General features: G+C 34.3%; 4 protein-coding genes across 4 annotated transcripts in view; all 4 read right to left on the bottom strand.

The window, feature by feature from the left end:
* LOC108355504 (uncharacterized) overlaps positions 1-48,622 on the bottom strand; it is a 71,721-nt gene extending 23,099 nt beyond the window's left edge. The window contains exon 1 of the mRNA XM_017606670.1: positions 47,892-48,622. Within this exon, the coding sequence (XP_017462159.1) occupies positions 47,892-48,212 (321 nt within the window). The 5' untranslated portion in view covers positions 48,213-48,622. The remainder of the gene's footprint in view (positions 1-47,891) is intronic.
* Positions 48,623-70,772: 22,150 nt separating this feature from the next.
* LOC108355474 (serine protease gd) lies at positions 70,773-87,860 on the bottom strand. Its single transcript, XM_017606639.1, has 4 exons — positions 87,194-87,860; positions 76,045-76,210; positions 75,300-75,963; positions 70,773-71,485 (listed from the first exon to the last, which is right to left on the bottom strand). Exons 1-4 carry the CDS (start codon positions 87,419-87,421, stop codon positions 71,068-71,070), a joined length of 1,476 nt encoding a protein of 491 aa, XP_017462128.1. The 5' UTR covers positions 87,422-87,860; the 3' UTR covers positions 70,773-71,067.
* A 4,159-nt stretch (positions 87,861-92,019) lies between these two features.
* Positions 92,020-99,166, bottom strand: LOC108355462 (serine protease gd-like). The gene is made up of 4 exons (XM_017606628.1): positions 98,533-99,166; positions 98,077-98,242; positions 92,783-93,455; positions 92,020-92,613 (listed from the first exon to the last, which is right to left on the bottom strand). Exons 1-4 carry the CDS (start codon positions 98,746-98,748, stop codon positions 92,190-92,192), a joined length of 1,479 nt encoding a protein of 492 aa, XP_017462117.1. The 5' UTR covers positions 98,749-99,166; the 3' UTR covers positions 92,020-92,189.
* Positions 99,167-105,666: 6,500 nt separating this feature from the next.
* LOC108355483 (serine protease gd-like) lies at positions 105,667-113,543 on the bottom strand. Its single transcript, XM_017606648.1, has 5 exons — positions 113,374-113,543; positions 112,417-112,983; positions 112,163-112,316; positions 111,494-112,082; positions 105,667-106,102 (listed from the first exon to the last, which is right to left on the bottom strand). Exons 2-5 carry the CDS (start codon positions 112,615-112,617, stop codon positions 105,685-105,687), a joined length of 1,362 nt encoding a protein of 453 aa, XP_017462137.1. The 5' UTR covers positions 112,618-112,983; positions 113,374-113,543; the 3' UTR covers positions 105,667-105,684.
* Between the last annotated feature and the right edge of the window lie 16,514 nt (positions 113,544-130,057).

Genomic DNA, 130,057 nt, shown 5'->3' on the forward strand with positions numbered 1-130,057 from the left:
CCAGTTTCACCAGTGTCGCCAGTGTACCAGTTTCACAAGTGTACCGGTGTCACCAGTGTCACCAGTGTCACCAGTTTCAGCAGTGTCACCTGTGTCACCAGTGTACCAGTGTGCCAGTGTACCAGTGTCGGGAGTCTTCGGCTCTGCCAGTGTCACCAGTGTACCAGAGTCACCAGCGTCACCATTGTCGACAGTGTCGCCAGTGTCACCAGTGCCACCAGTTTCACCAGTGTCGCCAGTGTACCAGTGTCACCAGTGTCACCAGTTTTACCAGTGTCACCAGTTTCACCCGTGTTCCAGTGTCACCAGTGTCGCCAGTGTCACCAGTCTCACCAGTGTCATCGTGTCACCAGTGTACCAGCTTCACCAGTGTCACGAGTTTCACCAGTGTCACCAGTATCGCCAGTGTCAACACTGTCACCAGTGTTGCCAGTGTCACCAGTGTTGCCAGTGTCACCAGTGTCGCAGGTGTCACCAGTGTCGCCAGTGTCGCCAGTGTCACCAGTGTAGCCAGTGACGGATGTGTCAACAGTGTCGCCAGTGTGGCCATTATATTTTATACAGAAAAGCGCCGCAGACGAAGTCGGCCGATTTTTTAATCCTTTTTACTATATACTGAATTTTTTTATAGAAAAAGTGCCGGAAGCGAACATTTGGAATAAAAAGTGTTTACTACATATTAAATTATTGTTTTTCTTTTTATACGAATATAAAACAACATTTTAATATATATTAAAATTCTGGAAACAAATTGCCTGCGGCGCTTTATTCTTTGAAATTTTCACTATATATTAAAATAATTATACCCGTATTAAAAAAAAAACAATAATTTGATATAGAATGAAAACTTGGAATAAAAGACGGCGTCATTTGTCATTCCGAATATTCGCCTGCGGCGCTTTTTCTAGCAAAACAAAATTTAATATATAGTCAAAAGGATTAAAAATCGGCCGATTTCGTATGCAGCGCTTTTCTATGTAAAATAATATGGCCGCACTGGTGACACTTGCGACACTGCTGACACATCCGACACTGGCGACATTGGTACACTAGCGACACTAGTGACACTGGTGGCACTGGTGAAACTGGTACACTGGTGAAATTGGTGACACTGGTGGCACTGGTGACACTGGCGACGCTGGTGGCACCACTGGTACACTGGTACACTTGTGACACTGGTGACACTGGTGACACTGGTGACACTGGCGACACTGGTGACACTGGTGAAACTGGTGACACTGGTACACTGGTGACACTGGTGACACGATGACACTGGTGAGACTGGTGACACTGGCGACACTGGTGACACTGGAACACGGGTGAAACTGGTGACACTGGTGAAACTGGTGACACTGGTGAAACTGGTACACTGGCGACACTGGTGAAACTGGTGGCACTAGTGACACTGGCGACACTGTCGACACTGGTGATGCTGGTGACTCTGGTACACTGGTGACACTGGCAGAGCCGAAGACTCCCGACACTGGTACACTGGCGACACTGGTGACACTGGAGACACTGGGGACACTGGCGACACTGGTGACACTGGAGACACTGGGGACACTGGCGACACTGGTGACACTGGAGACACTGGGGACACTGGCGACACTGGTGACACTGGAGACACTGGGGACACTGGCGACACTGGTGACACTGGAGACACTGGGGACACTGGCGACACTGGTGACACTGGAGACACTGGGGACACTGGCGACACTGGTGACACTGGAGACACTGGGGACACTGGCGACACTGGTGACACTGGAGACACTGGGGACACTGGCAGAGCCGAAGACTCCCGACACTGGTACACTGGCACACTGGTACACTGGTGGCACTGGTACACTGGTGACACTGGTACACTGGGGACACGGGTACACTGGCGACACTGGTGAAACTGGTACACTGGTGACACTGGCTACACTGTCGACACTGGTGACACTGGTACACTGGTGACACTGGCAGAGCCGAAGACTCCCGACACTGGTGCACTGGTGATACTGGCGACACAGGTGGCACTGGTACACTGGTGACACTGGTACACAAAGTGCGAATAGACACTCCCTTAAAAAAATGTAAGGGTTATTGGAAAGCAAATTATGAATGAGAGAGCGAATTACGAAAGGGAGAGTAAATTACTTGCTTTGCAAAGGCTTGCTAGCAACAATAAAAAGAAAAACCTTGCGAGAGATGTGAGGGCTTTTTTTGGCCTTTGGTATAAACATAACCTTAACCGCTGTCCAATGCATGGATATATAACGTCGACAAATCCAACTGTGGAAAATCGCATCCCACCAACGACACGACACCTCCAAATTATTTAGCAAAATTTCTTGATACAAAATTCAACTGTAGGGGCGCTTCCGCAAAAAAACGCCGAAATAAGTAAACTTAATTTTGGGTCGTAGATTATGGATCTGTTTGCCATTTTTCTAGATCGGGTGATTTTCAAGATCATTTCATCATTCATTTTATGTTTACACTTCGAAAAAAAAAATTCAAACTTTAACAAGGAAAATGCGCCACGTAGGAGTAAGTGTGAGTACGCCTATGTACTCTATGGCGTATGAGTAACATTTTTGCATATTTTCATTTGACCATTCGAAACATGTCTATTTATGCATCGATTTTCATCGTTAGTAGCTCGATATTTTGCAAAAAAAAAACAGGCTTTAATACAACTAGAAGAAAGTTAAAAAGATGTGTTATTTTTTTATTTTTTCCTTGTTAAAATTTGATTTTTTTTAATTTCGTGGGAAAATTACCTAATCTGGAAAAACGGCAAACCGATCCATAATCCAAATCCGACCAAATACGAGGACACTACATGTTTTATATTTATGTTAATAGACTGCCCGAATTTAGTACATTTCAATGGAACTGAACTGTTGTTGCTAAACTTGATAAATTTTCATTGAAACTGTCTGCAAGCAGTTTCCAAAATAGATGTATGCAAATGAAAAAATTTTTATATTTTCCTTCAAAAAGTTATAATTTATTCAATATCGCCCACATGTCACAGCAGTTTTCCATTCATATTAACCATCCAATTGTTTCTAAACGACTTTTTTGCAGCAAACATTGTTTATCTTTTCAATGCTAAACCAGTTACGTACTTAAGTTTTTTTTTTGTCTTTCACGCACTCAATCATGCCTAAGTACTTGCCCGAAACATTTCAGATAAAATGTTAATGAGCGGTTTTATTTCACCATTATGGCTGCTTGCTTATGTACATATTTATATACGTATAAAACTGTACATACATATTTATATAGCAAAGTGTAAATGTGGGAATACTTAAATAATTCAGTCGCTTGTTAGAAAATGCGGCATTTTCACCATTAACAGTCAAACATGCGTAGCACGATTAACATATGCACCATCAGCTAAAGCGCTCATACATACATATGTATGTACATAATGTTCATATGTACAAACAGATATCTGAAATTTGTTTCTGATCTACATGGCGTATGATGGATGCTTGTGAATTTACGAGTATGTACATTAAGGTTGCGTATACGCCACCGCATGTGCTTCTGACATGTTGGCTTAAGCACTCAGCCGCATTTATAAATACGCTTTGCATATTTTGCCAAAGAAAAATCCTCTTTAAGTGAACAACATACTCATTTTTAAAGAATTTAAAATTGTTTCAAGTTTCCCCGTCGCAATACTCGCAGCTAAAAATTTTTTTACCATTTTTTACAAGTATTTCAAGGTGAACATGAAGATGTTGTTGCTCTTGTCACGCTGTGAATATGCTACGCGTAGCTTGCATAAATTCGAATTTTTATTTTGAATAATTTTGCGGTTAAACGTTTTGGTGCGCATGTATATGTGACACAACTGTATGGCGTGCCAAGATCCTCCTAAAGTATGCTTGTATATATAAATATTAGCTCAGCTTTTATTAATGCTGCAGGTGATGTATCTAAGTGGAATGGTGCGCCTTGGTGTGAACAATGTGAGTTCAACTTTAAACACTGCGTGTTGTGTATAACTCAGTAAGATGAGAGACCAGGATATTTGCATGTGTTTATATACAAAAAAAAAAAACATATTCATTGGTTCAAAAATATCTGAATAACCTAACAGCTTGAAGCATCAAAAATGAGCTCTCGCTTAATATATATAAAAAAGCTTTCATGTCACTTATTCAAATTCTCATAGTCGTATTCCATATGCATATAATCTATCAAATATCGCCCTCTCCAAAGTTCAAGAGTTTTCCGATCTCGGCGTAAAATTTGTTAATGGGTCTACCTTTGTCAACCATGATAGCCATATAGTTCCAAAGGCTTTTGCTGCTTTGACTTTCTTGCGGCGTTATGCGAAGGATTATAGGGAACCCTATACAAGAAAACTATTGTATAACTTCTTAGTTCGTTTAAAGCTCTAATATTGTTCGTTGATCTGAAAACCAATCTATCCACTCATTCTAATAGAATTGAGAGATTGCAATGAAATTTTATCCATTTCACCTGCAGCCATTTCACTTCAGTCCATTATGTTTGTTCAAAATGTTATTTGTGGTTCTATTGACTGTCCGGAAAATTTTTGAACAGGTAAGCTTCAATATTCCTCGAAAAACCTTACACTTTTACTATCATTTTAATGTCAAAACAGACTTTGACATGCCACTTTATCATTTCAACTCTATAATTGCTAGCCCGAACACAATGAAAACGACGAGCTACGGACCACAGCTGTCAAATTATTTTAACACGTACTCTTATGTAGATAATTATTTTGGCGACGACCGCGCTACGCGACAACAGTGTTTGTGGCCAGATTAGATCTATTTCTATTTTTCCAGCGACAGATAAGGTTCTTCCTCTCATTTTATGTCAAACTCATACAAATTCATGATAGTGAAGATAACTAATTGGAAGCTGTGACCCGTAGCTCGTCATTTTCAATATGTTCAGAACTATAGTCTCACTACTCCTAATATCTCTTATCTGTTTATACATTAATAGCATGTAATAAATAGTATTAAGTAAATTTGATTTTTAGTCTGTAAGCTTTCTGTAACCACAGACTGAAATAAATGCAATGAAAAGTATTGGGTATGCACTGTGGCCAATGGTAACCATCAGTTACCACCTTTGCATGGTTGTAAGTTAAAAAACTCCGGAAGTAATGCCCGTAGGATGCATCAGAATAGACCACGCATATTTCGAAGCATAATAAAAACAATACAAGGTAAATTCATTCTCTCAATTCGTTGGCCATGGTTTTTTTCTGACGTTTTCAAGCATTTTAAACTTATATAAAATTGAAAAAAATAAAAATAAAGTGTTCACAATTATCGTTGTCTGCGATTGAAAATAAAAATGTGTGTGTGAGATTGAGTTTTTAATTTTTGAATTATATTATTGGCAGACGTCAATGGTTTTACCTTGTTATGTTTTTATCATGCTTCCAAGTGCCATAAAATCATAACTTAAGAATGTTTTATTATATGGCAATTGAGAAGTGCATATGCAAAGCTCATCGAGGAAATTTTTGCGCTTGCACCAGAGCTTAGCATGCATTTAGGCGCCTGATGTTCGTAGTCGATACTAACAGAGGACTTAAAAACTGTGGACCCATATTTTGTTTGTAAAGCCTGCACCTCGAAATTTTTCACTCTTAACCTTTTATCCGATGAACGCATTATTCACATATTTATTTATTTTTTAAAGTCACTTGCATGTAATGTAATGCAATGTAAGGTTAATATGTGCAAGCAAAAAGGAAAAGACCGCGGCTTAGAAGATATTTTGAATAGCTGTAGATACTAGCTACCTCCATAATAAATTCTAACAATTTCTTTGTACATTAATTCTTGATACATATGTATGGGGCTTCGACTAAGGAAGAACTTAAGTATTACAGTCTTAGTCTGCCAATGCTGGACAATTGCAAATAATGTTCTCCGACGTCGCATTCCCTTCAAGACAAATACGACGAGCCGTTTTAGAGGCGATTAGTTGAATCAAAAGTTGGCTGCACCCCAACTTCAATGGAAGCGTTAGTTGAAAAGCCGTTCACACCAGGTGATTGTTGTTTTCAACTAAAAGTTGCCTATAAACCGAAATAGACAAAAGCAGGAATAGTAACATACATATATCTGTGAGTACATGCATATGTCTCAAGTGCCGACTTACTTACATGATACGCTTGGAAATTAAATACACTTAAATAAATAAAACAACAGTCCAACGCTGCCAGACGTAATGTAATTGAGATGAACATGTCTGCTCCCGTTTGAAAGAGTACTAGAGCAGCCACCCCTAGTAGTCCCTGAGGTTCGAGTGTTTGCACAAAAATTTAGACAGAGCTTTTGTTTACAAATTAAGCAACAGAAACGTGAATGTTGATTCGCTCTGTAAATATTTGTAAACATATTTATCTACATGTTTCCTTGCTTCTTTATTTTGCAAATATTGACATGTTTACGCTCGTACGTACTTATGTAATTAAAAGGTTAACCAAAGTCACCTCAGTTCTAGTACAACACTTTAGGCTAATTAAGTCAAAATGTGTGCTTAATTGACTCAAGTATTAAAGTATATACATAACTATGATGTTTGACAATCGATACTATGATTTTGAGGTGACACATAACAGCCTGCATTAATATCACTCAAACTTACATTAATTTCGCTATGTGATGTTGCTAAAGTCTAGTTTTCACTATGTCAAATTCAGTGGCATATGTCGTAAAATAAGGGAAAACACATTGTCAAATATGACCAGAAAGCGGTTTATCGATTGATTTGGATCAGGATAGGTATTTAGTCGTGTACATGCGCTGCGAAATCGCCTGTCTGTCACTTTTAGGCCAATAATATCATCTTTAAAGATATGGATAAAGGAGATAAAGTTGTGTCAAAATATGTAGCCAAATTTTGGCGTCAAAATATGACATAGTGAAAACCAGTCTTAAGGTTTTAACTGAGCCACAAGTTAAATAAAATTTGAAAATGTTTGGTGTCAGACCAGCTGAAATGCAATTAACCCTCGGATGCCTTACAATGATGTTCAAATATCTCAGGCTATTTTTGTTGTGGTTCGCAGGCATCACTGTAACAACACTATTTGAGTAAAACAAACAAATACACGAATCGAACGTCAAGTTAATAAGGACCTGTCGGGTATCCGTTCCCGTGGACTCAATGAAGATATCTAAAGACATTTCAAAAGTACAATGCGAATGAAAAATGAAGACACACCAAAGTTACGTTTTAAAAGATTGTAAACACACACAGACACACATATGTGTATGTGAATGGGGTAGCAGAAGTCATTTGGTTAGCATGGGATGCAACAAGCGGTACACGGTGGCTGGGAGGAGCAAATGAGTACTGCTTTATTGTTACCTTATACGTAAGGAACACGTTCAACTCTGCCAACTGGGCTAAAATACTCGCTACACTGGAGAGTATTGGAATTTCTTATTATCTTCGAAGACTAATAGGAAGTCATTTACATTCGACAGCGCTGTGGTATGAAACGGAGGAGGGCCTGCAATGGGCTGAGATAACAGGTGGCATTCCACAATGACCCGTACTTGGCTCTTTTCTATGGGACATTATGTATGATGAAGTTCTTCGTACCGAATTGCACGAGGGATCATCCATAATAGGATTTGCAGACGACATTGTGGTAGTAGTGTCTGCGAAACTGCTTGATATCGTATTCGAGGTAGCATCATAAGTCGGGGTGATTAAAAGATGGTTAACCAGCGCCGGTCTGAAGCAAGCCGAGCAAAACACAGAAGCAATACTTATCTCAAGTCGTAAGAAACTAGAGGAGGTAGCGCTAAAAATTGGCGACCACACCGTCACGACGAAACCCAGAATTAAATACCTGGGAGTGCTGCGAGACAAGCGTCTTAATTTCACCGCCCACTTGAGCAATGTGAAAGAGAAAGCAGTTTCAACGATCACGGGACCATCGCGGATTATGCTTAATACGCGAGGACCGAAACAATGCAGACATTTACTCTTAGCGAGCGTGGTTAAAAGCTAAATGCTGAATGGGGACCGAATTTGATCAAACGTGGCATAGTGTCCAGCATACTTCCGCGAAGTCAACTCCACACACCGTTTGTGTGCGATCCGAGTTTCCAGCGCCTTCAGAATAGTCGGAAGAAGCAGCTTTCGTAATCGCCACTATGATACCCGCAGATATACTGGCGATTTCAAATTTTTTACCACGAAATTCTATCTGGATAATTTGGCCCCCCTAACATTCAAGTTTTTTTCTATGTATATACTTTATATAAAATCATACATAATGCTAAAAAAATAATTTGTGAATTTTCATAATTAAAAATGTGAATATGTGGATTATCCGGTTCTGTTTCAAGTTATTCTCGCTTACTACAAAGTAATTCCATTTAAGAAGAGTAAAAACCTGGCTGTAGTCGACAATGAGCGAAAATGAATTGAACAGTAAACTAATAATCAGCCATGTAGTCTATGGATTTGGGGATTGCAAATACCTCAGCCTGGAAGACCAAAGCATATTCCCCAAAAGAAAAAGTGAAGCTTATCCCCATTAACTTCGAAAAAATACTCCAGATCCTGACCCTGAGTCAGTTTTGGAGCCATCGGTGGAGATTCGACAATGTGCGAGTGCAGGCTCAGTGCTGGACCAGCATTCCCCTCAGGGAACTCTCTCTGTTTAGAATCTCTTCAACAAAGGTAATGGTGGCGTACTATCCTGTAGCATTGAAAAGACACAAGTACTCAAATATCTGCCTTTGTCAATAAACTACACTATAGGGACGCTAAAATAACAGTACGAATCTGTGTACCGTTTTTCTGGATCAGGTCTTTTCGCAAAATTTTTTTTCAAGATACTTCAATTTTAAGTTTGCAAAAACATTATATTTTTAACATGGAAAATATTTTTCATATGCCATGTACAAGTTCGGCTATGTACGATATGGCGTAAGAGCAACATTATTTCCTGCTTCTTTCTTTTGCCAAAATTATTGCACATTTTAATTTGACCATTCAAAAGTGTTACTTTCGGCTATGAAGGTATTCCGTATGAACTGGATTAAATTTAATTTTTTAAGTAATAAATTAATCATTCTCGCCGAGTCCTAAACTCCGAATAATAAAAGTTAATAATTTAGCAACTGAAAATAAATAAAACGACATAGCATAGGAAAACTATATGATATGTTATGAATGGTATTTAACAGAGATAATACCTTTGAAAAGTTTAAAAGAAGTTGATCTCGTTTAACCTTGGAAATGTGACTTAAGGCTGGTTTTCACTATGTCAAATTCAGTGGAATTTGTCGTCAAATAAGTGAAAACACATTGTCAAATGGGATCAAAAAGCGGTTTGTCGATTGATTTGGATCAGGATAGGTCTTTAGTCGTGTTCTGTCAAAATATGTCGCCAAATTTTGGCGTCAAAATATGACATAGTGAAAACCAGTCTTTACGCACTCGGGTGTTTAGTAAGTTCAATTTGATTTCTTTTCGTAGACAGACAGATTGTACTTTGGTTTATAAGTTGACAAAATTCCAGGCTATACCTCTTTTAATACCTATTCGATATGGTGAGTCCTTAGAAAGCTTAAATTTCTATACGAAATTTATGGGCTGGGCTACGTTGAACATTTTGTTTTATTGTAAGATAACTATTTATGTTTTTTTGTCACCCACACTCTGCGCCCTATCCTTTTCTCATTTGCTTCTTTTTTCAATAACAGAGCTAGTCTCCTTTAATAGTGTCCGATAATGTTTTCAGCGTGAAGAATAATAGAGTTTATCTGTACGTTGGGCAAAATACTCTCGTTTGGTAGAATAGTCACCTTTAAAATGATTTTCAAAAATATATGGTTTAAATTTTTTCTTTTTTTTTTTGCCCTGAAACCAGTGTGCGATGAGGTTTTTAAAAAGCTTTAAATTCAAATTTTTGCTTTTCGTACATCGAGGCATCGTTTTTAAATTATTTTCAAAAAGTTTATTACAAGCTGCTTTTAAGTCAAAAATGCTAATCATATGGTACAAGTAGGCGAAATAGCAGGGTGAACGGTGAACGACAGCATCGCCCAATTCGGCGAAGTTTGCCGTTCGCCGGCATGTTATACAGCTATTAATTTTACGATGACGCTTTTGTTTTAGGTGAAATTATTTATTCTCTTTAATGTTACAGTTGAAAATAACGTTAAACCAAGGGCGGGAGCCGCTTGCAAAATCCTGTATGTACATTTTAAACAACGCACAAATTTTACCAAAAAATATGCAGGCGTTAATTTGCTGGAACAACACAGGTTAGTTGGTTAAAAAATCTGTGAAAGTCACACCATCGGAAGCATTGTTAATACTAATTAGTAAAATTTTTGAATGTTTCCAAGTAAAACTGCAATACCCTTGAATTTGGAATACTAGAATCCAATTATGTAAACAGGTATGTGACACATTTACATATTTTCCCACAAATATTTCCATTTGCATTGGGATTTCAACATTCAATTTCCTTTTGCTTTTTTGGAAAAGTGGCATTTGGCTAAAATCATATTTACATGCATCATTAAGGTCACTTGACAATCAAATGCATTTACGTAATCGAAACATTTTGCGCTTACCTGGAATTTGCCATCAGTTGAGAAACCATTGTATCGTAGAGTATTTATGCAGTTACCAAAATTCAAGCAGCTGAATCTTGAGTGCATGCATACATTTGAAATAACACATGTGCAGCCATTAAATGTTTCCAAATCATCTGTTTTGTATGCGTAACCAACAGCTTGAAAATTCATATGAATTTTTATGCTTACACGCACAGACAAACAAACATATGTTTGTATGTACATATGTACAAAGTGGAATCCCTAATACGCATTCGGATTCTTCCAACGTACAGTCGATTTGTCAAATGTTAAATAGCAATTACATAATAGCTTCCACTGCATTTACTCTGCTCACAGGTTTATGTAGTTCTGAACAATCGTCGCTTTGTGCGGTTGCAAGGCAATGAAAATGTTTGTATACTTATGGATGTAAGTAGGTGCATTAAGACGCCCCGCGAAAAAAAATTTGAAATTGGGCCGATCTTGTCCTTAACTCCAAAATAGTTTGTTTCCCTTCTGAGTGTCTGAGGGCTCGAACGCGTTTAAAACACGTCTGAAAATCGCATTTTTCATGGAAAGATTTTTGATTGGAATCCTTTTCTCTAGAAAATACCCTTAGGATGGTGTATAAATGTTAACATGAGCGATCTCCATCAAGAATTTTAACAAACTTTCAAATGGAGCTTTCATGAAAAGGACTATACGGCTAAGTCCGTAATGAATTTTGTTGTTGAGCCTACTAAGAAATAAGTAAATAGTAAAAATATAAATATGGATCATATCCGACCATAAATACGCGGTTTCCAAATATCTCGACTGCTGCGCCACCTAGCGTATTAGTTCATCTTTCATATTTCATTGTCATCAGGTTCTGAGCTAAGTTTGAAGTTCCAGGTGTCAAGCTTATCAGGAAGATTGTTAAAAATGTGGCTTTCTCTAAAAATATATTAAGTTTTTGTTGTGTTAATGAGCTACGATAATAAGTAACGGTGCCATTTTGATTAGGCCACTTTTGCTTATTTGAACATACATCCTTTTGTGGGTTTGGGACGAAACCAAAAAGCTGCACAGATTGCCTATCTCCTATCATTCCAAGGGACCACCCTCTGCTCTTGGTGCTCCCATTGTATTCGTGGGTCCTCTTGCTTTTGTTGTCCACCCATAGGTGCTGAGTGTAGGATCTTCTCACCGAAGCATCAACCTCCATGCGTACAATATGGCCAAGCCGTTAAAAAGTTCGTATAGTTCGATTGTCCTCTTCTTTGGTTTACGTCGCCCATGAGAACAGGGCCGTAGATCTTGCCTAGAATAGTTCTCTCGAAAGCAACCAAAGCCTTATCATATTTGTTCAACATCGTCCACGTTTCTACGTCATATAGGAGAACGGACATGATGAGAGGCTTGTAGAGCGTAATTTTTGTTCGCTGAGAGTGGGCTCTGCTTTTCAATTGCTTACCGAGCCCCAAGTAATAGTAAAGAACTTAACTTTTATTATTTGAGCACTAAATACTGATACTGTTTTTGATTTTATTTCATTTGCTGTTCTTTTTTGGGGATTTTCTGCGATGATGAACTATATTCATACAATGTGGGACAAGATGCTAAAGTGAACCTACATTGCGATTACTGGGGCGATCGGATCATATCCAACTGAAACTTTGAATGTTATTTGCCATAAACGGTCGAAACATGTTTTTATTCAGTAGACTGATTCAATGGTTGCCCTACAGTTGAGGGATGAGGGATCGGGCCCTATGGAAAGAGCATGCATATGATTAATTTATTCGCGAAAAATTTATGTATCTTCATTTCTCCTACGTTTCACTTCACCGAAAGCTTCAACATAATGGATCCAGCTTCGAATCAACTATTTTAACAGATGGCTCAAAAATGGATTGTGGCGAAGGAGCAGGGACTTTTTCGACCCTCAGAACAAACCGAGAACAAACATTGCTATTTTTTGGATAACCAGACGGCGCACATAGGAGTATTTATGCAAAAAAATTTTTGTAAAAGTCCAGTAAAATATACTATTCCTAAAGCTAAATATCTGAGCTATTGAATGGTAGCTATGAAAACTCCCTCCGCTGTTTTTCCTTTGATATATGCCAACCTGAAAACCGTGTTTTGATAGTTTTTTTCTCCATGCTTTCAGTCATTCTACTTGTTTCTTCGGTAATTGTGTTTTAGTGAAGACCTTTTTCAAGAAAGAGCCTTTTGAACATGGAAGAAGAAGGCCATTTCTATCATTTAAGACTAAATTTGAATAAATTTCTTCTTTTAGATAATTAAAAATCAGTATATTTTGATATCTTTGAAGAATAATATTTTTAAATATTTGCCGTTCTAAAAGGACGAAGTGCTTATCCGAAATCGTCGACCTAAATATGTTCTAGCAAAACGAATTCCGTTTTTGTATGTACAAATCCCTAAATATGATTACACTGAGCCAAAAGCACAATGGTTTTTTCGATTAAGTTATGGTTTGATTTTTTCATGGTTAGTAAGCCGATTGTAAGAAATGTGATTTTAGTTGAACATTTAAGAACAAATTCGTACATATGTATGGCAGTGGCTGAACATGTAGAGTTGCTTGCTGTTATTTGTTGGCTCACAGCAGTATGAATACCGTCATCGCGATACAGAAATGTTTTTTTCTGTTTTTGGTTTTAATTAATTACGAAAACGCCTCTGTGAAGTGCAGAACCAAATCAAACGACAAAGAAAATTGATTCAAGTTGAACATTTGAAGGCAGATTTATAAAACGGCAGTAGCTGAATGTGCAGAAATGCTTGCTGTTATTTGCTAATCCGTCAGATGCAACATGTATAAATGATAATACAAATTGTTGTTTTGTTTCTTCGAATTATGAAAAAGCATCTGTGAAGTGCAAAACATAAATGTATTCAAACGAAAAATGATTCCTTCATCATTGATTCCTTTTCAAGTTTGAACTTGGTAATATTAACCAATTTTTGGTTGATTTTATTCTCAGTGTAAGTTTCATTGCTTATTTAGTTACTGAGAAGAAAACACATCAAATAATTTTGACCGGTTTTACTATGCCAATACTCCTCTGTGGAGCGATTGACGAAATTGGATTTGAAAATATGATTTTTAGTTTAATAAATTAATGAAGTTAGGACGTTAAAGTTACGATAGGAAACAGTATCATTTAATCGATACTCTATTATAATCAGACAAGAAATGTCTAAACAGCTCATATTTCCATTAAAATTCCATTGAACATTTTACTATTTTATTTCCATTTAACCTTTTTTTAACTCGTATGTCATTTTCTTTTTATAATTTATATTTTTTCGAAACCCCCGTTTTGCAGAGATATACTTATATTCAAAGGTCTAGCGAACGAATTACCCTGAAATAAACCAAGATATTTTGACAGGCAATCCAGTTTTAATTGGACGAAGCGGCAGTCTATCTAATACACATTTGAATGCAATTCAATCAAATTAAATTGTAAGCAACTACATACTTAAGTGAGTGGATAAGTATGCAAACATATATAAACTCTGCATTACTTGTTATTTGTTTGTTTTGCCACAGAAATGGCCAATTTGTGCAAATATTTGAATTGCCTTTAAATAGTAGTGGATGCACTCATACAGTTGTATGCATCAATAGAGATTCTAGAGATTTAATCAATCGACTAAAAGGCATTGACCAAGTATGTATTTACAATTACAGTGTAATCCGGGTTGAATGAACTAATTCGTTCAAATACCTGTTCACACAATCAGTACATATTGTTCGTAAAACTCAAATCAGGGTTTTAAAGACCCAAATTTATATTCATACACAGAATAAACACAATTTATTTAAAATATCATATCATATTCTATTCAAAAATTTTTCAATTTTAAGGTTCCTATCTTTCAGTAAAGTTTTTAAAGTTGATTTTTTTCTTCTTTTCGTTTAAGACACTCCTTATCGGCGTCATCTCTAAAATTTCAAAGGACAAGGTATTATCAAGAGAAATTGTGTTTTCTTGGGCTTATTCGATAGTCTTTAAATAATTTGTTTTAATCTTAATGTTTGTTCACTTTATTTATTTATTACAAAAGAAATTATGTCTTCCCTCTACAGGGTACTCAATGAAACAAATTTTGTGTTCACTCGATCGAGGAGTTTAGCTAAGCCGGGGTTCATTCAACGCTGTTTTGTGTTTTGGTTTGTTTTAAAATATTGGTTTAGTGCAGCCAAATTTGGGTTTGTGCATTATTTCAAAATATGCTCTCAAACGATTTGAAATTGAAACTTCTTTATTAGAGCAGGAAATTAAATAACATGGCAGTCATCCGAAGCGCACTTGTTGACGAGTGGGGTAAAGGCAAAATTATGATAATAATAGTGCTGTAATAAAATATATTTTGGATAAGGTGGGAAAGGGCTTTGACCATGAAAGATTAGAAGAGTTTATCGGTAAAATCTGTTGTCAATTTCGTTTAAAATAGGGCCGCTTATTTCGTATGAATTCCCATTTTCTGCAGCTGCACTCCAACTGGTTGTCGCAAAGTGTGGATTTATCCAACTTTTTTCTTGGCGCAACACCGTATTGACGAAACATCAATATCATAGGTACATCCATTTAATAGTTACGACTTTTGGCACGCTTAAATCGAAAAAGGGCACGCTGTGTGTCGCCAACGCGTAAAGGAAATAAATAATCTAAAACAATGAAGTAGGTTAGGGTCCAGTAATTGTCGCTTAGTACAGTCCGAGGCGCAGATAGGAAAATTTATTTAAAATGGTGCTTGCAAGAGTTGCACAGAGGAAGAGTAGTGTTATTAGGGTCCACCACCACCATCAAAAGAGTTTTTGGCCTTTTCTCGGTGGTATTTGGCTAGATCTTCTTCGTAAGAAAACAATTGTGTTCTTTCGTCAGCGGGACGCCTGCATAATTTGCAGAATTAACTGACCATAGGTTGGTTGCCCCCTCCCAAGTATTATATACCTTGCAGCTTTTTTGGCTAACGCGTTTGAAGTCTTGCTACATTTGACAGCCGCTTTCGAAGAATCGCTTCCGATCAACTGTCGGAATGTAGGGAAGTTGCGCTACTATTGAACCATAGGGCGGCAAACGCTACGTAAGATAACGACTCTAATCCCACTTTCAGTAAATAACTATGCGGAGGTAATTAACGTTATTTGAGAATGCAAGCCTTACACTATTGAGGGAGGCGGTATATTAAATCCACTCTCTCTCGACCAGCTACTCACGAGACAAGAGAGCGTTCTGCAAAAGTTTTATTAGTGTTTGGGGAAGCTTAGCGGTTGCTGTGAGTGCAATGACTTTACAAAACTTGAACTAATGACCTGACGATGGTCTATAGAAAAACATTGTTGAAGGTCCTCCGCAGAGTGTTGTGGAAAATATATATGTATGTTGGAATTAAGTAGTACTCTGGTATTATTGGGGAATATTCCCTTAATTACATACCTGTCTTGCACAGTTGAAATGGGCCTAGTATCCGAAAACGTGCTTTCGAAAAGAGATTTCCAAAATTAAACAATAATACGTTTTACGCATTGTTATGGGTTAAAGCTCGTTACCAGGCAGTTTCTGTGGTGGCTGATTACAAATGTGATGTCAAGATTCAAAATAGTGGTTCCAGCCCCATATATGGTGGTGCCCTAGGACACCGCAATGTTAATTAGACCACATTTCTTATATGCACTTGGGTTCATTTTGGAGCACTCCTTGACCCTTGAGGAGTAGTGGTGATTTTGCAAGGGCATTGCGGCTTCGGACGCGCACTTCTAACCAATACACCACAGCGGCCAAGCTTTCTGATACTGGCCGTTAAATTAAATTATCTGCAGTTGTATTTCTAATAGCGAAAACTTTTTCATCTTTTTCTGCCTTAAAGCTTTCATTATCAGAAAGAATTACGTTTTCTATTATTCTAATAATCCTTTCCTAAGGAGAAATACGAATTAACTTTTTATTGCCCCAAATTAATGTATAAATATGTATTTAGCATTTCGGTTCAATGATAGTAATTTCGGTTTCAAAATTAATTTGGATTCTGTTCGAAACAATGCGATGATTCATGTATACAAATACCTGAACATACATACAGACAAGTCTAACCCCAAAAGTGTCACACTGTGAAGATATTTCTTTTGTCATGACTACATACGTATGTATGTATTTTGTCAACTACAACAAGAAAAATTAGCAATAAAAGAGGTAATGGTTTATCTTATTGTCACAATCAAAATACGAATTGTATAGATGGATTTACCGAAATTCATGAGCGAAGGATTATTTGTGTGTTTGCTATGTAGCATATTTTTATGGGTGCACATTTTCTTTTAGTACTTATAAAAACAAATGTTGTTTGGATATTCACAAAGGCCAATCGGGCGGTAAACTGCAAACATTTTCCGGACAATAAACGACAACTTAGGGTTTGTGCGGTTCCAGAAAATTAAACCTTTGGCAGGTATGTAATTCCTAACAATTACCTGAATGAGCATGCTTGCCAATAATGGTATAGAGCAAGCACAATGGAATGGGAGTCATCTACGATTTTGTGGTTAGTGTGGCCAATGATAATTGAGCACTCAATAAAATGAAACCAAAAGAGGATTGAAACAAAAACGTTCAAAGGATACAAAAAAATTACACGGTGTATGAAAAAATTGGAACAAGGAGAAATATACATAATCCAAACGAGGTTATTTATTTTCTGTAATTGCTTTGTTAGCTAAATAAATATGTCCCGATTTTAAGCTACTCAATAACATGACTTAGAGGTTGCATAAAATACTTGAGAATAAAATACAGAACGAACTAATTTGTCAATAAACTTTTCTTCCTAATTTATTTGTTATTTCAAATTTTTAAGCCATTTTCTTATAGAGCTTGACGCCGTTTTAAATAGAAAATGTTGTGGAAAAACATGAGTTTGGTAGAAGTTATATGTAGCTGCTATTTCGAAGACCACCGCTTCTCCTCATTAGACTTCTTCAGCGAGTTCACTAGGATTTGAACCAGCAACTCCCGCGTTCAAAGCTAGTGGTCTTATTTATCCACTGAGCTGAGTTCTCCATGTAAACCATTGTTGCTTTTTCTACTTTTTCATTTGTCAACCAACCTACAAAATTTTGGAAAATAAAACTTAGCTCCACCTACTTATAATCACATATACTACATATCTCATTAATTACTTTATACACTCATTGCCAAGCTCGGCACGATATATATTTTTCCAAGAAGTAAGAAGTCGGACAGAAATTGCTCCCATTTTCCATATAACTTCTTTTTGTTTTTGATAAAATAACCGCTCGTCGGTTTGGAACCAATAAACTTCGCAAATATCCACCCTCCTCCGCAAAGTTGTTTAGGTCAGTGCAATCGTTGTCTTTTGATATGCTTTACTATATCTACATTTGTCGTTAAAGAGCTCGTACACTTTGCCTCTCCAGGTACCCATCGTGCCGGCGAACAGGGCCGCTGATATTGCATAGAACAGTTTTATGGAAAGCCTCCACATTAGTGTTGCAGGTTTCTCTCCGTGCTGGATAAGCTTGGCCAAACACTAGCATATTATGTAAGCGCCAATTTGTTATCTTTATATATAATTCGCGAAGATCTGCACTGTTATTTTGATTTTTAAAAACTAGGTATTAAATTAAGGGGCTTGGTCTGTAGATGTGCATAAGGTTTTACTTTTTCAAAAAGAGTTGCTACCTTTTAAAAAATAAGTTTCAATTAGTTAAAAATTGATACATTGAAAGATTGTACTTATTAATTGCATTTAGGAAGGGTTGCCACCTCTTTAAAAAAACGAATTCAATTTGAATTGAGTAAAGTACATAACTGAAATATTTATTGCAGTATGGATGTCGGACGAGATAGGTTTAAGAAGATTGGAAATATTTTAAGGGTAGTTGCCACCTGTTTGAAAAGTCTAATGTAATTAAACTATGCAGAAGCTAGGTGTGTAAAATATTAAAATATGGTTTTTTAGCAATCGCGAGTTAGGAGATTTTTGGTTTTAACATTTATACTATTTTTGTGGTGCATGAAAAGGGTTGCCACCTGTTTTAAAAACTATGTTCAAATTAGTTCATAAATTAAAAAAGTAGTACGTGGGTGGAGAAAGAAAGTGTTAAAAAATTTTAGTTTGAACACTCAGTTACCACCTGTTTAATAATATTAAAATAGTAATGTTTTTTTTTGTAGTTTTATTTAGGAGGGTTTTCACGTATCTATCAAAATTAACTTAATTCATCAGTTAATTGAAATATGCTCAAAGAAATATATGTAAGAAGATTTTAGTGTGAAATTAATTTAGAAAAGGGTTGCCACCTCTCTATTATATGAATTATTAAGAACTACCTATACGATTGGTCACCTTCACTCTCAAACGGCTGGTAGGATTTAGATAAAATTTGCCACATGATTCGCTAATAACTATGGATAACATTTGAAATATTTTTTAGTTTGCTACCGTTTTAAAAAGTGAAATTAAATTTTGGCCTTTTAACGACTTGCGGGTTCACTATTATTATTATATTGCATTGCCGAGCTATGTTGGAAGTTTCAAACTTATCGGGAAGTTGGTAAAAAATGTATTATACAATTTGATTACACACAGGTTGAAACATATTTAATAAATGCTTGTACAAAGGACAGTAAAAACATAACCTAAGGAATTCGATGCGTAAATTGCTGCTAAATTTGTGTATAAAAAGAAAGTAAATCATTCCTTCGTCCTCTGGTAATTGAATGTCAAATACATGTCCATTTTTCGCACAACGTAAATATTTACAAAAATTAAATCTTATTACTGAAAAAATTTAAAAAATTTCAGTCGACTGTAAAATGCATATTTCACAGTGAGAAACTTTTCCCATAAGCAGAACACCACAGTAAATAAGCAGTAAGTCTCTGTGTAATATATTTATTTATGTATGTAGTTTACTCACTCTCTCTTCCACATGTACGAACTTACCTCGAAATTATTGAAAGTAAAATTTCAATTAGTTTGAAGCAAAAACACCAACATGCAGCAGCTGATATCGATACAAACTGTTTCAAATTAAATTTTCGTTATTTTTTTTAACTGGGTTTGCTTAAAACACTTAAATTCTACAGCAATCCATCTGTCTATCATAGCAACGTAAGTGTCAAGAAAACATTTGCATTGAAAACGTCTTTAACTCTCACTTCAAAAAATTCAATAACCAGCTCTGCTGATGGTTGAGCTTTGGGAAAATTTAGCTCAACTCAAACTTAAATTTTCATGCGCAAATATTGACTTTGGTCAGATAGAGGTAGAAATATTAAGCTAGGTACTAACAGCGAACATATCTGTCTGATGTGTTCGCGCAGCATTTCGCCACTAACGTCGCAAAAATCAGATCGCACTTGAACTTCGACGAGTAAACATGAGCGATGACGCGGATGATGCAGTTGCTTGTTTGGTTATTTATGCATGAAAAACAAAAGCAAAAAGCACACAACGAAGAAAGGGGTACAGTGAATTGTTTTCAAATAGGAAAAAATAATAATTTATTATTATTCTGTAGATGACAAGAGCGGAGCAGGAGCATCATTTGTCCTCCATTTTCCCATTGCTTCAGAGCCTGCTTCAGATTTCTCACCTTTCCCAATTTTTTGCAATTGCCGCCTGTTGTGTGCTCCATCAGTTTTTTCCATGATTTTAGTGTTTTATTCCCATCTTTATATTTTTCACTTTTACTTCGCTAAAACGCAACTCCTCCCTTAAAAATAAGAAAAAAAGTCTTCTGAAAATCGCTTATTTGCAATGTTCCGCGATGTGCTCACTTCAATGGTTCAAAATACCCTAGAATGACGAAATGGGTAAGTAAGTAAAGTAAACTGGTATGACGACATGGGTTAATGTTCGCGAACTGCACCACTAACGGTCGAACAAATAAGTAGTGTTTGAACATTTACAAATCCGGCGAACTAACTAACGAGGAAAATGACATCGAACACGAACAAATCAGACGGATTTGTTCGCTGTTAGTGCCTAGCTTTACTGGTAAATTCGTTTAGGTATACACTAATCGTTTTGGCCATTAATCTATGTTTGCTAACCTTTTCACTTATTCTGCTGAATAAAACCCCAAAGATTATTCACTCATAGCTGAAGCGGATGTTGTTGTTGAAATAAAAATTTCGGATTTTTTATAAAATTTTTAATACAATTTCCATTAATCACTCAACGAATCGTGCTTTTTACTTCACTGCCTCATTTTTAATATAGGAGTTAATATGTAAATCCCGCTGGCTTATGGCAAGCAATTAGCGCATTTTAAGTGTCTACATACATTTATATACATACATAAATGTATATATATTAAAAATTTCCCATTTTCCGGAGGCGAATTCTCATTAGCATTTAAATCATAATTGTTATGCTGATATTTCGTGGCATAAATACATTGTATTTGCTCCTTCACTTCAAATTTATGAGTGTACGCTTTTAACTTAATTACGGCAATTATTCTCGCAAAATTTATGGATGTGTGCATGTATGTAGAAGAGCAGCCAATGTAGCTACGCATGTATGTATGTATGTGCATATACATATGCCGTTTTTCACATGCTTATGAAAATATGCCAGCATAAAAGAAATCTAAATTCTTTGTAAAGGATAAAATAATAAAAAAGTAACGAAATTGCCCTTATTATCTGATAAAAGGTGAGTAGGCACCCTACAAAGTATGTCGGAATTTATGGACTTATGTTGCAGTAAGTGTACTTAAGTATGTATTTTTGATATCGCTAAATCTAAGTGCGGTCGCTGTGGCTGAGTGGTTAGATGTGCGTGCAACCACCCCGTAGGACTTGGATTCGATATATGCCCCGAGCAACATCTAAATTGGAAAAAGTTTTTTCTAACAGCGGTCGTCCCTCGGCACGCAATGGTATAGCTCAGAGTGTATTTCTGCCTTGAAAAAACTTCTCATTAAATCCATTTCCTATTCGGAGGCGGCGCACAATTTTAAGGCCCTCCATTTGTGTTATAACATCAGGACGCACACCACAAATTGGAAAAGAAGCTCCTTACATACTTTATGTAAGAGTGTTAAATATGAAGTACTAAAATATTTAATTACGAAAAGACGCGACCAAAAGTACGCAGTAAATACTGTATCTATAGAAAAGTAGATGTAGATGACTTTCGTCTCAAAAATCTCAAAATACCAAAAAGTACTGAAAATCTTGATAGGTACAGAAAATCTTTAAAAGTTTCGAAAATTACGAAGCATAAATAAAAAATTACCGATGATTATTTCAATTTATTTCTGAAACGCTTACTATTTAGTAAGTAAATAACTTTTACTTTAGTTTCAAGCACCATTAAATGCGCAAGCATTTGGTATTGAGCGGAGATAGCAACTTTTGTTCCTTTTTCACTTCTACGTCGAAATTTTGTGGAAAACACCTAAAAGCACTTCCTGAAAATTGTAACCCTTAATATTAACATTAAGTACTCGCCAAAGGCGTGCAAAAATTTCCCATATAAAGTACACGTAAACTTTGATCGTTTTTCTTCAATATTCTATAGTTCAGAGGCATTTTATGGTATAATTATGGTCAATGATGAGTCTTATTCAGAATTTAAGGTTCTATAAAAGTGTCCATCTCGTAAATAACAAGAACTAAAGAAAAATTTGTGAATCAGAAACTTGTACTTCATTCAATTTTCTACAAAAAAGTTCTAGAACACCAAATCTCTAATATCAATATTCTTGAGATATTGGGCTTTAAAGTCGATCAACAATTATCCCAATTTAGCTCAATAATTGTTGATTATAATCGATGAAATTTCCACACTACGTCAGCTTCATCATTCAAGAAGGTGTTAGGATCTGCTAGCTTTTATGGAAAAAAATTTGCAAAGTTTGTCTCGTATTCGGCTCGCATAAATATGGTTATTTTAAAATACCGCCTAGGTAGAAATAATTTGAATTTATGTGTGGCTAAGTATGAACAGTAGACTTTTTGAGGAGTGTGGCTTAGGAATTCTTTGCCAAAAATTGGGTTTTCATAAATGTTTAGAAAAGGTGCGTTGCATTGCACACCTATGTTATACATACATATATATTAGACTCCTGCGCAATTCCATTTAAACGGCCCAACAAGACATCCGATCGCCGCGCAAATACTTTCCATCCCCTACTTTCCTCGTTCGGGTCAATTGTGAGTAAGCATAAACCAGTTTCAGCAAACGTACGTAAACTACCGATCAATAGCAACACGCGTAGAGTATTTACTTTGCCTTCCGCAACTACTGCGAGTAAAAGGTATTTGACAGTAGAGTACTCTACTGGTAGTACTTGAGTATTTTCGAAGAAAACATACATTTGTGGCAAGAATGATAGAAGAATTTTCTGGATCGCGCATTTGTGGTATCTGAAAAAAACTAAGGACAGGAATGTAGTGGAGCGATGAAGAGAGCGACGAGCAAAACGTACTTTCAACTAAAATGCTGATATACATACCTAAGTACATATGTATGTATGTGCATAGATACGTATGTGCATAGATACATATATATGTAAGTGTCCGCATATATTTTTTCTCGTCACTTGTTCTGTCGCTTCACTGCAGCAAAACCAAGTTGTGAGGAAAACCCTGACGATATGCGTAGAATTGAAACCATGGGTTCATATTAAATATATTTATGTATGCATGGACATATGTACATATGTTAAAATGTAGTTTCGATTTAAAAAAATCTAGATGAAGTTTTTCTTTCGCCATTCATACACCTCTAATTTCAGTATTTATTAAAAAAACTCAATGAAATTCAAAAACTCTATCTTGCATTTGGGTTTACTCAATACCAATTTGAGCTGTCGCAGTGTTATCAAAAAAAAAAAGTTATCAATAGGTAGGTTCAGAAGGCGCAGCAGTTGAGCGCAACCGTTGCTAAACAAAAATCAGTGATCGTTATGCGTCTTTTGAACGACTTCATACATTAGCTGTCAAATTCAACTCTCAAAGGTACACACCAACATGTTGTCTCAAATGATCAGAAAAATATTACGATCATCTAACACGCAACTATTCAGTTGATCAGAAGTACGCAACAACGCGTTCAGAAGGTGCAATCGCACCAGTTACTGAGCTGTTTCGCCTTCTGAACGTGCCAAATGAAAATTCGTTTCTCTTGAAATCAAGTTATATGGCTGCGTATGTATGTACATATGTATGTACATATTCCGAAATTTTTTTTATTTGTAAAGGCTCTCAAGAAAAACTAAAAATTCATATAAAATTACGCACAATAAATGGAAAATAAATTTTCTTCTATAAAAAATTTCTTAAATCAGTATGCAGCTCTTAAGAAAAAAATGCTCGTACATCTCGTCGCTACCATGTCCAACTATCGAATGTGAAAATCGGCACTTTTCAAAATTTTGATTTGCCACTAATAATTTTATTTCGTATAGCAGCATTGCTTAAGTTATTGTTTTTGACAACTTATTTGTTGGTTAATGACTGCAAATAGTTTTATAGAAAATTAGAGACGAGAAATAATACTTTCATAAAAATTTAAGTACATACATAGATTTAAAAAGCTGCTTGAATACAAAAGTTTTATGAAAATGTCACATTAAACAACTGTCTAAATCTACGTTATTTTTTATAAATAAGGCCGTAAACATTTCCTTACATCGTCGATTTCCATATTCTATTTTTACTCTTTCAATTTCACTGACCAGCGCTGCAAACGATATCAACTAGTAGGCTAACAACCAGAATTGAAATTTAATACGCAAGTACTTACCGTACTACAAGTATACAGAGAGTAGATTTGCTACTCCCTTTTGGCAGCAGCAAATATCTCTCGTACGCGATGAGGGAAAGTAGAGTACGTACTTTGGTGGAGTAATAGCAAGTACGTCAAGTATTTACTCTCTCAACGCCAAGTAGTGTATGTATGCGGAAAAAGAGTAACAATGTGTTGGGAGTAGAGTACAATGCAAGGAGTACTTATTGAACGAAATGCGGCAAATACAATTGCGCTGGACTCTAATATATATATATGTATTCCAAAAACAAATTCACAGTTCACGACCAAAGTTGGTCTACACATTGCGCTTAGCCTCGAACGAGGAAAGCGAAACAAGAAGACAAGATGACAAGATGAAATTTCGTTGCATTTAAATTCCTTTGGTCGAAATTTTCACACATTTAAGTGAACTTACTGCATATGATGAACAATTATGACAAAAAATTGTTTCTATCAAATATGGTAAACGTTTTTAGAATATGCAATTTAAATGTTAATTATTTTTATTCAGCCTTAATTTTTTTTCTTTTCAAATTCCTCTGTTCTTATACATATCAAATAGCACAACCAAAATTTTAAGCAGTGTCTGTATTTTTAACGGTATATCGGTATTTTTTTGCGAAATTGGCTTAAAGCCGAATCTAACACTCTTTTGTTTCATTTGTATTTCAAAGCATGATTGTTCTAAACATAATTCAAACAGCTCAAGGCTACTATACACATTGTTTGCGTTTAATACGGTTTTTGTTTTTGGCCATAAATCCCAAAATATCCAAATTATTACAACGAAAATATTATTGCAGTCTGTTCATATTTCTGCTGCTCATCAGATTAGCACTACAAACAAAAACGATAATTAGCAAAGAAGAATCTAACATTGCTTGTGCAGCTTACAGCTTTAATGCCTTTCTCCTGAGGAAGTGTTGTTGACTATTCACCCGCATTTTCTTGGAATTTACTCCTACCATGAAATTTTGCTAAACTAGGCAATAATATTTGCAAGAAATAATTTGTTAGTTATTTGAATTTGGATTACAACTAATTTTATTGTGATTTAGTGCTTTTATTTAACGAGATTTTCTATTAGATTTGCATGCAGTAAGCTTCATGCCGAAGCAATGTTGACTTTGTCCAAATATTTATGCATACATTTGTGAAAGTTTACTATGTTGTTATTGTTAGTGAGCAAGTAAATTGCACTATGATTGTTTTTGTTGTGGCTGTTGTTTTTTATTGTTGTTTGCATTTATGGCAATTCGTTATTGCTTTGTTATAGCTTTAGCTGCTGTTTTTGTGTGTCATATGAAAATATTCTATGTGTGTTTGAAAGTATTTGTGTATTGTTCATGCAAGAACCAAGTAGTAAAAACCTCAGCTAACAACAGTAATCTCAGTGGTAATCTCTATTGAGCACCAGTAGACCGTGCCCTGTGAACAATCCAGTTATCTCATGAGAAACTCCTCTACCATCCTATTTTCAAGAATGACTTAATGGCTTTTCAAATGTTGAGGATCCAAAAACGGTCATTGTGGCTCTTGTTCACAAGATTTTGGAGCCACTTGACGGTTACCACAAAACCTGATTCACTAAATGGCTCTTGTTCCATTAAGCGATTAGCAGAGCCCCAGTTCGCGGAATCACAACCTTCACTCAATTATCCAATCCGGTGCACTGATTATTGCAAAATCTCCACATTCTAAAACCGTCGACGTAGTACGCAATTCATAACTGAGTCTAAAGTTTTCCTCAAATTTCATCAACCACAAGTACACATTTCGACGTTGGATTCATCCGCTAAGAAATTTTAGCGGTCTAGAGTATCTCATCATTACATTGCCCTCCATAAGGCAAAGTAAATAGCTGTATAAGTCCAAAGGTACCACAATCTTTAAGAATACAGTGGGCATCGTTTTCACTGATTTGTCTTAAGTAATCCAACATTAAAGCCGAGGGTTAACCAAGGTTCTGTACCCCCTGACTGCTGTTATTTTTAGTCTATATTCTGCTGCCATGTTCGCGTGGACGACGAGGCCAGAAGAAGATGGAATGACCCACTGTACGTGCGTGCATGGGTAATGAGATTCCGGTAAAAATATTCGTCGAATCAGCACGCAAAGATGGATGATACAAAAGCAAAGTCGCCTACGAACTCAATGCAAGGACTAAGTGCAGAAGACCCTATGTATCTGCAGTCGGCATGACTTTACCTTTAGTTATTTGGTTAAAATTTTACTTTTTTAACTTCAGGCAAATGCCAAAAAAGTGCAAGTTCATCAGGCTGAGAGATTTTACATATGTACATACAACCCAGTAGGTAATTCCTTGTGCTAAATTCTCTTCCCAAATGCCTTCCCGAGAGTCATTCCTTTCTCTTTTTTTGTATGGAGCAGCACAAACTGAACGGCTTCTGCTTTCGCTACCCAAAGAAGAGCTTTCAGCATGCCCTTTGTAGAATTTACTTCAGAAGGCCTTTTGAAGAAGCTCTTTAAAGCTGTTTTTTAATTCATTAAAATCATTCTTACTTGTTTAATGAATTTACTTTTTAAGGTTCTTATCAAAAATGTTTCATTGAGTCTTAGAAAACCCTTTTCACGAGGCATGCAGGGAAGCACTTTTTTCAGCCTGATTGGGTAAGTCTTTTAGAACGGTTTCATTTAAGATAGCTTACCTAAATTATCTTCTGGTTATGCATACACAAAATAGACAAATTGACCGCCACACACTATATGGACAACACTTTAAACGTCCGACAAAAATGTTTTGGAAGTCTTAGCTTATTTTTATTTCTTAAATTCAATTAGCACAATTGGAACGCTGCATCTTTTAACCACTGGTAATCGCGCACGACCTTCAAAAGTGACACAGATCAAAATTTGGAATTTTTGAAATTGTGCACTAAAAATGTACAAAATCTGGAGAAATTTGTATTATAAATTGTTGAAAAACCCTAAGGTAAAGTCCCCCTTGCCCAAATGATTAGCATGTGCTAAGAAATAGTTTTTTTTTAGTTGCGTCACCTTTGAAGATCGTGTGCGATATGTTAACCAGTTAGGCTAGCAAAATACTAGTAACACATTAATTTAGTGCCAGTAGAGTTACCTGCGTGGCTGTGCGCATTTATCTGCCTATTCTTGAGCAATTCATTTCTTGATTGTGCAAATATTTCAAAATTAGTGAATACAATGCTAGCGGGTAAATGTAACAATTGTATATAAGTATAGTAATTTGTCGTCTGTGGAGATACATATGTATGTATATTTATTTTATTTGCATGCTATTTACCCTATTGTAGGTGTCTCCCATCATACGCTTCAGCTCGTGTATGTATGTATGTATGTACATACGTATGGGATGCAGTTACACAAAATATATTTCTACAATTAAATTAAAATCCATATTAGTTATTATGATTTATGTGACAACGAATAAACTTGACAAATGGTTTGAATTCACATTTATTTAATCACCAGCTGTGAATCATATAATTTGTGTGGAATGTTTAGCTGATTTAGCTTGTTTAAAAATGTATATGGAATTTTGCACTATTTTGTGCACTGTTGCACTTAAATGCAGTCGCTTAAAATATTATAACAGTAGAAGTATAACCGCAATAATTTATTAACTTAGGGCAGAAAAATTCAAAGGGAATAAAATTGTTATACTTGTAATTAAATAATTGCCTACAAACCTGCATACTCAAAACAATACAGCTTAAAGAGTTCAAAATTTAGATGCAACATTGCAGAATTTTTATAATTTTTGAACAAAGTTCATACATCTCATCATTAAATCGTCTGCGGTATTCGCCATCGCCTACGCGTAAAGGTCCGTAAATCTTTGGCAGAGTCTTTCTCTCGAAAATTCCAAGAGCCGCTTCATCAGATGTTTTCATTGTCCATGCCTCCGCGCTACACACCAGCACAGGCATGATGAGTGACTTATAGAGTGTGATCTTTTGTACGACGAGAGAGGACTTTAATTCTCAATTGCCTACTCAGTCCAAAGTAGCACTTGTTGGCAAGAGTGATTCTCCGTTGGATTTCAAGGCTGGCATTATTATTGGTGTTAATGCTGGTTCCCAAATAAACGAAGTCGTCTACTATTTCAAACTTGTAACTGTCAACAGTGACGTGGGTGCCAAGGCGCTAAGGTGCTGACTGTTTGTGTGATGACTCCATTTCGTCCTAATTTTTGACCACTTTGTGAAAAATTTCATGAGTATGCTGTTCTTCAGCACCTTTGAGGCACCTCTTTTACCAGGGCAAGTTTTTATGATGAAAGGAACTTTTTAGAGAGAATCTTGCTTTGTAGCTCAACGAAAATTTTATCCATATAAATAAGGCGCAATTTAATGAGCATCCTTGGAAAGTACGTAGTAAATAAGTGTGCCAACTTCTGTTCTGATCGGGAAAGGAAGTAACCTATTTTTAATCCCGATCATAAACTATCTGTTTGTAAAATTTCATTTCCAAACCGGTGGCAACTCTCTTCAAAAATATTTTCGAAACGAAGCTTTTTTTAGCTTTTTTTGTTTGACACCTGTATTGTAATATTTTAGGAACTTATAAATTTAATGTAATTTTTTTAACTGGTATGCAAATTCGTTCAATCGTTTTAGCGTGATGGAGTTCCAAGCATCGAAACTTACAAACTTTTACATTTATAACATTAGTAGAATTAACAGGTGGTTACTCTTAAAAAACAGTAGCCAATTTTTCAATCTAAGTCATAAAATATTTGTTTCAGCGATGCCAACTTGCGGAGAATTTCTCTCGTTGCGGGGAATCGGGGAATGAGCTGCCGTTTGCAAGGAATTTCGATTAAATATTTAATTCTAAATGGCTAAAGAACTTACCTAGAGTGCAGTACACTTTCGGAAGAAAGTGAGAAAGGCCCCAGCAAAAAAAAAAAATTAAATAAACGGTAATTTTTATTAGCCACTAAAATTAAAGTGACTTTTACAAATTCCGAGTGAAAAGTTGAAAATTTTAATGATTTTTTTTAATTTGTTGAATTTTTGTGAGTTTTGCCCAAAGCTTTAAACTTTGACTTATATGGCGCATGTTATGCAATAAGATATATTTTTTTAAGAAATTGGTGAAAACATTTAGCATTTAAATATTGTACCTATGTACATACATTAAGAAATTTGAGTTTTTGTAATGGAATTATACCAGTGTGGGGATATTAACCGAAAATCGGGGAATTTCGCGGTGGCCAGCGGGGAGAAAGAAAAAGTAAGTTGCCCTGATCTGTGTGCAAAGTTTCATACAAATCCGATCAGTCGTTTTCGCGTGTAGCAAGCACGGCCGTGGGCTAGTTTCCTGGAACTGGTTTAAAAAATGTTTTTCTTAAGTTAACATTTTTTGTAAGCTTACGGTTCCACCTTAATTAAATTAAAATTATGGAAAAAATGAAAATTCTGCAAAAGTGTATTTTACATAGATTTTGCATGGAAATTTTCTTTTGTTTTAATTGAATCGGTAAGTTCGACAACCGTACAAGTCTTAAATCAGTTTGAGATCAAACACAGTACAATTCACGGACCTGGACCGATTTAAGTGGTTGCCCAATTTCAAAATTGTATCCATGCTAAAAAATCATGCTGGTTAGGGTAGATTAGAGTGCTGGCTGTGAAAAAGATATAATGGAATTTTGATCAAAAATAAACAAAATGAGAACATTGCATTTCTTTTGCGGTTATCTCTCAATTACTTCGCGATTATGCCGCCGATCGTAAGAAGGAACATTAGTTCACGCAGTCGCAATTTACGATAATCACACATCGAACCGAATCATTTCAAATTAAGACGGAAAAGGGACCGTTCCGTTCCGTTGACCAAAAAACCATAATCAGAGCTGAGAAATGTGCCAATGGAGCTGGTTAACATGAATTGTTGAAATTAAAAAATTTATTTGGAGTGAGACGAAGTTTTCCGGGTCAGCCACTACATCCATATATGTTTTTATTAAAACAGCCGCAATCTCTTTTTAATAGGTTGTAAAACATAGCATCTTAGTTTGGCGTCTTCTGCACCCCACCAGGCCTCGACGTTTTTCTGTTCACTAGGCTTACGGAAGGTTTTATCAAGCGCGTGGATGCATGGAGTATGAGAAACATAATATTCCGGTAATCCGCTAGTGCATTATTTCGAACTCAGGGAACCGAAAAATGGCTTGCAATATTAAATATCACAGTAAAAGTTTTCTGTAAAACACACGTAAAAATCAGCCCTTCCACTATAAAAAAGGTAAGACGTCTTTACGTTCCTTTCCTACCTGCTAGCAAGTAAATACGGATATAAGTATTTGTTTTTTAATAAATTTAACACTAATAACTTAGTTTGGGCTGCCCTGGAATCCTGGACTATACAGTGGAAAAACCACTCTTTGAAATCTGGTAAAAAGAAAAAAGATGGGGAGAAATTTATGTTTTGGCTGTTTTTAAGACTCGCCAGGGACAAATATTTTTATTACCCCGAACTCCTCTGAAAAAGGAGCTTTTAAACTAGGGGCTGGGGAACTGGTGGTGCAATTGCAAACTCATAATGTTTTTTAATCCAGTCAAAATTACATGCATATTTCTACCTCTGCATATGTGATGTATGTATATATACTTATTATTCACTTTAGGTAAAATTTAAGCGATGAACAATAACTGCACAGCTTCCTGAAAGTAAGCCAGATACTACATTCAAGCACGCTACGAACATAGATATGTATGTTTGTAAATTTCTGTGTGTTTCGCTTTATTTCAAGCAACTTGAGCCAGACAATAAAACAAACGACGAGACAATGAGCCACCTGGGGGACTACTTGAAGCAACTTTGCCTTGATTATCAGCGCGAAGATGAATTCATTTGGGCAGCTAGCTATCAGTTGGTATTAAATTTACGTAGCCACGTTTAAAAGCTTGCGTTGGTATTTAATAAGAAAACTTATGTACATACATATATTTTCACTCGTAGTAGATATGTGTATTTACAACGAGTATGTTATTAATTAGCAGAACAAAAGGGTAACGCAGCCAAAATGTATTGCTCGTAATGGATTAACGTTTTGATATTTTTTCTTGCTGGCAATTAAAACTTTTTCCTACTTATGTAACACGTGTGGCTATCCCATATCTTAAATTATGTATTACATAAATGTTAACTCCGATATATAGGTGGTGTGCCAGCAGACATACATACAAAAATGCGAAAAGCAACATATCTCTACAACCAATTACGCTCGGTACATACATATAACGAAAAAAGGATGTCTTGGAAAAAAGGTAGCGTGGTATCTGAACTACAAGCCGAACTCCTCATATCGCTTATCTCGGGAACCGCTTATGATAAGGTAATGAAATGTCATACTTCAACATATATGTACATGTGTCTGCACATATAAATAGGCAGGCATCATTAACTTAGGAACTATTGTCTCCTAGATTTCTAGATCGCTATGAATTATTGTTATTTCGTTCAAAGATTTTTAAACGGAGCATTGTGTTTGTCTTCCGACAGATGGCGTAGGAATCGAGTGCTATCCTAAAAAATCCTACTTATGCCTAACTTTACTTTATATTTAGAAAACACATTAGTATCATAAAATTTTGCGTAAATTGGTAAACCAATCGTGTGATGGAGAAATATTGGGTTTTGTCCCAATCTTGTCAAAAAATCGTGTGAAACGGCCTTTAGATAAGGAAATATAATATTTTGTTGTAAACTTTCAAGGTACTTAACCTTTACCGATTTGGATGAAAATTATTTGAGACCAATAACTACGGTTGCCAGATGTACTGATTTTATCAGTACAGTACTGATTTTTCAACTCGTGTACTGATTTTATGCATTTCTTCAATTTGTACTGATTTTTACTGAATTTCCAATTCAAACAAAATACTTTCCCATTTTCTTAAGGTTTCTACAAAACATTGAAGCTTACTTACACTGTACTGTAAGAAATAAGAAGAAATAATTATAGTTGAGATGTTATAGATAATGTTTGATATGCCCAAAAAATTAATACCACAAAAAGATCAATCGTTTTATGGGCATATCGCCGGGTCGTTACATACCAGTTGCGATAATATGATGGAGCTTAAATTACTTAAAAATAAGGCTGCAATTTTTGTAGAGTATTGTAAATTTTCTCGAAAATAACTTTCAGTTTAACACCAATAAATTGAATATTCGAATGTCTTTTGCCTATAACTTACAACTCCTTTTTCTCAATTTACTGACCTTGTAAAAGAGTTTTGCATACAATGCTAAGAGTTAGATACTCTTTTTCGCGAATTCTTTCACAGTTTTTGCGTAGTTGAAAAATTATTTACGCCATGAGGAAATATAGATGAAGTCCTTAAAAAGTGGTACTATTTCACGGTATGAAAAAATATTTAATTTTGGATTTTTTTTCAAACGAAGCAACTGAGAGGATCTTAAGAATAAAATTTGAAAAATTTTGAAACCGAACTTAAAATTGAAAGTAATTTTAAAATGTACTGTATAGAATTCTTTGACTATTTAAACACTGAAAATGGGAATGATCTCACTATTACTATTCAAAAATGTCACAAATATAAAATAATTTATTGGCTTCTGTGTATAATGATGTCTACACTAATGTGAAAATTAAAAACACTTTTATTTTTTATGAACTATATTTTATTTTTATATCCAAATATTGTTAAAAACAAGAACTCTGGCATTTTAAAGTATTTTCTGTTACTTACATTCATAATTTTGCTTTGAATAAATATGTACTGAAAAGTACTGGTATTTTTAGCATGAAAAAGTCTAAAGTACTGATTTCGTGCATACAAAATCTGGCAACCCTACCAATAACATATTAACATATTAGTCAATGAGGCACGATTACGCATCTCAACTATATATACTAAAAAAAAATTTAGGCACTCTTTTCGGTCTAGTTTCGAAAGCTACTGAAGAAATTTGGAAGAGACTTAGTACTTACATTAACATTGGCCAAGCCGTTATTGTCCTCCATAATTGGATTCTAAGTTTTTCAGTAAATTCCTGACAACAGATACAATTAGAGTCAATGTTGTTTAACCTTTTTTGCACCTCTGCGTTGGAAATACCAGGTGGAGAAGGACTTGACTTCACTTGGCATTTTCAAATTGCATCAGGTGGCACAGAAAAGAAAGGCTGGCATGCTGTTTTGGCTAGTTTAGGTATGCTAGCCAGCCACTACACTGAGGGAAAAAAAATTTAGAATAAAACGTGCTCAATTAAAAAAAACACGCATATGAAAGAGCACCAACACAACTCGTTTTACATTTGTGTACATACGTTACAAAATATGTCGTTGTGAAGTGCACAGATGCTTTTTCGTAACGAAGAAGGAAAGAACAAAGATTAAATTTTATGTTCCGTCTGATGAAAATTGAACCCGGAGCCTCTTGGCCGCAACCAATTGCATCAAGCGTCTTTGCACACGCAGCTACAGCCATACATGTAAAAGTGTTTTCAAATGTTGATTTTGAATCAACATCATAGCGCGCGATTAGTGCATTATGTCATACCATGTATGTGTGTATGTGCGTATGTGTTGTCACCGCTGTGCATGCTTTGTATAAATATACTTTCTTAATTACATATGAAAAAGCATCCGAGACGTGCAAAACGCCATACGTGTAGTGAAAAATGCTTCATTTTAATACGGGCGTATTTGAATTGAATATTTCCATTATACGTAGTGTATGTATAATGGAAAAATCCATTTGTTAAGACTTTTCACTTGAATTAAATACGAACATTTTTAAATGGTAATCAAATAAAAAAAATTGTATTCTTACAACGCGTTTTTTTTCTCAGTGTACGCAATGCACATAACTCTGAATACCTTGCAGCCTTGCGGTTTGTTCCACGCCTTCTGCGCCGTCCGGATCATGGACAGGGCGAGTTCCAGTTTAATCGCTTGGAGAGAAATCGGCACCTAGAAAGTGCTGTGGGATAGTAGCCCCTTTATTGCAGCCTGACTGTCTATATAGAGATTCTGGAGTGCTGTTCAGTAGCTCCGCCGCCCTCTTATGGCCAATACCTCCACTGGGAAAACGCTGCAATAGTTTGGCTGTTTATAAGATTTGTTGAGGTCGAGCCTCGCGTATACGACTGCCGCCCCTGCACCCTTCCCCATCTTCGATCTGTCTGTATAGACATTTAACGAGCCATCCTTCGGCCCCTATGGGGGCTTCGAATTTCGTCCCAAAGCGCAGATCCGGGATCACATAATCAATCCGTCCAAGTAAAGTCGATTCTATACTACTATGTCTGTAAGACCAGCACACAAACTGGCCTAGCGCCAGTTTTTGACGCTATATTCTTGGCCGACAGATCCGCCGGCAAGAGATGCTACAAGGTGTAGATTGCCGCCTTCGGTGTAGTCCTAAGTGCCCTGTCATGCCCCAATCGTACGATTTTAAGTTGGTGCGATTTGCAAAATATTTTTGAATATACATATGAAATGATTTGTACTTATTTTGTTTTATAATAAACTAGATCGCCCTCACCCGCTTCGCTGACTGTATGAAATTTTTGCGTGCTACATTGAGTAAAATTTATTTCAAGAAAACTCAATTCAAAAACAGGAGGTTTAAAATTTGTTTAACCATCTTCAAAATATTTTCAAGCTAAAACTTTCTTAAACTTCTTAGATATAGGGGGCGTTGAACCTCCCATAAAAACCGAAATTTTCATACCGAATATCTCTGGACATGTTCATGGTAGAGTACTGGAACTTGGTGTGGCGCCGTACAAACGTATATATAATTCATCTGTAGGTGTGTTTGTGAGTGAAATCCTCCTAAATGCTCAGACGGATTTTAACGAAGTTTTTTGTGTGTTTTTGAGTAACTCTCTGGATAGTGTAGATTCACAAATTCACCCGCCACTTGGCACTGGAGTTAAGTTATTACTAAAAATCTTATTGATGATCCACTTTGGCTTATATTCAAAATATGTATTGGTAACGGCAAAGGCAATACTATTGCAAAAAAGAGCTGTCACGTGGCGCTGGAGTCATTACGAATAATCGCCAAGTTAGAAAGGGTGCCGTGAATGTCAAAATAAATAAACCTGTTGCACAATTGAGAGACACCAGGTTTGAGCTGTGCTGGGGTAAATCTCAATCACAACCCATAAATCAACCGCCAAAACCATCGCGCGCCTTTTACCGTAATAAATTCATGTAAAAAAAATTTATTTTCACTTAAATTGCTTTCGTGAAACTTACTTTTAAGGTATTTCGCCTGAAATAAGTCTATGTAAGTATGTATGTTGGATTTCTGTGGAACAATTATACGCATCCATTCCGAAATTGCCACCAACTATACCATAAAGTTTCTTGGACAGATTTACTATAGAACCGGATCATTGTTGCCGCCAGGGAGTGAACAGAAAATGTTCTTCCAATTTATTTCTTTGTGAGATTAACCGTTCTATGAATTGTTACACAATTAGAAAATTTTACACCTTTTTATTAACAAAGGTGTAGAATAGAACTTGAAATCAGGGACCGAACATAACAGTTATTGATGAAAACTGTAATGGAAAAATTCACTATGAAGGAAATGTTCTACAACTAAGTGAAACATACCAATCGATTCCGTTTTGCACCGAGACTCAAATTTGAAAATAAATTTTTATTTGCAATTTTTATGCAAAATTTAAAAAAATAACAATTATATTTGATTTTTATATTATAAATCCAAAATAACAATTATTTTTGATTGTTATATTATATGGCTTAGATAACAGTTATTGAGGAGTTTTATTTATAAAAGTCATCAATAAAAATCAGTCAGTGACTTTTACTTTTAAAAGTCATTAATATAAATCAGTGACCGACTTTTATTTTTTAAATCAATCATATAAAAGTCATTAACCTTTTTCACAGTTAAGAAGGTGTTGGAAAACAAAAGTTTACTACGACTTATTCAAATGACTTTTATAAGTATGATTGAAAAAATAAAGATCAGTGACTGGTTTTTATTTATGGCTTTTATAAATAAAAGTATTCGATAACTGTTATTTAAGACGTTTAATTTAAAAATCAAAAATAACTGTTATTTGCAGATTATTTAAATAAAAATCAAAAATAATTGTTATTTTCGATTTATAAAATAAAAGTCAGAAATAACGGTTATTTGAAGGGTAATTAAATAAAAGTCAAAAAATAATTGTTAAAGAGTGATTTTTTTAATAAAAGTTGTAACTGTCACGGTCCCTGCTTGAAATATTGATAGACCAGGGCCGGCGAACCTTTATACATATACGTGCCATTATTTCCAAAGTAATATTAAATATAGTCATTATATGCCAAAAAGAAACTATGATTTATCACTGTTCTTGAAGCCATTAATTGACACATAAATCCTACAAAAAATTTAAAATAACGAATTAGAGGTATTTTAATGCGGATTCATTGTGCTAGTTCTGAAATTTTATTCTCTCTGGGAGAGAAATGCAACAACAACCACATGGAAGAAAAGTTTTGAGGTGGAACGATGAATCCGCCTTTAAATGCATCTGTGTAAGTTACGCGGTAGGACTCACATGCATAGGTATGAATATGAAAATGTTGTCAAGATAACAAATGATGGCTTCTGCAGACAGCTAATATATCTGAAATCGATTTCGAGGTCTCTAAAAGTTTAGTATTAGCATTTTTAGTCAAATTGGCTGATGGTCATTCTAATTCGATTGATCCCATCTCTTTCCTTGTTTAGACAAAGTTTTAAGTCCATACTGTATTACTCCGCAGATTAATCAGCTGCACTTCTAAACCTACGATTTCCAACGAAATAAATTTAGAAGGTCAATTTATCAAATAAGTCACATCAGGATACAAAATAAATTTGAATGATTCCGATAAGTTCTTGAATTCAGAAAACCTCGATGAAATTCTTCGATGGCAGAATTTATTACCAAAAAAACTCTTAAGTGCCTCTTTCTCCGTTTGGTTTTTCATGTAAGTCCAAATCGGATTTAAAATTTTTTAAGTTTTGGACACATTTTCAATTTTTGGAAACAATATTTTTACCAAAAAATTCAAAAGCTCGAATGATATCTATCATAACTATAACAGTTTTATTCGCGCTTTGGGTCTTCACGTTAAGATTCAGTAATTGCTGGCACCTATTGATAAAACCCATAAACTTTGCCACGTATAAGCCTCAAACCTTCGTTTATTTAATGCCTGCGAAGATATGGTGTTCACTATTTTTGTGGCTACGCCCATTATATTACAACTAGTGTTGGGTAGTATCGATAGCAAAACTACTCAGAACTCGATTTTCAAAAGGATCGACAGCACCCGGTTTTTAAAGTACTCACTCAGTACTCGGTACTCACAAAAAAACTCTTAACTACTCAAAACTTAAAAGAACTCGAAAGCATTCAGTACTCACAAAAGAACTCGAAAGTACTCAGAACTTAAAACTCATTAATCAAATATTGATTACGGTCTGTATTTTTGGCACTTCTGAGCCACATTGTTGTGCGTGAATAGATATTGCTTTGGTCTCCAATGTAAATGAAAAAATAAACTGTTTCGATTATGCAGTAACCACTACTAGTAATTGAGAAATTCGGCCCTCAATTACTACCGTGGCCAAATTATTTTATTGCGCCAGCCCTGTGATAGACCAAAAAAAAATAATGGCGTTCAACCTATTTTCTACATATAGAATTTCGGGATGTAAGCTTAGCAGATTAGGGAGTTTAACTCATATGACCTTGGAGAATTTCACAAACAACAAAGGCATGTTTAAAACGCAATAACAAAAGTAGTTATCCTTTTCCGTCTTCAGGCATAGTAGGACTACAAGGCGTATGAGTAATGTTTATTGAATTCACTGAAGTTTCTGTGATAAATTCGCAAAGAAATCACGGCCAAAATTTATTAGATTTATAATTTTTCAATTATTTAAATTAAATTTTCACCGCTGTATTGAATGAAATTCAAGAATATTTCCAAATATCCAAACATATCAAATGTCAAGAGCAGACAGCTTTTCACTGTGGCTGCAATTCAGTTTAATTCGTTTTTCAATTGGCTTTTAAGCGAACGTGTGAAAAACCAAAAACATATTTTTTCGCCATTACATGAATATTAATAAAAATGAAAGCACAATTGCGCGAAGAGTGACATGTATTGCGCTCGTTATATGTATGCGCGGTCTTGGACAATTGCCTATGTCTGCGATGGCAGGCATGTGGACATGATCGTAGATAATTGACAGTTGCTGGCTTTTATTGTCATGAATTCTCCCAAATGTGGTATGTGAATTAACCAAATACGACTCTTGGTTACCCTGTAGGAAGCGAAAATTTATGCATCAACAAGTCTATTGCCCAAAAAAAAAAATTATAAGAAATACTTCCAAATTTGAAGTCCTAGCTTTTTTGCGCTAAGAAAAGTGTGCATAAAGTAGCAGTGGTATTCTCATTTATCTAACGGGATTTTTTTTTAAATATGCCACATCCCGAAGGCAAGGTTTTTACTTATTTTTCCAATCCGGAAAATTCGTACAATTAGAAAAATTCTAACGTGGAGACGAACTTCATGACTAAATATTTTTATAAAAGTAATATAGCCAGTGAAAATACGATATTAGGCTTTTGGTTCCAGAGAAAAAGTTGTGTAAATCTGGCATTAGCCTTTGCAGATTTTGGTTTTACGGAAATTATGGAAATCCGGCATTAGCATTTGATTCTACAGAAAATTTTTCCATTATTCTGTTATAAGTATTCAGTATGAAATGTCCGACAGGAATTTCATGAACGTACATGTAGAATGGAAAGTCTGAAAAAAATTTGTATTCGTAGTACTCGCCATCAGAGTTGCCGTTTTAGGCCTTTGGTGGCTAGATTTAGCTACCACATTCTTTTTTTGGCCACATAAATTTAAAGTTGCCCCTAGCCTTTTTTTTAGCCCTTTGGAGAGTTTATTCATACTAGGCATGAAAAAGTTGTATACGTTTAATTTGATCTATTTTTTTTTTCATTTATTTAAGAGATGAATTTTTAAACTAAGAAAGACTGATATATATACATGTATGTATGTATTGTATGTTCCTTACGTTTTTATACATACATACTGTAAAAGTGTTAGGGCTGTTGTAACTTGTCTGTTAACGATTTAACTATAGTTTAAAATAGATAAGTTTACAGCCCTTAGGGCCAGTTTTTCAGTGCCAGTTTAAACTCAGATCAAGTAAACTAAGTTGAAATTGAACAGCCATTTGATTGGCTGATCTTAGTTTACACCAGGCAGATCGGGCGTTTAAACTTAGTTTAAGCCACGGCCGTGCAATGAAAAACTGGCCCTTAATATGCTTCATTTGTTAAATGGGCCATCAAGTCGATTGACCGTGTATGTTCTTGTGATTGTACCAGCTGCTATTTGAAAATTTTTTGGCGGAAATTTCTAGCACTATATGAGTCAAAGCCGTGTTTGTGGAATATTAACTCATTTAACGCGAAAGCAGAAGAGGAAATTTAGAGGAACCAAAGGATACTAAAAGTGAGGATATGTACAAAAACCGATAAGAAAAAGTTTCGACCTCTATAAACAATGTTTAACAAAATGGCAGAAAAATTATGAAATTTCGTCTCTAATCATTTCGATCTTTCCTCGACCTCATTTGTAAAGAAATAAATATTGTACCAGCATGCTGGTAAGTTATATGCTTCGAGCCTGATGGTGCAATCACTTGATCGAGCCAGCAAGCTGGTGTCGTATATTTTGGAAGTAAACAATTTTAGCTACCAACACAACCACTTTTTTAGCTCTTGTTTAGCCCTTTTTTAAAGGAATTTGGCTACCATTAAAAATGCTTCGCGGCAACACTGCTCGCCATATTATTTGTATTTATTCTTTTCGTTGTAACAAGTCGTTATCGGCAATCTAAAGTACTTTCTTTGGTTTGCTGCTATAGGCGCTTAATTACTTCCAAAACCGCTTTTCTCGTAAATGTTTGACATATTTGTATATGTACGTATGTAAATATAAGGTTTAGCACTATTTTTGGTGTGCCCATTCAAAAGAAATTTCTGTCGTCAGAACTTTGTACATATGCATGTTAAAATTATACCAGGTGAGGTAATTACATCGAGATGAAAGATATTACGCTATCTTATTAGAAAATTTGCCTTTAAAAATTTCTATAAGATAGCTGAACGTTAAGAAAACAAAGTGAAAAAGCTGTTTTATTACTTCACCTCTTTATAATTTCACAATGATACCAAAATTTAAAGGTAGTTTCACGTCTTCTTCTTATTCGCCATTGCTCCCATTTGACGTAAACTGTGCTTTTGACATTTTCTTTTAAATTGAAGCTACCATATTCTTTTAAGAAATTAAATAACTGGTTTTTACATAATATTCAACAATTGGGTTATCGTGGAAAAGCAACAATAAGTTTTTCAGTAAAAACGGCCTCAAGCTCAATAAAAATTGTTGAATATATTTGTTATAAGGCCATAAAATAACAAACACCAAGAACTTTAAAAAAAAAATATTAAAAAAATTAGTTCAATAATTATATAAACAACATATTTTGGGCATCATTTTATAGCGAGATTTTAGGGATATAAAACGGAAGGCAAATAAAATACCCGTATAACAGTGTAATGCACATAGATAATCTATTTATTTGTGCAATTTTGTTCGTCATTATTTAGTACGATTAGCTACGTATTTCCGGATTACCACGTGCATGGTATCTTCACAAAGGTGTTGTTGGTTTATTCAAACAACTTTTCTGCAAAAAATTTTCAACGCGTCACCAGCAGAAGTAGAGCGTCTAAAACTCTTACAAGGAGCTCTAAGGCGCTTCGTACACAATGCTAATGCATTGGAAAAAATCACATTACTAGCACGTAATTTATTCCAATTACAATATGAATTTTTTTTTTAATGGAATAAAAAAAAAACAATTATATTTGAAATTACTTTAAGGAATTGAGAAAGTAATCGATTCTTTTGCTGTGGACTGAAGGAATTGATAATTACAATTACTGAGGAATGTAATTGTAATTGTAATGTACTTGCATTTACCCAGCTCTGAGAGGATCCAAATTAAAGCAAAATCCTAATTTCAAAATTTCTTTCAGATATAATAATATTTCATGTAACGCTGGTATTTAAAATCAATACAAATTTATTAACAGCTCTGCTAATACGATGAAATAAGTAAATTTACCTTGCCTGCTATTTGTTTTTAATTCATAAAAAATTCCTTAAAAAATATTAAAATTTCCAAAGCAATAATTTTTTCAGGTGGAACTGCTACTTGGGCAATTTACGAAAAATATAAACGTCATAAGCACAGTTTATGTCAAAAAATGTCAAAGTGAAACTACCTTCTTTTTTTGTATCATGCGTATGTACACATGTTTAGTTAGAAGCTCATAAAAATAAAATTATAATAAATTCTTTAATCGAAAAGTACACGGTCAAAAATTTCGGCTTAATTTTTAAACCGCCCTGGGACTATTGCCTTATTTAATCTTTTATAGTCTACTTTTTAAACCAGTCAATAATTTAAAGCAATTTTTAATATATTCTGGTTTAAATTTTAGTCCAAAAAGTTCGTGGTTTAAAAATCAGACCAAAATGTTTTAATTGTAGTTTTTAGGTTTCATATATATAAAATTTGGTTTAAAATCTAAACCGAAATAGAAAATGTTTGCACACAGCGAAATGTGGTGTTGATACAAACTCATCATTTGAAAGCACATTTACATGCGTGGCTGTAGCTGAGTGTGCAAAGATGCTTGATACGATTGGTTGCTACCAAAGATGTTCAATCCCCATCAGACGGAGCATGAAATTTAAGATTTTTTTTATTCTTAATTATGAAATTGTTTGTTGTTGTTGTTTCTAAACTCAACATAGGTGTTCTCTTTTTTTTAACTTGGAAGGTTTGTATTTGAAACTAAATTTATTTTGGCGATATATGTAGTCCAAAAAGTTTAAAATTAAAACCGAAATTTTTAACCCTGTAGCATACACAAAAGCGGTTCAACAAATTCGCAGATATACTCTTTAAATTGCTATTTATTATTTAATACAAACAAACTTTTTGGTTTATTTTTTCCAAGCCACTCAAAAACTCTTTTAAAAATTTAGTTTATCGCATTTATTTTATTACATTTATTCCAGAAAATTGCGCACAGTTTTTACCACGCACGCTGTTATATGTATTTGTGCATGCATCTGTTTATATTTTATTAATTTTCCTGGAACTTTTGCATCCATTCAAGTATGTATACATGGTATTTGAGTATGCATTTTTTGAATTTTGTCATTTCCCCCCCCCCCCCCCAAAAAAAAAGAAAAAATTAACACATATATGCAAACTTGTGTCAGATTTATATTAAATACATAGTATTTAATTGATATTGGTTTTGACACATACGTATGTAAATATACATATGTATATGACCAAAAATGTGCCGTTGGTTAACAGTTTCTGCTTTTATACAATTATTTAAAATTTATTTTTACATCTATCTTAATATATAAAAATCTCATGTCACTGTGTTCGTTTACGCTAATTTCCGAAATCGCTTAACCGATTTCAATGAAATTTGGTGGGGGTGTATTGTTGGTTCCAACTTAAAAGATAGGATAGTTTTGAACCCGATAGATGTTTCATAGAATTTTTTTTTTTTAATATATAAAAAGTAAGAAAGTCTTAGTTCGGGCGGAGTCGAACATTAAATACCCGGCGCAAGCATTTAATATAAGATTTTCACCTTTCCGAAAGCTACCGCTACATGGAAAGCCGGGGTATATCAATTTTGAGTAAATTAGCGTCCTTCAATTTCGGAATATTGAAGTTCCAAGCATTTCTGAAATTTACCGTTATATGAAATGCGGCCGTAATTTTAGTCCGATTTCAACAACTTTCAACGATTTGCTTTGCAAGCACAATAACCATACCGAGTTTGGTACAAATTGCTAGAACGGTTAGCGAGATACATATGTATATGTGATCATAAGTGGACGGTGCCAAGTTCATTTTCCAAAATTTTATCATAAACGTATTTCTTGGAAACGAATTGTGGCAAGCATCATTTTTGAATAAATTAGCTTTAATATTTACTGATTTATCGAAGATTTCGTACTTCTCTAAATTACCGTTATATTGGATGTAGGCGTGGTTATTGTCCAATTTTAAAAATGTTCGGCCATTTGGTATGCTGTACCAAGACCAACAAGTGTGCCAAGTTTAAAGAAATTGATGCAGCGGTTACCAAGATATACACATGTAACCATAAGTGGGCGTGGCTACGCCAATTTTCCAAACATTTATAATATTCTTATTTTTCGTCTGAAAATTTTTGTAAATATCAATTTTGAGTGAATTATCTTCAGTAGCTACTAAAATATCGCAGTTTTCGTATTTCTAAAATTCTGCTAAAAAAACTGTGGCGCCTGATCTAGTTTCCAGAGTGTTTCCCAAGGTTTAATAAGAAGATTGCTTAATGGAAGAAATTCTGGAAAATTTTGCATTAGATTATAACGGTACTCAGCGTACGAGTATAATGGTTGGCATTGCTTTATTTAAAGCTTATATATGCTTAGTTCCTTCAACTTCAACGAAATTGCTTCCATTTCAAAAACTTTTTTTTTTAACTCCACTCCAACAGTGAAGGCCAAGTTCCAGAAAAGTCTACACACTACAACACTTTCTATTAATCCTTTCGTGATACGAGTACGTTGTATGAAGTTTAGCAAAATATGTATGAGCTTTACCAGGGGCGCACCCAGGAATATATTTTAGGGGGGGTTTTATATTTCTAAAGATATATCACCGGAAAATACTGAAAATTTGATTGATAATACGCTCTTTAAAATACATTTATGCATGTTTTATGTACAGTATGTAATAAATAAATAAACGTTTTAAAATTCATGAACTGCACTTTATTTACATAAGATTAACAGAACTCAAACACTTTTAACCGACTTCAAAAAAGGGGAGGTTATCAATTCGCCGGAATACATAACTTTTTTACCACGTGAACCGATTTCAATAATCCTTTTTTTATTGGAAAGATGGTACCTCAAGGGTCGTCCCGTAATTTGGTTTAGAGATCCGATGATTGGGTCATGAAGAAATTAACGGTACCCCCAAATTTGTATATGAGAATTGAAGTCGGTTGTGTTCTTTCCTTAAAAACTACTTGTTTAATAAAAAGTTCTATAAACTCAAGATGCCCTCAACTTTCAAATGTACCTAATAAAACAATTTTAAAAAAGAGTCAGTANTTTTTAATATTTCGAGTTGCGAAAAAATTACCTGAACTCTCAAGAAAAACGAAAAATTCATATAAAACGACGGACGAGAAATGGAAAAGAAATTTTCTTCTACCAAATTTTCATAAATCAGTTTGCAGCTCTCAAGAAAAAAATGCTCGTATATTTATTTCCTCATGAAAATTTACAGCAAAAGCAAAGCGCTTTTTCAAGCAACAGAAATTATAATAAATATTTCTTATAATTTCCTTGAGTTTGTATTTGAGGTTATTAGCTTTAGGGGGGGTTTGAACCCCAAAACCCACCCCTTGTGTGCGCTAATGAGCTTTACAACGATATGGACATAGTGCAGCTCTAAAAGTATTCAACTCGGAAACCGCTGGTGCTAGTAGAGGAAGAGGTAGGCCCCCATTGTGATGGAAAGACCATGTGGGAAGGACATCTAACTCACTTGGAATTTCCAATTGGCGTCAGTTGGTACAAAAGGGACAGCACTGGACTGATTCGCTTAGGCAGTTAAAGCGCCAAACAAGAAGAGGAAGAAAAATAAGAGTGGCGCAGCATATTTTTTAAGACAGAACATAAAAAACTGCGCCTTTCACAAACAATTTACTTCAACCCAGCCAAGCCAAGTAACACATAAAAAACAATAAAGGACCCATAAAAAGCTAACGATAAAAATACAGTAAATTTATCTAAATATTCGTTTAAAAAACGTAGACTGAAAATCTGAAACTGAAACAAACCCTATCATAGTAGTTCATTTCCTGAGCTTCGCGGAAAAATTCGATGTACATACATACATACATTTCGAGCCCTAACCACCTAAAAGACGTAAGCGACATTTTTCAAAATTTTCTTTTTGATGCAGAAATGTTCTTAGAGCAACTAAATGCAATTCTGCATCAAAAATAAAATTTTGAAAAAATGTCGCTTACATCTTTTTGGCGGTTAGGGCTCGATATGTATGTATGTATGAATTTATAATCCGTGACTCAGTAAACTCCTTTGTTGCTGCACATATTGGCAGTTGAGGTTTTATAACCGGAAACACACTAAGGTGTCATAATATGTAAAACTGTCCAACCTGAGCCTATGGCCATTTATGAATACCGAACCCATTCGCAAAGCGACAAAATGTAATAAATGGATGGAGGAAGGCTCATAAATTTTAATTCGCAAGAATATTGTTTTATTCATTAAGTGGAAGGCATTATGAATTCCCTACCTTGTGAAAGCGTATGCATAGTATTGAGCAAAACAAGTGCAACTACTGCTGTGCAGAAAATCCTTGTTGTAGTGCTTTTCGATCTTGCTGAACTAGAAATGGAATTGCATTAAAAAATGTATCTATGGTCAAAAGAATATTGCCTGCTGAGAGGAAGAGCGTGCTATCTCGGCAGCCAGTTCGAAAACGCCCTATCTCAAAAAACTTTTCAAGAACGCCCTATTTCAGAATTCGTTTCAAAAACACCCAATCTCAGCTGACGATTCAAAAACACCCTATCTCAGCACATTTTCAGTACATTTTCAAGTGAGATTGGGCGTTTTTGAACCGAGATCCAAGATAGGGCGTTCATTTACTCAGCAATCGGTATGTATTGTAAACACCTTTCGGAAATTTACCAAGGGAGCAACATACTTAGTTGCATATGTTTTGCACAACACCGAATATATTTACATATGTACATAGTTACTCGGCGATAAAGCGAGTGGATGTGAATAGAAATCACAGTAACTGAGTTTTTTGGGGTAAGAACCCTGAAAAATGGGAAGCAATGAACAATGCCGTCACGTTCATTTTGACCTAATTGAGAATAGAAGAGCAGTAGGCTAGAGTAGCGCGGCGTTGCTTTGCGTTATTGCGCTGAAAAATACCCAGTACTGCACATATTTATTAGCTGCGTTAACGCAACAAAGTAACTCAATAATGCCATAATGAAAGTAGAAGGAGAAACAGGCGAATCAATCGTCGTTTGCGCTTCAAGAAAAGTGTAAAAGTGAGATAGACAGTGGAAGTCGGCAAGTTTGCATATATATGTCTTATTCCCTCGGCCATTCAATTAGATCTGATGTAAATTCATGACTCAAATACATACTTAGAATCAACCAAAGGACATCAACTTTGTATTTGCTTTTTTCTAATTTAACTTTCCTCCTTTTCTCATTAAAAAGAAAAATATCTTGCTTATTTAATTTTTAAAATATTGAAGTATTTAGGTATATTCTTTAATGAAATTGTAGTTAAAAAATATTTCTCCACTCCATTTTTGCGATTTTTAGAGTAAAACCGAATGCAATTATCTTCTACTCCGAATTTTGCTTTGAGGGACCTACCTAAAGTTACAAATTAGTGACCTTTTTCGAGACAAGAGACAGCTTACTGATTACCATATTTAAAAGTCGATGTTCACCACCAAAAGTGTTGATATGCAACAAAAGAAATGAGTCGAACGAACACGCATTCAAAGTGCTTCTTTCCGATGCAACCCTGCTAATACATGTCTCAGCACCTAAAATTAATAAGTATTCAAAAATAATAATTAAAGACTCATAATAGGGTCTTAGCTATTTAATTTTTTAAATCTAGTGCGAAAATTTGGTTTTCGATTTTACAGGCGTTTTACTCCTTAGTCGAGTTGCTAAAAAAAATTGTTCGTTTAAATGGTAATTTAAAAATCGCTTGCCATAAAGTAGACTCCTAGTCGACTTTTGCAGGCGATTATCGCCAGTCAATAAATCACCTCATGTAAAAACATCTTAACAGAGAAATGCAGCGCCCCAAGAAATGCTAAGTCCCAATTTAAAAATTGAACAGGAGAGGAAAAAACTTCTTATAGCCATTTTCTTCAAGTAGTGCGCAAAACTTTGAATTCAATATTTTTCCTGTATAAAGCAAAGCAAAACTCCATACGAATCAGAGGGATTCGATCTTTATTAAAATATTTCGTAGGTAATATTTTGTCCTTATCGAATTTTCGGTGCCTTTTTTGGACTTAGCAAATTTTCCTTTCATTGGATATAACCGAGAAAACATAAAACAAGGACCTTATTCCTTTTCGAAACGATGCATTTTTAATTTCTCTAGCTTCCTCTATCAAAATACGAGTTTTCATAAAAAGTGGACTTAGCAACTTTTCACTCTAAACTAGAGATATAATCTATTAAAGGTCAAAGATTGAAATTTTTTAGCAACTTACCGTTGTGCCTTCGTAAGCATTCGTTAGCAGCTGTATATCTATTTCAAAATCCAAATCCACTTTGGCAGTGGTCAGCTGAAGCGGCAGATGATCGGAGACACCAGCAACAGCAGCAGATGTCGCGCTTACGCTGTTCCCTTGGCTGCCTATGCCCATTACTGTGGAAACATTGCTGTAATTGTTGTTTGCTCGAGCCACCGCTGCCGCAGCCGTTGTAGTGAAGTTGGTAATTTTTGCTGCTGTTGTTGTAGTAGTCGCTGCGACAGCAGCAAGTGCAGCCACGGTTGAACTGACAGCCGCCGACATTTTTCTCACTAGCATTTAGCGTAGATTTGTATTTTTGTGTAGTGGCACAAAATATGTATTTGATGGAATGTGTAACGGTGCTTGTAGGGCTAACAGGGACACACACATACGCACAAGCAGCAACCAAAGAGCAAGCAAAAGGTAACAGTAAATATTTTACAAGTGTGTGTTTCAACTGGGCAAGCGTGTAGGTGAGTGAATTGCAAAAGGGGATGTGTATGTGATTGTGTAGTAGTTTTCGCTTTGCTCGGTGCAGCTGCAATACTTTGAAATTCACTCACTCGTCTGTTAGTAAAATTAATTTGTATTTTATTTTAAAACAAGGAACCTTCGCGAGCGGATTTTGATATTTTAACCCCACGTTGAGTTTCAAATTCACGCTCGCTGGAAAATCATAAAACCTTTGCTTCATTCACTTTCAGTGTTTTTTCTTTATTTTTTTCTTGTTTAACCATTACACATAACTACACATTAATTCCAGTTTGCAACAGTGCGCTCTACACTATGGCATCCTTCGACTTGTAAATTCATATTTATGTTGAGTTCACATTGACGCTGGTAGGTTAGCTCGGGGAATTGGGTGTACTTAATAGAGCAAAAGTCAGAGACCAGAAATAATTTATATGCACGACAAGATATTTATTTTCCATACAGTATATTTATATTGCGGCCTCCGTTTTTTTGTTACATAAAAATTGCATTGTTCATATTCGAAATCTGAAAACAAAATAATAATGTAACACGTATGTATTTACGTATTTTTTCCCCATTTCCGTTCAAGTTTATATGTATTCAACATACAAATGTTAGCACTTTCCAAAAAGTCGCTATAAAATAAAAGTAAAGAAGTGAAAGAAGTTGGTTCTCCATCTCCAATGAAATAAAAAATTTAGTTGTTTTAAATTTTTTTCGAAAATTCTCCGGGTACAACTAGTGTTTGCCAGATTTTTGTTTCCAATCATATGGAACAATCGCATAATTTGTCCGAGCAAATGAGAAATATAGGATTTGCTTTAAAAGCCCAACTTCGAATCATATATTAACAAAGGTGATCCATTTCAATGAAGTAATGTTAAGATCATGGCAACACTTTTTAATTTATACAAAAATATTTATGTACGTGGTTATATAATTGAAAAAAAAAAACCATAAAAACATGTTAAAAAAACAATTGCGGTCAAAGTAATAGCAGCAAAATTCAAAATGATGCTGTTGGAACTTTATTTATTGCCAATAATTTTCATTTAAAATTTGGGTCGATCTATATCAGATACCACATAAATAAAAGAAATGTTCATCAATTTACATTAATTAAATTTTAATTTACAAATTGAAATTAATAATAAAATTGTCGAAAATTTGGGAAAATCTTTTCGTGGCGGAACATTTGAAATTTAATGCAAAATACTCGACGTCCCGGCAAATACGGAACATTTCGCAACGCTAGATAAAACCCATTTTCAATTCGCTAACCTAGCCAAAAATTATGCAAAGGTACGAATTTTGTCAATAATACAATAATCAGAACTGAACCAAATTCATATGGGACCTAGTTTCTCCATTGATGTAATTGAAATTGGTTTACGTAAGTAATCAAACATTATCAGGGAACACACATTACAAAATATTTAAAAGTAATGTAAAGCTCCTACTTTTTAAAAACGGTTTGAAATAATTCAACTTTGGTGCAAAAACGTGTTTTTGGTCGAAAAATGGAGGAACACTTATCTTAGAAAATGCATTATCTTCAGTTTTGTATAAAGAACAATATTCCAACGCGCAACTGTATTTAAAGGAAAATTTTAAAAATATGTCCTAAAAACAAATAAAAAAGTCAAAGTTCGTTCGAAGCTGAACTTAAGTACCCGGCCAGGTATTACATATAGTTTTTCGCCTTTCTGAAAACTACCGTGGTATGGTAAGCAGAGATGGTTTACCCCTATTTCTAACAATTTCGATAGTATTTTTAGTTAGACTTAATGAGATATACTTATATACACTCTTAGTTAAAAGTGAGCGGTAAAATTCTATTGTAGTGTTATTTATTTTTAAGGGATTGTTGTAAATTAGCATCCTTGAATTTCGAAATATCGAAGTTTCAAGCATTTCTGAAATTTACCGTTACTTGAAAAGTGGACGTAATTTTAGCCTGGCTTCTAAAATTTTCAACGTTTTGCTTTTATGTGGCAAGTAAAATAATTGTACCGAGTTTGGTAAAAATTGGTAGAAGGTTATCGATATATGTACACATACATACGTCGTCATAAGTGCCAAGCCCATTTTCCAAAATTTTGTTATAAGCGTATTTTTTACTAAAGATTTATTGCAAATATAATTTTTGAGTAAATTAGCCTCAAAATTTACTGATTTATCGAAGATTTTGTATTTCTATAAATTACCGTTATATGGGATGGGAGCATGGTTAAAAAATGTATTTAAAAAAAAATTAATTTAAAATGCTATTTAAAAAATGTTCAGCCGTTTGGTATCTTTTGCCAGGTTTACCGCTAAATCGATTTCTTTTTTTTTTCAATCGGAGCATTTACGTATACATTTATCTATACCTATCTCGATCAGTGTTGCCACAAGGAATTTTAATTTTTTACCAAACCTCTAAAAAAAATATTACCAAACTCATAAAAAAATTATCAAAATTTTATGAGCATAATATTCTAAACAAATTGTGAATTATTTTTCGACTTATGTAGATAATTATTTTGGCGACGACTGAACTACATCACGTCTGGGATTGTGGCCAGCTTAGATCTATTTATATTTTTCGACCGAAAGATGAGTTCTTCCTCTTCTTTTATGACAAACTTCGTCATTGAACTACAATTATTTACTTTTTAATTAACAACACAATACTATTTTATCCTTCTGATTTAAAATTTTCTTATTTTAGACGGATGACAAATTATCTTTTAATGAATATATACTTGCAACCAGCGTTGTGTGTTTTTAAACCACAAATTAAAGAAAACGTATACGACAACAAGTAACATCCGAACTGTATCTTTTTTTATTACCTGAAAATTTGGATAAATAAGAGCCTAATACCATTAAAAAAATAAAATTGCTGTATGGTAGATTTGCAAATTTTATATTTAAAAATTTAATATTGCAAGTTTTGAAACAGTAACTTTTACATAGCTAGCTTTATTTAGCTTTTCGCGTTCTCTCCTCTAGGAAGATTGGTTTGCTTCTTTTCTGCGACCTCTTCCACTAGGCACCGAAACTACCACGTTTTCTTGCAGTTTTCTAAGTTCATACGAAGAGAAGACATTTGAAAGTTTATAAATAAGTATTATAGCGACTTTTGCAAGAGTAGTTAACATGTCATGCTATTTTTTCAGAATATAGAAAAATCTTTCACTCTGCTGTTAAAGGACATGAAACCCACCAAAAACTAAAAATCGAAAAAAATTTACATAGCGCACTTTGCAAGTGGACTACTCAATTGTTGAATATGCTATATTATTTGTCCCTTCTTTTTATACAATTAAGGAGCGGCTGAATGGTTTAACGATGTTAGCGGTACATAATGATGTGCCGATTACAACACAAGAAGTAATTGAAAAAATTTGTGTTAAGCAACGAAGAATAAAAATCGCTTTATAAGTAATAACATATTGTAGACCTGTACATAAATAGATGTAAATAGATACGCGTAAATATATAAATATGCAGATATATTCAATATGTAAAAACTGAAGTGTATACTAACGAAACTTCTGCAAAACAAAACTGGACTACACACTAATTAATTAAAGTGGTGTAGTAATTTAATTTTTTAAATTTAAATAGAGCATGAATTCCCCATGGAATAACCGAGTAGACAAAAAATATATAACAGTAAAAATGGCACATACATACATATATGAAAGAATGCCCACAGGCGACGCCTCTAGCCATTGTGTATCACAACTTTAAGTTATCGATGCAATTTTTTTTTTAGTCCTGTGAAATTATTTTGTTTCACCATTGGTTCCGGCAGGTAAAAATGATCCAAAACCCGGATTTGTGGGACTGCAAGGGGCTGTGATCGAGCCGCCCTATTCGGAAATATGGGTGGTTTCCTTAAATTGCTACATTGCGAACTCATACTAAAAGTTCTGAGTTGTCATAAGTAGATAAGGATTTTTTGTTTTGTGCAATTGTAAGAAGGTTCAAAGTTATACATTTTTATAAGCAATAAGCTAGTATTAAAAACTTAAAAGAAAAGACTTACGTTGAAAAAAAAATTTCCAAATTACCAAACTCGTTCTAAAAAAAATTACCAGTTTTGGGAAAATATTACCAAAACGGTAACGTTGGTCTCGATTCGTTTTGGCTGTTACAAACAACCGTTATGTAACCAAAGTTATAATACCCTTGTACACAAGTGCGCTCGGGTATAAAAAGTAATAAAGTAATGTAAAAAAAATATTTTTTTAAAAATAAGCTTTTATTTAACATGTTTAATCAAAGGAATAAAATAAAGTAGTGAAACAAAAGATTTTTTAGCAAGAAAATTTTGTCAAAACTGCACTAAAATGAATAAAATAAAATAAGTTAAAGTCTCGTTAAAGTTACTAAAAGCCATTTAGTGAAAGGAGTTATTCAAACTCTAATGAAAATTACTAACAATTTGTACTAATTTACTTCGTTTTTAAAAAAGCTTGTCGCGCGAATAGCAAACCGGCATTTAAATATCTGCATACATACATATAAATCCATACATACCTAACCAATTATGCATGTACGCTGATTAAAGAAGAAGAAGTACGCAATATTAAAGTTCTTCTGGCGGGGAAACTTCTCGAGTCTTCTAATTGTATCTCCTTGATATGATGCCTACAACGAGGTTCATGTCTAGACTAGGTTAATATCTAGAATTTGCCATAAATAGCTTTGCTCTGGTTTTACGTTCTTTGACAAATTACGCTCTGTTAGCCATAAATTTTTGACCGACTTTGAATCAAGACCCCTGGACCATATAGGGAATTCATTTATATTTTAAATTGCATTGTCATCGTGATTGGAACTATACTGAAAATTTCAAGACTCTAACTTGTCGGGAAGTTAGTTTAAAATCGATTGGAAATTTCCACGATTTGCGCGGGACGACCAAGTTAAATAAAAGCTTATAATTATAATAAAAATAACGACTCGTCCTCATATACCCGTAGTTGCGTATGTAGCGTATACGCCCCGTCGCACCATACACGTCATCGGACGCCTTAACTTAAGTCATATTATTTAAAAGTAATTAAACAAATTTTACACAGTATTCTTTATGCACATATGTATGTATATTAGGGCGGGTCAATTTGTATGGATCGATTTTTTTTCGACATTGTTCCAAGCATATTAGGATTCTTCATAAAATTCTAAGAAAAAAATTCCTCCAGACCATAGCTCTAANAGCATATTCGGATTCTTCATAAAATTCTAAGAAAAAAATTCCTCCAGACCATAGCTCTAAAGTCAATTTCGAGCCTGCGCATTTTTAAAAGAAGATATCTTATATATAAAAATGAATTGCTGTCCGTTAGCCTCGCTAAGACTCGAAAATGGCTTGACCGATTTGAATATTTTTTAATTTTTTTTGGTTTGTTTTTTATAATATCCGGATGGTTAAAACCAGAAAAAAATAGAGAGTTGCCACCTGTTCAAAAATTTCAGTATATGTACGCTTATGACATAAATTAGATATTACAATATGGCTGTCAAAAAAAAAGAGGCTATGAATGCTTACAGGCGAAACTATTGTTGGGGGGGGGGGGGTTGCCACCTGTTTCAAAATTTAATTTAATTAAAGTGGTAAGACAAATTAAATGTTGCAATATCAAATTAAAAGGGTTTAAGAAGGCTTACTACTGAAAATATTTTTGAGTCGAGTCGCCACCAATTTCGAAAATTTAATTCAATTAAGTTAATAAGATAAAGTATGTATTATAATATAGGTGTCAAACAAAAAGTATTTGAAAAATTATTGATTAAGAAATATTTTCTATAGGCCTGCCGCTTACCTCAGCGGTAAAAACTAAAAGCCATACTCGCAAATATTATTGAAAGCTTTTGAGGCTCGCATCAATGTGGAATACTGTAACTCCGTCAATTTAGTCTTTATTGATGGCAAACAAAGTACTATCATGTTGGGCAATGATATCACCCCATCGAACAATGCACTTAGCCTCGATATAAAAAGAGAACAAAAGCCGAAGTATTAGCCGAAGCAGTTCATACAAATGTTCCAAAACTGAACTAACAAAAAAAAAATGGCCTACGACTATTTCATAGAAGCTGTGGACACTGAAGTAAATTTTAAACAAAAAACCAAACCGACTTCAATTCTCATATACAAATTTAAGAAAACCGTTATTTTCTTCATGGCCCAATTATCGGATCTACACTCAATTAGTAGGAGATTACCTCTGAGGAACCACCTTTCCTTCAAAAAAGAATTATAGAAAACGGATAACGTAGTCCAAAGGTATACGGTAACATACATAAAAAAAATATACCGACGAATTGATAAAATATGCAGATTAATATTTAATAAAGTGTTGCGGATATATTTTTTTAATACAAACCTGTGCTTGAGAGTTTATTGATACGAAAAATTAATTTCTGATATCTATTTTTTATTTAAAAAACCGCAAGATTGCACTACAAATCAAATTACATATTTTTTACTATTGTAACGGGAGAAGTTACTGTATATATTTTTTTATATGTACAGTGTTGAACAAAAGTTTTGGCACAGTAAATTTTCGCATTACATACATATATGCAAAGTTTTTAATTTATTTCCGATAATTTTTTATAAAACCATAGTTCTTACTACACCAAAACACATAAAAGTCAAATGTGTAAACCTTGTGAAAAACTCAGGAAAATTTAATAAATCTGCATAATAATTTGCAATTTTATATTCAGATTTTCAAGCAACTTTAAACTTGCACTTTGATAAACAAAAATTGAATGGATTATTAAACTGCATACTTGGAATTTTTCTAAAAAATAATTTGCCTATATTGCGAAAAATGCACTGTGCCAATACTTTTGTTCGTTACTGTAAGTAAATAAAACTTCAACTTTAAAAACAAAAAAAAATAAATAAATAAAGTTTTACAACATTTCAAAATATATTTTCGAATCATAAATTTTTTTATGATTAACAGTGTATTTATATTTTTTTTTGTTTTAGATCCTTTTGCTTTCAACACGAGGTATCTTTTTTCTACTTTCTATTGTCATAGCCATAATTCCGTCTCTATTTTTATCAATCAATCAATCAATTTTATAATTTTTTTTCGGCATTTTTCCCAATTACAAGTAGAGCTTTATAAAACTTTTATAACACCAAATGTTTATCAAGCTTAGGATTTTGTGTTATCCGGGCAGGCTTATTAATTTAATCAGAGAATATATGTCGTTTATTAAGTTTACCCTGTGGTTAAAGCTTGTTGAATTTTTATTTAAAATTTTCGGTAAGGAATAAGATAGTGGATGAAAAATATATAACGGTAAGAACAGCCCATATATATGTATATGAAAAAATACACACATGCGACGACTCTAGCCATTGTGTGTCACTCCTTTAAATTATAGCTATTTTTTCTTATTGTATTAAAAAAATAACGTTCGTAACACTTTAGTAAATATTAATCCGTACATTAACTTAGTATATATTAAAGACTAGAAGATGCCCCGGTGAACTTCATATCATCTATAATTTATTTGAATTTCACTTGATCAATTATAACAAATCTTCAAAAAGCAATACAATGAGATCATTAATACTGCCTGCTGTTATAGCTGGTAAATGATTCCACACCTATGAGATGTGTCACGCCCCTTTTTACAAACTCATTTATATACATATTCCATAGGTATCTGTGCATTTCAAATTTCGAGTTCATGCGACTATAATTCCGAAGTTAGAGCTGATTAAAAATTTTCACTATGGGAGGTATCCCCCATCCCCCTCCCCTCGAGTTCCAATTTTTTTACCCTATTATAGGTCCAGAAGTCATGGCAATACTTTGGCAAAAATTTATTCGATTCTGTCCATCCGTTTAGGCTGCAACCTGGCACATACATACATACATACTCCCACAAATACATAGTAGATTTGCTTTGAAGCGCCATCTTGCGGTTCTTTAAATAAAAAATAGATATCAGAAATGAATTTTTCATATCACAAAACTCTGGAGCACAACTCTTTATAACAAACAAAAAAACATTCCTAACACTTTAGTAAATATTAATCTGATTATGGACTTAGTATTAATTAAAGATATTTTCTTTTAAAATTGCGCAGGCTCGAAATTGATTTTAGAGCTATGGTCTAAAGGACTTTTTTTTTTAGAATTATATGTAAAATCCGAATCTGCTAGGAACGATGTCGAAAAAAAATTGACCCGCCCTAATGTATATACTACTTTCTTCAAGTATATAACAATTTTAAACTTAAAAAATGGAATTTTAGTTTCTCAAATCATAGTCATCATTTACTCAATGTAATTATTGAACTAGATTCATTCGTGTTGGCAAGAAGAACATTTTCACCGTTTAATTTTGACATTTTGAAGTATTTGCACAAAATTATTACTATTTAATTTCGTGGTATACTCCTGAAATTTCACAGATATTTTGTATTTGATACCAAAACTTCCCAAAGTTATTTAAAAAATAATAATTATGATTTTTTCGAGTAACAATGAAAAAAATTAGTAAACAAACGTTTTAAGGCTAAAATTGTTCAAATACTTGATTTTTTTTATCGTACTTATTTCTGGAACTCCACTGGTTGAAATATATGTAAGAAGAATGCTTCAACGTTTTTATTCTGGTGACAGAAGGAATGACACTAAAAAATAACTCGTCAGATTCGCTCATACTTATATGTATGTATGTGTTGATGAGTTTTTGCTATTTCAACCATTTTACGCGGTAAGTGTATGGGCTTAAGCAATTTGATCACATCACCACCTAGATTGGGCAAGATTTGCAATTACTTAAAATAAATACATTTGCTTAGTTTTCACTTTCCATCTGTATTCAAAACTGATATTTACAGAGTCGGATCGCTCTAAGTATGTTTTTAAACCCAATTTTAACTCCGCTAGACTGTTTTCGCCAATTCTATTAGAATGTATATTATTACATTAAATACACGTAGTCCTGACTACTCATCCTACGCTGGGTTTAAAAACTAAGAACGCATATTGTTCATTTATTCACTCATCAATAAAATTCCACCGCATTGGTGACCAAGTGACCAATTTTTACCTATAAAGCAATCATTTAATTTATTTTTGAAAAAATATACAAGCTAAGAGTTTAGTTTAGAGCTTTTCGTCCAACTTTTTGTGTGAGTCTTGATTTTGTTACACAAATGGAGGCATCTACAGTTTTTCACCCCCTCCAAGAGAAGCTTTTTTATGGCAGAAATGCATTCGGAGGTTTGTCATTGCCTGCCGAGGGGCGACCGCTGTTAGAAAAAAACTGTGCCTAATTTAGATGTTCCCGGGACCAGAGATTAAATGGAGTGGTAATGCGCATCTCTAACCACTCAGCCACAGCAAGACGGATTTTTCGTCTCTCCTGAGCACTTTCAAAAAATGGACTTGGCACCTTTTCACCTTTAGGTCGCACTTTTTGTTTTCGAAATAAAAGGATAAGAAATTGATCACATTGGTGGCAATATTGGGTGTCAAACCTAGTTTTTGTCAGAAAAAAATAATAATTAAAGTGAAACTATCTCGAAAATATTTGCATTGTTAACTTAAAGATTTTTATATTATTATTATTTTTTAGACAATTGGCTTTGGGAAACTTAGGCATGAAGCGATACTCAATTGAACAACGTGTAAAAGTTATCCAAATGTCGACTTTTCAATAAAGAAAGTCATCATTAGTGGAAAGGCAAATTTTTACCTAAACGGGAAATTTAAGGAGAATAACTGCACCCACTGCAATCACAACGAGTCACTGCCTGGTGTGGTTTTTGAGCTAGAGGACCATAGTTCTTGGAAAATGATGACAGCAACTATTTTCAGAGTTCCATGTTCAGAGTTCATCTGTGGAGCGTTTATTTACATATATGTAATTTTCTAGGTTTAATAATACAACTTTTACTTAGTGTATATTTACGTATTTTTGTGCACAGATATAGTATTTACATATGTATGTGTGTGTGTATACTGCAGAAAATCTGACTAGCTCAGAACTAGCGTAGAGCTAGACCTTTTGCCACCAGTACTAGTTCTAGCTCAATACGCAAGAAATGCTTTCAACTGTCCAGTTTTACACGGCCATGTCATTGGCGGTGGCAATTGTAGCTCAGTGCATTACTTTGCAACTAGGTTTTAACCAGTTCCGTTTTGGACAGTTTTTTTTTTTATAAGAAAACGTTTTTAAGGTTAGATTTTTGGATATCTTTTTCGTTTTTTCTTTTCTTTTACAGATTCCATTTTTGTGAAAAAATTTGGTTAAAAATTTGAACTCGCGACCAACAATGCTTGAGTTCGGAGGTCCTCTCGCTGAGCACCTTTCGTATTATACGAATAGTGAGCATTTGCACATTTCCACCGCAAGTTTCAATTGTCCCGCTCTGCATCCGTTTGCACTAGTTCAGAGATAATTCTTATATATGCATGTAGTTCGGAACTAGTGCTTTGTCAGACTGTCTCTAAATTTTACTGCAGGGTACGTTGGTATACATGCATGTTCTTAATACAAGGTTTTTCTTATCTAATTATTTGAATTTTTATACATACTATGTATGTTATGATCAATTTGTGAATGTGAATCATGTAAATATACTTAAACCTAACTGCCGAAGTAAACAATAATACGTATAATATGCATAAAAACAATTATTATTGACCATCAAACCAAAGGTCAGACTAAAAGAAAGAACTCTCTTCGCTCTTATCTATGTACTGCTGTCAAATATTTGTGTTCCTTTCTGAGCAGTTGTAAACAATCATTATTTAGCAAATAGAACAGATGAACTGCTTGGGACAAACATATGTACATATGCGACTTGTTGTATTCTGCCCATAAGTATGAACAGCAAGGCTGTTACTCTGAACGAACGATGTCGTGACATGATAGCAATCTTATTATGGGCTTGAATTAGAGACTGTGCTTGGACAATATATATGGTTTCGACAGGACGATGCCACTTGCCACGCATCGCATGAACCAGTTCGTCTATTGCGAATATATGCGGCCTTATTGGCCTATGCGTGCATTCATATGAGTACATAGGTACATACATACATATATGTATCTACATGAGCACCAAAAGTTCGAAGTTTTGAACTGCAAAATATATTTTTTGATAAAATTTGTATGCCCTTATTTATAAAGCTACTTTATTTTTTGTGAATAAGGCCATTAGTATTTAAACATTTCAGCACAGCTTTTGAGAAAATAGCCCACCGTCCATTGTAATGCATAATTTTCACATTATTATGCTGTTATTGTTGGCGTGTCGTTGATCACCTTTTCACATACTATATCCGGAACGGCGCGACTTGCGTTGCAGGATATGCGTACTTTTGTTAGTGTTTTGCGTTCATTTTTACTTATTTTAGTGTATTGCCTTTATTATTCTACTCTTTTCGAAATTTAAATGCATTGTATAATCGACATTTCTAGCGTGCAGCTATTTTTGCGGAATGTTGTTTTGCTTTTAAATAAATGAATTTTCTTAGTCATTTACACGAAGGCAATGGACCAGCGACTTTATCCACATTACAATTCAAACAATTGTCCATAAAAAATATTCGCATACATATCTACATATACTGACTTGATAAGGCACATTATTTTCCTTAAATATCTGGGCTTATATATTAACTTGTAGGCATCAGAGAAGCTCTATTCCAGTCTTAGTTTGAAGGAGGAGGCTTAGATGAAAAGTGTGGAAAATATCTTGGCTATTTTGGTTTAATGCCGATTTTTATCCAACTATATTTAAAAATCTGCTTATTTGCTTGTTTTACTTTATTTAAATATGTAGGCATAGTGTATGTATTTAAGGAAGGCTAATGAAACAGATGTCGCCCACAGGGCCACGCTGCGATCGGGCACGACGCGCGCTATGTGGGACCGCTTTAGGGATCTGAAGGGGAAAGCGAGACGTATTTGTCAAAATAATAATAGAGAGGCCGAAATACGTGAGTGCGAAGAGCTTGAAATGCTGGCCAACAGGAAGAATGCCCGAAAATTTTACTAGAGAGTTAGGCGACTTATGGAAGGTTTCAAGACCAAGACAATTTTGAAAGTGCCCATCGTCGCGTTCAACGTCGCACTCACGCTCGCGTCCTCCTCTTCCTCTCTTCAGTTCGCAATTATGAACTGGAGGCATTATAACCGTTTAGAAAAAAGTGTAATAATGAAATGACACTAGTTTACTTATGAAACTGCTTTTTAATGTCCAAGTAATGGGAATTATTGCGTATGGTATTATTGCATTCACGCCACCCATGGTGGAATTATACCAGGTGAAGTAATATTAGAGAGAGAAGAAAGATTTTGACACTGCCTTATTTGAAAATTTGCCTATAAAATCTGACTATTTATAAGGCAGCAGAATATCAGCAAATAAAGCGAGAAAGCTGTTTTATTACTTCACCTATTTAATACGTCGTTTACCCCAGGTAAAATCTTATATATTTTTAACCGACTTTCAAAAAAGGAGGGGGTTATCAGTTCGTCGGAATATTTTTTTTTTTTTATATCACTATTTATTTATTTATTTCATACCACATGTTTTCTCCGTCTTCGTAAACGAAATCCACAGTTCGAATATAGCAAGTGATAATGCAGAAATTTTAACTGAAGATAAAACTCAAAAAAATATTCTCTGTGTTATACATATGCTGCGAACAGGAACGGCCACTTTTGTTTGTTCCATGCCATGACGGAATTATACCAGCTGAAGTAATTAGAGAGAGAAGAAAGATTTTGACACTCAAAAATTGCCTTTAAAATTTGCTATAAGGCAGCCGACTCTCAGAAAATAAAGCGTTAAACCTGCTTTATTACCTCACCTCTTTATTCCGCCGTGGTTCTATGCAAACATTTTAAGATTTCCAGCAATATTTTCAACATATTAGCTCTGACCCAATACTTTTCGTGAAAATTCCTGTAAAACTGTCAAACAGCAAAATTACTCTCTGAAGTGAGAGTAAAAAGTGAAGAACAACAAAAAGTACGGGGACAAACAAACCAACCAGTGATTGCTTGACACTTCATGATTTTGCCAGAAGAAAAAGTTCGGGTAAAATCTTGCAACTTCATTCTCTACATAACTCTCCAAAAGTCAAAGGATTTTGGAGTACGAGAACATTTTTCCTGCAACTTCCTGCAAGTTCGTGTAAAATCCTATAAGCTCATGGAGTACTGGATCAGAGCTATTAAATAAAAAGCATGCAGACAAAATTCGTACAAAAGCGCTATGACCAATTTGCCGAGCAGTTATTAAAGACGACGCTTTCCCTATATATTTTTAAACTTTTCATAAGTAAAAATAAATGTTTAATTGTATTTTGGAATAAACAAAGTTCTTTTTCCTTCGGTCAGTAAACTGCTTTTGTTACAAATAGTATAAATAAGCAATGGGAAATAAGGAAAAATTTGTTTTATTTTCAATCTTTGTTGGAAATAAAACAAAACTCAGATTTTGGTATTATTTCCCATTTAAAAGTGAAATAAAGCAAATTTTGCGTTTTTGCCGCGTGTGTTATTTCACCCCCCTAACATTATTAACATTAACATTATTGTTGAACATTTGTTGGTGGATAATGGCTACAGCTGGTGACATAAATGCAAGCAGTACCTTTGTAAATTTTTCAAATGACAATGATGACGGTGATTTTGAAAATCAAAATGAAAAGCAAACAAGAAAAAAGTTTGAATAAAAATTAATTTCTGTTTAAAATTCTAATTTGAATAGATATTTGTTTGAAAAAAACTCGATCAAATTCAATAATATTGGCCTACAGCGCCATCTAGCGCAATGCTAATAATAAAGGAACTTTAAGAATGAATTTCTCGTATAAAAAAAAACCTTATAGTATAAGTATTTTCTAAAAATATTTTTCAAAAACTTAACCTAATTAAACAATAATTTGTGTGCAAGGATTCAATTAAGGATTGCTTCTTTATCTGAGCTAAACTCGAAAAAAGCCATTAAGCCATTAAGCTATTAAGCCGTGACTGTCTGTCCGTCCGTCCGTCCGTCCATATATCCGTCTCTGCGCACGATTACTCGAGTTAAAATTTACATATATCTTAACGAAACTTGGCATGTGTACTTCTTTTCAGCGCAGAACGGATGGTATTGAAAATGGTTAAAGTCGGACAATAACCACGCCTACCTCCCATATAACGATAGTTTTGAGGAATACGAAAACTGCGATATTGTAGTAACTACTATAGCTTATTCACTCAAAGTTGATATTTTCAATAATATTAGGCGGAAAATAAATATTTTAGAAATTGTCTTGGTAAAACATATTAACCGGTTGAGAAGTTTTAAAATCCGACAATAACCACGTTCACACCCCATGTAACGTTAGTTTAGAGAAATATGAAAGATTTGATAAATCAATGACTACTGAAGCGATTTTATTCAAAATTGATTTTTTTTTCTAAGTGAATTTTAACTGGGTTCTAATACCCTTGAAACCGAGCCGTTGCCAATGGAATACATATAAACTTCTTTACTTGAGACTTATAATCCGCTTTAAGCCACTCTTTAAAAACTTTCCCATTATGCATAATAACAAAAACAAAACTTATTTTCGTCCAAAACTTGACCCAGTTTCGGAACAACTACTACACTTGAACTTCTTGGCCGAAGTCACCGACCAAATATTCCATAGAAAACGCGCGAGACAACCTTGCAAACTAGACAGAAATAACTCTATAACAAGAAATGCGCCTATAACGAATTTTTGGAAAATGGGCGTGGCATCGCCCACTTATGACCTCATAGTTTGTTCTCGGTGACTGTTCGATCAATTTGTATCAAACTCGGTAAGATTATTGTAGATACTTGACAATTAAAAACAAGGCGTTGAGAATATTTGAAATCGGACTAAAATTACGCCCACTTTTCATATAACGGAAAATTTCAGAAATGCTGAAATTCGACATTTCGAAATTTAAGGACGTTAATTTACACAAAATTGCTACTAACAACAACTCCTTGAAAAAAAGTAATATTATTATGGAATTTATAACTATATAAGATAACCTTATTAAATCTAACTGAGCATACTATCGAAGATGTTTGAAATAGGGGTAAAACCTCCCCTGCTTACCAAATAACGGTCGTTTTCGGAAAGGAGTATGTTTGAGTGAAATGTCTTACAATTATTCAAGCTAATTAGATTTGATAATGAGAACGATTTTCTTTTATATTTTTCCTTTTAAAAAATTTTTATTGACAGTTAACTGCGGAGAAAATAGATTTTCATTGATACCCTAAAAAGTCTGATGAGAAATGGCTGAAATATTCATGTTTCACCAAATTTTACTTAACGAATTAATACTGAGTTTAAGCAAATCTCTATATTTTTTATGAAACAGGAAAAATATTTTAAAAGGAGTCAAGCCTATGAAACAAATTGAATTGAGCCAACGTAGTATTTCAGTGATGGCCATAAAACTGACCAAATTTAGGGAGAACGTTTTTTTTTTGTTTGGCCATGAGGCACCCTGATGTGCATATTTATAAGTGTATCTTAAGGACAGACAATTTTTAATTTTTTTGTAAAATTTCACCCAGTTCAACCATTTTTTAGTATATACATTTTTTAAACACACACTGCATCTAAACTTTTTTGGGAATTGCTTTAGTATTTAATTTTTTAAATATTTTTAAATATTTTAAATTTGTTTTTGTTGTTATATACCTGTGTTCGTATGGAAAAGTAGCTTATGTCGAAAGGCTGGCTTTAGTATAATGCGGCATTCCCTTTATTCTTTAAACGACAAGAAATTTTTCGATGAGACTTAATAAGAATATTGACTTGTTAGTATCGGAACTATTTCTGGCACGTTTATTTGACAAACGTGGTTCAACGGCTCAGTGCCTGTGAGTCATTCGCAATCGCATGCTGCGAATGTCGATTTATACTAAATCCAGCCCTTCGACATAAGCTACTTTTCCATACGAACACAGATAAGTATGTAAATGCATTTTTTAATTTTAATTCTACTTTCTAAAAATGTCAACACGTTTTCTTACAGTTGACAATGTGATATATATTTTGAGAAATAATTCACTCCCACTTTTTGATATTTAAATTTTTTAAGTTCATAATTTTTTTTTTTAATAAACTCATGTTTTTATTCGACCTTTTTTTAAATTTTTTTCAAAAATATTCTCTTAAAATTTCAGATATTTTACTCGATTTATTCAAATAAATTAAATTAAGAGGTCTGAAATTATAAGAAACAGCTTTTTCTTAGTTTTTATTCATGCGACACATTATATTGTAGGTACACACATTTATTAAACTGTTTACCTTTGCAGGTCACTTAAGTTTGAATAGCCTTACGGTCGGATCATAAATGCATATGATTCTTTTTTTTTTTATATGTATGCACTTACGATTATTCACTTCAGATAATTTATTGTGACATATAATTTGTCGTGACCAGAAAAATCCGCTTCACACAGATCGCGTCGCACAATTTTTCAATTGTTGCAAACAACTTTTAACCCCGCCATTTCTTAATATTTGCCTTCACTAAATTTTTTACATACGTACATCTATATATGTATGCACGTATGATTGTGAGTAATAGATTACAATGCACTTTGCGCTATTATCACCCGCTCAGTTGGTTGTAATCAATAAGCGCCTCACTGGTGTACCTTCGCCACCAACTAAACTGCCATCTCCTAAGAGTAATCTCATCACCAGTTGAAAGTATTAATGCACTATTCACTTGAAAACACTTCACTTAAATGCATTTCTCTCTCACTCTCCATTGCTTCATTGAAGTAATTTCTTAAAGGTATTTTTTCTGTTTGTTTTATTCAGCCAAATAAACAATTGGCGCTGCGAAATCTCAAAATCAAACCGTACGGGATGAAAGCTTAACGTCGACTGAATAGCAACTAGCCTAAATCGCCAAGGCAGCGTAAGACTAGCGATGCCACCAAGACTGATGATATATGAAGGTGCGAACTTTGGGGTGGCCGACAGGTCTCTGTGCATGTGCTAATGTATCGTTGTTATTGTTGTTATGGACATCCTTTTTTTGTATGAGCGCCAATATAGCCGCATGAGCGAATGCTCCACTTTCGTTGATGTTAGTGCCCCCATATTAGTACTACAAACAAACTTGCGTCTACATCGTCTTCTGCGCCATAAGATATGCAACAATTTTTCGGCAATGTGGTCGTATGCTACAGATGCACAAGCGTACACACAAATGTAGAACGATTGAATTCAACAGGATGCTCGTATTTTGTATGAGCAGCCGATAAAAGGTACAACATATTTGCTGTTATGCCTCCTGCTCCTCTCGTCACTCAGACTAGGGCATTGATGTTATTGTTGTGTTTGTTGAATTTGCTTATCATGATTCGCACATTGGTTCACTAGTCACATTCACTCTCTCTTTCAACGCTTATCATTCGGCAGTAATTTTCTAACAACATAAGTCAGAAGAGCTTTTCAACACACTCCCAAATGTGCTCTCGCATTCTCCTAAACTAAGAAATATCCTTGAGTGAGCATAGCATTTGAGCTCTTATTCCCTCTTTTTATCACATCTCACTCAACAAGCCACCTGTTGAACATTGTACGTTCATATATATATCGCTAGCTTAGAAAGAAAAGTTGCTAAGTCCCATTTTAAAAATTTTACAGGAGAGGAAAAAATCTTCCTATAGCCATTTTCTTTAACTATTTCGCAAGACTTTGAATCAAACATATTGCGCGTTTAAAGCAAAGCAAAACTCCATAAGAATCAGAAGGTTTCGATATTTATTAAAAGATGTCGTATTATTTTGACCTTATCGGATTTGCGGTGCTTCTTTTGGACTTAGCAAATTTTCCTTTTATTGCTTATGAAGAGGAAACAATAAAACAAGTACCTTTATAATTTTCGAAACGATGCGTATTCAATTTCTCTAGCCTCCTATATCAAAATATGAGTTTTCATAAAAAGTGGACTTAGCAACTTTTCACTCTAAGCTAGCGATATACATACATACATATGTATGTACGTATTGCTCATTTACTTCAATAGTGTTATAACTCAAAAAAGCAAATCTCTAGAAACACCATCTATCACAAGTCATTCATCAGTCCAAAAGTGCAACTTTGTTGGCCAGTGTTATAATCAGAGCGCTAGACCTCGTTCGTTTTTGAAAATTCTGTTTACATTAAACAAAAGGCGATATAAAATATCTAGAACTAAAATTAAATTTGCATGGTTCCGTGCTCAGAAGTCCACGTAAGTGGGAAAATCTTTTGACTGTCATTCATCTGGAAGTAGCCAGAAGCGATTCTTGTGAGTACGTTTCAAATCGCAGCGCACAATGTCCAGATATTTATATGCACGTATCCTCCCACCCATTTGGGAGCGAGCTAAAGTGAGAAGACGTAAAATTTCCCGTGCGCTGGGTTAAAACCCCGCCCAATGAAAAAGAAAAACATGCCTCGGATGAGACCCCCGTCTTTTGATGACGACCACGGCAAACGAATAAAGGGCTATGATTTGAGAGTATGCTTCCGGAATATCCGGACCCTTAATTGGAAAGGTACATCTGTCCTGCTGGCTGATGTCCTCGTGAAAATAAAGGCTGACATTACCGTCATTATGTATATCTACTATCTATATACTATCCAAAAAATCAGATCTATCCAGTGTGGCCAGTTTGCGGGATTTCGCCCTTTTTTCGAGATTTTTTTACTAAAAAGGGTGAATGGGATTTTCTGTCGAAGAGCGGGATTTTTTGCATGCTATACCAAGCAATACCAAAAACAAAGTATTTTCGACCTTCTTCTTGGTTTCCGACCAAGTTGGTTGATATTAAATGAAAGAATTATTTTATGGCGACGTGGACATGCCTATCATTGCGACTATCACACCTCTGCTACCGAGCTGTGAGTTGAAACCTTCATGTTCAGTTCATTAAATTTCCGGCTTGGAAATTAAGTTTTGTTAAAAATATTTTTTCTTAGTTTTTGCGATTTTTTGTGAACAGACAAAATTATTGAGCAAATATCACTTTGGAAGCTTTTTGGTTTCTCATTTTTAAAGTTCATATCTTCTGACATACATAAGATACGAAAACGGTTTGGATACTACTTTGCGGCGATTTTCACAAGCTTTAACTCGATTATAATAATCACTATGGACAGACCTTAGTAAGTATGGTGACTCAACGCAGAAACTAGCAAAAAAACGTGAGTATTCGCGGTTTTTGCAAATTTTAAAGCTCAAGCAAATTACTTTTGCACTAAAGTTAACTGAATATTTATAATTTACGATGGATAGACGCAGATTTTACGTCCAAAAAACTTACTGTAGGATGCTTTTTAACTTAGTTAGAAAAGCTCTCCTACGAAAAATTAAGGATAATCAGTATATCTTTACAATCCTGCCGTAGAAGAATTTAATTTTTTGCTCAAATCACTTGATAATGATGACCGAATGAGAATGTGGAGAAAAATTGGATGGTTCAAACCAGGGATCAAAAAGTAGGTACAATTGTACTTTTTTCCGACTTTTTCGAACCAAAAGGTACATTCGGTACACTGAGCTCAATTTAGGTACAATTAGACGATAGCCACATAAATATCCATATTAAAGACTAAATATGGTGCTAGCAAAAGAAAAATGTAAGAAAATGTTTGAAAACAAGGAACATTGCGAAGATGTATTTGCGGCAACAAGAAACCTTAGCAAAGTGGCCAAGTTCCTCTATTAAATTCTTTGTGAACAGTGACAAACTCCTCAGGTTTTGAGGGCTTTCTAGCAAAGTGAAAGTACGAAAGAAGCAAATAATAATTAAAGGCGGAAATACCTGTAATCTGTATGTAGACTCCTGGGAGTTTATTGAGCTTGCAACGATGGATAAGTAAGTAAAATTTTGAGCTAAAATTTTAGCTCAAGTTGCCCTGTCCACATAGTCGCACATAGGTTTTGTATCAAAGTCCTGGTTTGGTTTACAAAATATACCCAAATGCTTTATGTATGCAGTGCAATCTAGGCCAAATGGAAAGCCCCGAGCATCTTGTCTTCAAGTGCACAGTTTATACTACTACCTAGGACCACTTCTAAAAGAGTTACAAAGCAACGCAATGTATAGTATATTCGAATATACTGTTCTGTGTTGTTAACAGTTTCCGATTCAGAGCCAACACATTAAATGAATATATTGTGTAAACTACTGTAATTTTCTAAAGTACTTTCACTTTCATATTATTTTTGAATAATTATGTAATGCTCAAACATGTAAACTCGAATGAAATTGTTAGAATGCCTGCTGTTTATAAGCAGGGTTAAATAAAAGCAATGACTGAATGATACCGAAAAAATTATACCCCTGTTTTTTTTTTTAATCAAAAAATATTTAGAGGTCGCTCAAAGCGCTCAAAGTCTTCCACGCATTTTGTTCGAGGAAAAAACAAAAGGTATAAATTTCTTGTCGGCCGCTGTAGTGTAGTGGTAAGCAGTGCGCGCTTTCACTCATCAGCACCTGGGTTCAAGCCCTGGTCAAAGCAACATCGCAAAAAATATAGAAAAAAGGTTTTTTCTTAACAGCGGTCGTCCCTCGGCAGGCAATGGCAAACCTCCGAGTGTATTTCTGCCATGAAAAACAGCTTCTCATAAAAATACAATCGCCGTTCGGAGTCGGCGTAAAACTGTAGGTCCCTCCTCTTTGTGTGGCAACATCAAGGCGCACGCCACAAGTCGGAGGAGAAGCTCGGCCAAACACTAACATATGTGTAAGCGCCAATCTATTATTATTATTATAAATTTCTTGAAAATCAATATTTTTAATTTAATATAATAATACCCAATTGTTTTTTTTACTATTTTAAATAAAAGCGATTTTTTATGGATATTTGGATTTTTTGAGTGTTTTAGGAGTCCTATAAGAAATAGTTAGTAAAAGATAATGGTTAAATAAATAATTGCGTAATATTATTGAAAATCTCCAAAAGAGAAACCAACTTTTCCGATCGACAAATATTAATTCCCAAGAATTCTATACCATTTCTACGAAAACTTGTTTTGGCCCTCTATAAGATACATGGAAAACTTTGAGTGCTTTGAGCGACCCCTAAATATTTTTTGACTTCCAAATAAAACTACTTTTTTCGGTATAGTACGATCCTAGAGGGTGACAGCATTAAAATTCCGACTTTATTATTATTATTTTTTTTGAGCACCCCAATGTACATACATACATACATATACCGCTAGCTTAGAGTGAAAAATTGCTATGTCCCAATTTAAAAAATGTATAGGTGAGGAAAAAAACTTCTTAAAGCTAGTTTCTTTAAGTATTTCGTAAAACTTTGAATACAACATTTTGCCTGTTTAAAGCAAAGCAAAACTCCATACGAATCAGAGGGATTCGATCTTTTTAAAAATATTTCGTACTATTTTGGCCTTATCGAATTTTCGGAGCTTTTCTTGGTCTTAGCAAAGTTTCCTTTCATTATAAAACAAGGACCTTTACCCTTTTCGAAAGTGGACTAAGCAACTTTTCACTCTAAGCTAGCTGTATCTTTATTGAATATTAATTAAACGGTACGGATATATTAATCCCTTTCTTATTAATGCAAATAATGTAAAAATTTATTAAATTGTTACCAATTGTCTGAAATTATTAAAAAAAAGTTAACAAAATAGTGAGCTACTTTCTAGGTACATTTGACAGCAAAGAGTTACATTTCTATTGTCAAATTATGCACAATTTGAAATTTCGATTTTCCATCCCTGGCTCAAATCTTATCCAAGCTCACCGCGCTAATTGGAAAAATCCGCACCTTTTAGGCTGACTTGCCAAGGACTTCTGCCAGGATAAGAGGTGGCAAGTATCAGTACGTTCAAATATTTCGATATTCCTATACTACTATTTCTACTATTAGTTAAATATTGATTGTAAAGTCAGTTTCGTTTTGCGATTTTTTTGATATTGTTTGATTTCCCTTGATTTAAGTAATAACAAATAACACCTTAAAATTTGTGGGTGTTTAACCTTGGAATGCAACCCTCCTTTTCGTACTGGTTTCCTGTATCGTTTTACACCTGTACAGCAGAAGCGCGATGCTGCTTCGTTCGCCCTTGGCCGAGGAAGGCTAGCGCAGAAAGAGTACTTTTGGTTCATAGGATGAGAAATTCCAATTATATTGCAACTTCGCTAAAAAAATACACATTTGGACCAAAGTAATGATCGAGATTGAGGTTTGATACATACATTTTTCAGTTTTTGGACTTTATTTTATGTTTAGTAATTCCGTTCTTCCAACTATAGAAAATAATGTACTTACATACATATTTACTTATCTAAATAGGCATAAATTAGAAAATAAAAATATATATAACGTTTATTTTAGTGTTTTGGGGTACATAGATGTGTATATTTTGAGTATTTTGTTTGACCTTCTCATAGTTACAAACTCGAATTTTCAACACAAGTGTCTGATAAAATTTTTCAGCTAAATAATTAATTTTTTTTTACCGGAAAAACGCTTCTACGGTCTAAGTTGTCCATATTTTAATCACGGCTGCAAATCTCTCATTTTCACCAACAAAGCAGGTTATTATTTCAGTCTCCGGTTAAATTAAACATTATTCCGATTACGCAGTCTGACCACTAGTAGATATTACTCCGCACCCACGCAATATGCTTCGCCAGATCACAATATATAACATACTGCCGGAGGTCACATTGACCCTGACTAGTGAGACCGGCCGATACGACACCACGTAACATCCATAGCCCATTACGACTTAACATCAAACCACCACCGGAGTCACCCATACAAGGACCAGTGCCATCACGGTTGCCTGCGCAAATCGTGCGCGGAGTTGTCAATTTGCTGTACACCTCCGAGGAGCGTAAGCATTCATTATCGCTAACAATGGCCGTATCGACCATCTTGGGTAACGCAGACACTTCACGCCCTTTTTCATCCGCACCCCAGCCGGCAACGAAAGCTGTTTGACCAACAATCAATGAATTGTCCGACGATTCGCTCCACAAACAAATGGGACGGATGAATTCATTGAAGCTGCAAAGATAAGAAAAATTTGTATAATAACCAGCGTTAGGATTTTAACAAATTAAAGAATGACACGTTTCATGTCTTCCTTGATTAAAAATATAAATTTTAATTTCGCCATTTTCGACTTTATTGCCTTTTTCTGCCTTTCCTGCGTGTTTTAACTTTTTTAATATTTATCTATTAATTTTTATAGTTTTATGGTTTACAACACTGTAAAAGATGGTGAATTCATACAAGGTGGTGAAAATTAGGTTTGGAATTTTGAGATTCGTACTCGTATTTAGTTTCTAAATCAAATATTTGCGAATGCTTAAAATGCCTAAGGCCGCTTGTTACAATTCCGTGAAAATTTTAAAATGCACTTAGTGGAATTGTGCAGCTGAATAATCATAGTCAAGCTATGTACAGCGGTCGAAAAAATTATAGCCTCACCAAATTTTGGCAAGTTTTAAAGTACTATTTTTGGTGTTATTTAATTTACCTTTTTGTTCTCCAGACGCCACTACCCAATTTCTATTTAGAATTCCTTGATGATTTCGAAAATTTAGTAAAATTTTTTTTCTATGGATACGCGTTCGAGATATTTGTAATTTACCGCTATTCAGCTTGAAAAAAGGTGCTTCCACTTAATCACGTATATCAAAAGAACCTATTGACCAATCTCAATACGAAATTGGGAAAGGAAATTTTTCATAAACCGTGTATACATCACTTTTTAATAGGCCTGACAGTTTATGGAGAATTTCATTGGATTTCATTTGCGTTATCTCATATTGACAATGTGCAATTGGTTCGTAAGATATAAGTCATTAAGTGGAAAAGTATCCATAGAAGAAAAAATTAACTCGATTTACGGAATCACCAAGCAATTCCTCATAGGAATTAAATAGTGGTATCCATAGAATATTTTTGCTGTAAAACCAGTGTAAGTTTTGTACACATACGATTTTTATATTAAGCTTAAAATAAAGAGAAATTATGCAAATAAAATAAAATTAATTATACAGTTGGTATGAATATGTACGTAGAGTTCGTTTGATACAAGAAAAACTGAAATTTACTTCACCTTCCCATAAATTAAAAAAAAAACATTGAGATACGAGGGCAGCTTTTACCCCCACTATTCTCAAAACCAAGACATGATCAGCAGTTTTGGACCACAGAATCGTGTTCAGCGCCCATCGATTTCAAGAAGTCGCGTTGTATATCGTTTTAAAACTTACATAAATTTTATGGATGATATAAACAAGTTATTTAATTAGAGTTGACTAAATATTTCTATTACATAACTTGTATTTATATCTAAAGATATGTAATTGAGCGATTTATAAAAAGTTTACTACGGAATTTAATTTTTTTCTACTTCAAGTCATTTACTCTGATTTTGGGTTGCTGTAGTTGTGACCCTGCACACATCATTTATTTGCCTCTATTTCCGTAAAGACACTCTTTAAAATTAAGCTTCGAGTCCAACAATACTCGCAAGTATTTAAGGAAGGGCTGGGATGTGAACTCACAGTCTCCTACCGCGATGTTTATATTTTCTTTGACTATTGTTCTAGTATTTCATACACTTGCCGAAAGTGTTTAGCACACATAATATTCTATATGATGAGCGTTCATCAAAAGTATTTTTTGACTTTTTAGAGGCACTAAACATTGTTCCTTGGGATACCTTTTCTAGCTGGCATACATGATACATGGCTACAAACCAGTTTGACTTTGAATTTATAGCTGCCTACAGACGTCTGTTAGGTATACCATCTTCCCCAGGTGCCAAATTATATTTCATTATACCTTTCATGAGCATGAAATGGTATTATAACTTTGGTCCGATGTTTGTAAGTACCAGAACAAAAAGAGATAGACCCATGAAAATGTATACTTATATGATCAGAACGTCGAGCTGAGTTGATTTAGCCATGTCCGTCTGTCCGTCTGTCCGTCTGTCCGTCTGTCTGTCTGTTTGTATGCAATCTAGTCTCTCAGTTTTCGAGATATCCGGATCAAATTTGGTAGGTGGGTGTATTTTTATAATGTATTAATCATTTGTCGGAACCGGAAGAATCGGACCACTATAACATATAGCTCCCATACAACTGATTGTTCAGATATGAGATTTTTCGTTATAACTTCTCCATTTATGCAGCTACGAACATGAAATTTCGCAGTACTTGCACCCATTATCAACAGAATACTTACAGTGAAAATTACAAAGATCGGGTCACTATAACCTATAGCTCCCATACAACTGATTGTTCAGATATGAGATTTTTCGTTATAATTCATCCATTTATGTAGCTAGGACCATGAAATTTCGCGCTGTTTTCACTCATTATCAACAGAAGACTTACAGCGAAAATAACAAAGATCGGGTCACTATAACCTGCAGCCCCCATACAACTGATTGTTCAGATATGAGGTCTTTTATCATAACTCCTCCATTTATGCAGCTAGGAACATGAAATTTCGCACCATTTTCACTCATTATTAACAGAATACTTACAGTGAAAATAACAAGGATCGGATGACTACAACATATATCTTCCATACATCTGATTGTTCAGATATGGGATTTTACTGTAAAACTCCTTTATTTGAACAGCTAAAACCGATAAATTTCGTAAGATATTTTATAAATAATAATACAAAGTCTACTGAGAAAATCGTCAAAATCTATGCTGTATAAGCTTTATCTCCTATAGCACTGATTGTTCAGATACCAGTTTTTGCCATATATCTCCTTTATGTACGAAACTAAACCCAATAAATTGTGTTACCGGTTTACATACCGATCACATAGCGGTGAAAATCACTTAGATTGGTGTCATATAAAGTATATCTTCCATACCTCTGATTGTTTAGATGCGATTTTTTATATAAGTATGTAACTCCTCTATCGATGTATGCAGATGTATTCAAAAGCAGTAATCTGTCAAAGTAAAATTTGCAGATGTTCATGAAAGGTATGAAGCCTTCGGCATAGCCGAAGACAGCGCTGCTCTTACTTGTTTTTTATTCACTTTTAACAGATCTTCGACCCTCGTATTTAATCGGATTGCGTCTGGTTTCGTTGAAGAGCTATTTCGTCAATAGCCGGACTTTTTTTTTCAATACACTGCTAGATGGCCTGAACTGTCAGCAGGGCTCTTGCATTGACGCCCTGTGGCCCAAGATATATGTAGGAAGTCGGAAACCTGCCCGTCCGATCTTCACCTTGCCTTCGCTAAGTGATTTCGTTGTATACTCTACCGTTAAAATAATATTAGCATCAACAACCATCTGTGGATAGGCTACTTTCAAACCTCAAGTAAGATGAGTCGTTCAGTTTCCGTTTGACAGTAATTGAAAACGGAAATGGAAGAAAGTGAATTTCGAATTTGGGTGCCAAATTTTTTCTCTCTTTGTTATAAATCCTCCGAAATAGATTTTGTAAATCACACCGATTTGAAATCGTACGATTTGCAGAACATGCCTGATAATTTAGCCGCAGAACTGCTAAGCCTCTCGTCATTTTCTCATCATTTTCTCCTGATTTAGCCCCCTCCGATAATTTCCCTGATTTCAAACCGGAAGGAATGGCTCAGCGGCAAAAGACTGTGGTTGGATGAAGAGATCTTTACTGAAACAAACGTCTATATGGGACCTGATAGGTACAAATAAATTGAAAAATCAATGAACTAATGTAATGCATTAAACTAGAAGAAGATTGTGTGGAGAAAGAAAAAGTTGTTTGTCAAAAAAATTGTTTAGAACGTCGGTGGCTTATCAAACTTATCAAAACTATTATCAAAAGAATTTTAATGAAGCAATATGTTACCTGACTGACGTTTGCATTTGCATTATGGCTATATCTGCATCTGGTAGTGATTTGCCGCTATAGTCCGGATGTATAAGCAAACTGCGTATGTCACGTGTGACGACACCGGCCTCACCGTAGTTTTCCAAATTGTGACGACCCAAATAGACTACAACCTGGGAGGCGCTAAGCGATTTTAGTTTAAAACAATGTGCCGCTGTTATTACTGTGTTGGAAGAGACAAGCGAACCACCACATAGGAATCTTAGACCCGACGACTGCTTTCGATAGACAGCTGCTAGCCAAGGAAATTGGCCACGCGCAAGTGTGATGCCGCCATAAATGAATGGCGTTACTGAGTTGCCCTCCACGCCGCATTGTGAGTAGTCTTTGTCTGGTTGTGAGATCCTAGTTTGCAGATTTGGTTCCGAGGTCGATGATTGTGGTGCCGGTCTAATTTGTGTAAGAAATGGATTTTGTGCAGGATTTGGATTTATGAACTGTGTCTGTTGGGTGGCTGGTTGGTTCTGCTGTGGAATGCGATTGAAATTTTGGTTTGGAAATGTGCTTGTTGTGACCGGATATATGGTTCCACCTTCGACATTGCTATTAAGAGGTCTTGTTCCTCGCACAGTTGATGTTTGCAATGTATGCTGGAGATCGAGAACAGTGCTTGGAGGGGGATCTACAAGGAACATATTTACATTTCATTACATGGATAATCTTTGTTATTTGTGGCCAATTTAAGTAAAGAACTTATGCTTACACTCAGATGACACGCAAATATCGACTCCGCTTACAGAGATGAGTGTAAGCTTAGGTAGCACATTGTCAGTGGGAAAATCCACGCGATAAGAAATGGGAAGACCACGCTCCAAGTTATTAATAGTGGTTTGTTGATCTTCATAGAGCGACAAGCGTCCGTAGTAATTCTGGAAAGAGATCAAAAAGCAACAATTTAATTTAGTTTGTACTTTTGAGGGTGGTGGCATGAGCGTCGCCAGAATCGAATTTGGAGTTAAAAAGGAACAGTCCAGCGCCTTCGTCTTGGTCTGTATCGGAGATACAGCCGCTATATTTAAACGTAGAATACGTGGTATGGTTATTGATAACAATATCAATAGAAAAATCGATAAAAATATTGGTAACAAAACCAACAAAAATATCGATAAAAATATCGACAACAAAATCGATAAAAATATCGGTAACAAAGTCGATTATAATATCGATAGCAAAAACGATAAAAATATCGATAACAAAACCGATAAAAATATCGATATCAAAATCGATAAAAATATCGATAACAAAATCGATAAATAATCTATAATAAAATCGATAACAAAATCGATTAAAGTGTCGATAACAAAATCGATAAAAATATCGATCATTATATCGATAAGTTAAAATATCGATAGCAAAATTAATAGCAAAATCGATCATTATATCAATAAGTTCTGAAAATATCGATAACAAAATCTATAAAAATATCGATAACAAAATCGTTAGCAAAATCGATAACAAAATCGATAAAAATATCGATAACAAAACCAATAAAAATATCGATAACAAAATCGATAAAAATATCGATAACAAAATCGATAATAAAATCGATAACAAAATCGATAATAAAGAGATAACAAAATCGATAAAAATATCGATCATTATATCGATAAGTAAAAATATCGATAGCAAAATAAATAACAAAATCGATCATTATATCGATAAGTTCTGAAAATATCGATAACAAAATCTATAAAAATATCGATAACAAAATCGTTAGCAAAATCGATAACAAAATCGATAAAAATATCGATAACAAAACCAATAAAAATATCGATAACAAAATCGATAAAAATATCGATAACAAAATCGATAATAAAATCGATAACAAAATCGATAATAAAGAGATAACAAAATCGATAAAAATATCGATCATTATATCGATAAGTTCCAAAAATATCGATAGCAAAATCAATAACAATATCGATAACAATTTCGATAACAAAATCGATAAAAAAACCAACAAAATATCGATTATATCGATAAGTCCCGAGAATCCCTAAAATCCCGAAATAGTTCCGAGATTGAGTCTCTGTGCCTTTATCTATATCCTTTTCTCTACAACTACCTTTATTTTAATCTTTCTTCCTCTATCTTCATCTATACTTTTATCGGTATCCTCATCCGCATCTTTTTCTTTATATTTATCTTTGTTTTTATTTTTATGTTTATCATATTCTTCATATACATATTCCCCTTCACCTTTGCACTTATACATATAAGTAAAGTGTTTAAATTTACCTTGGTCTTCATGTTTGCCTTTATCTTTACTCAACTTTGTTTTTGTGTTTATTTTTACCTTGGCCTTTATCCTTTTCTTTATCTATGTACGTCCTCACCTTTACTTTTATTCTTGGATTGGACTTTTTCTAAATGTTGTTTCACTTCGAAAAGTCTTCGCGTATTATGCATACATGTGTTCATATATGTATGTACATATATAATATGTATGTACATATGTATGTATAGACATACATAGATTACTAAAAATAGAAACAGATCCACATTAACTGCAATCAACATATGTACGTATGTATGTATTTACATATGTACACACGCTGCGATTAGGTTATAAATAGCGCGCCTCTGTTTATCAAAAGCCGCATTACATACGCATACATACTTTTTGTCTCCTTCCCACACTTCCAACATATGTACGTGTTTGCAAAATGATGACGAGGTGATTTTGTATGGAAAATCATTTATGCCCATATATTTGAATAAAATAAACATATATAGAAGATATCAACCAATACTTCCCATATACCAAACGAAAGGAAAACTCTTGAATTTTTGATTAAAGAAAACAAAAACAAAATCATTCGAGCGGTTTTCGAGCATTTTGGTAATGAAAAAAATTTGCAAATTTTTTCAAAAATTTTTTGCCTTAAAATGCTCAATATTTGTTAAATTTATATAAAATTTGTACCCGATAATATTTCTACTGCTCCAAAGAACCTATATCCCGAAAATGAAAGTTATATATGCCAACAATAAGTTGCTAGAGCACTTTAAAGGCTCAAAATTGACCCCAAAATAAGGCAATGTTTACCGTTGTTTTTACGACAGAAACCGAATTGGTTATTTACAAAAATGAATCTGTCGACAGGTTTGGAATTTTATCTTTGAAACGCCACACTTTTCTTTGAAATCGCTTTATTAGTTCTCGTGCAATAAGCGTTTTTGTGAAGCTCTAAAAATTACAACTACAACATTTGAACATAGCCCCCATACCTTAAGGTAAGACGTATTCTACGTCAAAAAAATCCCTCGAAAATTTTATTTCAAAATTTTAATGTATGTACATAGTTGATTAAATAATCGTTATTAATACAAATGGATAAACTAAATGGTTCCATTTGAAAAGGCAATCTTAACTAATAGCAAAATATTAATTCAGTTTAGTAAGTAGAGGGGAGTCTAAACTTACATTTTATTGACTTGTTCTCATACAAATAGAAGAATATTAACAGGAAATATCGAGCCCTAACCGCCAAAATAACGTAAGCGACATTTTTTTCAAAATTTTCTTTTTGATGCAGAAATGCATCTAGATGCTCTACGAATATTTCTGCATCAAAAAGAAAATGTTGAAAAAAGTGTCGCTTACGTTATTTTGGTGGTTAGGGCTCGATATGACTAATAATATCTTACCACAAAAATATGTACAACAGGTGTTTAAAAAATTACTAAATGTGAAGTAAATACATTTCGTCACCCTTATGCCAGAAACATGAATGTGCGAATTTACCAATTTTGAGTTATTGGATTGACTTGATTAACCTTTGGATGTTCTATGTTAAACCCATACCCAGAATACCATGCGTACATGGAAACCACATATTTCACAATGAGTAAACATTTCTCAACGGGGACCCTCAAAATTTAAAATGTTTATGCATCGATTATTTTATTAATTTGAGATAGGTGTTATTGTAATATGATACTGTGCAAATAGTATGCAAGTTATATGCAATTATTTCTTTATGAAGGCTTTTACTAAAACTTACTTTATTTATTAGGTGTTGGAGATAATCTCATTCCTTTTACACCAAAACTTTAAAAATTGTTTGGCGATATAAAAACTGTAGTAGTTTTTATTTTAGTAAATTTTTTCATAAACAATTTTTTTTTTTTACTTCTGGGGCTCCGATTTTATACGGGAAAAATAAATTAAGATTAGCAGACGCTCACTCTCATTCGGGGAAAAAAAAATTTGTTCATCTCTCTTTTTGTTTAAGCTACAGCGTTTTTTCGATCGCAGTGAATGTGCTGGTATGACACTCGCTTTGATTTTTCTTCGGTAGATGGCAGTTTGCTATGAATTCGTATATATATATGTACAGTCAGCATCAAAAAATGCATACCCTGACGTTTTGACGATTTCATTTATTTATGATTTCCATACCAAATTTTTATAATTTATGTTTGAAGTCAAGTCGCTAAAAATTACTGTTAATTTTTGAGAATATTTTTGTAATGGTCTTGCACATTTTATTCCATATAACGCATGAATATTAAATATATTTTACAAGTCATCATAAATGAATTTTCTCGATTTCTGTGTTTTCGCGAGCGCAATACGGGCAATACGAAAAATTCGCTCAAATAATGGCAACCAAAGGGTTTCCAAAGACGAAGTCCAGGCGTTTTTGTTTTCATAATCTATAAATAATACCGTGAAATGCACTGAATACAATTTATTCTTTTTATATAAAATTAATAGATGTATGTGCATTAGGGTGGTCCAAAAACAGTAAAGTCGGAATTGTAATGCTCTCACCCCCTAGGATTGTTCTGTATCGAAATATTTGAAAGCCGTCAGGAGGAGGGGAAGAACAAAGCTTATCCTTCCATATAAAATCGAATTCGAGACAACATACATAAAAAAAATATATTTTTGTTCTTTCACTCGTTTTTACTAACTTTTTAAAAAGAGGTGCGTATGCGTATGCGCATTCATCATTATCTTTATCCTTGTCTTTTTATTTGTCTTTAACTTTGTCCTGTTCTTCATCTTTATCAATGGCTTGATCCTTCAACATAGGTTGTGAGTGTATGTGGTTTTGTCGTTGCCCTTGCCTTTGTTTCTGCCCTCGTATCTTGCTCTCTGTATTTTCATTACCCACTCCACAGTAGCATTAAAAGTTCAATGCAACCGCCCCCTGTCTATTCACGCATGCGCATACGCATACGCAAAGACTAAGTTTTATTTTCTGAGCAAGAAATAAAACTCAAGAAATAACGATTATTTTCCAAGCAAAAAATAAAACTCAAAACATAACGATTATTTTCTGAGCAAAAAATAAAACTCAGTTAATAACGTTTAAAAAGTGATTTTTATAATAAAAGTAACCGTTACGGTCCCTGGGTTTAGGGATTAAAATGCGAATTCGTTGAGGGATGAAATAGTGCGTGGACCAGAGAGCGCGAAGCATTCTGTAAAGTTTACCTACGACTACATTTATGTGCCTATCCCAAGTTAATGTTTTGTTAAAAAAATTAAAAAGTCATTTCCTGATAAAAAAAAGTAAAATCGCTCATCCAAATTAAATAAATTTGGCATGAAATGTATGAGGACGGAAATAAAAGTAACGAACGAAGGTTACCGCCTCTATTTATATTTTTTATATAATAATAATAATAATAATAATAATAATAATAATAATAATAATAATAATAATAGTAATAGTGTTTGGCCGAGCTTCTCCTTCGATTTGTGGCGTGCGCCTTGATGTTGTCACACAAAGCGGAGGGACCTACAGTTTTACGCCGACTCCGAACGGCGATTGTATTTTTATGAGAAGCTGTTTTTCATGGCAGAAATACACTCGGAGGTTTGCCATTGCCTGCCGAGGGACGACCGCTGTTAAGAAAAAACCTTTTTTATATAATTTAATAAAAAAGGGATTCATATACCTCACCCAAGGTTTGTTCTATGGTAATTGAATAATATTTTTTATTGAAACATTTTTCAATAGGTGGCTTTACTCGTTTAGACATTTCAGTTTTAAAGGTATTTTACTCCTCTATCTTTTGGTACCAAACCTCTTTAATTTGGATGAGCGATTTGGTTATTATCAGGAAATTACTTTTATGTCAAACTTAAAAATATTTGGCCAATGTGAGTTAAAAAAACTGTTAGTTTAGTTTCGGTCCCTGGTAAAAATGACTAAGATCGGGTTGTTGCATTGTTTATTATTCCTGCTTTTGATGATATACAAAAGTACATTAGACTGCATCACCAACAAAAGTTGCGGGTTTTTTCGCCGGGATTACAAAAGCTATTATATTTTAAGAAGATTACGTGAGCTGGACCGATTTGAAAATACCTCCAAAAATGGAGTTTTTACGACTAAAAATAGTTTCTTAAAGAACTTTTTGAAAAGAGTCCCCTCAGATGACAAAACAGATTAAGCTTAATAAATCTGCATAAAAATATTTAATAATCTTTTCAACGGAATCGTAATAATGAAAGTTATGATGCTGTCTTTTTTTACTTGTTTCAAAAATTGATTTACGAAAAATTTAATTTGATTTAATTTTTGATGCTTTCTTTTACTTGTTTCAAAGATTGATTTACGAAAAACTTGAGTAACTGGGCCAAAGTATTTTGATTTAGACTCATGGCACCTCAGTCGAAAGGCATTTTTCCACTATTTTTATTCATGTCCAAAAAAGTTATTCGTGCCCAAATTTTTTTTTTTCAAATACCAACACGTGTTAATTCATAACGCTCGTTCATCCTACCTTTCTCTTTCATCTTTTCAATGAGTTTATTAGCAAGGAAATAAAAAAGGAGAGAAAATATCTTTCCAATGATACGAGTCTAAATCGCAAGAGTTTAGGTTCAGTTATTAAAGTTTTTCTTATACCAATCTTTGAAAAAAACTTAAATAACAACGTAAAAAATCTCATTATTACGATTCCGTTCAATATTTTTTTTTCAATTTTTTAAGAATATTTTTATGCATATTTTTTAAGCTTAAACCGTTTTGTCATTTGAGGAGATTTAAAAAAAAAAAAATCTTTAAGAAACTAATTTTATTCATAAAAAGCTCCATTTTTGGAGGTGTTTTCAAATTGGTCCAGCTCACGTAAATCTTAATATTTTTCTGAAATATATTGGTGGACGTCTTAAAATATAATAAGTTTTATAATTTCAATGGAAACACAGTACCGATTTTTTTTTGTATGGGGGGTGTTGCAGTCTAATGTGCATATATGAGGTTTTCTTTTACATCAGTAATATATATTCATATATCTATATATCGTCGTATAAAGTACAAAGCCGCGTATCGAGATAACGCAAAACCGCGTTTGTGAGGTTACATAAATTATTTTGTAGAGAGCACAAAATGTCAGTTACGCGGTTTTGCAGAACGACGATACGCGGTTTTGAACTTTAAACGACGATATATGTATGTGAGGTTGAGTACGTTTCGTTTTTGTCTTAAAAATTTTTATATATACCTCAAGTTAATATGCATGTTACCGATTTATAAGAAAGTTTCATACATATATCTATACAAATTAATAGATATACATATATATGTATATATCTATGAGATTTTCTTTTAAATCTTTAAAAAAAAAATGTCCATCGATAACTTAAATTTGTGACACACAATGGCTAGAGGCGTCGCCTGAGTGCATTCTTTCATATATTTATGTATGTGCCAGTTTTACCGTTAAATATTTTTTATCTGCTCGTTTCCCCCCTAGCTACGCCACTGTGCAGAGTCATATGTTAAATCAAAGCAAATACTAAGCAGGGCTCTCTGAGATGGATGGAACATGAGTTTTGCCTCTCAAAACCTACTGGTTATTGCAGAACGAAATATTCATCCAATTTCTGACAGTGGCTTTAATGGCCGAGGTTGGGAGTATTGAAGCCGTTTTCGTTTCAAGGATTTATTGGTCTGAGGCTTCTCTATCCAAATTGTCAGATGTCTCACTACCAGGCGCACCCGAGCGACGTAGAGTAAGAAAAGTTCCTTATATTTTCCAACATAATTTAGTCGAGACTTGCATTGCCGAACAAGTTAGAAAGTAGTTACTTATGTATTTTCGAGCAGTAGTCCATGGTCTTGAAAATTGCAAATACCTAGACTTGAAATACCTACGCACTTTCCCCAATAGAGAAGTATAGATCGCCCCCGTTATTTTCGATATATACTCTGCGTCAGTTTTAGAGCAAGGGGGTCCATTTCATAGGCACGCGTGCGAAATTTTTCTCTTCTGCTTTCACGCGTACACGAGAAAAACTGCGCTGCTTTCACACATACATGAGCATACTCTATGAATCAGTGATGCCGAGATTTATGGTTTTGCTTTGATGTTGCCCAATTGATGCGAAACTTTCAAGCAACCAAGTCGCTGCAAGACACTTTAAAAATATTTAATATGGATTCGGATATAGATTTTTTACTCACTAGTGATGGGGAGCACAATGTTTGGTATGTTATGAAGAAATCGCACGGACGACAAACTTTTTTGTTAAGCGCCATTATAGCGCCATTTTCTCTTATTCCCACATATTGAATTAATAAATTATTACGTACACGTGCACAAAGACAAAAAAATAAATTTAAAATAATGCTAAGGATGCTTTCCATTTCCAGACAACCGGTCAGGTACGAGCATGATTTCTAATTTCGACCAAACTCAAATACATTGTTTGTTGGTCCAAATAATGAGAAACTTATTTTTTCTTTTGGCTCAGAAAAATTTTTCGGCCGAATTAAACGCGATTTTATTTTTCAGGCAAAAATCGATTATTCGAATTGACAGTGAGAATTTTTTTTTTAATGCCCATAACTTTGTCAAAATTTAATAGATTCCAACAATGTTTTTACTAAAATGTCAGTAATTCTTGTCACTTCAAGGTAGAATGATATAATTATTGATTTTCATTATTTAAAATTTTTTATTTAACAATAAGCAAAAAGTGCAAATTTTTTTTAAATTTAATTTCTCAAAAAGTGTATTTTTTTTTTCTCTCAAACTTTTTTATCAGGAAAGAGACAGTTTGAACTACAATCAACCCAAATCTCTAATAGCGAAGATTTTTTTTCTGAGTTATGATTTTTTATAGAAAATATACGTTTTTGTGGTACATACCATGGTACAATAAAAACAGGTAGAAGCCAAATTGACATCAAACCTACAAAAGTCAAAGTTTTCGGGAGAGTAAAAATAAAAATGAGCGTGTGTAAGGAAAAATAAAAAATTACATTTCGCTGGTTGACGTTTTTAAGTAAATTTGAAGTTTTGTTTTTATTTATTTATTTTCTTTAGTTAAAATTTGTTAATTTGTATGTTGTTTTCTGTTTTTGATTTATGAGTTGCAGTGTTGTTGGAGGGACTTTCCGGTATAAGGGTCATAGGAACAGCACTTGGCTTCAAACGTGCCTTTCCTGTACCTCCCGGTGCATTTATGAAATCTGGTGCTTTAAAATGTTAACGCACAGCAAGGCATTTCGCTGCAGCTCTAGCCCACAGCTGCTTTCCCAACGCTCCTTACGCCAAGGACTTTGAGGCACGTTAAAAAAATGAGTGGTGTCTGCATTATATTTAACACCACATAAAAAACAGCGCTTCCGGTAATGCATTTTTAACACATACACTAAGTATAAACCGCACAACACTACAAAAATTCAAATGCTAATTAAAATTTGTCATTAACGAACATTCAAAAAAAGAACGACATGTCACTCAAAGCGTAACGAAATATAGGAAATAAAAGGGAAACAAGTTGAAGTTTAAAGGTTTGGTTCTCATGAGAGCAACGTCATTTTGGCTTCTACCTGTATTTATGTGCCTTGGTACATACTACAATATTCTTATATTGTTTAACTAAATTAAACATATGTATGTAATATATCAGCAAAAAGTACAGCCGTGATCATTTTTTGTGTATCAAATAGATATTAGAACACACTTTCCACCATACAGTTTCGAAATACAAAATCACATTTTCCCGCTTTTTATAATCGAAACTGTATGGTGGAAAGTGTGTTCTAATATCTATTTGATACACAAAAAATTAGTACTTTTTGCTGATATATTACATACATATGTTCCATTTAGTTAAACAATATAAGAATATGTACCACAAAAACGTATATTTTCTATAAAAAATCATAACTCAGAAAAAAAAATCTTCGCTATTAGAGATTTGGGTTGATTGTAGTTCAAACTGTCTCTTTCCTGACAAAAAAGTTTGAGAGAAAAAAAAAATACACTTTTTGAGAAATTAAATTTAAAAAAAAACTTGCACTTTTTGTTTATTGTTAAATAAAAAATTTTAAATAATGAAAATCAATAATTATATCATTCTATCTTGAAGTGACAAGAATTACTGACATTCGAGTAAAAACATTGTTGGAATCTATTAAATTTTAACAAAGTTATGGGCATTTAAAAAAAACATTCTCACTGTCAATTCGAATAATCGATTTTTGCCTGAAAAACAAAATCGCGTTTAATTCGGCCGGTAAATTTTTCCGAGCCAAAAGAAAAAAATACGTGTCTCATTATTTGGACCAACAAACAATTATTTGAGTTTGGTCGAAATTAAAAATCATGCTCGTACCTGACCGGTTGTCTGGAAATGGAAAGCATCTAAGAAATTTCTTTTCTTTTAATGCAAAATAAGAAGAGTAATATAAATTAATTCAACTATTTGCTTTAATTTTAATTATAATAAAAGATCTAAGCAAGTAATGCAAGTGAATTAAATTATATTAAAAGGTTAATTTTTTAATATTATATCTCCCTTTCAGACTATTTACAAAATAATAAAAATCCCTTTTTTCTTATAATTTCCAACTCTAAATCGTTGACAACACTGTTTGCATCAGACGCGTGAGCGATTTATTCCCTTCATTCTCTCATCGTTTAGCAAAGTGTAAATATATGATAGTGAGAGTTTTGGCCACCTCTGTTTTAGAGTCGTCAGTAAAGATTCTACAATGTATCTGCCCGGGCTCAGCATTAGAGTTAGTCCAGCCTTCAGGTTTAGGCCATTCTTCAGCCTCAGGGAACAAAAGACCTCTTTACATTGTCAGAAGGCTGTTAAAGTTTTGGAGGTCTTTTGTCCATTTTTAAACTGCCACAAGAGTTTACTATCTAGGTTTAAAGCTACATACATAAATTCTTCACCTCGGTACAAATCTCCCTATTTAATTTTTTTAAGGGAAGGAGGAAGAAGGCCGTCCAACCGTCTCCCTCTAGTAAAGAGCACAACAAGTGTCAATCACAAGTATTCAGTGCCATTTACACTTTCCTGCAAACAACTGACAGGGAAGTACCTGCATCATCTGAATAGGCCTGAGTGCAGTTTGACCAACAGGGAACCAATAAGCAAGCACCAAAGCAGTAGAGAAAGCACACCGCGCAGAGGATAGCCGCTATGAACTACGCACGTGATGAAAATGGAGATGAAGCCAAGATTAGCCATCTTTTTGGCATTATTTTGGAAGAAATATAACAAAAAAATGTACCTCGAAAAACAGTACGAATATTTAAATAAAAATCAGCACGTGGTCTTCTGTTTGAGTCACTGTATGTATAACTTTCATTTTCGGAATATACATAAGTTCCTAAACTGAGCATTTTAACGCAAACAATTTTTGAAAAAATTAGCAAATTTTTTTATGACCAAAATGCTCGAAAACCACTCGAATACCTTTATTTTTGTTTTCTTTATTCAAAAATTCAAGTTATTTACTTTCGTTTGGTATATACATATGTTTATTTTGAATAAGTATGCATTGTGAAATGCAAATTTGAGCAAAATCTGAAACTGTTTTAGCTAAGATGTTTCTCAACTAGAACTTATTTAAACTTACCGAGTTTACTGGCGCTTGCTGTGAAAAGCGCACACTCAACCGCGTTGTTCCCATTGGAACGTTGGGCAGCGTAATGCGTCCGAAATTTTGACTACCATCGTTCAAGTACTCAAAGTATTTGGGGCAAGCAACCAGTGGCACTTGTTGGGCATCGCCGATCAATGGCAAAAGCCACAGTAGAGAGTAGGAAAGTGTTAACGCAGTGATGCGCAAAACCGCGTGGAGCATGTCAAAACTCGGAGCAATTAAACGTGAAACACTGAGAATTCTTAGCTGTAAGATATTTTTAAAACAGATTTTCAGCTCTGATGCGAATTTCTGCTTTTTCACATTTTCTCTAGATACTATAACAACATATTTACTGCACGTATATTCTCTCTTAGCGGTAAGCCAATCATAATTATTTTATTTTCTCTTTTTAATTGATTTTGCCTGAGTTTGGTTTCAATTTTTAAGCTTGAGTTTTTAGCACAACATCTTCGTCGCCTCACTTCACGGCACTTGATTGATAATTCTTTTACTTTGCTATTTAATCTTTACAAAACATCAATCAGACTTTAATGCGTCACAACAATTCGTAATTTAAGCTTAGTTTATACGAATCAGAATTCGCACTGCGCGGCTCGTATCTCAACGCAATGAGCGTCGCAAACTGAATGAAGATCCGGCTGCCTGAAGTAAATTCAGAAACTGAATTTCCAATATTTTAGTTATAATATGTACATACGTATGTATGTACTTAAGTACTAAATATAAGTATGGCACGGATGCCAATGTTGGTTGTTTCCAACCAAACTTGTTTTTTTTTAATATTTTCGAATTTGGTTGTTTTGTGGTTTTTTCTCTGATTTGGTCGTTTTCTGTTTTAATTATTTTTATTGAATTCGTAAAGATCTCATTCGATTTTTTGCCGAATTTTCTAAAATGAAATAAATTGTGCACACTTCGATTCATTTACCAAATTCGGAAGAAAATCGGTAAAGAAATCAAAGTAATTCTGCTATGTGAAAAATTTCTTGCAGAATTTCTTCAGATTTTCTTTATTTTTCATACAGAAAGTTCTTCACGAGCTCGTGTCAGCCACTTCATATAATTTTCTTTGAATATTCGTAAAAAAATCATTACTGAAAAGAGAATCTCCTAAAGATTAAGATTTCGGGAACTTTGGTTTGCAGGATTATGAAACATACATACATATATAAATGTAGAATATTTAGGAGTATCTTATTTGTGTAACAAATTTTTTACGAATCTTCAAGAAAATTGTATGAAGTGGTTGATGTGAACTCGTAAGGAAGTTTCAGATGAAAAATAAAGAAAATTCTGCTGGAAGTTCTTCGCATAGCAGCATTACTATCATTGCTTTAGCGATTTCCCTCTGAAGTTTTGTAAAAGAATCGAAGTGTGCACAGTTTATTTGATTTTAGGAAATTCGGAAAAAAACTGGATGACATCTTAAATTTTCATTAGTGACGATATCATAAGAGAGTATTTTCGCTACTTGGTTTTTCATAATATTCTGAATTTGTATGAAGTTTAAACACTGTGATTTTCAAAATCATATTTTTAATGTAACATTTGCGTATAAAATATATATAAAAAGTAAATAAGGTTATCGAGCGCACTAGTTCTTGGATGGCAAATGGATATGCATTTCAAAATTTTGTTGTTGTTGTTGTTGTTGTTGTTGTATCAGCATACAAGTTCCCCAAAGAGTTTTTGGGGAGTGTTGCTGGAATGACAGTCCTTGGCCAAATATAAATCTGGGTCGTTCCTGTCACATAGACCCCACTGTCGTGGGAACATTTTTTATACCCGAGCGCACTTGTGCACAAGGGTATATTAATTTTGTTCACATAACGGTTGTTTGTAACAGCCAAAACGAATCGAGATAGATATAGACAAATGTATACATAAATGATCAGAATGAAAAGAGAAATCGATTAAGCCATGTCTGTCTGTCCGTCCGTCTGTCCGTCCGTCCGTGTACACGATAACTCGAGCAAAAATTGAGATATCTCAACGAATTCTAGTATGTAGGTTTCCATTTATCCAAGGTAGGTTGGTATTGAAAATGGGCGAAATCGGACTGTAACCACGCCCACTTCCCATATTAACGGTAATTTTCAGAAATACGAAAATGCGATATTTTAGTAACTACTGGAGATTATTCACTCAAAATTGATATTTATAATAAGTTTTAGACGAAAAATAAGAATATTATAAATTTTTGGAAAATGGGCGTAGCCACGCCCACTTATGGTTACATGTGTATATCTTGGTAACCGCTGCACCAATTTCTTCCAAACTTGGCACAGTTGTTGGCCTTGGTACAGCATAAAAAATCGCCGAAACTTTTTAAAATCGGACAATAACCACGCCCACATCCCATATAACGGTAATTTAGAGAAATACAAAATCTTCGATAAATCAGTAAATATTAAGGCTAATTTATTCAAAATTGATGCTTGCAACAATTCTTAACCACGAAAAACGTTTATGATAAAATTTTGGAAAATGGGCGTGGCACCGCCCACTTATGATTACATATATGTATCTCGGTAAACGTTCGACCAATATGTACCGAATTCGGTATGGTTATTGTGCTTGCCACATAAAATCAAAACGTTGAAAATTATTGAAATCGGAGTAAAATTACGGCCGCTTTTCATATAACGGTAAATTTCAGAAATGCTTGAAACTGCAGTATTTCGAAATTTAAGGACGCTAATTTACTCAAACTTGATACACTCCGGCTTACCATCTAGCGGTAGCTTTCAGAAAGGTGAAAAACATATATTTAATACGTGCGCCGGGTATTTAATGTTCGGCTCCGCCCGAACTTAGACTTTCTTACTTGTTTTTGTAATAAGTTTTTCTGTTCGTAATAAATACGTGGAAAATAAAGTTGGCTGTTTTTTTCAGTTTGGTTAGTTATTTTTTAACAAGTGGCAACCGTATTTTTGGGTACATTATATATATATATATATATACAGTATATATATATATATATGTATTCTATACATACATACTTATGTGCAATTAATTACCCACGCTTATTTTGCTTCATCAATATATGTGCATACCCAGGAAATAACAGATTTTTTTATTTGTACAATCAATTACTTGAGTTTTTTATCAATCCACGAACAAAAGCCTTTTTTCAACTATTTTGCAAAGTTTAAAAACTCTCAAAAGCAATTGCTCACTTGCAAAAAATTTTTCTGCCTTTTAATGATTTCTCACCTGTAACTTGAGTTTTTTTTTATTCATTTTCTTTTTTGATTATTTAAATAAACTGTGCTTTTGTTTACTTATACTCCTCATACCTAAAGTGCGAATCGGCGATCATGTTCGTCAGTAGGTGATCATTTCTTGATCGTAAGCCGCTGTGGGTGAGCTTGGACAACACAAACCTCTAATGGTGCGAGTGCCAAGGTATTTTTATAACCTCTCTGGCTAAGCATGCGTTTGGTATTGTTATGTTATGATTATTTTACGCTCACGTTTTTGTGCTGGGCGTTAAATTTGCCTGACATAATGTGCCACTTTAATTTACCACAACCGGTTTATATTTATGAATCTATGTATATATGTATGTATGTAGGTACGTACGCGTAAAATCATGTGTGTATGTATGTAATCGCATATAGGAATTTGCCTGGTTGTCTATATATAGGGTGAATCCCAAAGCTGCACCTTATAAATGGATATGTATGTATATACGGATGTATGTACCATGATTCAATAATAGGATTACGCCCTTAAATCACTCGCCATGTTGCAAATAAAAAAAGGAGATGTGTTCTTAGAAGCATGTGTTTACATTTTTCATTTACGGTGGAACCGCCCACCTTTCCAGCTTTAAAGAGCAAAGATCAATGAATTCAATGGCATGATTCTCTTTCTCGTTGATTTTTGCTTGTAAAATTCCACAAATATTTAAAGTAAAATTATTAGTAAATTTTGGCCGCCCTTAGGCACTACAACCCTTACTAAGCAGAATTCTGTTTTCCGTGTTGCTTGAGAAGAGAGGTTCGTACTAACAGATACTTTTCAGAAACCAACACACAAAGTGTGCTTGCCCAAATTTCCATAAAATTTAAAATATTAGTTTAATTTTTCTCCTTTCCGGAAGAAGAAACAATCCGAAACCACTGCCAAGTGAGAAGTAAAGTCCTCTTTCGTCGTACAAAAATCACACTATAATCACTCTCGTGCCTGTGTTGGTGTACGGCGCGCGATAATATTACCAGGGGAAGAGAAAGGCCTCCTCTGCATTGAAAAACCAAGTGTAGAAGGAGGTTTCTTCACTTGGCATTTCCAATTGGCTTCAGTTGGCACAGAATTGAAACACCAAAAGAGAAGAAAGCAATGCAAAGGAGAAGAGAAGAGAATGAGTGAAGTTTCAACTGGGTGTGTCTTGGACCAATTTTGTGTGGTTCTTTGCATGACTTTCTTAAATTATTTGTAATGCGAATGTAAGAATTGGCCGAATTTCAAAAATATAAATAGTAAATTAAGGTACATGCACGGATTGAAACGTATTTAAAATATAAATACGCAATACTCTTGTAAAAAGTTTTTAAATACAAAATACAAATACGTATCTTGTATTTGTATTATAAATACTTATATTTGAAGCATTTTACATCTCTTATGCACATTTGAAAAAAAAGTTTAAATACAAAGCTTAAATAATCATATTCCGCGGTATATATTTCGATCGTGACGCGCCTATACAGAAATTTCGGATATATGTACTTGCATATGTGTGAATAAAATCATATAAATACTTACATTTGTATTTGAATTTACGAATTCTCGATGGTACAATGTCTTAAAATGCTATATTCTTAATATATGTTTATCCAAAAATCCTTTTTTATAAAAAATACTTTATTACACACGTTGTTAAACTTTTTCTTCACATTTGGACTTGAAAAACAAAAACGTGCAATAAAATTATAGCTACAAGGGCGGTTCCTCAAACATCCTACTCCAAAAAGTTTCGTCTCACCCATGTCATATGCTTCACCACATCACAGTAAAGTACATATTCATATAAATTACAACGCTGCCTCGAGGACTGACCCACGGACACAATGCCGCGCAAAACCCAACGACCGCCCCGCTGCATCATTAGGCCGCCTCCTGAGTCACCCACACAGGGTCCCGTACCATCACGATTACCCGCACAAATTGTATTGTCGGTGATGAGTTGTTGAAAGGTAGCAGACGAACACATGCAATCATTTTTGCTCACTATAGTGACATCAACCATTTTGGGCAACGGCGAGATGTCTTCATTGCTCTCAATTTCATAGCCCCAACCAACGACTGTAGCAGTCTTTCCAACAATTGACGAAATCTCAACAGATTCACGCCACAAGCAAATTGGATGTATGTATTGAGATAATCTGCAATGAGTAAAAGTTTCAAAAAGATACATATATAAGTTTTTATGAATACTTATTTATTGCAAAACCCTTGCTCGGTGCACGATTTGCACTGTTGAGCTGGTTTTTCAATGGGAAAACTTTGCAAAGCGTACAAGGGTTTTGCAAAACCTGGCGAATGCTTTATTACGTTTCTAAGGGTTCGATGTGCAGCAAGGCTATATCCGCATTCGGTTTATCGTTTTGATATTCAGGATGTATGAGGAGCTTGTCGACATCGCGTGCTACAATTCCCTCTTCACTGTAATTCTCAAGATCGTGTCGTCCAAAAAAGAGTACAATTTGTTCGGCTCTCAAGCGTCGGAAGCAATGCGCTGCTGAAATAACAGTACGTCGTGATATTAACGAGCCACCACACTTGAAACTCAATGCATCTGTATCTTTTTTATATATAGCAGTTAGCCAAGGGAATTGACCACGCGCCACTTCGATACCACCATAGACAAAGCCACGAATCACACTGGCCTCTCTACCGCAGATGGCATCAAGACTAACTGGAGTTTGTGGATTGAGTGAATTTGTGGATTGAGTGAGTGTTGGGGGGATGGGCATAGGAGTTGACGTTTGTGCGTTGATCACACTTGAACCAGGAAAAGTATTATCGGTTTGCACAGGTGTAAAAGATGGATATGTATTGGCTGGCTGGATGGGTTTAATCTGTGAAGTTGTAGTGGAATTCGGTCTTGGACTTAATTCGACTGGTACCAATGAGATAGGTACATTTGGTGGAGTTAAATCATTACCGCCTATGAAGTACGTGTAGAGACGATAGGAAAGTTTAAACCACGATCGGGGTGGTGGATCTGAAAAGAAAGTTGCAGTATCAATGCAGTGCAATCATCAATTTCTGATATCTAGAACGAGTAGATAATAAAATGTATAGTATTACCACTTTTTTCAATAGTTAAAGTCATTCGATTAATTAGTTAAATAAAATGAATCAAAAATGTGGGCGTCAAAAGAAAAGGGGCTCCAAAACGATTTGTTTCGAATTTTGTAAGGAGGTTGCCCCCTGTTAAAATATTATATCAATTAACTAGTTAGATAAGCAAAATATCACATCCATATGTAATGAACGGTTTTTTACGAAAATATTCTTCAAGAAGGTTGCCACCTGTTCAACAAGTAACAGACAGTTTAATTAACAATTAACATTTTATTTAACAAGTTAAACTTTTACTGGTTTTTACTGGATAGTAAGTATTAAAGCAGGACTTATGTAAAATAATGATATATTGATATGATATAAAATTTTTATTTTTATACCTTTCATGAGCATGAAATGGTATTATAACTTTGGTCCGATGTTTGTAAGTACCAGAACAAAAAGAGATAGACCCATTAAAATGTATACTTATATGATCAGAACGTCGAGCTGAGTTGATTTATCCATGTCCGTCTGTCCGTCTGTTTGTATGCAATCTAGTCTCTCAGTTTTCGAGATATCCGGATCAAATTTGGTAGGTGGGTGTAATTTTATAATGTATTAATCATTTGTCGGAACCGGAAGAATCGGACCACTATAACATATAGCTCCCATACAACTGATTGTTCAGATATGAGATTTTTCATTATACCTTCTCCATTTATGCAGCTACGAACATGAAGTTTTGCAGTACTTCCACCCATTATCAACAGAATACTTACAGTGAGTATTGCAAAGATCGGGTGACTATAACCTATAGCTCGAATACAACTGATTGTTCAGATATAAAAATTTTTCTTTATAACTCCTCCATTTATATAGCTAGGAACATGAAATTCCGCACTGTTTTCAATAATTATTAAAAGAAAACTTACAGTGAAAATTAAAAAGACCGGGTCACTATAACCTATAGCTCCCATACAACTGATTGTTCAGATATGAGATTTTTCGTTATAATTCATCCATTTATGTAGTATCAACAGAAGACTTACAGTGAAATTAACAAAGATCGGGCCACTATAACCTGCAGCCCCCATACAACTGATTGTTCAGATATGAGGTCTTTTATCATAACTCCTCCATTTATGCAGCTAGGAACATGAAATTTCGCACCATTTTCACTCATTATTAACAGAATACTTACAGTGAAAATAACAAGGATCGGGTGACTATAACATATATGTATCTTCCATACATCTGATTGTTCAGATATGGGATTTTACTGTAAAACTCCTTTATTTGAATAGCTAAAACCGATAAATTTCGTAAGATATTTTATAAATAATAATACAAAGTCTACTGAGAAAATCGTCAAAATCTATGCTGTATAAGCTTTATCTCCTATAGCACTGATTGTTCAGATACCAGTTTTTGCGATATATCTCCTTTATCTAGGAAACTAAACCCAATAAATTGTGTTACCGGTTTACATACCGATCACATAGCAGTGAAAATCACTTAGATTGGTGCCATATAAAGTATATCTTCCATACCTCCGATTGTTTACATGCGATTTTTTATATAAGTTTGGAACTCCTCTATCGATGTATGGAGATGTATTCAAAAGCAGTAATGCGTCAAAGTAAAATTTGCAGATGTTCATGAAAGGTATGAAGCCTTCGGCATAGCCGAAGACAGCGCTGCTCTTACTTGTTTTATTTTCACCTATATATAAAAATATTAAAAAAAAATTAAATAGTATAAAGACTACCTATGAAATATAAGTTTTTTTTATATAATCTAATTGCCAATTTAGCTTAACGGTTCTGCAATGCTCAGGTCAAAATAACCCAATTTTCATGAAAACATTCTTTAGGTACATAGTTAGGTAATTTTAAATAAACTGCGGCGTTGTCTATTCGTTAAAAGCATAATCAGCTATAGTTTTGCAAAAAATAAAAGAGTTTTTTATTTTGTTTTCTAGAAGACGACATAGTTTCTCTCTACACCCACAGTGTTTCTGGGTCATTTTGACCCAAATTATTATTTAGTATTTAAGGGCAACTTTGAACCGGTAAGCATACAGCACTCGCCGATAAAGTATCTGCATGTGATAAATAAAATATTAACTGAATTCATACTGAACTTTCGTTTTTTTTTTCTTAAATGGCAAATTCCAAACATTGCAGAAGGGTTAAATTCGACACACTAAGCAACTTTTTTAAATAAAATTTGCTATTTTCGGTGTTACAATTTATTTCCTTCTTTATTACATTTATAATCACAATGCTAAGCCGAACCTCATGTGGGCGGAGCTGAGGGCAAAAGCTAGTATGTACATATACGTATGCTTAGAATATCTACTTTATTTCCAGGAAATGTTTAAAATTAATTTGTTAATTTGTTTTAAATTAAATGTACTGAAAAATTTGTCATGAAGAAATTAGTACCAAAAAAGTTATTATTTTCGGAACCACATTCTGTATGTTCAGACAGGGTAGTTCCATGGCAGAGCGGCATTCGGCTGAATATTGCTCTCGTATAGAAAATTGTTCTACAGCTCATCCAATATACTCCAAAATAAGAACCGGGAAGTAACGGGACGGAGTTAACTGTTACTTAGTTATCTAGTGTATGTGAAATTAATGCAAATGGTTCTAATGCGCGTAAGCTTACGATAAAACGGAAGAACCAAAAATCACTAGGTCCCAACGAATTCATTCATTAATCAAGGCATAAAGAAGTCGGATCTGTCTGCATTGTGAGGTAAGCTCATTTGATTTTCATAGATACTATCGAATGCGGAATTGAATCTATCACCGGTCCTGTCCAAGATTTGGCATATGGCGAATAATTACGTGGACAGAGTGTACTCCTCTCATTCCCTTTTCATCCTTAAATGTATTTTAAACAATACAATTCATATCTATATATATATGTTTCGGATATAGATAACACAAGCCAACAAGGTTTTCTAACCAAGAATCGGACTATACTTTTCCGAAGGTCTTTGACGTGCTGAACTCGAGTCTGACCCCAGAATAGCCCACTCACGTCAGATTTTCGAGATATTCTCACCTAAAAGTACAAAAATCACGGTTTTGGGCATATTTGAGTTCCTGTAACACGATGAAATTTTTTTTCTCAAAAAGATCATTCGTTATCTAAAAGTACTACTCCAAAATTCATTTTAAAGCTTTACAAAATTTTTATCTGTCACCGATAAGTCGTCGTTGAATTTACTGACTACTATTGAGTACTTCTTCTTCTTCTTTTTTGGCGCTGTAACCGCCTAAGCGATTTTGGCCGAGTTCAGCAAAGCACGCCAGTCGTTTCTCCTCTGTGCCAACTGACGCCAATTGGAAACGCCAAGTGAAGCCAAGTCCTTCTCCACCTGATCTTTCCATCGCAGTGGGGGCCTCCCTCTTCCTCTGCTACCACCAGCGGGTTCCGAGTTGAATACTTTCAGAGCTGGAGCGTCGGTGTCCATTCGAACGACATGACCAAGCCAGCGGAGCCGCTGTATTTTAATTCGCTGCACTATGTCCATATCGTTGTAAAGCTCATACAGCTCATCGTTCCATCGTCTGCGGTACTCGCCGTCGCCAACGCGTAAAGGCCCGTAAATCTTCCGCAAAATCTTTCTCTCAAACACTCCAAGAGCCGCCTCATCGGATGTTGTCATTGTCCATGCTTCTGCGCCATATACCAGCACGGGCATGATGAGTGACTTATAGAGCGTGGTTTTCGTACGTCGAGAGAGGACTTTACTCCTGAATTGCCTACTCAGTCCAAAGTAGCACTTGTTGGCAAGAGTGATTCTACGTTGGATTTCAATGCTGACATTATTATCGGTGTTAATGCTGGTTCCCAAGTAAACGAAATATATTGAGTACTAAGCTCAGAAAATTCAACAAATGACTTTTCGGTGACATATAAAGATTTTTTAAAGCTTTAAAATGAATTTTGGAGGGGAGAAGTAGTACGTTTAGATAACGAGATGATCTTTCTGAAAAACAATTTTTTCATCGTGTTACAGGAACTCAAATGTGCCCATGTGTACTTTTAGGTTAGAATATCTCGAAAACCTGACGTGAGTGGGCTGTTTCGGGGTCAGATTCGAATTCAGCACGTCAAAGACCTTCGGAAAAGTTTAGTCCGATTCTTGGTTAGAAAATTTAATGAAATTTTGTCGGCCTGTGTAATCATTATCAATAGTTATTTATTAAATTATAAATTCAAGCATCCGTATACATACTATGCAAATAGTTATAGCACAATTCACTTATGGAAAATATATATATCACACACCGTCTTCAAAAGAGTCACAACTCAAAATTTGTAATTTTTGAGATTATGCGCTAAAAGTGTGCACAGAGCTTTTAGTTACCTTGCAGCAAAAGCTGGAGCAAATTTTTGTTATAATTTATTAAAAAACCTAAGGTAAAGTCGCCCTAGTTTTTCGCATTTTCTGACAAACGTATTATTTTGAGTTGTGACTCTTTTGAAGACGGTGTGCGATATGTATGTACGTATAAATTTTTATTTAAACTACTTACAATCAGAACTCACACATAGCTCAACACCATTCAGTGATAGATGAGTGAGTTTCGGCGGATAACCAGCGTTTGCGAATTCCACGCGAAAAGTGGCAGGTTGGTGATTAAGAACACTATGCACAACTGTATTTTCATCCGGATAGGGAGTGATGCGTCCATAGTAAGTCTGGGGGATAATCAAAGAATAAGTTTTTATGTTGTTTTCTTCCTGAGTGGCTGTAAAATTACGATGCCAAAAAACCAGATTTACTTAAGCAAAACACGGGAGCAAAGTCAGAAAGTGTGTAAGTATGTATGTACAAACACTTTTGTAAATTGTTAAGCTTGTTTTCCGTTGAATTTTACACATTTTAAGTAAATTACATTTGCAGGTATGTATGACAGCTTAGCGTACACTTGCCACTGTCGTTTTTCACTTTTTTCTGGGTTTTCTGGGAATGACTAAGTACTACTTACTGACGTGGGCAGACCGCGTTGAGAGAAGTGCGCACGCACTTCAGCTGTGCCCACCGGCACTTGAGTTAATGTGATCTTGCCAAAGTAAGACAAACCATCGCTTATATATTTAAAATACTCTGGACAGGCGACGGGTGGGAGCTGTGCGCTAACAAAGCAAACCAGCGCTGAGAGGCTGCCGGTAAAGATGATGCCCCATAAATGTGTGGAGAACATGTTTAATGTTGTTGTTTTTTTTTAATATTTTTGTTCATATGCGTTTCAGTAAAAACAAACGCAAACACGGTTTACTCTCGGTCACAATACAGCAAGCGTGCGTTTTATTAGATGCATATGAGATGCTGTGTTTTTTTTTATTATGAGAACTTATAACTTATTTTTGTTGTTCTCTCGCACTATGTTATTGTATATAATCAATTTCGCTCTCAATTAGTATTTATTTTTCAACAAAATCTAAATCGTTGCATTGTTACGCTTGAACTATTCTGGGAATACCGCGTTGAAGGTCTTTGATGTCTGTAGTGTTGCTACGACACCGATACTGTGGCACTGGACACGACGAGCTGTACGGAACAAATGTCAACGCGTTCAAGCTGAACAAACCATTTGAAGCGAAAAAATATTCAGACTTTGATGAGTGATCAGCATTGGAGATGAATACGATGTGATGCGATACGACGTCGCGTCGATGGCTGATGACGGAGCTACATATGTAGCTGTGACGGCTGTAATTTTCGGCATCGAAGGTAGTGGAAAGAAGTTCATCTTAACGAAAAATCAAACCATGTAAACGGCTGGGATTAAAGAAGGAGCTTTAATATTTTTGGCATTCTTAGTGCGTAGTGTTTGATACAATTACTGTTAGGTAATTTATAAATTATAATAACGAGGAAATTATCGGTTGGCTTTCCAAAACGGAACCAATCGAGATTTCAGCGAAAGTATAAGGAATTTCGTCATTTCGTGAGGATGTTGGGGGAGGCCTCCTCAACATAAATTGTTTACTCTCACAATATAGTTGGTAATAGTATTTCAGCAATTTGTTGTTAAATAATGTGTACTATCACCTCCCATTTTTGTACAATATACCACTTATCACTTATATGTTCTGTCACATTCTATACTTACAATGTTAACATGCGTATTTTATGCTTTTAACACATATATATACGTACGTAAATGACACGTACAGTACGTAGATTTGTAGCCATGTACCGTGTACCGAAGCTAACCACAAAATCACGAAAATGTACATAAATTGAATGGAAGAAATATTGTTGTACGTAAATTTTATCGATAGGAGCGCCCAACATACATACCAACATGCCAATTTTGACTAATAAAAACTGAAAATATTATAATGAATTAGTTGATGGAAAGTGTAAACACCTCATTAAAAAATCGTTAAAATGACGATAATATCCCCAACACTGGCAACGCTGTCTGCTGAACCTTTATTTGCGTTTTTCTTGTGTCCGTTAAGGGTGAGTAACTCAGAAAATTTATAGGAGTTTACTCAATGACTCCAACTCACTTTAGGGAGTCAGTTCATTCAACTAACTCATTTGAGTCTTTGTATATTAAACTCATTCGTATCGTAGACTCGTTTTGAGGCATAAGTGCGGTATAGCTACGGTGACCATATTAACCAACGTAAAATAAAGGACATTTTTTCAAAATGATTTGGGAATACAGTATATTTTGCTTAGCTGCCCATCCTTCTTTGCACGAAAAATTTGGGCGCTTAACCGAAAAAAGCACTTAAGCGAATTTTCTTTACTACTTCAATGAGGAAGGTATCCGAATCCCTATGAAACCAAATAACCACGTAGAAATTACTGCAAGCGAAATTTTTTCCGGAAGGTATCTAATTATCTCTATACATAAAATTGTAGCCGTTTTCGTTGTTCTGCGAGATGAGCAAAATAAATAAAAGCTTGTAAAATTAGGGTAGAGGCAGTGCAGGTAAACGTAATAATTTCCTTCATAGTTGATAATAGTTGCAAATTTTTAAGGCAGGTATCGCTAATGTGCAGGTATGTTGAATGCATCTATCAGAGCAGTTTCCTTATGAATATTAAAAATTATGACGGTGATGCGCATTTTGGGGTAGGTATCTTAAATGTGCACTTAAGCACAAAGGCAGCAAAGCAAAATATACTGTTCATACATACATACAAATTGTATGATACAAGTAACTTACCCATATCGTAATTTAAATCAAATATTTACCAGTTAATTATATTACTTAATTGTACAAGTTTCCCCGCTGTAGCGAAAAATTAAGCCAAACCTTTTCAAGAACTTCGCAATCCTTTGCTACCAAAACGCGTTTACCATAATTCATACTGCACGACGAAGCCAGCACACAGTGGTTCAAAACTGAAATTTAATGTGTAATAATTGACCGGAGCCTTTATTTTTCAACCACTTTTTTACTAAAAACAAAATATTTATTTTGGTCAACATTTTTTTTATAACATTTCAAATTTTTTTTTTGTGTAATTTTTTTGTTTCAGGAGAACCATACAATTGTTTTCAATTAGTTTTTGTTATGTAACATTTATTAACTGGAATACATTTTCTTCTTTTTTTCATATTCTGCGTTTAAAAATTTATCAACTCGGAAACTATTAACTCTGAAAAATGTAGAGCCATTTTAGAGGACAGTTTAAGAAATAAAGGACAAAAGGCGTCCTTTATTTTGAAAAAAATTATAAAGGACAGAAGGTTAAAACAAAGGACTGTCCTTTAAAATAAAGGACGTATGATCACCGTAGGTATAGCGGCCGTTGAAATAAAAAAAAAAATTAAAAGTGGGCGTATTAAACGCGTATTTTCTTTGACCAATCAGATTTGGAGCGATGAGAAATAACAACTGACTATCGAGACATTGCGAGAACTTTTGTTTGTTCGATACAACATTAAAATGACTTGTACGGAATTTTTCGAATTCGTAAAGAAGCAGCCTCAAATGCTGAAAGAAATTGCATCAGATGGAAAATACGCGTTCAGGAAAACTACTCAAGATCAATGAATTGGTTACATAGGCCGACACTTTTGTAATTTAGCAGCAATTGCATTATTTCAGTTTTGAATGTATGTATGTACCTAAATATTTCTCAATTCATAAATAAATATGCTGATGTTTGTACGTCAAAAATTTGTTTGGATATCGACTAATAAACAGCAATAAAATCGTTTCCAAAACTTTTCTTTAAAATTTTGTCTTGCTACAATCTTTTGTGTACGTAAATGAGTTTTTGGAAAAGTGGTCACACTACGCATTCGCATACGCAAAAACTAAGTTTTATTTTCTGAGCAAAAAAAACTCAAGAAATAACGATTATTTTCCAAGCAAAAAATAAAACTTATAACGTAACGATTATTTTCCAAACAAAAAATCAAACTTAAAGCGTAACCATTATTTTCCGTTAAAAAAATTAAACTTAAAACGTAACCAATATTTTCCGAGCAAAAAATGCAACCTAAAACGTAATGATTATTTTCTAATCAAAAAATAAAACTCAAAGCGTAACGATTATTTTCTGAGTAAAAAATAAGACTATACAATAAATCGTTATGTACTGAGCAAAAAATAAAACTCAGTTAATAACGATTAAAAAGTGATTTTTATAATAACAGTTATAACCGTTACGGTCACTGATATATTCATCAATTAATTAAGTAAAACGCGTTTATAAATTTGTGTACGCGTTTTAGCACTTTTCACAAACAAACAGAAATAAAAATCGCTGACAGTAAGAGCAAATGTGTGCTGCCATACATTTTAAAAGTAAGTCCGCCACTATTAAGGGATTTTATTAAAACGCGACCAACACAAAAATTAGTTGTGCGTAAAATTGATATTTTATATGGCAACGGTATTCTAACGGTATTTGTTTTATTGTCTTCTTCTTTTTTCGCATGAAGAAGTTAGCATTGCATTTTTTCGCGTCTTTTCTGTGGTTTCACATATTTTCCTTCGATTGAAATTAAATTTCTTGAGATGAGTGATACCGAGTATGGTAAGTTTTCATTTCCTTACTTTTATTTGAATATATTCCATATCATATTTTTCACAGATTCCGAAGAGCTATCGGCAAGCACAGGGGCGGCAAGATCCAAGCTCCTAACCTCACAGGAGTATCAGGCAATGTGGAATATGCGCACACTTGGGGACCGGCTTGGCACCGTTGCTCAATGTGTTCAGTTTTCAGAGGAGAATGGCCTGCTTTTGCGCAGCAAGTTATGCCCGACGCATAGGATGCCAATAAAGGGAACACTGAGCTGTGCAGTTTTTCTTGCCGGAGGGGGCAATGTCGCACCAAATCGGTTTCCCATGCCAAAAGAACTTGGTTTGAAAATGCGCATATATCGCTGCCGCATATATTTTATATAACATATTGCTTTGCGCAACGCTTCAACCACCATACGATGTGGCTGGAAAATTACGTTGGGGGTCCCTTATCGAGCCGAACGATCACAGATTAGAACAGCTATTGTCGCAAAACAATAGTTTTATATCAGCTTGACCAGCAACAAACTGCTGGCAATATTGGCGGTCCAGGAAAAGTCGTCCAAATATACGAAAGTAAATTTGGGAAAAGAAATTTCAACAATGGCAATATTAATATAAATAGATGGATTATTTTTAAAAAATACTTCAAATTTTCATTTTATTTGGTTTTATCTTTTTAGGGAGGAGAGTTGAGGGCCACTGGGTCCTTGGCATGATAGAAGACGACGATCTTCTGTTGGACGTGTGTCCGGAAAACGTGCGGTCTGCTGAGGTGCCCACACCTCTAATTCAAAAGCACGTAGCGGAGGCGGTCACCACACATACCGACTTTTAGAAGGCGTATGATTGCCTTCCGGATCTCGGGTATGAGCACCAGAAGGTTAACCGCAGTAATCCGGACAACCCGTTTGTGGCGGCAGATGGGACCCATACCCAGAGAATAGAATCACAGTGGAGAGTAGTTAAAAGGTTTTTTTTCCAAAGAAAACTACAATAACCGATCGCATTTTGGTGATTTTTTAGTGAAATTTATGGCGTAAAAACATTATAAAAAAGCTTCTCCAAGCTATAAAATATACTTACAAACCGTATTATTTCCTTTTATGTTGTTTCTTCATTTTTTAATATACTTCCATATATATCATATTCGCTTGTGGCACTTTTTATTATAAAATCGATAATCGCCCGATTTTTTATAACAAATTATCGCCTGCGGCGCTTATTAGATTTAGAATCTGAAAAAGCTCCTCTATACTCCCTAATTTTTTTTTTTTCAAAGCCTGGATTCGCTTTGAAACATTTTCACAAATATGCACATTTTTCACGTTAAAATATTTTATTGTTATTGGTAATTTACCAAATATCGGGAAGAGGATCTGAGGATTTACGCATGTCAAAGAAGGTTCTTAGCTGAATTTGCCCCAAAAAATTACCACAGGTATACAATTTTCGAATAAAATATATTTAGACAAGTAATAGTAGGTGAAATTACTGAAATGAAGATTTTTACTTAAGTGCATATCTGCCGCCGATGATTAAATTAATAAAAATTTGTGTTGTGCTATTTATTTTTACAAGCTTTCATCTAACTTGCTCTGTATGTATGTACATTGGGGTGGTCTAAAAATGCATGTGAAAAAGTAAATTCGGAATATTATATTTTATATGATGAAAAAAAACGTTTCGTATAAATGGTATAGATAGTTAAAAATCAATATTCTCTTACTAGAAAACTGTGCTTATCTGCAGGAGATTCCCAATAATAATACGCAATTGTTTAATTAGCGATTCTTTTATCGCAACTATAATTTATAGGTCCGCCAAAATAACACAAAAACTCCGAAAAATGCTATGGGGCGACCAATAAAAAGTCGTTAGTATTAAAAAATGGTAAAATAAACAATTGGGTACTATTATTGAAAGTATCCTGAAGAGAACCAGAGTTCTTCGATCGAAAAATATCGATTTTCAAGAGTTCTATACCATTTCTACGAAAAATTTTATTTTTGCCATATAAAAATACATGGAAAACTTTGAGCGACCTCTAAATATTTTTTGATTTCAAAATAAAAATATAGGGGTATACTTTTTTCGATATAGAACAATCCTAGGGGAGAGAGCATTATAATTCCGATTTTACTGTTTTTGGACCACCCTAATGTACATATGTAGGGGCAAATTTTGCAATTAATTTTTGTCGATATATTTGAAAACCCCGTATTCTTTATATGAAAAGGAATAACTCCAATAAACATTTTGCCAATAGGTGGCGTACTAGTCGATATATTTGGTAAACCAGTATTTGTGGTTTGCTTGCTTTAAAAATACTTGATTTTACTATTAACTTATATAACACTCTTATATATTTTTGGCGGTTACGTCTAGATATGATATCATATTCTATTAACAAAAGTACAGTATTTCTTAAGTTTGTCACACATATTTATTAATTCCACAATTCTTGCTGTTTAGGATTAAATCTACTTATAAATACATATGCCTAACACTGTAAATGTTAATTACTTTTTAATGCTAATGTGACAGGGTAAATTCATTAAATACATTTCAGTCATTTGCACACTTACTAAATAAGATATTTATGTATATATATATACAGTATATTTTGCTTTGCTGCCTTTATGCTTAAGTGCACATTTAAGATACCTACCCTAAAATGCGCATTAGCGGCATTATTTTTAACATTTATAAGGAAACTCCTCCGATAGGTGCATTCAACATATCTGCACATTGGCGATACCTGCCTTAAAAATTGTGCAACTATTATTAACTATCAAAGAAAGTATTAGGTTTACCTGCACTGGCCCTACAATTACCTACTTTTACAAGCTTTTATTTATTTTGCTCATCTCGCAGAACAACGAAAATGGCTATCAATTTATGTAGTTATATAGATAATTAGATACCATTCGGTAAAAATTTCGCTTGCAGTAATTTTTACGTGGTAAGTGCTCCTCCATTATTTGGTTTCATAGGAATTTGGATACCTTCCTCATTGCAGTAGTAAAGAAAATTCGCTTAGGTGCTTTTTTCGGTTAAGTGCACAAGTTTTTCGTGCAAAGAAGGATGGGCAGCTAAGCAAAATATACTGTATGTATATTTAGTAATAGTCACTATTCCATATTATCTTGCAGCCAATTTAAATGCTGTGCAACATCTACATAAACAACATACTCATACAAATTACATTGTCCGCGCTTTGTCTGTCCGAATGACACAATACCACGCAGCATCCAACGATTGTTGCGTTGCAGAACCAAACCGCTACCCGAATCACCCATACAAGGTCCAACGCCGTTACGATTGCCCGCACAAAATGTACGACTAGTCACCAGTTTGGAGAAGACCGCTGAAGATCGCAGGCAATCCACTTCGGTCACTATTTCGACATCCACTTTCTTGGCAACCGGCGAAACCAGTTCACCATTCTCATTGGATCCCCAACCAGCGACAGTGCCCGAAAGACCAACTATGCGGGTGATCTGCGTAGATTCAGTCCACAGGCAAATGGGGCGAATGTAGTCGGTGAAGCTATGGGGTAGGGTGGAAAGCGATTCAATAAAACATTTTTATAATTGGAAGTCGTAAAGCAATACTATGAAATTTAATAAAAATTTAAGAGAAACACTTGCTATTGAAATGGAGTTAAATTGTTTGTATTACAAGTAATTTTTAGCAAAAAAAAAACCGACTTCAACTCCCATATAAAAAAAAAATATATATATATATATCTCATGATCCGCTGATCGGATCTTTACCAGATTAGTATGGGACCACCTCTGAGACACTACCTTTCCGATTCAAAAAGAATTATCGAAATCGGTTGACGTGGTCCAAAGTTATGCGGTAACAAACATAAAAAAAAAAGATTCCGACGAACTGATAACCTCCTCCTTTTTTGGAAGTCGGTTAAAAATGACATGGCTTAAAATGGAATGATATTGGGTAAAATTAAATAAAATAATAACCCTTCGTGGGTATAAAGAAAACCTCTGCGGAATATGCAGGATTGGTGAGAACTAAAATATCACGCGTGGGCAAAACTGGTAAGTGTAGTAATAAGCATGATAAAAACATAGCAAGGTAGAACCGTTCTCTCAATTTGTCGGCCATGGATTTTTTTTTGAAGTTTGCCAACATTTTAAAATCATATAAAAGTGAAAATAAAAAATTGAAATTGCTCGAAATTGTTGTTGCTTGAGATTGAAAATGAAAATGTGTTTGTGAGTTTGTGAGTAAATTTAAAAATTAAATTGTTTGGAAACGTCAAGAATTTAAAAGTGACTCTCAGCGGTTCTACCTTACTATATTTTTATCATGGTAATAAATTCTCTTTGGGTGCTTGGCTTAGACGCAAATCAAAGCCCCGTTACCTGATATTGCTCACTAATAAATCCAGTGATGCCAGATTGTGGGTTGTTTCCCTACTTGACGGATATTTTGCAACAAAAATTATTAAAAAGGAAAGGGGGGAGGGGGGTTAAAAAATTGCCAGTAAGAATTCAACAATCAAAAACCCAAATGTATGTATGCATTAGTTACCCTAATATAGAAAAAAGTAAGTGGAGAAGTTAAATTTACGTTACATATCTACTTTTTCTCATATGTACCCAGCAAAAAACACGATTACCACAGAAACGAAAGTGGAAACGAGCTAGGCGTTGGGAATCGCTAACACTTTCGCTTCAAGAAGGCATTATTTTAACATGGGCATGTCATTGGAGGTAAGCCCTTGCCCACAGCATTACCTTCAATAGAAGGGAGAACGCATGGTTAAACAGCATCCAGAGAAGCGAACAAAGAATGCCTTACAGAGAAACTAATGTAGAATGCCTAGATAAGTACATACTTATTTATATTAAATTGAAATCAGAAAATGTCTTAAAAGATTAAAATTAATTAAAATTTTTATAAATCAGTTTTTATACATACATATGTATGTATTTAGGTATTTAGATTTTACTTAAAAATCGGTATGTACATACATGCATATCTAATTAAGCTTAAAATTGTACTTCGGCACTCTTGTACTTCATTCATTGACTGACTTCATCTTCGCTGCAAATTGAACAAAGCAATACATGATTTTTAGGCGAGACAAATTTCCACAGAAAGTAACGGTAGAAAAAGAATTTTTGGATATTTATTGTTATTTTTTCGCTGACTACGATGCTGCATTCTACTTTGCATTCCCCGAAATTAAGCAAAGAAGCGAATTGAAAAAGAAGTATTATATGACATTCTACTTTGCATTCCCCGAAACGAAACAAAGAAGCGAAATAAATAAAATATTGTAGGACATTCTACTTTGCATTACCGGCAATGCCTAAAAGAAGCGAAAAAATTCGAAGGCATTATAACGCTATGCCTTCTAGAATACGTTACTACTAAAAGCGATTACCGATGTTTTGCTATGTAGATCCCTACCTCTTCCCCTGTTCGTTCTAGTTACATTTATGTTATTCTGTTTTCCTTTATCTTCATTTTTATCTCTATATCCTATCAATAACAAATTCGATAGTAACATCCAACAAAATATCGAAACCAAAACCGATAAAAATATCGATAACAAAATCGATGACAAATTCGACAAAAATTTCGATAGAAATGTCGATAAAGGTATTCCAAAATCCATAAAAAATATCGTTAACAAAATCGGTAAAAATATCGATGACAAAATTGAAAATAATCGATAACAAAATTGATAACTAAATCGATAACAAAACCGATAAAAATGTCGATTATTATATCGATAAGTCCCGAGAATCCCGAAAATATCTAAAATTCCCAAATAGTTCCCAGATTGAGTCTCTGTGTCTCTATTTACATATGGGTCATTCCATAGAATATTTACACCTCAATATTTTTTTTGGGGGTAAAATATACTTTTTTAAATTCTTTATCGAAAAAAAGAAGACACCTATTTTTTATTTCGTCATGATATTCGAAAATCTCAAAAAAAAAAAATTCCCGAAATTGTGAACTCACGGAGAAGTATATTTTTTTAATTGTTTGCAGTTAATAAACTATTTGTCGGAGAAAATCAGTTAAGGTATCAAAATATGCGTAATTGTCTCGGCTTTCCACGAGAGTGTGAGATAGATTAAGATAAAAACAAAAACATTTTGCATTAACAAATAGCATTTTTTTTTTAATTTCATCATGTTTGATTTTTATTTTTTTGTGGACGAGTTTTTTAATACCTGCGTACATAATTTTTATACTAAAGAGATTTTGGAATATCATGAGGTAATAAAAAATGGGTATCTTCTTTTTTCGAAATATATTTCACCAAAAAAAAAATATTGAGGTGTAAACATTGTATGGAGTGATTCATATGTATATCCTTTTCTCTATAAGTACCTTTATTTTAATCTTGCTTCCTCTATCTTCATTTTTACTTTCATCGGTATCCTCATCCTCATTTTTTCTTTATATTTATCTTTGATTTTACTTTTATGTTTATCATTTTCTTCATCTACATATTCCCCTTCACCATTGCCCTTATATACATAAGTAAAGTGCTTAAATTTACCTTGGTGTTCACTTTTATATCAGAGCGCACTTGTTCACGAGGGTATTATAACTTTGTTCACATAACGGTTGTTTGTAACAGGCAAAATGAATCGATAGCTATAGACAAATGTATACATAAATGATCAGAATGAAGAGAGAAATCGATTAAGCGGTGACGTCTGTCCGTCCGACTATGCACACGAAAAATCGAGCAAAAATTGAGATATCTTAACGAAACTTGGTACGTGCACTTATTTCGGGCGTAGGACGGATGGTATTGAAAATGGGCAAAATCGGATAATAACCTTGCCTACCTCCCAGTAACGGTAATTTAAGAAATACTAAAACTGCGACGTTTTAGTAACTACTGAAGATTATTCACTGAAAATTGATATTTACAATCGTTTTCAAACGAAAAATAAGAATATTATAAACTTTTGGAAAATGGGCGTAGCCACGCCTACTTATGGTTACATGTGTATATCTTGGTAACCGCTGCACTAAAGCTGATGCCACATAAAACTTTTGCTTCTCTTTACATGGCAGATTCGCTTTGACAGATAAGATGAATTGTATGAAAATCCACAAAGCATGCCACATAGATGGTTGAAGCTGCAGCGCGAAGCGAAAAGATGGCCAAACCTCGTCTTTTTGCGCGCCTTGACAATCAGCAGGTTTAATATTGATTTTGTTTCGTCCAAATTCGAGTTTTCATGTAGAAACATAAGACTTAATTACATTGCTGATATTTTTAAAGCAAAATATATAAAATCCACAGCAATTTTGACGAGTTAAAAAGCAGTATAAAATTGTTTTCTTGGCGTTCATTGTAGCATACTTTTTGCGTCTGGCGCTTTGCTGGCAAAGTTATAAATGTCACGCTAAGCTACAAAGTTTTATCTGGCATTAGCTTAATTTTTTCCAAACTTGGCGCAGTTGTTGGCCTTAGTACAACATACCAAATGACCGAAAATCTTTAAAATCGGACATTAACCACGCATACATCCCGTATAACGGTAATATAGAGAAATACGAAATATTCGCTATTAAAAGGCATATTGTTTTTAGGTGTAGGTTTGGACGGTTAGTAATTTATTAGTATTTTCGATAAAATTAACACATTTTCATTTTGTGAATTTAAGTCTAAGTAACAAAATTTATTTTTATAACATTACATACGTCACTTTTAGTGAGCGAATCAATTCCACAGTGACTTAATGTCAAAATTGACATTATTTCACTTACTTAATGTCAAAATTGACATTATTTCACTTTTGGCTTGTGTGTTAATGTCACTGACATTAATTCCATTGACATTATTGCACGTCACCTTCAAAAGAAGTACACGTACCAAGTTTCGTTAAGATATCTCAAATTTTTTCAGATTATCATGTTCACAGACGGACGGGCGGACAGGCAGTCACGGCTTAATCGTTTTTTTTTTCATTCTGATCATTTATGTATACATTTGTCTATAGGCCAAAACACAATAGCGCAGTGGCAGTGGCAGTGACAGTTTTTAAAATCAGCTGTTTCTGCTAATATTGGCAGTCAATGCCGCAGCAAACACAATACGGCGTTGTCAGTGACTGCTTTTTTTGACATTCCCTTTTGTTTGTTTACATTTTTGTTGTTGCCTTTTAGGCTTCAGTGACATCAACAGATGTTGGCTGCGTTTCATTTATGTCAAATTCAGCATGCGAAGTTTGCTGCGATGAAGGCAGTGGCAGTGAATTTAGAATTTGGGCTAAACTGAGCAGTACTGCTAGCTGCCACTGCTGTATTGTGAGTCGCTTCATTGGACACCACACTTTCTAAAAAACAGCTGATTTCGAAAAACTGCCGCTGCCACTGCCACTGCGTTATTGTATTTTGGGCTTATATCTATCTCGATTCGTTTTGCCTGTTACAAACAACCGTTATGTGAACAAATATAATACCCTTGTGCACAAGTGCGCTCGGGTTTAAGAACTTTTCGTTCGTTTCCACAGAGAATTCTTCTTTAGGAAGGTATATACTTGCATTATAAAATAGTTCACAAAACACATAAAAAATTGGTTTAATTACTATATCACCAATATGTAGACATTATTAAAATGAATAACAAAATCTATAGCTGAAACGTATTTTAGTACATTTTTTACATTCTGCTGCAGTTTTTTGTACACAAAAAGAGGTATGTAAGTGGCAACAGTGCTTGGAATCGTAATAATAAAGAGCGTATCAGTTGTAGTTAAATAACAAAGCAGCAACAGCTGGGAAGGCTCCGAAGGCTTGCACTTTCATTCATTTAATCATTTGAATGTGTGAGTTTGCCGACCACCACTGGCTTACTTCATTTAAAATCTATTCTGCTAAGCTGTCGATTTTAATTTAAATGCATTTTTATCCCGATGGCTTACTTACCTACCAACCGTTTGCATACGCAACACTGCTATATCCGCGTCTGGCAGATTGTTATAATCTGGATGTTTGATCAAACGCTCAACATCGCGTGTGAGGAATCCATCCTCACTGAAACTCTCCAAATTAGTGCGACCGAGAAATAATGCAATTTGTGTGGCAGCCAAATTCTGAAAACAGTGAGCTGCCGATACAACACTGCGAGCCGATAACATTGTGCCACCGCAAATGTATGACAAAGTATGCACAGACTCTTTTCGGTAGACAGCAGTCATCCAAGGGAATTGACCACGCACCAACTCATTGCCACCATGCAGGAATGGACGGACGACAGTACCTTCAGTACCGCAGGTAAAACTGGTATTTTGTTGTACGCGCTCCGTGAGGAAGATATTAGAGAACTTCGGTGGTGAGGCGACGACTGCTGGCAGGGTGGGTGCTGAAGAAAGTGCTGACGCAGCGGAGGGTCGTGGTGTAGGCACAACTGTAGTTGTTGGTGCAGGTAGAGCCGGCGCAGATGCAGGTGCAGGTGTTGCGCCAGTGTATGCGTTCACGGCGTAAGTGAGCTCAAACCAACTGCTTGGCGCTGGATCTACATTTAAAATTCAAAGAACAATTACTGCACCAGTGTTTGCGCCAAGATAATTTTTTTATGTTTGTTTTTATACATACATGCTGGGCCCGAACAAAGCACCTGACCATTGATGCTGAGCTGTGTTAGTTTAGGCGGCTTTTTTGGATTTGGAAAGTGTACGCGGAATAATGCCGGCATACGCGTCACTTGCAGTTGTTCGTCCGGATATGGCGTGATGGTGCCATAGTAATTCTGGGGAGTATTAAGCGATTGACCAGTGCACTTATATTATTTACACATACTACATACATACATATGTATGTACATCCATACATACTTTGCGGATACTTACTGAAGTTAATGAGTCGCGTTGTGAGAAAGTCACTTTAATCGCTGTGCGTCCTCTTTCCAAGCGATCCAACTTAATTGTGCCGAAGTAGTCATTGCCCTCGCGAACATAGAAGAAGCGCTGCTCACAAGGCGATGTGTCTGGTAGTTGCGGCGTGGACAAGTCGGGGAGTAATAAAATGCTGAGTAACAAAAGGGGCCACATAACTATTTTCTTTTATTTTGATTTGTTAAACGATGGTAGGTATTTTTTAATGAAAGGTATACGGCACGTTTAAACAGACCTACTGCTTATTTTCTGAACTGGTGAGCGATACAAATTTATATAGACTTTTGTTTTTAGAATTTGATTGAACATATTAGCATCATATCTGAGCCCATGGCTATAATGTTGGCTTTTACATTGAGTTTTGCTTTATAATTTTGGGGAATATTTGTTTATGTGAACTTCGTGATAGCTCCAATTTTATTTTATGCATTTTTTTCGATAATCAACTCACGTTACACAGCTTTTTTACACTTCTTTTTATTATTAATGGGTATACATTTATCAGCGAATCTCATTTTCATTCTATCTAACGGGTGATTTTTTAAGAGCTTGATAACTTTTTTTTTTAAAAAAACGCATAAAATTTGCAAAATCTCATCGGTTCTTTATTTGAAACGTTAGATTGGTCCATGACATTTACTTTTTGAAGATAATTTCATTTAAATGTTGACCGCGGCTGCGTCTTAGGTGGTCCATTCGGAAAGTCCAATTTTGGGCAACTTTTTCGAGCATTTCGGCCGGAATAGCCCGAATTTCTTCGGAAATGTTGTCTTCCAAAGCTGGAATAGTTGCTGGCTTATTTCTGTAGACTTTAGACTTGACGTAGCCCCACAANTCTTTGACACCATGTCTGAAATCCCACGTGATCTGTCAAATACTAATGCATGAAAATCCTAACCTCAAAAAAATCACCCGTTATATACATACATATGTATATGAATGTTTGTTCTTTTGTATTTATATCACACGCGTACTTTGCGTTAGCAGACACGCAAGTAACCAAATACCAAACCGAGCACGGCAAGCAACTTACTGCGATTGCGACCTCTTAGTTTCACTGCAACAGGTTGAAGTGATCATTTAAGTCGGCACCGCAACAATGTAAACAAGTTGAAGCTGAAGTGTGCATTAGACGTCAACATATAGCCTACATGGTGCATTCCAAAGTAAACAAAACTTTTCGAGTATTTTTTTTCAAATTAATCTTTGTTATGAAAACACCTTTAGGGTTATTATATTAGCGTTGTTATTCAATAAAGGTTAACTTAGACGGAAAGTTATGGCTTAAGAGTTCACTCAGAGGCTGGAAAGGTTCATTTTGATGCCTGGGAGGAATACCATATCTATCCGAGCATGCCTATAAACCTTGCTGACCAGTTCTGTCACCGTACCGTATCACAGTGATTTCTTATGGCTATTGCGATCTCTAGTTCTTTTAATAACACAAAAATGTGTAATAGTTCTAATAAATGATGACAAATCAGTGTTGGTGCATGTAGGGATAATTCCCTACCCGTAGGGATTTCAGTCGAAAACCTATAAACCTTGCTGACCAGTGCTGTCACCGTACCGTATCACAGTGATTTCTTATGGCTATTGCGATCTCTAGTTCTTTTAATAACACAAAAATGTGTAATAGTTCTAATAAATGATGACAAATCAGTGTTGGTGCATGTAGGGATAATTCCCTACCCGTAGGGATTTCAGTCGAAAAAAGGCTACACTCAGAAAGAGAGAAAAGTTTCAATTATTGGCTCAAAAATTGTCATATTGCACCTGGTGTTTTATTAATATTTGCAGCCATCTTTATTCGTTGAAAAAAACTATGAAATAAAAAACGGAACTGAATGAAAATTCGCAACATACATACGAGAATATTCCCAATAAATAACTACAAATTGTAAAATCACCATTTCTACCATGGAAGAGAAAACTCACCATTCGCAACTTCTGAAACCGAAAATTTTTCTAAAAAAATTAATTGAACAATTTAAAATTTCGATGCAAGTTTCTTGGTATTTCTTGCATTTTCCAGTTCTGTATGAAATTAAAAAAATGTATTCTTTCTCTTCTCTTCGGTTTTTCTGCCGAATGGCCATATTTTTATAAAAACAAGAAAAATTTGTAATGGAAAGTATAAATAAATAAAATCGTCAAAACGTCAGGGTGTTCATAATTTTGGTGATAACTGTACATATATATATACGAATTCATAGCCAACTGTGATTTACAAAAACAATTATAGCGAACGTCACGAACGCCAGTTGCCCTGGAACGAAAGCGAGTGTCATACCAGCACATGCACTGTGATCGAAAAACCGCTGCAGCTTAAAAAAAATAAGAGTTGAACAATTTTTTTTTCTCCCAATTGAGAGCGAGTGACTGCTGACCTTAACTTATTTTATCCGATTATTTTATCCGATTAAAATCGGAGCCCCAGAAGTAAGAAAAAAATGGTTTGTGAAAAAGGTGAAAAAAAAAGATTATCTTCAATAAATAATAAATAAAGCAACTTTTAGTAAAAGCCTGCAAAAAAATATTGCATATAACTTGCATACTATTTGCACTAGAGCCAACAATTTTTGTTAAGTATCACATAACAATAATACCTATCTAAAATAATCGATAGAATAATGTTTTCAACTTTGAGGGTCCCACTTGAGAAATTTTTACTCTTATATAATATACATAAAATAGAAGCGTGTGTGAAATATATTGAATAAACAATATTTTTGATTTAAAAGTTGTCTTGTTATTAATTTCAAACATCAAATTTATAAGTTTTATAATATCTATAACATTTCATTTTTTTGGTTTTTGTTTAGGCTTTAACAATACATCGTCTAATCATCATTTGTACCAACGTATGTAAAATATTGGTAGTATTCTAGGGTTAATAGCGATTTCTATGCGCTTAACATTTTATGTGTTTAAAAATCGTAGTAAAAGCTAGGACACTTTCACCACTTAGCTTATAAATCTCCTAAATACGTAATTCGTGTTATACCCTCGATTTCGAAAAATCACTAAAAAGTTAAAGGTAAACAAATGTACGTAAGCACTTTGTAATTTTCGCTTATTCAAACATAATTTTTTTATCGTCAGTCAATCTTGTGAAATATGGCGAGCAAATACCCACAGCAGACACTGTTACAAAGGCGATCAAAAATTGTCGCAGCATAATTGAATTTCTTTTAACAATAATTTAAAACTGATTCAGTTACAAAGTGAAAAAATCTCCATTGCCGATAGTACCCAAAAATATTGGTATGTGTTTATGTATAAATGTATGTGTGCGTAATGCGAAAAAACCCTGCAAAAAATCAAACTAGTACTGGCACTCGCGCCGAGATAGATTGAAAAGGGACGGTGCTGATTTTTCATCTATCCAAACTCAATCCTTTCAAGTGTCGTTTTTCAGATGGCAGTGCCCTACGATGTAGATATTTCCCGTTCCCCACTGCAGAGATTTAGAATTGATGCTGAACTGCCACCATTTTGGACAGATATGGTGGTACAATCAGATTTTTATGAGAACAAATTTTTAAGATTATATATTTTAGATATTTTCTTATTACAGATTACATTCTATTTAATTGTTATTTTTATTAAATAGTATATTTTTCTCTTAAATTTTCAAGTGTCACGCAACAGTTTAAATTTATTAAAGATGAAATCTCCCAACTCGAGATGGGCACGTGAGAGATTTTGGCTCACGTTCGCGCACGCTCACGTTGATGGTTTTGTAAATCACGCACACTCACGTTCTGCTCACGTTTACGCACGCTTACGACGCCTAGTTTTGTAATCACGCACGCTAACGCACGCTTCTTTGCGGGAATTTTTAATTTTTTTTTTCAAATTGAAACTTTGTTTATATAAATGGTATTTTATATAAATAGGCCTTATCGCACAAGTATTGTTACAAAAGCTTGGCCAAACACCTTGCCTGGCATGAACGCACTATTAATTTCTTTTAACAAATTTCATAGAAAAGAGGATTTTACCAAGCAATCGTGTAGGCCTTTCTTTTAAAATTCTGCCTGGCACAGAAAAACCTCATTCAGTATATGCTGAGCTAGCTGGCAACTTTTGTTTTCTGATCTGTATTTGTGTCGTTCCATTGAAAAGAGGAAAACGACATAAATTTAAATATGCCCTAATTATCTCTATTTCAGTAGTAACCTCTTTTTAAATGACTACTTTTCATTAACCTGTGGGAAGATATTAAAAAAAATCAAAAGAAGTTGCAATTTTTATATATGGAAACTTTTATTTCGTGCATAATTACTTTACACCAATCAAAAAGAGATCTTCCACCAGACACAACTCTAAGTAGTTTTTAATATTTCTATGAAGTTTATACAAATCTCATATTTATTGAAAACGAAAGCGTATAATTCATATTTTACAACAGAAGTACATCATACGTGAAAATTAAGTGTTTTGGTTAAAATTCACCTTTGAGTGCACAAGTGTGAAATAGAGTTCTTTTCAGTGTCCCACCAATAACATTCCCTAAAACTAAGAAATCGTTTCGTATTTTTGTTAAAGCAATTTTATATATTAGTTGTCGTTCTATGTTAAAAAATATCTTACGCTCTTGTATAAGTTCCGACGACATCGTTAAAATTCACAATTGATCACATTCTGGAGCAAAATGTCCCACTAGTCTCGATGGAATGGCCCATTTCCGCATTAATGTCTTCAAAAACTGTTTATACAGATTCATCTGTTGTACCTTTGAACTCATCAAAAATGAAACGATAATTAAGTTAAACAGTAATAGTTTACGCCCTTATTTTGGTTGAAAAGACACCTACATATTAGACTGTGTTTCCATTGGAATTATAAAATCTATTATATTTTAAAACTTGCAACAAAATATTACGGAAAAGTTTTATTTAAAATAGCTTATTAATGAATTAAAAAAATCTGCTCAGATAACAAAACAGTTTAAGCTTAAAAATTTGCATAAACAAATTTAAAAAAAATTTCACCGGAATCGTAATAATGAGATTTTGATGCTGTTTTTTTTTAACTTGCTTCAAAGTTTGGTATAAGAAAAACTTGAACACCTGGAACAAAACTATTCCGATTTAGACTTATGAAGTACTATTGCAAAGCTACTTTTTCTATTTCTTTGCAAACGAACTCTTTCAAAGTATGAAAGAAAAAGATAGGAGGAACGAGCGTCATTCCATGTTTTTGGTATTTTAAAAAAAATTTAATGAGTTTTTTGCACATAAATAAAAAGAGTGTGAAAATATCTTTACAATAATACCTCATAAGTCTAAATAGTTTCGGGCCAGCTATTCACGCTTTTCTTAAACCAATCTTTGAAAAAAGGTAAAAAAAAACAGCATCAAAGATCTCATTACGATTCCGTTGAAAATATTTTTAAATATTATTATGCAGCTTTTTTAAGCTTAAATTGTTATGTCATCTGAGGCGCTTCTTTTCTAAAAGTTCTTTAAGAAACTATTTTTATTCATAAAAAACTCCATTTTTGGAGGTACGTAAATCTTAATATTTTCCCGAAATATTTTGGTGGACGTCTTCAAATATAATAAAAAAATTTTGTAATTCCGGCGGAAAGCAAGCAACTTTTTTTTGGAGGTGCAGTCCATACATATATACATATCAAGCCCTAACCGCTAAAAATATGTAAGCGAAATTTTGGAAAAATTTTTATTGTGATGCTTTAGGAATATTTTTGCATTAAAAAGAAAATTTTGGAAAAAATGTCCTTACATGTTTTGGCGGTTAGGGCTCGATATGTGAAAATTACCCAACGATCACGGAAATTACGTGATTTTTCTGTCAAAATCGCTCACGCGTGATACGACGTGTCACGTAGAAAATAAAGTCTTTTGCCCATCTCTACTTCCAGCTGCTACAGTACTTTCGTACTTTACGTGTAGAGAGAATTGTACATTTACTCCTCAGAAGCGTCCGGACTACTTAAACTCGATTTAAATTCATCAAATTGTGGTCTATACTAACGCACTATTTTGAATATGTATGTATATATTGAAGTAAATACATATGTATGTATATTCCAGGTAGCTTTTCAGTACATCAAATTGTGTTAACATTGTAATTGTAAAGCATTAGCACGGAGTGCTTGTTAATAAGCTTAATCTCTAAATAGTATTCAAAACAAACTTTCGATCAATAAACTTATTGTTAAACAAAAGTAAATTATCAGACGTCTTATAAATTTCTGAACTTTGGTTTAACTTTTAACTGTTATTTTCAATGATATTCATCTCTGGAAACTTTCTTTCGGCAGCAGCACTTCTGTGCGGTAAAATAGCTAACGTCAGCATATACTCAACATAACATTTTTCTGGCCCTTAATCAATCCCCTGCTTTGGGAAATAAAAAGTGATTCCGCAAGGAATGTTAAAGTGTGTTTGCATTGTTCAACTTTGCATTCAACTTTTGGTTGAATGGCCTTTCAACTAATCGCTTTCAACAAAGTTGGTCGCCAGCCAACATTTAGCCATTCAACTTTTTTTTCGTGCAATCCTGCGTTGAGTTGAACGCAATTGTTGAACGCAAAGTTGAATAATGCAAACACTGCTTTAAGGACTAAAAGAGACAACTTTTGTTACACCTTGCTAAACAAAACATTGTTAGTTGCCACAGAAGTTATAGAACAAAAATTTAGGAAGTAACCATACTATTTGTAATAAATTCTTAAGGCCCATCTACAAAGAGTATTCGCGTTGGCTTTGGTGTTGGCGTTGGCGTTGGTTTGACAAAACGCATGTTAAAAGTATGCTTGCTACAATGAATGCTTGGCGGAAAACGCTTTGGCCACTAAATTAACATACATACTAAGGACAGAGAAATTATTATTTCATATCAACAATTACATGAAATACTATATTTCTTGGTCGCATTTGATTAAAAAGGAAAACTTTTTCACATAATTTTAATTATTTGCAACAGCTGATGAGCGACGCACGCGAGAAGTTGAGAGTAGGCCATCTTTCAGCTTTGTGCTGGCGTTAGCGTTGCCGAATTTTGGCTATGTGCTCGGCTGCATTCGAATTCATGTATGTAGATATTGAAGCGACGCCAACGCCAAAGTTAATGTAAATGGAAAAAAGTTAAGAAATCGCAGCATATTTTCAGTCCAGCGGAGTAAGGAGTAGATTTTAAATTTAAAAAAGAAATCGGAGTAAATCTATGCTAAATGTGAGGAACATTCACGACAGCGCAACTAGCCCATTGTAAGGTTCAACTGCTCCGCTCCAAATCCGTTTTGTAATAGTTCAGAAACAGTTCTGAAATTTGTGGAACAGAACTAGCGCTTTCGCAGACTATCTAAATTTTGCTGCAGGGAGCCAAGCGAAAACTAAGACGCACGGGCCAACATGTGTACATTCGTATGTATGCATGCATACCATTCAAGGCACCACCGCCACCTGAATTTGAAGCAAACGTAAATTGATTTCCCTTTATCGATTTTGGTGATTTTTATTTTACACCGTTATTGGCTGTCAAAGGCAGTGCTGAAACTGTGCAATCATACACAAACATTTATACAGGGATGAGGTGTCTAGAGTTGACATTCAAATTGATTTTTTACAAGCTTTCATTTAACTTCACTTGTATGTATGTATGTATGCCCTGGAATTTTGCAATCAATATTTAACTAACTTCTCGACAAGCTACAGACTTGAAACTTCAAACTTAGCTCAGAACCCGTTGACAATGTAACATAAAAGATGAGTTAATCCGCCAGGTGGCACAGGAGTCGGGATATTTGTAAAACCCGCAATTCTAGTCTGATTTGGTTCATATTTGGAATGTATATTACTTATATGAAAAGAAATAACTGTTCAAAAAAATTGTGCCGCTAGGGGGCGCAGGAGTCTAGATATTTGTAAAACCCGTATTTATGATCAGATTAGGTTCACCTTTAGAATGTATATTGTGGTTATGTGGCGCATGAGTCTATATAATTAAAAACTCGGCGTCTTAAATTGAAATCTATTGAAACCCCAAATCATGCCTAGCGACATCAATAAGACAGGAGGTTTACCTAAATAAGTAAAAATATTTGAAGGAGCTAAAATAATGCTACGATCCATTATTTATGTATCCAAAGAACATATAAATGGCACAGAATGAGAAATACAGACAGAATACTATTTATTGCAGGATTTCAAGAGACTAAACATAAAAATACGCTTTTAATACAACAAGAACTGAAAAGTATAAAATAATTTATAGATATAGCGATTACGTTTAAGAAGAATAGGAAGTTCCCTACCTGGGTTTAATTTAACTTTTTAAACTTGCTTAAAATAGGATTAAAGTGATTAGACCGTGGTCATAGACAAAACAAAGTCGACTGTAAAGTTAGTTGCGGCTTTTTTTGACAGACCTCTCATTGAGAATATATATATATATATATATATATATATATATATATATATATAAATTATTTTATACTTTTTAGTTTTTGTTGTAATAAAAGCGTATTTTTAGTTTTTTAAACTTTAATTTTATTACTTTTTAATATACATTTATTATATAAGTGTGCATTAGATCGTTCGTTAAAAAAAATAATAATAATTCGTCTTTTGGTCAAAAAATAAGCTGTGCAAATTTTGTTTTCGAATATCATAACTCTAAGTACTTGCGCGTTGCATTTGAAAATTTAGAAAACCGTATGCATTTAGGGAAACATTTTTTAACAAAATAGTTGAAAATCGTTAATTTCATTGTCATCTGCTATATAAAATGGCTCATAGAATCTGAATATGAGGTCAAAAATAAAACAAGTAGAATGGGTTTTAAGAATTTGCGAAGTTATCGTTTTTTTTTTTTCAATTGAGAAAACAGCATTTTAAACACTTAACAACTTTTTTCCCTGAATGCATACGGTTTTCTAAATTTTTAAATGCAACGCGCAAGTTCTTAGAGTTATCATATTCGAATAAAATTTTGCATAGCTTATTTTTAGGCCAAAAGGTATCTCTTTCCGTCCGGAAATCTGTATATTTAAGAAAAAAGTTGAAATGACGAACGGTCGAATGTTCATATACATACAAACATTTATTTGCTCAGCAAAAATGTATTAAGAAAAATATACTGAAGCATTTACCTGTGTGCAAGTGATAAATTTTACAATAATATATGTAGTTAGGAAAATTCTATTATAAAGCTTCAGAAAAGGTTTAGGTAGGAAATATTTATATTATTTATATATATATTTACATATGTATGTACTGAGTACATTGTATTCACATGTATCTCATAAAAAAACTCTTGAACTGGCCCATCACCAACTGGGCAAGCAACGGTCATAAATATAAATTTCATGCATGACTTGTATGTATTGCTGCTTCGATTTGCACGTCCATTCCAAATCGAATATAAAACACAGTATTACTGGTTGCTCATACGCCACGTTCGTCAGCAATTGCTCATATTGCTTCTGACACCGGAAGTTTCTCCACAAAAATAGTAAACACGATTATAAACTTTATGCTTTGTGGATTTTTTTATTATTAACTTTTTCGTGTCGATTAATATATCATGCAACAATAGTATACTAATAGTAGGAAGCGGAAAAAACATGCCAATATTTGTAAACATGCTGTCGGAAGTATTAGGAAAAACTTCTAAGGAGCAATGTTTAAGTGTCAAAGTGCTTGTAAAGTGCATCATGTTAACGTAACGTGCAATGCAAGTATTTTGGAGAACTATGCTTAATTATATCTATATCTATACACACATACATTTGTATGTAAATGCGCAATGTGTAAATATACAAACTTTAATGCATAGAGCCAGGGCCGTATCCAGAGGGAGTGTCATTTGAGATGAATTTCTGAGTCACCATAGAGGTCGAAGACTAGCCATGAGTTGTGCTCACCGCGTGAATGTTTATACAGACGAGTCGGAGATGGACAACGATGGATCGGTCTTAATAAATTATATACGCCTACTGTCCATTGCAGCATTTTCCAGGCAGAAGTATTAGTCATAAAGAGGGTGGCGAAGCTCCGAAGCGTTGGCTATAAATTGTAAAAATTGATCTGCAATTTTTAAATTTGGTACACCAGCTTCTTTCATGAAAGTTAGTAAATAGTGCTAAAATGAACTTAATCCATCTACAAATATGCCCACTCTCCATATAACGGAAATACTGGAAAAAGTTTAAATAGGGATGAAATGATAAGAGTAAATAAAAGTACATACTCCATACTTTTCGGTCAATACCAAGCAATTTTGGAGAATATATGCTCCAACTGCTTCACCAAAGTCGATATAATGCGACGTATACAAGATCCAAGGAATTGTAAACTGGATGAATGCTAAGTACAGGCGTTTCAACGTGATTTTAAACTCACTGCTCAGGCGCAACTGCTAACACCGAGCACCTACATATATGATTTCTATGTACTGCTCCTCCGGACAATGCTTCACTCAGTGACTAATGCTATTAGATCCCGTTCACCCGACAGGCGCTTCATACCTGATTTTATGGTAGCACCTAGATGAATTTACTTGCGTGAGCATGTGAACACCTTGAATAAAATGCAAGGAAATACGCGTGTTTGTAAACGCGCGTTTAACTCTCGTCATGTGAACGGGGGTCTTATTCTTCACGCTGAAAATACTAGCTGAAAATTCTAAAGGCAGGGAAGTCTAGCTCTGTTGTAGGGTTGATTACAAAAAAAGATTATTAAGCAGGGATCACACGGTTTGTACATTTATACAGAATTGTGAATTTTAACAGTTATAGAGAGTGGTTATTTTTGGAAATTTAAAAATAATTTAGACAAGAACACTCTTTAGAACAGATAATCGTTAATTATAACGTATAAAAATTAAATTTATGAGTAGATACTTTCATTCTAAGTAAAAGTATCAATACCTGCATGGCATCGTTTCATCCCTAAGTTTAATCGCAGTATTTTCCTAACTAGTAAAGTCAGATGGATGCAACTTGATATACATATATATGTATAGGTCAAAAACGGAGTTATATGGTAATAATGTGAAGGGTCGTGGCACCGCTCACATTTTTATTAAGTATTTTTATCTCCTTGATAAACAAACACTATTTTCTGAAAAAAGTTGAGATCGGCTTAAAACTACGCCCCACAAGCTCCACCTACCACACAAGGGTTCCATAACATAACCCAATAATTGGGCTTTACCATTTTTGGTGTAAAATCAAAGTTTCAAAGTCCATCATAAGTAGGTCCAGCAATTTTTAATAGCTAATACATAGATGATGTAATAAAAATAACGTTTTCCAAAAACCCGAGTGAAGCAGAAATTAATTCATTTCGTTATGGAACTCATCATGAGTATAGACGCTCCGCATAATGGTATTTCTCTTTGTTAACTCAATTAAAATCGAGTTTGAGGTTTTCAGATTACTTAAGAATGAAAAGTAAGAAAATAGTGCCAAAAAATTTCTAGCTGGGGGTTTCGAAGCAGAAAAATATGCACGGTGCTTTGTCCTAAAGTTTTTTCAGATTTGCCGTAATAAAATAAAGCTATTTCGGGTTCTAGGCCATCAGCATGCCCCTTAATCCTACCCAGAGTTTAAAAAGAAATCCTAAACCAAATAAAACATATTGTTAGAGCAATATTCCGAAGCGAGTGGTAAACCTTCAGCCACCCCTATTTATACGAATAGACATCCATGCGAACATGCCGTCCGCTTCCCATCCAATGGCTAGCGTCACGACTGCACTCAGAAAAAAGTTTAGTTATAATTACCAGGACTTGGTTATAGTGACCAAGTGGCATAGTTGGATATGACGAAGTAAATATCTAGTTCGCGAAAGTCTGCAATTTACTTGAGACTTATAGTTGGGACTATACATTTGTTCATAATTACAAAACGACTATCTTGGGTGGGCAATATTGTTAGTTGAATAAAATCATTGTTGAGCAAATATAAACAATGCTTTGGTTGATAAAAGTTTTCAATTAATTTTGTGAACTTGCTGTAGACGTGAATCAGCTAACCGTTTATTATTGGAAAAAGTTTCAGTTTGACACAAATAAAAATTTACTTGATGGTTTTTTGTGTTTACTTTCTACTTTTATTTGCATATATTAAGCATAAAAAATACATACATATTTACATAAATAGTTACTAGTGTAAATAATACATATGTATATGGCGGTAAGAATTTCCTAAAAAGAAATGATAAAACAGGAATAGTCGTGCGAAAACCCAGGTCAATATCTGCAGGAAGTGCGGGTTTAAGTACACTGCTTTGCTATTTCCTTGGCTAAATAGATACTTTCAAATTATAATACACATGAACAATATATCCACTGAGAAACCCAGGTTGGCATTAAACTTTATATTTTTTAAATAACTACATATGCGCACACCGAAACAACTCGCGGCGATGGCAAAACTGAAACTGAGACAAACAAGTCTGGGCATATCATAGCACACACTTTTCTTTCTCTACCTAGCGCAGTGATGGGCATGCTATAGCTTACTCAGCGCTCTGTGACCACACGGGTTTTCACCCATATACAAACAGCGGTAGCGGAGTAATGATTTTCACGCACACATACTACGTTTATACGCACAGAATAATCGACTTAATTGAAAGCGCATTGACCGCTCTTCGTATGTTACTACGTTTATACGGACAGAATAATCGACTTAATTGAAAGCGCATTGACCGCTCTTCGTATGTTACTACGTTTATACGGACAGAATAATCGACTTAATTGAAAGCGCATTGACCGCTCTTCGTATGTTACTACGTTTATACGGACAGAATAATCGACTTAATTGAAAGCGCATTGACACCGTACACATTTCGCTCTAGTGTTTATACTTACGGCTTTATTTCGGCATCAAAGTAACCGTCTTCAAAAGCAAACAAAATAAGCTGTTTTCATTTGACATTTTATAAGTTAACATAATGGAAAGTGATAAAAATCTAATTTTATTCGGCATTATAAAATCGTGGCAAAGAAAAAGAACGATTATTATTAATCAGCTTTTAAATACTGATGCGATTATTTGGAATTTGAGCGGAACAGCTGACCTCCAATTCGCTTTGAGTGAGAGCGGTGTTTATACACTCTTTCTAACTGTCTGGAGAAATAAACTACCGATTTGAAATGGATTGTGAGCCAAAACACTTCGCTCTTTCAAAGCGAATGGAAATTCAGTTTATACATATGTTTTGAATCGCGGCGAAATGAATTAAAGCGAGTTATGCATGCGTATAAACGTAGTATGTGAAACACACATGTGCTCAGAGAGCGCTAAGCATTATTTAGGGTGGCTCAAAAGCATGAATATGTTCCACTCTCAATCCAAGTCGTGATTGCCTCAACTAAGATTTGGTAACTATGACTAAACCATGTGTTGAAATAAAGATTATCTGTATTAGCAGAGCTTAATGACATCCTTTTATGAACCATACGTTAAGTTGAATGGAGTTTGTAGAAATATGCTTCAAGAAAATATTTATTAGTATTTACCAAACCCTTCAACTAAATTAACGATTTGTTACAACCTAGATGAGTATTAGAAACTTTAATATATTTAGTTATAATTACCAACCCATGGTAATAATTCCCAATCCTTGGTCACAGTTCCCAAATATTGTCAAAATATCTTTAGTTGTCGAAACTAATCCTTTTTCTCAGTGTGTTCTATTGTTATCCATATGGGAATTGGTCACAAAAAGATTTCACACCTGTATCTGGTAGCTTTAACCAACAACAGACATATGAAAGCCCTAGCTTGTTACATCACCCCATCGTGAACGAGAGCAAGCTTTCGCCTATGCACCCATGAAAATTTATTGCAGACTAATAGGAAAATCGCGAGTACTTTCACCGAGATGCGCATACAACGCAATTATCCATACACCACACATAAAATTTAAAATTTTAAGGAATTTTAACAGAAATTGTTTGTCTTCCTCCTTTTTTATCCGCGAACGTGTACACTTTATGAAAATTCATCTAATACGCGGCGAAATACACGATTAGACGATCGGAGCATAGCCGTGAAAGTGATACGCAGACCTGCTGTCTGGTGTATTTTGACTTTAAGCATAAGCAGTTGACAAAAGAAACCCGAAGTGAGCACACAACAATGTCGCGTACGTTAATCAACAAACCCAGCTTAACTTAACAAAAAAAGAACTGCACATGAAAAACTCATATTTAAAAAACTGTACTTGACTACTTTATCAAAAAATTTGCATTTTTTGATGTTTTAAAGTATTTTTAACATGGCCATAGCAAAAATGTATTTATTGTGGCGTTTTCGCCATCTATGTATCTAAATAATAAAGTGAAGACAACAAATTTCTTTTCTGCAAAAAATGTTGCTTTTTCATTGCCCTCTCCTTACTATGTGTGCGAAGAAGGCAATGCAAAGGTAACATTTTGAGGTAGAAAAGAAAACGTCATTAGAAACGAGTTTGATAGAATATCGCATTATATTATATTTACGTAGACCCCAAAAGCGCCAATAGGGCGAGTAATCTGAAATTCGAAGCCAAATCTAATTCACGTTTAGCGAAACAGTGAGCCCAACTTAAGATACAATACCATTTTTTTCGGAAATCCATGACTAGCTATGAATAGTTCTCACTAATTTATTTATTTACCAATATTCTTAGGTCACATATCAATATTTAGAGATTATTTGTCCTTTTAACTGATATATTATACACATGTAGTGGAATTCTGCCAATCGCTACGCAAAATTTTCGTGGCCCAAATTCTCTAAATGAAAAGCAGGGAGGTCTACAAGTATACAATAAGAAAAAGTAAGAGAAGCAATGTGCAATCAGCCAAATCTGGCACTATGAGGGGCATGTAACTAGATTGTGTGTGTTGTTAGTAAGGCACTTAGTCCCGTGTTTCGGAACTCCGGATCCCGGGATTCCCGAGCTTTTTTTTGAATACCGAAATCCCGGGTTAAGCACTTGGGATCCCGGGATATAATTTCATTTACGACCAGATTAAAATAGAACTGTAATAACATAAAAGAATTATAAATTATATGGCAACCGTTTGCATTTTATTGTTGTGAATTTACAAATGCGCTGAAATATGAAAATGCCAGATTATATGCACAAGAGCCTGAACACTTAATGTATTGAAAACCTTAGTAGTGAAATATAGGACTGTTTAAATAGCATATAAGTATTTTGATGCTAAAGTATTGATTTTGCAAAGAAGAGTTTTAGCCAGTATATATACAATATAATGTACTAATATTAATACATATACATATATGTACATTAGGGTGGTCCAGAAAGAGTAAGTGGGAGTTTTAATGTTCTCACCCCCTAGGATTTTTCTATATCGAAAAAGTGTGCCACTATTTTTTTTTTTTAAGTAAAAAAATATTTAGAGCTCGGTCAAAGTGTTCAAAGTTTTCCATGTATTTTGTATGGTAAACTCTATTTCTCTTCAGGAGACTTCCAATAATAATACCTCATTGTTTATTTAACCATTTTTTAATACTAACGTTATTTTATTGCTACCCCCATTGAATTTTTTGGGGTTTTGGGGGTATTTGACGGACTTTTAAATTATAGTTACTATATAAAAAAGGTTAAATAAACAATTGGGTATTATTATTGGAAGTCTCCATTTCTCCGAAGAGTTGTTTTTCTCCCATATAAAATACATGGGAAATCTTGAGCGCTTTTAGCGGCCAATAAATATTTTTTGTTTTCAATATAAAAAATGAGGGGATATGTTTTTCGACATAGAACAATCCAAGGGGGAGAGAGCATTAAAATTCCGACTTTACTTTTTCTCATGCATTTTTGAACCACCCTAATGTACATATATTTAAATATAAGTGTAGATGATCTCTTATTTTTTTTTACTTTTTGTAAAACTGATTACGACTGCAATGTGAATGAATTTCAGTTTCTTAGTTTTTTGTTTATTCAGTTTGTAATTAGCTTTGTAAACTGATTTAAAATAAAGACATTTATATATCTTTCTTTAAAAAAAAAACAAATTTATTTTTATTTCTAGTACTCGCACTGAAGCAAGGCTACAAAACTAGTTTGTTAGCATATTTAATTAACGGTAATAATATCCCGAAATATCCCGGGAGCACCAATTTAAGATACCGAAATCCCGGGATTGACAAAGGGGTCCGGGATTTGATGCCTTAGTTGTTAGGTGTACCTACGATTCTTTTGGATATCTTTGCCGATCAAAATTAGCCATGGTAAATGCTGATTTTATAAAATTTTCCAAACATTTGTCACAAAAAGAAAGAAAAATACAAGGCACAATAATCAGGTGTAGTAATAAGGCAGCATTCTCTGTTCATGTTCTGACATTCGGCTGCCATATATTTTACAATGTTGGCTTTCTTCTTTGAACGTTTTATGTGTTGCTTCTTTGGAGGTATTTACATATATTTTGGGGGCAATTTGGTCATTTACTATTTGCTTGCAACATTGTTTTTTTCTAAAATTTTCCGTTTGAACTTTTGTGGAAAATTTTTTGTTTTCTAAAATTTTTGTTTGAATTTTTGTGGAAAAATACTATATAATTTATTAATGAAGAAAAACTTGAACTTACGAAGGCTTCCGTTTGTCCCATTCACTAGCGGAGCAGGTTAGGCTGAATAAGTTGGATATTTCAAATATTTAATAGCGAAGTAATTTCTTGCACCACCAACTTCTCCAAAAAATTATTATTCCACAGCCATGAAATAGACCTTCCAATAAATGTGAAAAGCGCTTGTGTGAACTATTCCATGGATTTAGTACATCACATTGCTCTTATTAGCGTCAAAATCTTGATTTAAGTTTCTAATTATTATTATTTACTACATTATTATTTATTACATTGGCTGTAAATCCTTAATGCTCTTGTTATTGTAAGTGTTTGTCTTTCAATACTAAATACAGGCGTAATCGACTAAATTGTTTCGCTTCTACATATGTAATTTGAATAAAAAATAATAAATTATGCTTAGTTAATTTAAATGGCTCTTTTATTTTTCAAAAAGGGATATGGCAAAAGTAATTTTTAATATTATGTATGTATATGTATCAAATCAAAAACTTCAAATTATTACCCCGTTTGTAGTCAAAAAGGGTAATCTTTTTAATATTTCTGGCCTTTAACCTTTAAAAAAAATATAAGGGGCGAACACTTCCAATTAGGTAGTGTCAAATCTTTCTTCTCGCTCTTATTACTTCACCTGGTATTATTTCACCATGGAAAAATATATTTTTTTCTTAAATTTTACAATCAAAAATAAAAGGTAAACAAAAAAATGTACCCAGTAATTTTGTTTAGGCGCGTCTGCTAACACCAGGCGCCTAAATACATGCTATGTACTGCTGCATGTGCAAAAATTTGCTTCGGTGACAGGTAATAAGGTCAATGGAAATAAGGTCAATTGACTTTATTTCCCACCCTGGTGCGAAATAAAGTCAATTGACATTATTACCTTTTCAAAAGCGAAATAAAGTCAACAAAAATTTGGAAATAAAGTCATTGACGCTATTTCCTCATTCAAATGGAAATAGCGTCAACAATGCTTAAAGTATGTCGATTCATAGAAAAAAAT

This window comes from Rhagoletis zephyria, unplaced genomic scaffold (genome assembly GCF_001687245.7).
Source record: "Rhagoletis zephyria isolate East Lansing unplaced genomic scaffold, Rhagoletis_zephyria_1.1 Rzeph_scaffold_00163, whole genome shotgun sequence".
Lineage (NCBI taxonomy): Eukaryota > Metazoa > Arthropoda > Insecta > Diptera > Tephritidae > Rhagoletis > Rhagoletis zephyria.

Bases quoted from the DNA above. Each gene is read 5' to 3' on its own strand.
- LOC108355483 (XM_017606648.1), bottom strand. From the start codon at position 112,617: ATGTGGCCCCTTTTGTTACTCAGCATTTTATTACTCCCCGACTTGTCC. The intron at 112,317-112,416 runs GTAAGTATCCGC...AATACTCCCCAG, and splicing joins AACGCGACTCATTAACTTCA to AATTACTATGGCACCATCAC. The intron at 112,083-112,162 runs GTATGTATAAAA...TTTTAAATGTAG, and splicing joins GCTTTGTTCGGGCCCAGCAT to ATCCAGCGCCAAGCAGTTGG.
- LOC108355474 (XM_017606639.1), bottom strand. From the start codon at position 87,421: ATGCTCCACGCGGTTTTGCGCATCACTGCGTTAACACTTTCCTACTCT. The intron at 75,964-76,044 runs GTAAGCATAAGT...TGTTCCTTGTAG, and splicing joins TATTTGCGTGTCATCTGAGT to ATCCCCCTCCAAGCACTGTT. The intron at 71,486-75,299 runs GTAACATATTGC...TTATCTTTGCAG, and splicing joins CAAATGCAAACGTCAGTCAG to CTTCAATGAATTCATCCGTC.
- LOC108355462 (XM_017606628.1), bottom strand. From the start codon at position 98,748: ATGTTCTCCACACATTTATGGGGCATCATCTTTACCGGCAGCCTCTCA. The intron at 98,243-98,532 runs GTAAGTAGTACT...ATTATCCCCCAG, and splicing joins AACGCGGTCTGCCCACGTCA to ACTTACTATGGACGCATCAC. The intron at 93,456-98,076 runs GTAAGTAGTTTA...CTTTCTTTTCAG, and splicing joins GCTATGTGTGAGTTCTGATT to ATCCACCACCCCGATCGTGG.